The sequence below is a fragment of the Salmo trutta genome, chromosome 25 (genome assembly GCF_901001165.1).
Source record: "Salmo trutta chromosome 25, fSalTru1.1, whole genome shotgun sequence".
In the NCBI taxonomy this organism is placed as follows: domain Eukaryota; kingdom Metazoa; phylum Chordata; class Actinopteri; order Salmoniformes; family Salmonidae; genus Salmo; species Salmo trutta.
The window spans coordinates 13346558-13490736 of NC_042981.1; the positions used below are offsets into that span (position 1 = coordinate 13346558).

Consider the following 144179-nt stretch of genomic DNA (forward strand, 5'->3'; position numbering starts at 1 on the left):
CCCAAAGATTGGAAAGCAGCTGCGATCATCCCCCTCTTCAAAGGGGGGGACACTCATGACCCAAACTGCTACAGACCTATATCTATCCCACCCTGCCTTTCTAAAGTCTTCGAAAGCCAAGTCAACAAACAGATTACCGACCATTTCGAATCCCACCGCACCTTCTCCGCTATGCAATCTGGTTTCAGAGCTGGTCATGGGTGCACCTCTGCCACGCTCAAGGTCCTAAACGATATCTTAACTGCCATCGATAAGAAACAATACTGTGCAGCCGTATTCATTGACCTGGCCAAGGCTTTCGACTCTGTCAATCACCACATCCTCATCGGCAGACTCAATAGTCTTGGTTTCTCAAATGATTGCCTCGCCTGGTTCACCAACTACTTCTCCGATAGAGTTCAGTGTGTCAAATCGGAGGACCTGTTGTCCGGACCTCTGGCAGTCTCTATGGGGGTGCCACAGGGTTCAATTCTTGGGCCGACTCTCTTCTCTGTATACATCAATAATGTCGCTCTTGCTGCTGGTGAGTCTCTGACCCACCTCTACGCAGATGACACCATTCTGTATACTTCTGGCCTTTCTTTGGACACTGTGTTAACAACCCTCCAGACGAGCTTCAATGCCATACAACTCTCCTTCCGTGGCCTCCAACTGCTCTTAAATGCAAGGTAAACTAAATGCATGCTCTTCAACCGATCGCTGCCTGCACCTGCCCGCCCGTCCAGCATCACTACTCTGGACGGTTCTGACTTAGAATATGTGGACAACTACAAATACCTAGGTGTCTGGTTAGAATGTAAACTCTCCTTCCAGACTCACATCAAACATCTCCAATCCAAAGTTAAATTTAGAATTGGCTTCCTATTTCGCAACAAAGCATCCTTCACTCATGCTGCCAAACATACTCTCATAAAACTGACCATCCTACTGATCCTCGACTTAGGCGATGTCATTTACAAAATAGCCTCCAATACCCTACTCAATAAATTGGATGCAGTCTATCACAGTGCCATCCGTTTTGTCACCAAAGCCCCATATACTACCCACCACTGCGACTTGTACGCTCTCGTTGGCTGGCCCTCGCTTCATACTCGTCGCCAAACCCACTGGCTCCAGGTCATCTACAAGACCCTGCTAGGTAAAGTCCCCCCTTATCTCAGCTCGCTGGTCACCATAGCAGCACCCACCTGTAGCACGCACTCCAGCAGGTATATTTCTCTGGTCACCCCAAAGCCAATTCCTCCTTCGGCCGCCTCTCCTTCCAGTTCTCTGCTGCTAATGAACGAACTACAAAAATCTCTGAAACTGGAAACACTTATCTCCCTCACACCAACTGTCAGAACAGCTCACAGATCACTGCACATGTACATAGCCCATCTATAATTTAGCCCATACAACTACCTCTTCCCCTACTGTATTTATTTATTTTGCTCCTTTGCACCCCATTATTTCTATTTCTACTTTGCACTTTCTTCCACTGCAAATCTACCATTCCAGTGTTTTACTTGCTATATTGTATTTACTTTGCCACCATGGCCTTTTTTTTGCCTTTACCTCCCTTATCTCACCTCATTTGCTCACATTGTATATAGACTTATTTTTCTACAGTATTATTGACTGTATGTTTGTTTTACTCCATGTATAACTCTGTGTTGTTGTATGTGTCAAACTGCTTTGCTTTATCTTGGCCAGGTCGCAATTGTAAATGAGAACTTGTTCTCAACTTGCCTACCTGGTTAAATAAAGGTGAAATATTTTTTTTTGTCTAGACTATGTATGGAATGGTTGCCAAAGATATTTCACTCAAGCCTTTTACCATTGTAAAGAGTATTCATTGTTCCTGTCTGTGTAAGTAGATGTTTCCTCTCTCGTGTGAGCATGCTTTTCCGCATGAGTCCAGTGTTCCTTCATAATATCTGGCATGTTCACGAGAAAGAGGGAACAGCTGGCTCTGGTCTACTTATTGTCCCTCCCCACTCGCCCCACCCACCCTGCCCGACCAGAAAAAAATTGCCAGTGAGATGTTTCGCAAAGGGGTGCCCCCTCCGTAGGGCGGAGCCAATAAGTAGACCGGAATGGCCTCGCCCTGATCAGAAAAAATGAGGGAGTGGGACGTCTTGCTTTCTCTACCGTGTCTGCATAGTGCTATTTGGGACGCAGCCCATGACAAAACAGCTGGGTTATTAAAATTAATTTGAGGTTTTAGCAAATGGAGTATTTTTCACCTCATTTAGTTAATGAAGCTCTCTAGTGTAGTGTGCAACTTGGCATGCTAATCATTTGGCTTGCTGCTCAGATGGCACTGAAATGTCCCCTGACCACCACATTGAATGTCCGCTTCTTTTCCTCGTAATTATATTTGAGATTTTAGTCATTTAACAGATGCTCTTATCCAGAGCGACTAATAGTCAGTGCATTCAACTAGTAGTGGAAACAACCACATATCAGTCATTGAAGTAGGCCATTCTTTGAAAGGGTCTTTCTTGATTGAGGTCTTTTTGCTCTTTTTACAAATCATAACTACTTGTTGTATCCCCTCAGTGACATGCAGTGAGAAACTGTTCTTAACTTGTAGAACGTATGTCAATGCATTTCCCCCTAGAGCTCACAAAAGCATGAGGTTAAATTCATTTTTGTTCATTTTGATTATTACCATTCGATCCGGCATCTGTATATGTTGCGGGCAGGAATCACAAAGGTAGAAATGTATTTAATTGTTTTAATGCATGGGGGAATATACAGTAGATTATTTGTATCCGTACATCAATTGGGCCATAACTGCTGATGCAGTGGATAAATCAAGATGGATGCCTTAACTGTTCTTTTTGTTCTTAATTTACTGTTAGCACTGATTACACCGATACTGTCTATTTTAAAGGTTTTACTGTACTTGCAATGATGGTGATATGTGGTTGCACTTATTGTCAGTTGATGCGATGAATGACCTAAATGAGTTTAGGCATACATGTAGTGCCATCCTCCCAAAAAATACTTATTCAAAATTAAAATGTACTTCTAAATCTTCTAAAGTTGAAACATGAAATATCCTTGTTCATGGTACTGAGGGAGAGAGGGGAATGCATGTTTACATTCTGTCAGAACATGTTGTTAGACATCAGGTATTCTATGGAAAAGAGAAGGGGCACAGTCTGGTTTCAGCTGTTGGGTTGTAATTTGAAATACTTGCTACACCAGAAGTGAATGGTTATCTGTTGGAGGAATGTATGTGGTGGGGTCAACTAAGGTTGGATATGAGCTAGTGGCTTGGAATGTTACTGAGTAAGGGAAAGGCCATCACATGGTTATGGTCACTGATAAGGGTGGGGGGCTGTGGATTAGTGAGGAATGGGGGCCCAGGTCAGGTCACATTAAAGGAGAATGAACAGTTTATTACACAGTATATGCTTGTGCTGGTTGGAACATGTCTTTGTCTTATGCAGCTGTGTGACCCAGTGAGTGAATAAACTTGGTGTAAAGGGTGCGTACTGGCGGCAGAGAAGTCAGGCGCAGGAAAGCAAAAAGGTGTGTTCCAACGGAGCAGTTTAATAATAAAAACCACCGTAAAATAGAACAAAAAAACAATGGGTAACAAAACCCGTCACACACCAGAATACGCACAAGCACTACAATAAACAATTCTGGACAAGGACATGGGGGGAACAGAGGGTTAAATACACAACATGTAATGATGGAATTTAAACCAGGTGTGTGGGAAGACAAAACAAATAGAAAATGAAAAGTAGATCGATGATGGCTAGAAGACCGGCGACGCCGAACGCCGCCCGAACAAGGAGAGGCATCGACTTCGGCGAAAGGCGTGACACTTGGTTTGAGCTTTACTAATCGTCCGTGAGTTTTTACTCTGTTTATTTAGAACCGAACAAAATGCAACTATTCTATTCAACAACGTGTGGGTGGCTACTGTCTTTTCTGGTTGTTCTTCAGTTAACGAAATAAGACGACGAGACAGAATTACTTCACACATTGGAAAGAATTTACTAATTAAACTGAGCAAACTAGAAAGCTATTTGGCCCTGAACAGAGAGTACACTGTGGCAGAACACCTGACCACTGTGACTGACCCAGAATTAAGGAAATGTTTGACTATGTACAGACTCAGTGAGCATAGCCTTGCTATTGAGAAAGGCCGCAGAAGGCAGACCTGGCTCTCAAGAGAAGAGAGGGTATGTGCACATTGCCCACAAATTGAGGTGGAAACTGAGCTGCACTTCCTAACCTCCTGCCAAATATATGATCATATAAGAGACACATTCACTACCGTTCAAAAGTTGCTGATAATGGGCCTCTGTATGCCTATGTAGATATTCCATTAAAAATCAGCCGTCATTTACAACATTAACAATGTCTACACTGTATTCCTGATAAATTTGATGTTATTTTAATGTACAAAAAATGTGCTTTTCTTTCAAAAACAAGGACATTTGTAAGTGACCCCAAACTTTTGAACGGTAGTCTATTTCCCTCAGATTACACAGACCCACAAAGAATAAAAAATTTAAAAATTCAATTTTGATAAACTCCCCTATGTATTGGGTGAAATACCACAGTGTGCCATCACAGCAGCAAGATTTGTGACCTGTTGCCACAAGAAAAGGGCAACCAGTGAAGAACAAACACCATTATAAATACAACCTATATGTTTATTTATTTTCCTCTCTGTTCTATTTGCACATCATTACAACACTGTAAATAGACATAATTTGTTATATATGATATTTGAAATGCCTTTATTCTTTTGGAACTTTTGTGAATGTAATGTTTACTGTTAATTTTGTATTGTTTATTTGATTGCTTTGGCAAGGGGGGAGGGGGTAGAGAGAGAGAGACACACACAGGGGAACAAACACCTACCTGGAGATGCCCATACTGACTCAAAGTCATCATCTCTCCTAACTAACAACAATGACCCACTTTCAGAAGTTATAAACACGTTTAAAGAGTAGATTTTTGCTATTCTTATTGTATGATAATACATGATACTACAATGAGTCTGTGAAAATGAGTAGTCTCCAGAGGGACAACAGAGAATGCAACATAGAGAAGAACAGGAAATAGACTTTATATTGAACAGAATAAAAAATAAAAAGTTTATAAAAAATAAAAACAAGGTATTAACTATTGAATATTAATTGAATGGAAATACTCCTACAGTTCCTTGGTCAGAAATTTAAAAACACAAACAGAATACATTATTAAAACCAACAACAACTTGGTTTCGTTGATATCAGGGGCGGTAGGTAGCCTAGTGGTTAGAGCATTGGGCCAGTAACCGAAAGGTTTCTGGATTGAATCCCTGAGCTGACAAGGTAAAAATCTGTTGTTCTGCCCTTGAGCAAGGCAGTTAACCCCGGGTGCCAAAGACATGGATGTCAATTATGGCAGCCCCCCGCACCTCTCTGATTCAGGGGGGTTGGGTTAAATTTCATTTCTGGAGGCACCTGGCTTAACTGATGCCTCCAGAGACGAAACCTCTCTCATCATCACTCAATGCCTAGGTTTACCTGTTAGGAGTGTGAATCGGAGGCAAAGTCAGGTGCAGGAGAGCAGAGTGTAGTGAACAGGCGCACTTTTTATTCCGGTCAAAATGACAGCACAAAAATAGCATAAAATGTACCCAAAACACGGAAAATAGACATAAAGTAATGCGTGTAACAATATCCACAATATCAAAATACACGTAACATAAACAATCCTACACAAAGACATGATGTGGAGAACAGAGGAATAAATACATATGAATTGTTTGGGGAATGAAAACCAGGTGTGCAGGGAACAAGACAAAACAAATGGATACATGAAAAGCGGCAATGGCTAGAAAGCCAGTGACGTCGACCGCCGCCCGAACAAGGAGAGGAGCCGACTTCGGCGGAAGTCATGACAGTACCCCCCCGCGACGCACGGCTCCAGTGGTGCGTCGACACCGGCCTCGGGGACGACCCGGAGGGCGAGGCGCAGGGCGATCCGGCCGGCGACGGTGGAACTCACTCAGTAGTTCAGGGTCTAATACATCTGCCACCGGAACTCAGCACCTCTCCTCCGGACCGTACCCCTCCCACTCCACGAGGTACTGAAGGCCCCCTGCCCGACGCCTTGAATCCAGGATGGAACGGACGGAGTACGCCGGGGCCCCCTCGATGTCCAGAGGGGGCGGAGGAACCTCCCGTACCTCAGACTCCTGGAGTGGACCAGCCACCACTGGCCTGAGGAGAGACACATGGAACGAGGGGTTAATATGGTAATTGGGGGGAAGCTGTAACCTGTAACATACCTCATTCACTCTCCTCAGGACTTTGAATGGCCCCACAAACCGCTGGCCCAGCTTCCGGCAGGGCAGGCGGAGGGGCAGGTTTCAGGTCGAGAGCCAGACCCTGTCCCCTGGTGCGAACACCAGGGCCTCACTGCGGTGACGGTCCGCGCTGGTCCGGGGTATCAGACTGTTCTTGCACTGTGGCATCGGAGTCAGACCGAGGCTTCTGCGGTGGACGAGTGGTCCGCGCGGCCTGCTGGAGGTGACCATGGGCAGCTTCCCAGGTCTCCTCTGCGCGTCTGAACCACACGTCCACCGCAGGAGCCTTGGTGTGACTCCGATGCCACGGTGCCAGAACCGGCTGGTACCCCAATACACACTAAAAGGGGGAGAGGTTAGTGGAGGAGTTGCGGAGCGAGTTCTGCACCATCTTTTCCCAGGGCACTCCCCTGGCCGGTCCTGGCAATAGGACCGCAGAAACCTGCCCATATCCTGATTCACTCTCTCCACCTGCCCATTACTCTCGGGGTGGAAACCCGAGGTAAGGCTGATCGAGACCCCCAAACGTTCCATGAACGCCCTCCAGACTCTCGAAGTGAACTGGGGACCCCAATCAGACATTATATCCTCAGGCACGCTGTAGTGCCGGAAGACGTGTGTAAAAAGGGCCACTGCAGTTTGTAGGGCCGTAGGGAGACCAGGCAGAGGGAGGAGACAACAGGACTTAGAGAAATGATCCACAATGACCAAGATTGTGGTGTTCCCCTGTGAGGGAGGAAGATCCGTTAGAAAATCAACTGACAGGTGTGACCAAGGCCGTTGTGGAACGGGTAAGGGATGTAGCTTACCTCTGGGCAGGTGTCTAGGAGCCTTACACTGGGCTCACACCGAGCAGGAGGGAACATAAACCCTCACGTCCTGAGCCAAGGTGGGCCACCAGTACTTCCCAAACATACAGCACACCGTCCGACCGATCCCCGGATGACCAGAGGAGGGTGATGTGTGGGCCCAATAGATCAACTGGTCACGGACAGCAGACGGAACGTACTGAAGTCCGACGGGACACTGGAGTGGAGCGGATTCAGTACGCAACGCCCACTCAATGTCCGCGTCCAGCTCTCACACGACCGGCACTACCAGGCAGGAGGCCGGGAGAATGGGAGTCTGATCCATGGGCCGCTCCTCTGTGTCATACAGCCGGGACAGTGCGTTTGCCTTAACATTCTGGGAACCTGGTCTGTAGGACAGGGTAAACACAAAACGGGTAAAGAACATGGCCCACCTTGCCTGACGAGGATTCAGTCTCCTAGCTGCCCGGATGTACTCCAGGTTGCGGTGGTCAGTCCAGATGAGGAAAGGGTGTTTAGCCCCCTCAAGCCAATGTCTCCACGCCTTCAAAGCCTTAACCACAGCCAACAGCTCCCGGTCCCCCACATCATAGTTCCACTCCGCCGGGCTGAGCTTCTTCGAGAAGAAAGCACAGGGGCGGAGCTTCGGTGGCGTGCCTGAGCGCTGAGAGAGCACGGCTCCGATCCCAGCCTCTGACGCGTCCACCTCCACTATGAATTCCAAAGAGGGATCCGGATGGGCCAGTACGGGAGCCGAGGTAAACAGAGCTCTCAGCTGCCCAAAAGACCTGTCCGCCTCAACCGACTACTGCAGACGTACAGGACCCCCCTTCAGCAGTGAGGTAATGGGAGCAGCCACCTGACCAAAACCCCGGATAAATCTCCGGTAGTAATTGGCAAACCCTAAAAATCGCTGCACCTCCTTTACCGTCGTGGGAGTCGGCCAATTACGCACGGCTGCTATGCGGTCATTCTCCATCTCCACCCCTAATGTGGAAATGTGATACCCTGGGAAGGAGACGGACTGTTGAAAGAACAGGCATTTCTCAGCCTTGACGTACAGGTCATGCTCCAACCGTCGTCCAAGTACCTTGCGCACCAAGGACACATGCTTATCGCGTGTAGCGGAGTATATCCGAATGTCATTGATATACACCACTACACCCTGCCCGTGCAGGTCCCTGAAAATCTCGTCTACAAAGGATTGGAAGACTGATGGAGCATTCATCAACCCGTACGGCATGACAAGGTACTCATAATGCCCTGAGGTGGTTCTAAACGCCGTCTTCCACTTGTCTCCCTCTCGGATACGCACCAGATTGTACGCACTCCTGAGATCCAGTTTAGTGAAGAAGCGCGCCCCGTGCATTGACTCAATCGCCGTGGCGGTAAGAGGTAGCGGGTAACTGTACCTCACCGTGATTTGATTGAGACCTCTATAATCAATGCACGGGCGCAGACCTCCATCTTTCTTCTTCACAAAAAATACATTTGAGGAGGCGGGTGAAGTGGAGGACCGAATGTACCCCTGACGCAGGGATTCGGAGACATATGTCTCCATAGCCACCGTCTCCGCTTGTGACAGGGGATACACGTGACTCCTGGGAAGTGCAGCGTCTACCAGGAGATTTATCTCACAATACCCCCGTCAATGGGGTGGTAATTGAGTCACCCTCTTCCTACAGAAGGCGAGAGCCAAATCGGCATATTCTGGGGGAATGCGCACGGTGGAGACCTGGTCTGGACTTTCCTCCGTGGTAGCACCAATGGAAACCCCTACACACCTCCCCGAGCCCTCTGTTGACAGGAAATGGTGGGGTTATGACGAGCCAACGAGGGAAGGCCTACTGTCACGACTTCCGCCAAAGTCGGCTCCTCTCCTTGTTCGGATGGCATTCGTCGGTCGACGTCACCGGCTTTCTAGCCATCGCCGCTTCATTTTTCATGTATCCATTTGTTTTGTCATGTTCCCTGCACACCTGGTTTTCATTCCCCAATCAATTCATATGTACTTATTCCTCTGTTCCCCATCATGTCTTTGTGTAACGGTTGTCATCGGTTGTCATCGGATAAAGCGGACCAAGACGCAGCGGGGAAATGTGCACTCATCTTCTTTATTAATAGGACAAAGAAGGGAAAACCAAAAATAAACACGTACACAAAAGACACAATGACGAATAACAGTCTGGTAAGGCACAAGGCTATACACAGAACAATCTCCAACAAAACACAAACAAAACACATACCTATATATAGGACTCTCAATCAAAGGCAACTACAAACACCTGCCTCCAATTGAGAGTCCAACACCCAATTACCTAACATAGAAATACTAAACTAGAGAGAACATAGAAATACAAAAAACATATAACATAACCCAAAACCCGGAAATAATATATCAAACACCCTTCTAAGCAAACCCCCACCCAGAACCACATAAAACAAATACCCTCTGCCACGTCCTGACCAAACTACAATACAAATAACCCCTATTACTGGTCAGGACGTGACACTGTATGCTCTAGTCGGCTGGCCCTCGCTACATATTTGTCGCCAGACCCACTGGCTCCAGGTCATCTATAAGTCTTTGCTAGATAAAGCTCCACCTTATCTCAGCTCACTGGTCACCATAGCAGCACCCACCCGTAGCACGCGCTCCAGCAGGTATATCTCACTGGTCATCCCCAAAGCCACCACCCCCTTTGGTCGTCTTTCCTTCCAGTCCTCTGCTGCCAGTGACTGGAACGAATTGCAAAAATCCCTGAAGCTGGAGACTTATATTTCCCTTACTAACTTTAAACATCAGCTATCTGAGCAGCTAACCAATCGCTGCAGCTGTACATAGTCCATCTGTAAATACCCCACCCAATCTACTTCCCTCATCCCCATATTGTTTTTATTTACTTTTCTGTTCTTTTGCACACCAGTATCACTACTTGCACATCATCATTTGCTCATCTATCTCTCCAGTGTTAATCTGCTAAATTGTAATTACTTCGCTACTATGGCCTATTTATTGCCTTATATCCTCACGCCATTTGCACACACTGTATGTAGGCTTTCTTTTTACTATTGTGTTATTGACTGTACACTTGTTTATTCCATGTGTAACTCTGTGTTGTTGTTTATGTCGCACTGCTTTGCTTTATCTTGGCCAGGTCGCAGTTGTAAATGAGAACTTGTTCTCAACTAGCTTACCTGGTTAAATAAAGGTGAAATAAAATAAAAAATGATCATCCAGGCATTTTTTGGCAAACTTTAGTCAACTTTTTGGACGACATGGGAGACTGATCAACAACTACAGCAATAATTTGGTTGCAATCAATGCAGCTGAAGGTGGCACAACCAGTTATTGAATATAAGAGGGCAATTACTTTTTCACACAGGGGAATTGCATAAGTTTGTTAATTAAATTAATAAAGAAGGTACCAACATTTTTTGTTATTTGTAAACTCAGGTTCCCTTTATCTATTATTAGGTTTTGGTTGAAGATCAAAAATAGAGAAAATCAGAAAGTTGGCACAATTTTTCACGGCTCTGTATCACTACCTAAACTCAATAAATTACAATGGAGAACTCATTATTCCATGGACACTTTACCCCCTTCTCTCTCTCAATTCAAATGGCTTTATTGGCATGGCAATGTATGTTTACATTGCCAAAGCAAATTAAATAAATAATGAACAAAAGTGAAATGAACTACAAAAAATTAACAGCAAACATTACACTCACAACATTTTCAAAGGAATAGAGACATTTCAAATGTCACTGTATGGCTATGTACAGTGTTGTAACAATGTCCAAATAGTTAAAGTACAAAAGGGAAAAATAAATAAACATAAATAAGGGTTGTATTTACAATGGTGTTTGTTCAACTCTGGTTGCCCTTTTCTTGTGGCAACAGGTCACAAATATTGCTGCTGTGATGGCACACTGTGGTATTTCCCCTAATAGATATGGGAGTTTATCAATATTGGATTTGTTTTCAAATTCTTTGTGGGTCTGTGTAATGAGGGAAATATGTGTCTCTAGTATGGTCATACATTTGGCAGGAGGTTAAGAAGTGCAGCTTAGTTTCCACTTCATTTTGTGGGCAGTGTGCAAGTAGTCTTCTCTTGAGATGTGTCAAGTAATGGGTCTAATTGTGTTGTGGTCCTGGGGCGCTGTGGAGTCTGTTTGTGTTTGTGAACAGAGTCCCAGGACCAGCTTGCTTAGGGGACTCTTCTCCAGGTTCATCTCTCTGTAGGTGATTTTATGGAAGGCTTTGTTATGGAAGGTTGGGAAATCACTTCCTTTTAGGTGGTTGTAGAAATGTTCTGGATTTTGATTATTAGCGGGTGTCGGCCTAATTCTGCTCTGCATGCATTTTTGAGTGGTTTAGGTTGTACACTGAGGATATTTTTGAAAAATTCTGCATGCAAAGTCTCGATTTTCTGTTTGTCCCATTTTGTGAATCCTTGGTATGTTGAATTTTATGTTCCTTTTGATGGCATAGGAGGCCCTTCTTGCCTTGTCTCTCAGATCGTTCACAGCTTTGTGGAAGTTACCTATGTCGCTGATGTTTAGGCCAAGGTATGTATTGTTTTTTGTGTGCTCTAGGGCAACGGTGTCTAGATGGAATTTGTATTTGTTGTCCTGGCAACTGGACCTTTTTGGAACACCATTATCTTTGTCTTACTGAGATTTACTGTCAGGGCCCAGGTCTGACAGAATCTGTGCAGAAGATCTAGGTGCTGCTGAAGGCCCTCCTTGGTTGGGGAAGCACCAGATCATCATTAAACATTTGACTTCAGATTCTAGTAGGGTGAGGCCGGGTGCTGCAGCCTGTTCTAGTGCCCTCGCCAATTCGTTGATATATATGTTGAAGCAGTTGGGGCTCAAGCTGCATCCCGGTCTCACCCCACGGCCCTGTGGAAAGTGTATTTTTTGCCTATTTTAACTGCACACTTGTTTGTGTACATGGATTTTATAATGTTGTATATTTTTCCCCCAACACCGTTTTACATTAATTTGTATAGCAGACCCTCATGCCAAATTGAGTCAAAAGCTTTTTTGAAATCAACAAAGCATGAGAAGACTTTGTCTTTGTTTTGGTTTGTTTGTTTGTCAATTAGGGTGTGCAGGGTGAATGCCTGTTCTGTCATACGATAGTTTGGTTAAAAGACAATTTAGCATTTGCTCATTACATTGTTTTCACTGAGGAAATGTACGAGTCTGCTGTTAATGATGATACGGAGAATTTTCCCAAGGTTGCTGTTGACACATATCCCACTGTCGTTATTGTGGTCAAATTTGTCTCCACTTTTGTGGATTGGGGGTGATCAGTCCTCGGTTCCAAATTTTGGGTAAGATGCCAGAGCTGAGGATGATGTTAAAGAGTTCATTTAGGATACTATCAACACCACAGGCCTTTTTGGGTTGGAGGGTTTGTATTTTGTCCAGTAGTTCATCAATGTAATTGGAGAATCCAGTGGGTTCTGGTAGTCTTTAACAGCTGATTCTAAGATTTGTATTTGATCATGTATATATGTTTGCTGTTTGTTCTTTGTTATAGAGCCAAAAAGATTGGAGAAGTGGTTTATCCATACATCTCCGTATTAGATAGATAACTCTTTGTGTTGTTGTTTGTTTAGTGTGTTCCAATTTTCCCAGAAGTGGTTAGAGTCTATGGATTCTTCAAGTACATTGAGCTGATTTCTGACGTGCTGTTCCTCCTTTTCCATAGTGTATTACCTTATTGTTTTAGTGATTTATCATAGTCAAGGCATTTGCTCAGGTTTTCTGGGTCTCTATGTTTTTGGTTGGATAGGTCTCTCAATTTCATTCTCAGGTTTTTGCATTCTTAATCAAACCATTTGTCATTGTTGTTAATTTTCTTAGGTTGTCTACTTGTCATTTTTAGATTTGATAGGGAAGCTGGGAGGTAAAATATACTGTTTAGGTTTTCTACTGCAAGGTTTACACATTCACTATTACAGTGAAATATTTGTTCAGGAAGTTGTCTGAAATAATTTTAATTTATTGATGCCTAATTGTTTTAAGGTAGGTTTCCACACTACTTTCTTTCCATCTATAGCATTTCTTTATAGTATGCAGTTTATTCTGCTTTGATGCCTCATGATTGAGTGTTGTTCTGTTCAAGTAGACTGTGATTTTGCTGTGATCTGATAGGGTTGTCAGTGGGTGTAACCCTCGTCGTTGAAGGGGGACCAAAACGCAGCGGGTAAAGTGCTCATCCTCTTATTTATTAAAGAAAACACTTGATCAATAAAAAACAAAAGACGAAAACAGTCCAGTAAGGTGCATAGACTATACTAGAAACAACCACCCACAAAACCCAGTGAAAACAAACACAACTAAATATGGCCTCCAATTAGAGACAACAACAACCAGCTGCATCTAATTGGAGGTCATTGACAAAACTCACAAGAACTCGAAAAGCTAGATAAACATAGAAATAAGAAAACTAGAACCTAAACCCACAATACCCAACCACACAAAACAAACACCCCCTGCCACGCCCTGACCAACTATAATGACAAATAACCCCTTTTACTGGCCAGGACGTGACAGTGGTTCGACTGTGAATGCTCTGAGAGACTCTGGGTTGACGTCATTGATAAAGTCTACAGTACTACTGCCAAGAGATGGGCTACAGGTGTACCCAGGGTTGGATAGGTCACTTTCTAATAGTTACCTGTGCAAAATTGCAATCTGTAACGTAGCTTTTGGATTACCCAAACTCAATAATGTAATCTGATTACATTCAGTTACTTTTAGATTACTTTCCCCTTAAGAGGCGTTAGAAGAAGACAAAAATGTATGTTACCAATTGAACGACATCTATTGCAGGATAAATCAATGTTAAAGTTTACATAGCTGGCCATATATAGATGTTACATTTTACTTTATGGATTGATTATGTAGGCTTCTTCTAACCCATCGCTTTCTACTACATATAATAATACGATTAAATTATATCTTTACATTAAAAACCAAAGTCTATCAGCATTCCAGTCATTCCAATAAATGTTATACCCCTTGATCTTCAAGAATAAGACTTGGAAATATGGAAGTTTAGATTAGCCAAATTGTTTTACCTGAGCATAACCCCAAAACTAAGGATTTATTAGCCAGCCCTACTCTGTTGTTCATGATTTTGTTGTCATGGAGGACTGATTGGGCTCATTGATTCGAGTTGAAAAATAAATGCTGCGCTCATGGAATGGCATGCGTTTGCTATTTACATGTGAAAAATGAATGCCATATGCTGTATTTGCTATAGGCCCCTTGTTTACCTTTTTGCTAGTGACACTTTGATATCTTGATAATATGCAGCTGTTTAAAGGGCAAATCAACAGATGAAACAATAACAAAATGGGGCTGCAGGTAGCATAGTGGTTAGAGCGTTGGACTAGTAACCGAAAGGTTGCAAGATCGAATCCCCGAGCTGACAAGGTAAAAAAAAATGTTGTGTTCTGCCTCTGAACAAGGCAGTTAACCCACTGTTCCTAGGCCGTTATTGAAAATAAGAATTTGTTCTTAACTGACTTGCCTAGTTAAATAAAGGTGAAAAACAGAAGCTCTGTTTTGGTAAAAAAGCTGAGGGATGGGCCTTGAGAAATGTAACCACTCTCAGATTAATAGACAGAGCTATGGATGCAAGGACTGACCATGCATGATATCAAAAGTATTGTTTTAACCATGTTATGAGGCTATACAGTGTTTGTTTACATTTACAATGTTTACAAACATTAGAGAAAAACAAGCTTATATTGTGGGTTCTCATGGAGTGTGACAGAACTGAGCTCATGAGGCATTTATAAGTTATATTTGTGACGACCCTCCCACTCTGTCTGCCGTATTCTCTCTCTTTGTTCTTGTTTCCTTATTAGGATGCCGGTGGGCGGAGTTGGAAGGGTCGTCAGCTAGATGGGAAACACCTGGGCTCGGGTGTGTCCCAGGATAAAGACACCTCTTCCACAGTCATTGGGGAGACTCTCTCCACGCAGACACCTTGTTGATTTTGGTTGTGTAGTTTTGTGGCTTTTTGGTTATTTGCTTTGGCACCTTTCAACACCCTGCATTATTACATTCAGGTATGCAAAACACTCACTTACACTACTGATTACTGATTACACACACCATTGTTAATTACTTAGTTACTTTATTTAATAAATATATATTTTGCTACTCCTTGTCTCCACGTTGTCTCCCTTTTGTTGCGAACTCTGAGCCGGTTCGTAACATATTCTTCAGGAACAATGGACATATATATTTAGAAGTCCAAACATGGATGTAGCAGCTAAAGATTGCCCCTTTAATTAAGTATATTGAAAATGTGCGCGTTTGAGCATGGTTCCATTAGGCCTATGGATTTTTTTTGTTTCAGCATGAATTAGATTGATTAATAAAAACCCCATAGGCTGGGATCCACACTGTGCAGCTGTTGCAAGAGCGAATTTTCACTGGCTGTCCACTGGTTTCAAAAACAATGATTGATAGGCATCTTAAACTCAACCATTATTGTGTTCAAATGCACATTTCGATTTGTGAACAGCCATCCACAACAACCACAATCCGTAAGGGACAAATAGCTAAATGAGCGAGCAGTAGTGTGATTCACGTCAGTGCGCTATTTATATATAAATAAGTAATAAGTGATATCCGTATCTTCGGAGACTACACCACTGCTGTCATCCTTACCTCCAGGTGTTTATTCTAGTTGGATAATCTTTGGATGCCGACAGCAGTCGCACCATTGGAAGACGTACTGTAGCTTGGACTGTAGCCTACAAAAACCTATTCCTGCTCTTTTCCCACAATCCATCAAACACATCTGGTGTGTCGTCATAGTGGTCTCTGACTTGTGGTCAGACTCGCTCAGGTGGAACAAACTTAAACATTTTCAATGCTGATTTGAATGTTATTGAAAAACACAAACATTTCTCACAAACATAATTTCTGAATTTAACAGTAATCCTCTAAGTAATCATCTCGTATTTCAAAAGTATCTGTAATCTGAGTTATAGTTACCGTTTGTTGTAATCCCTTACATCTAACGGATAACATTTACATTTACATAATCCGTTACTTCCCAACCCTGGGTGTACCTACCGTAGGAGTCCCCACGAAGCCTACCATTGACTATGTACATACCCAGCGTGCAACAGAGCTGCAGGAGTTGTGACCCGTTTTTGTTGATTATGGTGTCGTAGTTATGTCTCGGGGGCATATGGGGGAGGGAATGCTGTCACCTCCAGGTAGGTGTTTGCCCTCTCTCACTCCCCAACTCTCTCTTTCTCACACCCCCCCCTTAATTCTCTCTCTCTCCCTCTCTCCCCCCTCCTCTCAATTCAATTTAATTCAAGGGGATTTATTGGCATGGGAAACATATGCTAACATTGCCAAAGCAAGTGAAGTAGATAATATACAAAAGTGAAATAATTTTTATTGTTTAACAGTAAACATTACACTTACAGAAGTTCCAAAATAATAAAGACATTACAGTGTATATATTTGAATCTCTCTCTCTCTTTCTCATAACGAGTAGAGTATGGTTACCTTGGCCCCCCTGATCAAAGGCTCTAAGCTTTCTTTCAAGTTGTGAACTTGTGAATTCCTCCCCGCTGGTTAGATTGAGCCTTGGCTGTCTGTGACAGCGCCTCTGCTAGGAGACAGCTGACACACCCCTTGTGACAATAGAATAGAATTTCTTTGAAATACATTCCTTTCAAGTTAATAGGCATTCATAGGTGTGTTCTCTTGGTACACTACATGTGGATGTATGGCACCCAAACTATGGGAACAAAGTACTGTCATCGTATTGTGTGTATTCTATTCAACAGTTTGGCCTTCAACTTTTTTGGTGTATCACATTTTAACATTTCCATTGGCATTGACAGCTTTGCTTTCCCCCCTCCATTGTCTCTTTGATGGACAAACAAAGCTGTAATAAATGTTGTCAGCAGAACAAAAGCATGGAAGCTTTGTACATCTGGCAAACAGTTTGTCAATGACTCACACAATATCTAATTTCCTCCAAAATAACAATGAAAAGGTTACACCAATTAACATATTATTATTATTATTATTATGTTGAATGTATTCATTAATATCAGTGGTCTTACACCAGGTTAAATCATACACAAGATATTTCTGAAGGTCGCGTCATGCTTTGTTTTCACCTGCAGATTCGAATAACTTTACCCTCCAAAACTCAATAGGAATGGATGTAAAAGTTGTCTTCAACGCAGGCATCAGCCCATTTCATCTGCAATATGTTCCCTTCAATTGTAAAATAATATTTAAGTCTTCATTATGTGTGTTGAGAATTTCAACTCTCTAGACAAATACCACTCAACAACGGTACATTTAGCTTCTCTTCAAATTCAGTGACATAAAAGACATGAAATTCTCATGGCAATAGTCAAATATGCACATTCAGAGCAATGCTATCTAAATAATTAGATATAGCTTTGATAATTTGGCACATAAATTCAACATTTATTTTCAATTTTAAGCTAGCAAGCGTAAATGAGACACGAGATTTAAGTTATGAAATTAAATTGTCTCATTCTTTAGGGTATTTTAGCTCATAACTGGAATGAAATGAATTTCCAATATTCACATGATAATGGCTGGCTTTGGTAACTTCTCATACCGTATGAATACTGATCTCATCCTATTTTCAATGGTTAAAACAAAGATCTCATCCTATTTTCAATGGTTAAAACAAAGATCTCATCCTATTTTCAATGGTTAAAACAAAGATCTCATCGAAAGGACTTTTATTTGGGAGACTCCTCATGAATGATGCTGAATACATGTGTTATAAATGTTATGAAAAAGACTATAACACTCATGAAGGTGTTGTGAATGGTTTCATAAAAGGGTTATGAACGCCTTATGTATACCCCCTTTAAGTAAAGTGTTACCCGTCTGTCTCTCACAGGGCTTATACACTGCAACTTCCACTGTTTCAAGAACGCTTTTCAGGAGGTGCTTGATGTACAAGTGAAGATGCAGGAAACAGAAAGCTCCTTAGTCAGAGGAGGTGGAGCAAACTGGCCTCAACACCCAATGATGTTCTCAGCAACCCACACTGAATGCCGCCCCATTGGTGTCCTCACATGTCAATCATCCATCTTTAATACAGTAACTTGTAGGTGGTATGTGAGAAGACTTGTGCCTCTATTCCTGGGTTCAAAGAGCAAGTGAAAAGGTGGTAAAAGTATGGTAACTTTCCATAAATCCTGGTTAGAAGATTCCTAGAATCAGGAGGGAATAAGCAGGATATCAGGAAATCCCCCAATCAAGATGTCTGGAAAACCTGGGAATTTCAGTTTCCAGAATTTTTAAACCCTAGCAAGTGTACACAACTGTGCACAACAATAATTTGAGGTTGAATTTCAGTCATAACCTATCTATAGCCAATAACTAGGCAGTGGTGTAAAGTACTTAAGAAGTACTTTAAGTAAAAATACTTTAAGTAATTATTTGGGGTATCTGTACTTTACTTTACTGTTTATGTTTTGACAACTTTTACTTCACTACATTCCTAAAGAGAATAATGTACGTTTTACTCCTGTGAAAATGTCACTTACACCCAAAAGTACTTGTTACATTTTGACAGGAAAATGGTCCAATTCAAATACTTGCCAAGAGAACATGCCTTGTCATCCCCAATGCCTCTGATCTGGCATACTCACTAAACACAAATGCTTAGTTTGTAAATTATGTCTGAATTTTGGAGTGTCCCCCTGGCTATCTGTCTGGTTTGTCTAATATAAGGATTTTGAAATGATTTATACTTTTACTTTCACTTTTGATACATAAGTATATTTAAAACCAAGTACTTTAAGACTTTTACTCAAGTAGTATTTTACTGGTGACTTTCACTTTAACTTGAGTCATTTTCTATTAAGGTATCTTTACTTTTACTCAAGTATGACAATTGAGTACTTTTTCCACCACTGTAACTAGGGGGCCAGAATATTTCCTTAATCACAAGACCTGGCAAGGGAAATCTCTATCTGTGCCCCAATCATATCATTGCATATTTTAAATGACTAAATGTGTTACAGTTAAGCTGTATGTTGATAATAAGGAAGCTAACATTTTACAGTTTTGTAATAATTAAGTGCAAAACAAGCCATAATGTCATTTGATTGTATCCCCTACTCTTCCAGCAAAATTAAGGCAGTATATACAGTTTTAAAAACATTACAATACATTCACAGATTTCACAACACCCTGTGTGCCCTCAGGCCCCAACTCCACCACTACCACATATCTACAGTGCTAAATCCGTGTGTGTGTGTGTGTGTGTGTGTGTGTGTGTGTGTGTGTGTGTGTGTGTGTGTGTGTGTGTGTGTGTGTCTGTGCCAGTGTTTGTATTGCTTCACAGTCCCTGCTGTTCCATAAGGTGTTTTTTTATTTATCACTTGTAATAATACATGACAATGGTCAAATTAATATGGATGGGCCTTTTAAATACTGCAGATGAAGGACGGATACTGAAATCACACCAGCTGTTTCCCAAATGGCACCCTATTCTCTTTATAGTCTATAAGCCCCATAGTCTCTGGTCAAATGTAGTGCACTATATAGGGAATAGGATGCCATTTGGGATACAGACATGATCTTTATGAAAGCAGCCCACCAAAAAAACAGATTGTAAGAACAGATGTTCATAAAGCTACCAGACCGGGTTCCAATACTATTTGAAATAATTTAAATAATTTTACGATTTCTGTTTTTGATTTAGCTTGCCTGTTGCAATGGAATCAATAGAAAAGTCCCATTAAGTGCGGCAAGTAGGCCAGAGATTAGAGCATTGGGCCAGTAACCGAAAGGTTGCTAGATCGAATCCCCGAGCTGACAAGGTAAAAATCTGTCGTTCTGCCCCTGAACAAGGCAGTTAACCCACAGTTCCTAGGCCGTCATTGTAAATAAGAATTTGTTCTACACTGACTTGCCTAGTTAAATAAAGGTTAAATAAATTAAATACAATTTTTAAAAAGTGCAAACCCCGCCCACCTGGCACTCCAGGCAGACTGAAGCAAACTCTCAAAGTATTTATTCACAGGCACAGAATGTCAGCTCACAGAATGTCAATGTTATGTTTTTGAAAAGTGCTTAACTACATTTTTGACACACAATGCAAATTCTCAATCAAATATAGCAAATATATGTACAGTTCACATTTACCAGCTGTAATGTTAACTGTACATCACTTTTCCCTGTAACACTCCCATTTCATACAGTACAATACAATAACGTAATTGTCAATTTATATGGAAATTCATTTTGTGAGGTCAGCATACAATATATACAAATCAATATTGTATAAAACAACATACAGTGCCTTCGAAAATATTCAGAACCCTTCACTTTTTCCACATTTAGTTATGTTACAGCCTTAATCTAAAATGGATGAATAAATAAAATCCTCAGCAATCTACACAATAACTCATAATGACAAAGCGAAAACAGGTTTTTAGAAATGTTTACGAATTTATTACAAATAAAAAACAGATACCTTGTTTACATAAGTATTCAGACCCTTCACTATGAGACTCGAAATTGAGCTCAGGTGCATCCTGTTTCCATTGATTATCCTTGAGATGTTTCCAACACTTGATTGGATTCCACCTGTGGAAAATTCAGTTGATTGGACATGATTTGGAAAGGCACACACCTGTCTATATAAGGTCCCACATTTGACAGTGCATGTCAGAGCAAAAACCAAGCCATGAGGTCAAAGGAATTGTCCGTAGAGCTCCGAGACAGGATTGTGTTGAGGCACAGATCTGGGGAAGGGTACCAGCATTGAAGGTCCCCAAGAACACAGTGGCCTCCATCTTTCTTTAGTGGAAGAAAATTGGAACCACCAAGACTCTTTCTAGAGCTGGCGGCCTAGCCAAACTGAGCAATCTGGGGAGAAGGGCCTTGGTCAGGGAGGTGATAAGGAAGCTGATGGTCACTCTGACAGAGCTCTAGAGTTCCTCTGTGGAGACGGGAGAACCTTCCAAAAGGACAACCATCTCGTCAGCACTCCACCAATCATACCTTAATGCTAGAGTGGCCAGACGCCACTCCTCATTAAAAGGCACATGACAACCTGCTTGGAGTTTGCCAAAAGGCACCTAAAGACTCTCAGACAATGAGAAACAAGATTGTCTGGTCTGATAAAACTAAGATTGAACTCTTTGGCCTGAATGCCAAGCGTCACGTCTGGAGGAAAACTGGCACCATTCCTATGGTGAAGCATGGTGGTGGTTGCATCATGCTGTGGGGATGTTTTACAGTGGCAGAGACTGGGAGACTAGTCAGGATCGAGGGAAAGATGCATGGAACAAAGTATAGAGAGATCCTTGATGAAAAGCTTCTCCAGAGTGCTCAGGACCTCAGACTGGGTCGAAGGTTCACCTTCTAACAGGATAACGACCTTCAGCACACAGCCAAGACGCAGGAGTGGCTTCGAGACAAGTCTTTGAATGTTCTTGAGTGGGCCAGCCAGAGCCCGGACTTGAACCCGATCGAACATCTCTGGAGAGACCTGAAAATAGCTGTGCAGCAACGCTCCCCATCCAACCTGACAGAGCTTACTGTACTGTATATTGTATATGTACTGTATACTGTATATGTACTGTATATTGCATATGTACTATATATTGTACATAGGTACTGTATATTGTATATAGGTACTGTATATTGTATATGTACTGTGTCAACTGTATATTGTATGTAGGTACTGTATATGTACTGAATATTGTATATATGTACTGTATATTGTTTATACTGTAGGTACTGTATATTGTATATATACTGTCATTTATTTTTTGTATTTGTCAACAAAAATGTGTTTACGTTGATGAATTTCAATGTTACCCTAATCACAAACCATTCAAAGAAATGTATGCATGCACAACATGTTTCCACATTGTTGGTGTGTGTGTGTGTGTGTGTGTGTGTTTACAGCTTCTGTATCCAATGCATGTGACATACATTTAGATTTTGTGTGTGTGCATGCGCTTCCTGTGTGTGTGTGTGTGTGTGTGTGTGTGTGTTGTTTACAGTTTCTGTATCCAGTGCACGTGACATACATTTAGATTTTGTGTGTGTGCATGCGCTTCCAATGTGGGTGTGCACTTTCCCGCGTGTGTGCGTGTGTGCACGCGTATTTTGCAAGGTCTAACATAGATTGCCTAACAGCTGCTCCATGGCTGGTCGTTAGCAGTGTGTTATCGTCTGCACTACTATGTATTACGAAAGACAAGTTCATGTTTTGAATTGTAATCCACCACGCAGCACAGGGCCAAAAGCCTCTACCTGGCTGGAGCACAACCCTGTCACTCACTCACTCACCCATCACTAATTGTTACAGCATAGGAGTTGAGCAAGACACACACACACACTGTTTGCAGCCTGAAACGTCTTATATCGTTGCAGAGAAATGGAGAGAGCTTTGCTTTGTAGCCTGCTGCTGGTTGGGAGGTGTGTGTGTGTGTGTGTGTCTGTGTGTCTGCGTGTCCGTGTGTGTGTGTGTCTGCGTGTCCGTGTGTGTACTCAGCAGGTTGTGTGTCAGAGACTGTCAGTGTAGATCAGGCTGTTTCTAAGGCATAGCTAGCTGTCACACTCACACAGTGGGGAGCTCTGTAGGGTGCTCTACACACAGAGAGAGAGAGAGAGAGAGAGAGAGAGGGTTTCCTGAGTGGGTTTCGACAATGCAATATTTGATTGATTTAACCTTTATTTATTCTGGTCAGTCTCATTCAGAATAAACATGTTTCAATAGAGACCTGAACCAATAAAACTAAATATACTATATGTACAGTATAATATATATACACTACCGTTCAAAAGTTTGGGGTCACTTAGAAATGTCCTTGTTTTTGAAAGAAAAGCAAATTTTTTGTACATTAAAATATCATTAAATTCATCAGAAATACAGTGTAGTCATTGTTAATGTTGTAAATGACTATTGTAGCTGGAAACGGCAGTTTTTTTATGGAATATCTACATCGGTGTACAGAGACATATTATCAGCAACCATCACTCCTGTGTTCCAATGGCACATTGTGTTAGCTAATCCAAGTTTATCATTTTAAAAGGCTAATTCATTTTTTTTCAAAAACAAGAACATTTCTAAGTGACCCTAAACTTTTGAACGGCAGTGTGTTTGTCTGTGTGTGTGTGTGTGTGTGTGTGTGTGTGTGTGTGTGTGTGTGTGTGTGTGTGTGTGTGTGTGTGTGTGTGTATATGTATATATATATATATATTTGATATATATACACACACTCAGTAAAAAGTTTGGACAAAAAAACTTTGCACCAGCACTCGTGAATAAGGCCATACAAAGTTGATTAATTTAAACAAGACATACAAAGTTGATTCCTTTAAACACATCTTAATTTTAGGAAAATATATTAGATTTAGCCTTTCTTTTGGATTATCTGGCTTCAAAATGTGTTTTGTAGATACTTCCAGTTGGTTTGAGCATCCTATGTATGGGACATTGCAAATCAATTGATGCTAGTCAGCCTGCAAACACTTCCAAGGTAGCTAAGATAAACATGACTAAATTAGAGCAAGGCACTTAACCGCCCACAAGGTAGAATATCTATTAAGCAACTGTATAAAACACATGGTAAACCCTCAGTCTGGAGAGATACTTGGTGTGCAGGCTTTTGATCCAGCCCTGCTCAAACACAGAGCCAGTTTATCAAGGTCCAGTTGAACAGCTAATCTGTAAAATGTGTTTTGATAGAGGGGAGCAGGAACGAAAGCCTGTACACACATTAGCTCTCCTGGAGGATGGCTGACCACCCTTGATGTATAACATTGCAACCAAATATGTTTTATGACTTTTGATATAATTCACTCATTTAATACACTGAGTGTACAAAACATAAAGGACACATGCTCTTTCCATGACAGACTGACCAGGTGAATCCAGGTGAAAGCTGTGATCCTTTATTGATGTCACTTGTTAAATCCATTTCAATCAGTGTAGATGAAAGGGAGGAGACAGGTTAAATAAGGATTTCTAAGCCTTGAGACAATTGAGACATCAATCAATCAAATGTATTTATAAAGTATTTTTTACATCAGCCGATGTCACAAAGTGCTATACAGAAACTCAGCCTGAAACCCCAAACAGCAAGCAATGCAGATGAAGAAGCACGGATTGTGTATGTGTGTCATTTAGAAAGTGAATGGGCAAGACAAAATATTTAAGGTGGGCAAGACAAAATATTTAAGGCGCAACGGTTTGTGTCAAGACCTGCAACGCTGCTGGGTTTTTCACACTCAACAGTTTCTCATGAGTATCAAGAATGGTCCACCACCCAAAGGACATCCAGCCAACTTGACACAACTGTGGGAAGCATTGGAGTCAACATGGGCCAGCATCCCTGTGGAACGCTTTTGACACCTTGTAGAGTCCATCCCCCGAATAATTGAGAATGTTCTAAGGGTGAAAGGACAGGGTGCAACTAAATATTAGGAAGGTGTCCTTCATGTTTTGTACACTCAGTTTATATCAAAGTTCAAATGGCTATGGTAGGCTACAAATGTTTTATTAAGCTGAAGCAAGCCCACAAATTTTCTTCAGGAAATGTACCTTTTCAACGACAGGACATGGTACATGGGATCAGAGAGCAGTATCCCAGTGTTGATACCACATTACGCTGACTTCTTTATATGTACACAGAAACGCCGATAATGATTGGTCATCGAAATAGGGTTAAACGTCATGGAGAAGTCATCTGTCAAAATGTGTATGAACCCCTGTATAGGGAACAGGATGCCATTTGGGATGCACCCTGTCTGCATTTATTATCATTATTACTAGTGATGTCACTACATAGTGGTATATCATCTGTCAGCTAATGTTTTTTCCTTTGTGAGAGAGAGAGAGAGATCCAATCTAGTATTGTTCTTATAAATAGTATTATTATAAGGAACATTTCACTGCAATAATGAAAATTGACTTTTGGACACCAAGTTTAATAAAGTAAACTTAGAGTAAAATATAAGAGCAAGTCGTCATTATAAGAGACTGGAAATTGTATTTACATTTAATATTCTGCTTAGATTCAGAATTTGGTTTGTGGGTAACAACTAGCTGATAACATCTAAGATATGTTTGTACAAAGGGGAGAGATTGATAGGCGACAGCTGAGCCTTCTATTGCAATAAAGGGCTCAGGTCGACAGTGTTTTGGGCATTCAGCCAACAAGCTGTCCCCGAGTAGGGTTTGGCTCAGGTGAAATAGTGTCCTCTGTCTTGAACAAATCTTCAGCAAGACTTTTACTACAGACACCCACTCTTTCTGTCAGTCAACAGAAAGACTGAGCTTCATTAAAGATGCGTTTGTATAACTTCAGACAGTAGTTTTGAAAGTAGGGCTCACGAGCCAAAACGGGTCCCCAAAAATTGTGCACAATTGTGTATAACGTCATCCAGTTTGTTTGATATGCTACCAATTTCAATTCGTACAATATGTTACAATATTATGGAAGTGCTTAAGACCAATCAATCTCTTTAACTATGTATGAGTATAGTTCCCAGGTAATCTATTAGATACAGAGACATCATGGGGCACGTGTCCCCTCAGATTGCGCCTGTTAAAATTAGTTTTTTGATATATATGTTGTTGTTTTTCTGAAACACTACTAGCCACCTTGAAATTTTATGAAGTTGGCTTTAGCTAGCCCAGATAGGTTCCCAATCTCCCAACTTTGTAAGTAGCTAGCAAGAAGCCATTTCAGTCTATCAATCAAGTTAGAGTAGCTAGCTTGTCTAACTATCTTAGCTGGCATGCCTGCTGGCAAGGTTGATAGACTTTACAAAGCTTGCAGTAACTAAATGTACTGAATATGACTCATATTCCTTTCAATCTTTTACCCAGATTTTTTGCAGAGATGCAGAGAAGCATATTTAGTTTCTTTGAAAAAAGACCCACCAGTCAGGAGGATACAAACAGACTGCTTTGGGATGCATGACGCCCCTGATTAGATACACATGTCTTATATCCTCCAGTCTTCACGTCTTCTGACACGCGGATACTGCACACACGGTACACATCCACTATAACCCAGTGAGTGTCTTGACTGTGGAATGATTGTGATGGAACATCAAGAGCGTTTGTGAAGAGATATGTCCAGGGGTCTGGTTATAGTGGAATGGAAGTGCATCCTTTCATCATCATCATTTCTTCACAGCAGCAGATATTGAATTTCACACATCTATCTTGAAGATGAATATAAATGCTGATTTCCTGGAATTGCAGGGGGCATTCAAACCAAACAGGCTTCAATAAAATATTATTTTGTCATGGGCACCCTTGGAAATAATCAGAAAAGAAGCCCCCATTGCAGATAAATGGAGTTCTCCAGTGAAAATATCACCATAGTACAAACAATTACATATTAGTTGTCAAGGAGACCCTTGGAAATACCTGGGAAAGTCCCCGTTGCAGAAAGATAGAGAAATGCAGGGAGAATAACTGTACATGGAAAACAAATGAGGGCCCAATGTTCAGAATGTTTTAGGTAGATATAGAAATGCATTAAACATTCAGAAGTTCTCTAGTGTCCATTTCACAAGAGAATACCAGTCTGTTTCTACTCTCTATAACTCCTCATCCTGTTAGAGTTTTATGACCAGCATGGATTACAGTCTGTTTCTACTCTCTATAACTCCTCATCCTGTTAGAGTTTTATGACCAGCATGGATTCCAGTCTGTTTCTATTCTCTATAACTCCTTATAGAATTGACATGTTTGGTGTGACAAGGAGTTGGCAAGATAGCAGAAATGGATCTGAACCAGTCTATTGTATGACTATGATTCCATTCCTTTTTCCTCTGCAACATAGTGAATGTTAATCCCTGCTGAGTATGGCCCAGGTTTACAGCGCCCTGTGCCAAAATGCTGCTCCAACTCCAGCTGTAATGCCCCGGCCGGGGGAGTAGTGATTTAACACCTAATCACAGCCAGTAGCTCTGTGCCAATGACCCATGCAGCTGGATGGCACTATTGCTAAAGCTGTCATGGAAATAATTCAAGTTCTTTAGGGGGCATCCCTAGTTAGTGGCTAGCATGTACCATTATGTAATTGCTGTTTACTCCGTCATTGTTTGGGCCAGGATTAGTTTACTACATAGGGAATAGGGTACTATTTGGGATGCAACCCTTGTAGCTGTCTGGGGTTTGAAACCATTCGGTCACACCAGGGGGGCGGTGTGTGTGTGTGTGTGTGTGTGTGTGTGTGTGTGTGTGTGTGTGTGTGAGATGCACCAGGGCACCCCTAGCTTAACAGCATAGCAACACAGTCTTTTGAAATCTGATATTAGATTGAACCTTGGCCTTTCATCTTTATCAAGCTTAAAGAGGCCATCTGCAGTTCAAACAATAACAAAGGGGGATTTATTAAACAGCTGAAGGATGGGGTTGGTGGAAATGTAACCACTCTCTAATTCATAGACAGAGCTATGGATGCAAGGACTGACCATCCATGAGATCAAAATTGTTTACAATTACATTGTTTACTAACATTGGAGTAAAAAAAGCTTATATTTTGGGTTCTGATGGGGTACGACAGGTGAACTAAGCTCGTTAGGCATTCAATAAGTTATATTCTTCAAGAATCAATGGGTATATAACATTGATGTAGCAATCACAGAATGCGACTGGATATCACACAACAAATATAAATGTGTTGTGTAAGGCGTTTATTTCCACAATAGAGGAAATATGTAAGGACAGGAAAGATGAACCGAGCTGTACTGAACTGATGCTCATCTGGCTGGTTTTAGCCCTTGTTCAGTGATATTGCATTATGATTGTACAATACTGCTGTTCGTGTGGCTGTTGGAGGTTACATGCTATCCCCTGTGGTGTAGAGTGTATGGTTAAATCATGAGGAGCATCTGAGGACCTCTGCTACCGGAGTGTAAAGTCCAGCCAAGCATATCTAAGGGACTTTATAGAGCCAGCCCTTTTTTTTAACCTTTATTTAACTAGGCAAGTCAGTTAAGAACAAATTCTTATTTACAATGATGGCCTACCCCTTCCAAACCCAGACGACGCTGGGCCAATTGTGCGCCGCCCTATGGGACTCCCAATCACGGCCAGGGTTCTGTAGTGACGCCTCTAACACTGAGATGCAGTGCCTTAGACCGCTGCGCCACTCGGGAGCCCAATTCAATGTCAATAAAGCTGCAAAAAAGATAAAAAAGAATTGGATTGGAGTACAAACACCTGCAAGCCCATTTAGAGTAATTGTGGCTAGTTTGACAGCTAGATGAAAGTTTTTTTTGTATTGTTTATAGTGTTACTATCCTCAGGTTGTCAAAGGGGCCATGAAGATGTGTCTGGGGCTTGGGGATGACATGGGATTGGGCTTGAGTCTCAAAAGTCCTCACTAGCTTCCTTGACATGTCCATATCCCCTTTTCCACATAAGAAAAATTGAAATAACATCCTATCCATGCCAAGCTTGTGTGTAGAAACGGACCAAAGCGCAGCGTGAGTTTCATTCCACATCTTTATTATATTGTGAAACTTAGCCAAACAAACAACAAACCGTGACGACAGAGGTGCAACATGCACTAACTCAAAATAATCTCCCACAAACACAGGTGGGAAAAACAGCTACTTAAATATGATCCCCAATCAGAGACAATGATGACCAGCTGCCTCTAATTGGGAATCAAACAAAACCCCAACATAGAAAAAAATAAACTAGAACACAACATAGAAAAAATAAACTAGATTAAACCCCCCAGTCACGCCCTGACCTACTTTACCATAGAAAATAAGAGCACTCAATGGTCAGGACGTGACAATCCAGTCCTTTCATGTTTGAGTTCTAATAAGCCTCATATAAGAGCATTGAGACATGACAGCCACCCACTGCGCACACACTGGTTGAATCAACGTTGTTTCCACGTCATTTCAATGAAATCCCGTTGAACCAACGTGGAATAGAATTGAATTGGCGTCTGTGCCCAGTGGAAAGCTTTGCTAAGAGACACTCAAATCGAGCTAAAGGTCAAGTCTAGAGCATTTCCTGTTAGAACTCACACAGAGAGGGATTGATTTCACCTGTAATAGCATAAACAATAGTAAGTTTGTGTCCAAAATGACACCCTATTCCCTATGTAGTGCACAACTTTTGACCAGGGCACATAGGATTCTTGTCAAAGGTAGTGCACTGTATAGGGAATGGGGTTCCATTTGGAATAGGATGCCATTTAGGAGGCACACTTATCTCTTCAATTAAATCAAACATCAAATCAATGCTTGATGTATGTTAATCTGTTTGCTTTGACCAATTCAATTTATAATTTTGTATTTCTATAAATATTGATAGAGCATTAAGTGTGTTTGAGGAATACAGCAGCAATCCAGACAAATAAACAGAATTAATTCATCCTTTTTAATATGGAAAGGCCATGCAGACTAACTTTCACATTACATAACCGGGAACCAGCAGTGCAGCAGCCTATAGCTAGGTTGGCGTAAGTCCAGCGCGATGGCTTGCTTCGGATGACAGTGGGAGATCTCCGGGCGTGCGTGGCGGGGAGAATTGCACTGAAATCCCGGATAAGCTGCGTTTCAGGGTCTGCAGTAGACTGGGAGCTGAGTGGGCGACGACAAAACCGCATTAAAAAAGAGCCGCACCATCTGCTGCTGCTGCTGATGTTACTGCTGCTCCACGCTACGCCGCGTCCGGGACAAGAGGTGCCCCAGGGACTCCGATGCCTCAAACACCCCAGCACCTCTAACCCCCCTGCGGATCTGAGAGCCAGGTCCCATCATGGAGCCCAGGACACCCCTGGGAGTGGCCCTTATCTCAAATTGAGAGGAAGGAAGAATCATAGCGAGAATAGGCTACTGAGGGACCAGCCGTTGCATAGAGCAACTTTGAACTTTGTCAATTTGCAACAAGTGATACATAATTACTATGTTTTTCTTCTACTACAGATGCAGTTTTATCTTAACTTTATTGCACAAGAAGTTTATCTCAAAGTTGGCTCCATCTAGCCCTATAATATAGCCTATAGGCAGGCTACTGTTTACTACTCGCACCCTCAGCATCTCATCTCCACTCAAAACCTCATCAGAAGATTAGTAGCTGCAACATGGTCTCAGAACATTTCGTATTATTCTGTATTTAAATCCACGACACTGAGGGAAGGCTGGTCGGAGGAGCTACAGGAGGATGGACTCATTGTAAAGGCTGGAATGGATGAATGGAACGGTATCAAACATATGGAAACCACGTTTGACTCCATTCCATTAATTCCATTCCAGACAATTCAATGAGCCTGTCCTCCTATAGCTCCTTCCACCAGCCTCCATCATTTAGTATGATATGTTACCTTTCGTATGGTATGTATTCATTTGTGGATGTCCATCTTTCATTTCGTATGATATGTTATGAATTACAATTCGCATGATATGTTATGAATTTAAATTTGTGGCTAGCTGGCTAATGCTAATATTAGCTAGGGTAGGGGTTTAGGTTAAGGTTTGGGTTAGCTAACATGCTAAGTAGCAAGTAGTTGCTAAAGTTGTCTGTGATGAGATCTGAACACTCTACCTTTGGCTTGCTAGACATTCATGTTATTCGCCTACCCATCCACCCTAACCAACCACCCTCCTTTCCTTTTGGTGTAAGTAACCTTCTTTCTTATGTAACCATACCAAATTTCACATACTTCACTTTCAAGTATTTCGCTACTTCCGCAATATTATCTGCTAAACAAGTGTATGTGACCAATAAATTTGACTTGATATAATACAAATTTGTCTATCCCGGATTTACATTTACTATGTTACATCTAGTCTATGAGACCAGGCTGGATTAGTCGTAGGACAATCTCTGCGCCTCCACTGTGCTCTAAGGCTACTTTGGTGTTATTTTGAGGTTACACTACATACTAATACATGGTTTCATCAAGCATGTTGAACAAGCCAGTAGTGCAGACGCGGTGCTCCATGCCTGCATGTGTGCTTGCTGCGAGTCTGCGTCTGCTACAATGACCAACAGTGTGGTTGCGACCGACTGCTGCGCGCATCGAAACAGCTGTGCAGTTGCTAACCAATGACAATCGGAGGAAATCTTTCGGAGTATATATTTCCAAGCAACCTACACATCATCAAAGCATCCCTTTTGCAATGCCTGTCAGAACGCTTGGTTTTCCGTGAGCGAGAAGATGCGTTGGTATTCAAAGCCGTATACCTGTAGGACAAGTCATGGACTGAACGGGGTTTTGGACTCACTTGTGGAATTTTCTGCTTGCCGGTGGCACGATGCCTTATCTGACTAAACCGCTGTTTTTACTCTTCTGTTTGGTCGTTACCGGCGAATGCCGTAGGCTTGGACACCGAGTACGGAGATGGACGGAAACCGTGGAGACGGCAAAGCATGGACCAGAGACCGCAAAGCATGGCCCGTAAGTGGTACCCGAATATTGATCACCCAGGTGTGGGTTTTTGGTGCGCAATGGTTCAAGATCTGTTCCATGTCTGTCTGTCAACATGGGTCATTGCTATGATGTTTCTGGACTTTTAATGTCATCTGAGGGGTACACAATATTCTTCTTCATCAAAGGTTGAATTTCACAAAACTTGATATCACTCTTACTTGATGCAGTAGATTAGAACATCATGATAAACCCTGATGATGATGATGAAGTAGAAAAATAAGATGTTGATGATCATTGCGATGAAGATGATTATAAAGATAGTGATTGTGATGATCCACGCAGACAATCAACATTCAGTGTCGATATAGCATAATCATTCATTGTGCACTGCAGACAGAATTGGACATGGAAAAAATATTCAGTAACTAGTCATTATAAAGGGATATAGGAGAAAGATCTCTATCTGGTAGCAATGGAGCCTGAGGATGAGGTTAAAGAGTGACAGAAAGCAGTGCCAATGCATCATGACCCAGACAGAAGGTGGTCGTTTGAAGTTTTACACTAGACAGCCAGGGAAGAACCTATAGGTACTTGTTGTTCCTACTCATCAATGACAGGTTTGCAGCTGGCAGCCAGTGGCTCCAGTAGATCAAAGCACGGCCACGTCTCTCAGGCACGTTTTGTCTATCTGTCAAAGATGGGAGTGGGCTGCAGAGAACATGCTACTGTTATCATCAGGGCCAGCTCCAGGCATAAAGGACATAAGCACTGGGAAGCTTGATAAGCTAGCTCGCATTGCTAATAATAACGTTAGCTAGCTTGCTTAACATTGACATATGGTCAAACTAACTACATTCTCCATATTGACAAGTTCTAATTGTCTAAAAATGATTTGTAATCATCTTTTGGTTGAAAAGGTGAAAGGTCGGTAGTCAAACATCACAACTTAGCTACTCCAGGAACAACATTTTCTCGGATTTTCCCATTTGGAGGGTCGTTCAAGTGCAATTTCCCACTGGGAACTATGAGCTTCCAATACCACATTAAATCAGTAATGGCCAAACGTGTAGAATAGCATGAAATTTGCTTTAAAACTAATTTGAAAAACTGAAATAAATTATCTCCACCCCAAAATGGGCTTCATGCAATAAGTCATAAAATTTCCACATTTTCTCTCCGCCCCATAGCAAAATGTGTAGAACTTCAGAAAACTTGCTTTAAAACTGGAACATTTTCTCTACACCCCATGGCAAAATTTGTAGAATTGCAGGAAATTAACTCTAAAATAAGAAATGTTCTCTCCACCATCAATGGGGAGGCACTAAAATGTCTCACTTAGGGCCCCCAAAAAGCTAGAGTTGGCCCTGGTTATCATTGAAAAGCAACATTTCCCATTCAGCTTTGATTGTGCTTGATATTTACATTTTTTAGTGAACCTTTATTTACGCAGTTCTATTGTAGCTCTATTGTTCCCATTGAGACCAAGGTCTCTTTGGCAAGGGGGCCCTTTACAATAGGCACATTTGTAACCAGTGCATTTAATGGAGTCAAAGGCTTCCCAAATAGCACCCTATTCCCTATATAGTGCACTAATTTTGTGCACGACCAGAGCCCTATTGCATTATGCTCATAAGTAGTACACTAGGGAAAAGGGTCCCGTTTAGGACACAGACACATTCCGATTCCTAATGGCTTTCGCAATAACGCTCATTTAGAATGTCCTTTGTGTAAATTATTCCACCAGTTATCAACTCATCATTCATTAATATGGTGTTGTCTTGTTTTGTCATCTCCCAGTTCCTTGACAAAGAAACCTCCAGATGTGACCAAGAACCGCAAGCTAAAGACAGAGCAGCTTCTGAAAGTAGATGATCATGATTTCACCATGAGGCCGGCATTTGGAGGTAGGGATCACACACACGCACACACAGACACACTGGCCGAAGAGACCAGATATGCTCTTATTGGATGGTTTTTGGGGGACCCCATTTGTATGTAAGATGCCATGTAAAACACAACATGCAGGAACTGCTATTAGATTTCCCATTCATAGTATTTACCTACCTTAGTTGAATGCACTCACTCTAAGTCACTCTAGATAATAACATCTGCTGAATGTGAAATGGTAATGCCACGTATGCCATTTCCATAGTGCTAGTTCACTTCACTCAGTTACTGATTTCAATGGTTTAGCTGTTAGTCCATTCAGAGTACTGTCCAACATGACAGGTCAATTACACACCTTCAGTAAAGGGAGAGATTGTGCTCAATTCTTATCCTCCAATTACATAAAATAAAACTTTATTTGTACAGCACATTTCAGACATGGAATGCAACACAATGATCTTTACTGGGAAAAAACTAATAAAAACAATGAAATATTTACCACAAAACAAACATAAGAGGATAAAAACGAAATAACAATAAAAACTGAACGATTTAAAAGCACCCTAAGGTAAAGCAAAGCTAAAACGGTGTTTCAAGATAAAAAAAAAAAATTATCCACCATTTTGCCCCGCTCAGGATCTCTTGGAAGGCTACTCCAGAGGCTGGGGATATAGTAACTAAAGGCTGCCTCTCAATGCCTCTTGGTCCGAGGCTATGGGATAGTTAAAAGGCCAGTGCCAGAGGACCTGAGGGACCTACTGGGTACATAACTTAAAAGCATGTCAGACATTTATTGGGGTGCACAATCGTGGGTTGCTTTAAAACCAAATGAATTATAAAACTCACAGGCAGCCAGTGCAGAGACCGTAACACCGATGTAATGTGTGCTCTCCGTCTGGTCTTGGTCAGTACCCGTGCTGCAGCATTCTGTATGTTTTGCGGTTGACCAATGGCTCTCTTGGGTAGACCAGACAGGAGAGCATTACAGTAGTCAAGCCTGCTTGTCATAAAATCATGGATGAGTCTCTCTGTATCAGCCTGCGAGAGAAACGGACGCACCTTGGCAATGTTCCTCAGGTGGTAAAAAGCTATTTTGGTCACATTCCTAATGTGTCATTCGAAATTGAGATCAGAATCTAAAATAACACCTAGGTTTTTTACCTAGTGTTTTATCTTTATTGCCCGTGAATTAAAATGGGTGGACAGATTCTCTCTGTGCTTTGTCTCCAAAATTAAGTACCTCAGTCTTGTCTTGATTTAGCTGGAGGAAGTTGTGAGCCATCCAAATATTTAAATCACTAATACAGTCTAATAATTTATCCTCTGGCTTCACAGAAACATAAAGTTGTGTATCGTCTGCGTAGCAGTAAAATCTATGCTGTGCTTTCTGATAACGCTGCCAAGGGGGAACATATATAAACTGAACATTACCAGAACAAAAATCGAACCTTGTGGAACGCCACATATGAAATGTATTTTCTCTGAGTTATGTTCCTCAAGGGTGATTCAAAAACTCTAGATCGGTTAAATAGATCCTAAACCAATTTAGAACTGGACCGGAGAGTGCAACCCACCTCTCCAGTCTGTCCAGAAGGACATCATGGTCAACAGTGTCGAATGCATCACCTTAAATCCAAGAGTACAAGGACGGAGAAATGTTTGGCATCTGTGTTGGCTTTAAGATCGTTTACCACTTTAATTAAGGCTGTATCTGGGCTGTGGAGGGCCCGAAAACCAGATTGGAATTTTCCAAAAATACAGCTGGCATTTAAAAAATCTTTAGCTGTTTGAAAACCAATTTCTCCAGAATTCTGCTTAAGAATGGAAGGTTGGAGATTGGCCCAAAATTAGTAAAAGCTGAAGAATCTAGATAACTTTTATTCAGAAGGGGTTTCATAGCAGGTTTTAGTGCAGGTAGGAAATTGCCTGTGAACAGGGAGTGATTAACAATAACTTGCACTTCTTCAGATATTACATCAAAAACTGTTTTGAAGAAGGTGGTGCGGATTGGATCAAGAAGGCAGGTAGAAGGCTTAAGTTATGATATCACTATCTTGAACATGTCTGTGTCAACCAGGGAAAATAAATCCATAGTGCCTTTGTGTGGTAGGCTAGGGCACATATCATCAAACTTCTCATCAGGTCTTGCTTGACTGATACCCAGCCTAATGTTTGTTTTTTATCTCTGAAATATGCTGCAAACTCATCACATTTAGATGTGGAGGAAAGTTCACATAGGTTTGTGGGGGTAGGATTTATCAGGCCATCAATGGTCAAGAAGAGAATTCTCAAATTATTCTGATTATTACTGATCAAGTTAGAAAAAAGAGCCCGTCTGGTATTTCTAATCGCCTTGTTATATTGTTGAAGTCGGAAGTTTACATACACCTTAGCCAAATACATTTCAACTCAGTGTTTCACAATTACTGACATTTAATCCTAGTAAAAATTCCCTGTCTTAGGTCAGTTAGGATCACCACTTTATTTTAAGAATGTGAAATGTCAGAATAATAGTAGAGAGAATGATTTATTTCAGCTTTTATTTCTTTCATCACATTCCCAGTGGGTCAGAAGTTTACATACACTCAATTAGTATTTGGTAGCATTGCCTTTAAATTGTTTAACTTGGGTCAAACATTTCGGGTAGCCTTCCAGAAGCTTCCCACTATAAGCTGGGTGAATTGTGGCCCATTCCCCCTGACAGAGCTGGTGTTACTGAGTCAGGTTTGTAGGCCTCCTTGCTCGCACACACTTTTTCAGTTCTGCCCATTTTCTATAGGATTGAGGTTAGGGCTTTGTGATGGCCAATCCAATACCTTGACTTTGTTGTCCTTAAGCCATTTTTCCACAACTTTGGAAGTATGCTTGGGGTCATTGTCCATTTGGAAGACCCATTTGCGACCAAGCTTAAACTTCCTGACTGATGTCTTGAGATGTTGCTTCAATATATCCACATAATTTCCCTTTCCTCATGATGCCATCTATTTTGTGAAGTGCACAAGTCCCTCCTGCAGCAAAGCACCCCCACAACATGATGCTGCCACCCCTGTGCTTCACGGTTGGGATGATGTTCTTTGGCTTGCAAGCCTACCCCTTTTTCCTCAAAACATAACGATGGTCATTATGGCCAAACAGTTCTATTTTTGTTTCATCAGACCAGAGGACATTTCTTCAAAAAGTATGATCTTTGTCCCCATGTGCAGTTGAGAACCGTAGTCTGGCTTTTTAATGGCAGTTTTGGAGCAGTGGCTTCTTCTTTGCTGAGCGTCCTTTCAGGTTATGTCGATATAGGACTCGTTTTACTGTGGATATAGATACTTTTGTACTTGTTTCCTCCAGCATCTTCACAAGGTCCATTGCTGTTGTTCTGGGATTGATTTTCACTTTTTGCACCAAAGTACGTTCATCTCTAGGAGACAGAACGCGTCTCCTTCCTGAGCGATATGACGGCTGCGTGGTCCCATGGTGTTTATACTTGCGTACTATTGTTTGTACAGATGAACGTGGTACCTTCAGGCGTTTGGAAATTGCTCCCAAGGATGAACCAGACTTGTGGAGGTCTACAATTTATTTTCTGAGGTCTTGGCTGATTTCTTATGATTTTCCCATGATGTCAAGCAAAGAGGCACTGAGTTTGAAGGTAGGCCTTGAAATACATCCACAGGTACACCTCCAATTGACTGAAATTATGTCAATTAGCCTATCAGAAGCTTCTAAAGCCATGACATAATTATCTGGAATTTTCCAATCTGTTTAAAGGCACAGTCAACTTAGTGTATGTACACTTCTGACCCACTGGAATTGTGATACAGTGAATTATAAGTGAAATAATCTGTCTGTAAACAATTGTTGGAAAAGTTACTTGTGTCATGCACAAAGTAGATGTCCTAACCGACTTGCCAAAACTATAGTTTGTGAACAAGAAATTTGTGGAGTGGTTGAAAAACGAGTTTTAATGACGAGTTTTACTGTATGTAAACTTCCGACTTCAACTGTATATGACAAGTTACTCACTCAGAATATCGTAATGGACCTGCAACTTCTCCTGCTTGTTAGAAAAGCAAAGCACAAAGTTAGGTTCTTACTGTCTGGAACCTATAAATACTTTGCCATAAATACAATTATACAGTAGTTGCATAATCAATTAGATTTACTGTCTTGGACCTGAGTTTTAAGCATAGATTTAGAGTAAGTAGAGCGGACATCCCCATTCAAGTCAATGATGCCATAACGGGTGCACTGATTCTATCCTATTCTACTCTATTTTAATTCTATGGTTTTAAGCCTCTTTTTCGGTTACCTCCAAATAATTACATTTCTGACATCCAGCTACCCCACTCTAAAGCATCTGAAAAGGAATTATTCAAGCTGTCTACTAAGTTGGCACATACTGTAAACTCTAGCTTGTTATAGCCTACAAACTTGACTCCTCGTGTTCTTTGTGCAGTAGCGTGTTGAGAACAGTTCATGAGATGCTTCATGGATTTCCTGCTCAAACTGTAAGTGAATTTAGAGAGTATTTCTTAGTGCTTTGAATCTTTGAAATCTAAGCAGTAGACTTGTATTATTGGATGTGTTCAGATGAGACTGTTGCTCAGGGCTAGTCTTTGTGTTGATGCACATAAAAGTTTGCTTCGTTCGTCGCAGCCGAGATATCTACCAACCCAAACTTTAGGATTGTTTTCTTTGTGACAAAGACAGCTTTTTTAACGATGTTTGGAGATGCTGCATTTGAAAACGAGAGAAAAGAGAGGACAGAAAGAAAGAGCATGCGCAAGTCTTCTTTTCTTTTGATGTTATCTTCTCAACTTGTTTGTTGTTTGGAGCCGATCTGATGAAAGTTTCTGTTTTGGGGGTGTAGAGGGGCTTGTCTTCTCTCCTTGGCTGTGACAGGGATCATTACTGCAGGGGAATGAATGTGTGGCACATCGATCAGCAGGGGGTCACACACACACACACACACACACACACACACACACACACACACACACACACACACACACACACACACACACACACACACACACACACACACACACACACACACACACACACACACACACACACACGAGGATACTTGGAAACTGACTCACCCAGGCTCAAACAGTAACAGTATCCTCTCCTCTCCTCTCCTCTGCTCCTCTCTTCTGCTCCTCCTCTCCTCTCCTCTCCTCTCCTCTCCGCTCCACTCCTCTCCCCTCCCCTCCTCTCCTCTCCTCTCCGCTCCGCTCCGCTCCTCTCCGCTCCTCTCCGCCCCTCTCCTCGCCTCTCCTCTCCTCGAAGAGAAACACGCCTGTGGAGTTATGCAGGACTAGTACAGAGGATCTAGTGGTTTGTAACTTTCTGCATGCAAATGGCCCAGTAAAGGAGATTTTCCCTGTATATGCTTGGCTTATTTTAGCCCCTCTCCTTGCAGTTTAAAGCTAATGTATGCATGTCTTGGGACGCATGCAGTTAGTAGGCTTACATTATGAAACTTTGTTGCCCTGCTACCCTTAGACTGTATAGTCATATAGTTTGACATTTCAGGTGTTTCATCCGACAAAAGTGAAAAGGTCTAATCTAGTGCATTGGTAGGATGAATTCATTGCTATTAATACGGGGTAAAATAATGCATTAAGGCGTTAATCTTGTTTATCCATGAAAAGGGGAGTACTCTGGTATCATGTGATGCATGGAGATGGAGAGAGAGAGAGCACTGTGCACCATTCACATGATATGTACTGGATGTCAAGTGAAGCCACAGTGTGCATGCTTTTCAGAAATGTGCTCTTTTAGTGGAATTAAGGATTTATCTCAGTCCACAAGGTCAACAGTGAGGTTCACTCTTACTCTTTAACCACCACAATAAACCACACAGTGAAGTTCCCTCTCACAGCCGAGGAGTGGTGTGGAGAGGAGAGGAGAGGAGAGGAGAGGAGAGGAGGGGAGAGGAGGGGAGGGGAGGGGAGGGGAGGGGAGGGGAGGGGAGAGGAGAGGAGAGGACAGGAGAGGAGAGGAGAGGAGGGGAGGGGAGGGGAGAGGAGGAGAGGGGAGGGGAGAGGAGAGGAGAGGAGATGAGAGGAGAGGAGAGGAGAGGAGAGGAGAGGAGAGGAGGGGAGGGGAGGGGAGGGGAGGGGAGAGGAGAGGAGAGGAGATGAGAGGAGAGGAGAGGAGAGGGGAGGGGAGGGGAGAGGAGAGGAGAGGAGATGAGAGGAGAGGAGAGGAGAGGAGAGGAGGGGAGGGGAGGGGAGGGGAGGGGAGGGGAGAGGAAGGGAGTGGAGAGGAGAGAAGCGGAGAGGCCAACACATTGTAAACACTTTTGCCACTGTGTACACAGAGACATTACTTCTCTATGGCTGGAATATGGCTATGCTCTGCTGTGACATTCATGAATCTGCCAACTCAGAAGTGTCATGAACAGCAGTGGTCGCTAACATAATCCTGAACCACCCAAGTAGCGTGCTCTCCCGTGTATGTGTGTACTGTTTTATGTGTGTGTGTATTTGTGTATTTGTCTGTCTGTCTGTCTGTCTGTCTGTCTGTCTGTCTGTCTGTCTGTCTGTCTGTCTGTCTGTCTGTCTGTCTGTCTGTCTGTCTGTCTGTCTGTCTGTCTGTCTGTCTGTCTGTCTGTCTGTCTGTCTGTCTGTCTGTCTGTCTGTCTGTCTGTTAGAGGTCGACCGGCATGGCAGATTAATTAGGGCCGATTTCAAGTTTTCATAACGATCGGTAATCGGCATTTTTGGACGCCAATTATAGCCGATTACATTGCACTCCACGAGGAAAATGCGTGGCAAGCTGACCACCTGTTACGTGAGGGCAGCAAGGAGTCAAGGTAAGTTGCTAGCTAGCATTAAACTTAACTCATAAAAAACAATCAATCTTCACATAATCACTAGTTAACTACACATGGTTGATGATATTACTAGTTTAACTAGCTTGTCCTGCGTTGCATATAATCAATGCGGTGCCTGTTAATTTATCATTGAATCACAGCGTACTTCGCCAAATGGGTGATGTTTTCGCAAAAGCGCATTCGGGAAAAAGCACTGTCGTTGCACCAATGTACCTAACCATAAACATCAATGCCTTTCTTAAAATCCGTACACAGAAGTATATTTTTTTAAACCTGCATATTTAGTTAAAAGAAATGAATGTTAGCAGGCAATATTAACTAGGGAAATTGTGTCACTTCTCAGGGTATATGCAACAGTTTGGGCCGCCTAGTTCGTTGCGAACTAATTTGCCAGAATTGTACATAGTTATGGCATAACATTGAAAGTTGTGCAATGTAACAGGAATATTTAGACTTATGGATGCCACCTGTTCGATAAAATACGGGACGGTTCTGTATTTCACTGAAAGAATAAACGTTTTGTTTTCGAAATGATAGTTTCTGGATTTGACCATATTAATTTCCAAAGGCTCGTATTTCTGTGTTTATTATATTATAATTAAGTCTATAATTTGATATTTGATAGAGCAGTCTGACTGAGCGGTGGTAGACAGCAGCAGGCTCGTAAACATTCATTTAAACGTCACTGTGTTTGCCAGCAGCTCTCAGCAATGCTTGATTCACAGCGCTGTTTATGACTTCAAGCCTATCAACTCCTGAGATTCCTAAGACAACAACATAGCATGGCAGCAACACATGACAACACAGCATGATAGCGACACAACATGGTAGCAGCACAACATGGTAGCAGCACAAAACATGGTACAAACATTATTGGGCACAGACAACAGCACAAAGGTCAAGAAGGTAGAGACAACAATACATCATGCAAAGCAGCCACAGCTGTCAGTAAGAGTGTTCATGATTGAGTCTTTGAATGAAGAAATTGAGATAAAACTGTCCAGTAAAATAGTTTTTTTGGGGGGGGCTGTTCGAGCACACCCATTTTTTTTCTCAAGGCAAGCCAAAGTCAGTAGCTGAAGTCTGTAGCCGAAGTCTACGCCCCTTCGCCGGTGATTGGTCAACAGTAGGGATTCTTTAAAATAGTCTTTGTTGTCATTCAATGAAAGATGACTTGTTTTCAGTATTTCATTGAGAAATACTGCACCAAACATTATTGTTATTATTACTATTTATTTTTTATTAACCCATCCACCACCTGCTAAACATCTTAGTTAGATGTCAAATTGAGAGACTAAGATCTCCTTGAGTTATTTTAGATTCATTCAGACTATTTTGGCTATGGCGTCTCAAGATGGACAAACAGTACTATTGCCGCTTTTTTCTAATTCTTCAAGCAAATGTCTTTTAAGGGAGTATGCGAGCACCAGCCGAACTGAAGCATGCTGAGGCCTTAGCCTAGCCTACCCATCGCATCTAGATTTGTATTGACCGCTGTAGCTAGCTGCTAGCCTTAGCTTAGCTTAGCCTAGCCTAGCCGGAAACATGGCTGGATTTGGGGCAGAGGGAAAAATGTGCAGTTTTATCATTCTATTCTACACATTTTGTCATGTGGCTAAGAGAACATTTTGCAGATTCAAAGCTAATTTCCTGCAATTCTACACATTTTTCCATGTCTAGAATTGAGACTTACAGACGACCCTCAACCAAAAAATAAAAAATATATATATTTAGGTCGGAGCCCCGGGGCACGTGCACTTCGTGCCCATTCGTAAATCCAGCTCTTTCCGGAAATGCTAACGATCTTGACCAGATTAAGCTGTCAGGGGTTTCTCCTGCTGACCGCGTGGATTAGCACATGATGCACCAGGGACTTCTGCTGACAGCTGTTTACCATCCATAACTCTCTTTCCCAACAAACAGACGAAATGGGCTGCAAGGCTAGCTCAGTTTAAAGGACACAGTTAAATTAAAAGTACTGAGTAGGACTAAGATTTACAGTACGGACAGTAATGAGTAATACTAAGACTTACAATACAGTTAGTACTGAGTAGTACTAAGACTTACAGTACAGACAGTACTAAGACTTACAGTACAGACAGTACTGAGTAGTACTAAGTATTACTGTAACATACATAACACTAGTAGTGACATCGTCTTACTCAACAACATTGTTGGGGTGTTCAATAGATTTAAATTGAGACTTTCTGAATCCCAAATGGCATCTTATTTCCTACATAGTGCACTGCTTAGGAATAGAGTACCTTATGTGATGTAGCCTCAAGACATTACCAGTTTGCAAACGTTTTCTTTTTTTCAAGTGAGACCCCATGTCTGTAGGCCTACTTCACTTTGTTCCACAAAGCACTAAATGATGGCAAGATGAGGTTCTTGGATAGAAGTGCATGGGGTATTGCATCAGTGCATTTTTTATTCAGTCACTCCAGGAGGTCTTTTTACCCTCAGTTGATGTCCTTTAAAGACATTTTATGTGCAATATGCTGCCACGTTTCTGATGTGGAGTTGGAATGTCAATATTATGCGTTTTTCATTAATTCATAGGCCTACTATTAAATCATTCATATCATCCTTTAATGCAAATTGACTCCAGACAACTTCTGTCTGTACACAGTGTAGATCCCTGGTGTAGACAGTGTAATACTCCTGATAATAGCGTCTAGACTGCTGCACTATTACAGTCGCCACTTAGTTCAATGAGTTGAGATGTCACCAACACAGTAAATGTTTTTAACTTTCACTACCAAAGGAGTGCATTTGCTATTTCAACTAAGGCTGCATACATACTTAAAGGGGAATGGTAACACTCTCCTTAAAATGACCCCTTTTCACAATTTTTATTTATTTATTTTATTTTATTTATTTTACCTTTATTTAACCAGGTAGACAAGTTGAGAACAAGTTCTCATTTACAATTGCGACCTGGCCAAGATAAAGCAAAGCAGTTCGACACATACAACAACACAGAGTTACACATGGAGTAAAACAAACATACAGTCAATAATACAGTAGAAAAATAAGTCTATATACAATGTGAGCAAATGAGGTGAGCTAAGGGAGGTAAAGGCAAAAAAGGCCATGGTGGTAAAGTAAATACAATATAGCAAGTAAAACACTGTAATGGAAGATTTGTAGTAGAAGAAAGTGCAAAGTAGAAATAGAAATAATGGGGTGCATAGGAGCAAAATAAATAAATAAATACAGTAGGGGAAGAGGTAGTTGTTTGGGCTAAATTATAGATGGGCTATGTACAGGTGCAGTGATCTGTGAGCTGCTCTGACAGCTGGTGCTTAAAGCTAGTGAGGGAGATAAGTGTTTCCAGTTTCAGAGATTTTTGTAGTTCGTTCCAGTCATTGGCAGCAGAGAACTGGAAGGAGAGACGACCAAAGGAGGAATTGGCTTTGGGGGTGACCAGAGAGATATACCTGCTGGAGCGCGTGCTACAGGTGGGTGCTGCTATGGTGACCAGTGAGCGGAGATAAGGGGGGACTTTACCTAGCAGGGTCTTGTAGATGACCTGGAGCCAGTGGGTTTGGCCACGAGTATGAAGCGAGGGCCAGCCAACGAGAGCGTACAGGTCGCAGTGGTGGGTAGTATATGGGGCTTTGGTGACAAAACGGATGGCACTGTGATAGACTGCATCCAGTTTATTGAGTAGGGTATTGGAGGCTATTTTGTAAATGACATCGCCGAAGTCAAGGATCGGTAGGATGGTCAGTTTTACGAGGGTATGTTTGGCAGCATGAGTGAAGGATGCTTTGTTGTGAAATAGGAAGCCAATTCTAGATTTAACTTTGGATTGGAGATGTTTGATGTGAGTCTGGAAGGAGAGTTTACAGTCTAACCAGACACCTAGGTATTTGTAGTTGTCCACATATTCTAAGTCAGAACCGTCCAGAGTAGTGATGCTGGACGGGCGGGCAGGTGCAGGCAGCGATCGGTTGAAGAGCATGCATTTAGTTTACCTTGTATTTAAGAGCAGTTGGAGGCCACGGAAGGAGAGTTGTATGGCATTGAAGCTCATCTGGAGGGTAGTTAACACAGTGTCCAAAGAAGAGCCAGAAGTATACAGACTGGTGTCGTTTGCGTAGAGGTGGATCAGAGACTCACCAGCAGCAAGAGCGACATCATTGATGTATACAGAGAAAAGAGTTGGCCCAAGAATTGAACCCTGTGGCACCCCCATAGAGACTACTAGAGGCCCGGACAACAGGCTATCCGATTTGACACATTGAACTCTATCAGAGAAGTAGTTGGTGAAGCAGGCGAGGCAGTCATTTGAGAAACCAAGGCTATATTTATAGTAAAGTTAGGCATAAGGATGAATGAAATAAATACATTTGACAATAGAGTTTTATTATAATGTAACTTTAAACAAAAATTAAATGGAGTGTTCAAATCCTTTTTAACTTTTGACATTTTGAAATCCCACACATCCCATTCAAGTCATGGTATTGATATTAGCATTTTTTTACATACTGTAAATCGACATGTTTGTTTTGAAATAGAAATTCAATGTACCAGCCATCACCATGCTGTTAATGGATTTATCTCAAGTTGTAAAAAGAGAACATTGCATTGATGACTACTATGCAGAAACAGTCAGAAACTATTGATCTCCTGGGTCTCTATTAGTCCAAATGTCAGAACTGGGACAAATGTAGGGCAAATCGAACCAAGGTCAGAGTGAAACGATGCAGATTGGCTAACTGTGTGTGTGTGTGTGTGTGTGTGTGTGTGTGTGTGTGTGTGTGTGTGTGGGGGGGGGGGGGGGGGGGGGGGGGGCTTATCTGATATCCATAAGCCTGATATATACACACACACACACACACACACACACACACACACACACACACACTGAGTTAAAAACCATAGGGAAATGAAAAGGTTTGCCCAGTGGGGTGTGGGGGTGTTTATTCGAACATGTACCAGCATGGTTTACCCAACACAGAGTCGTATGAATGTGGATCTAATCTGATCACAGATTCCCCAGGAGAGATATGTACATACATGTAAACAAATAACCAACAGATTGTAGGATGTGTTGCTGCATGATATATACAGTAGTATCTATGGCAGACTGAAACAACCATGTAACTCCAGTTCTAGATCTTTCCTCTGGCTATAGTTATGTGTCCGCATGATGTTAATAGATGTCATTTAGATTGAGGATGTAGCACTTAGGTTAGTTACAGTATTGTCTGTGCTAGTTATCCCAATTAACGAAATACTTTCTTTCACCCAGTGATGCAAACACAAATAGGAAGTTGCATCATGTACATCATATCGCATATAGTGGCAAAGCTGGTTTGTTCTATAATTGCTTCCACAGACAAGCTAATAACCATGCATCTTATTAGGGGAAAGAGAGGCACTTTGAAATCTCTGCAATTCCCCAATGGCACCCTATTCCCTAAATAGTACACTACTTTTGACCAGAGTCCTATGAGCCCTGGTCAAAAGTAGTGCACTATAAAGGGAATAGGGTGCCATTTGGGATGCTCATCTCAGCCCGTATACTCTGATTGATGAAGAAGATGGATTCAGAAGCAAAAAACTTGGAATACGTTCCGCATTAAGAACTTGGAATACGTTCCTCATTAAGAACTTGGAATACGTTCCTCATTAAGAACTTGGAATACGTTCCTCATTAAGAACTTGGAATACGTTCCTCATTAAGAACTTGGAATACGTTCCTCATTAAGAACTTGGAATACGTTCCTCATTAAGAACTTGGAATACGTTCCGCATTAAGAACTTGGAATACGTTCCTCATTAAGAACTTGGAATACGTTCCGCATTAAGAACTTGGAATACGTTCCTCATTAAGAACTTGGAATACGTTCCTCATTAAGAACTTGGAATACGTTCCTCATTAAGAACTTGGAATACGTTCCGCATTAAGAACTTGGAATACGTTCCTCATTAAGAACTTGGAATACGTTCCGCATTAAGAACTTGGAATACGTTCCGCATTAAGAACTTGGAATACGTTCCTCATTAAGAACTTGGAATACGTTCCTCATTAAGAACTTGGAATACGTTCCGCATTAAGAACTTGGAATACGTTCCTCATTAAGAACTTGGAATACGTTCCTCATTAAGAACTTGGAATACGTTCCTCATTAAGAACTTGGAATACGTTCCGCATTAAGAACTTGGAATACGTTCCTCATTAAGAACTTGGAATACGTTCCTCATTAAGAACTTGGAATACGTTCCTCATTAAGAACTTGGAATACGTTCCTCATTAAGAACTTGGAATACGTTCCGCATTAAGAACTTGGAATACGTTCCTCATTAAGAACTTGGAATACGTTCCGCATTAAGAACTTGGAATACGTTCCTCATTAAGAACTTGGAATACGTTCCTCATTAAGAACTTGGAATACGTTCCGCATTAAGAACTTGGAATACGTTCCTCATTAAGAACTTGGAATACGTTCCTCATCAAGAACTTGGAATACGTTCCGCATTAAGAACTTGGAATACGTTCCGCATTAAGAACTTGGAATACGTTCCGCATTAAGAACTTGGAATACGTTCCTCATTAAGAACTTGGAATACGTTCCTCATTAAGTGATTTTGAACCACATAAAATCTAAAAGCAGCTGGCAGGCAAATCCACATTTACAACCTCTTCTGAAATGTCAGCTGTGATTTTTATTTTCTCTAATAATGTCTTTGCTGCAGTGAATCTGTCTCCATATATCAGTAGATGCTATTCTATCCAGATAATATTTAGGGCTTGTCCCCCTCTGCCTCTCACAGACAGTGTATGTTTAGATCCCAAATGTCAACCTATTCCATGGGCTGTGGTCAAAACACTATAAAGGGAATATGGTGCTATTTCAGATGCAGACAGTGATAATTCCTTTATCATTTTAGTAATCCCAAAGTGCCATAAAGACCCCTACTCTGCTGCTGTCTCAATGGCTTTGGAAGGCACTCACTCTAATCTGGCATTTATCATCTCCTCTAATCTCATCAGATTACAGACTGTATTGATGCATAAAGTGTATGACATAGAGGTATGCAGGAGAGTATGTGCTGCTGCGTGACAGTACGTGTTATACATACTGCACCAGACTGGCAATGTGAAGTGGTCTGATTAATATTATACTCATTTTGAGGAGGTCGTAGGTTGTCTGATTTACAGAAATGGATCAATGTGAAATGTAATGTGTTGCGTCAGGTCAGAGAAGTGAGTCCAGATATCATTCACTGTGTGCTGCAACCTATGTTCTTCATCCTGGGCTCGTATTTCTAAAGCGTCTCAGAGTAGGAGTGCTGATCTAGGATTAGCACCCCCCCGGTCCATTCATTTCTTATATATATATAAAAAACAAAACTGATCCTAGATCACCACTCCTACTCTGAGACACTTGTGCCGAGTTTCCATCTGAGATTTTACCCCATTGTTCTACCCAAAAGGCTCAGACTTTTCTGCTTCCATCTAAGCGGGCCAGCACCCCATGTCTCACTGGGCCACAGCTCCAACGGACCTGCTCTGATTTAGAGCCACTGATACTTTTCAGATTGTATTTACATAACAATGGCTAACTGTGAACTTTAACACTTACTTACAAAGCATTCTGCTTGCCACAAGTCTTTATTGTCACACTCCTGACAGAAACACCATAATACTAGAGCTCACATTATCATTAAACACTGGCGACAAGCTGGTGTGGGGTAAGTCTTAGGTGGAAGTGCAGCATTGATGAATATTGAATACGGCACTGTGGGTCTCGTATGGACCCTGGTCCTCCTTTGAATTACACAGATTCAAATGTTACTTACTGGTGGCCCCTGTGGGCGTAACAGGGATACTGCAAGTCCAGTTATTACATGGAAAGGCAGAGAAGACAGAGGCTTTTCCAGTACTTGGCCTAGTTTTTATTGTCAGAGTGCAGTTGCATAATGTGGGCTTGATTCTTTGCTCCTCTGCCCCCAAACTGCTGAATTGGTTCTAAACCCTATCATTTCCGCTCCCTTTAAGTCTACAGTACTAGACTTGAGTCAGGTTTTGACAAATGAGTCATTGCCGAGCAACAATTTCGCTGTAAAGTTCAAAGCTGAATCATTGACTTAATTGCCTGTAAGGAAATACGGTACATCCGCTGTAACTAGGTGTCACCGTCTATGAGCCACCTGATACTTTAAATATGGTACAGAAGCTGTAACTAGGTGTCACCGTCTGAGCCACCTGATACTTTAAATACGGTACAGAAGCTGTAACTAGGTGTCACCGTCTATGAGCCACCTGATACTGGTATACTTTAAATACGGTACTGAAGCTGTAACTAGGTCTCACCGTCTATGAGCCACCTGATACGGGCATACTTTAGTTTGTTTAATGCAAAATGAGCACAGATGCTACCTCACTCCATAACCAAGGTGCATGAATTGAGGAGCTAACTGAAGAGAAGAGGAAATATAGCAACTTGGAGGACATTGGAAGTGGATAGAAATGCTTGTTCATTGTTAAAACCAACACCTTTTGTCCCATAGCCTTCATCCGTGTTTCTATATGCTGTATATTAATATGCTGTAGTTTGTTCAAATCATTTTTTCTGTGGTTTCTTTCTTTTTGTTTCCCAGGCCCTGCTATCCCAGTCGGAGTGGACGTACAGGTGGAAAGCTTGGATAGCATCTCAGAGGTAGACATGGTAGGTTGAAGCTATCCCCATTTTTCTACTCTTCAACTCCGCATTGTGGAAATTATGTGAGAGTAAAATCACCACATCATTAACATTTAAGTCATTATTTCCTGTATCCAAATTGACATGGTTTGTTGGAGTATTTTTGTGCTAGCTAAATCCCTTGAGATCTAACAGACTGTAACATATTGATAGTTGTTATTGACCATGCAGATGGGCATCATAATGATGGTTACTCCCAACTGTTGCTCTTATTATATAATGAGAGTGGGCTGAAAGAGGGGGTGAGAGGAAGAGGAGGAGGAGGAGGGGTAGTAGGAGGGGGTGGAAGTGGGGAGGAGGAGGCAGAGGAGGAGGAGAAGGCGTAAGTGGAGGAGGAGGCGTAAGGGGAGGAGGACTAGGAAGAGGAGGGTTGTAGGAGTGGATGGAAATGGAGGGGAGGAGGCAGAGGAGGAGGCGTAAGTGGAGGAGTAGGCGTAAGGGGAGGAGGACTAGGAGGAGGGTTGTAGGAGTAGATGGAAATGGAAATGGAGAGGAGGAGGCAGAGGAAGCATAAGTGGAGGAGGAGGAGAGGTAGTAGGAGGGGGTGGAAGGGGGAGGAAGAGGTGGAGGCGGAGAAGGAGGCGTAAGTGGAGGAGGAGGAAGAGGCAGAGGAGGAGGAGGTGTAAGTGGAGGAGGAGAAGGAGGAGGTTTCAGTCTCTTTGTAGTAGAGCTCAACCCCAGAGGTGTGAGCGGTTGCAGAGAAATCAAAGAGACTGATCTGAATTTATCTGCTCTGTCCGTTGACTTTCAGCCTGCACTTAATTTCAGCCCCAACCGGATTTGAACCCAAAGTTCTGTAAGCTCTGACAGCTGGGTTTAAGACTTGCATTTTTATAATATAGTACTTTTTGCAAAGTCATAACTTTATTTTCTGGGTATAATTCACTCATTGGATAACTCAACCCCAAATGTCCTCAGTAGCATAGTTACTATGCTAGAGTATGATGATTCACTGTACATAGTTACTATTCTAGAGTATGATGATTCACTGTACATAGTTACTATTCTAGAGTATGATGATTCACTGGACATAGTTACTATCCTAGAGTATGATGATTCACTGGACATAGTTACTATCCTAGAGTATGATGATTCACTGTACATAGTTACTATTCTAGAGTATGATGATTCACTGGACATAGTTACTATCCTAGAGTATGATGATTCACTGGACATAGTTACTATCCTAGAGTATGATGATTCACTGTACATAGTTACTATCCTAGAGTATGATGATTCACTGGACATAGTTACTATTCTAGAGTATGATGATTCACTGGACATAGTTACTATCCTAGAGTATGATGATTCACTGTACATAGTTACTATCCTAGAGTATGATGAGTCACTGGGCATAGTTACTATGCTAGAGTATGATGATTCACTGGACATAGTTACTATCCTAGAGTATGATGATTCACTGTACATAGTTACTATCCTAGAGTATGATGATTCACTGGACATAGTTACTATCCTAGAGTATGATGAATCACTGTACATAGTTACTATCCTAGAGTATGATGATTCACTGGACATAGTTACTATCCTAGAGTATGATGATTCACTGTACATAGTTACTATCCTAGAGTATGATGAATCACTGGACATAGTTACTATGCTAGAGTATGATGATTCACTGGACATAGTTACTATCCTAGAGTATGATGATTCACTGTACATAGTTACTATCCTAGAGTATGATGAGTCACTGGGCATAGTTACTATCCTAGAGTATGATGATTCACTGGACATAGTTACTATCCTAGAGTATGATGATTCACTGGGCATAGTTACTATCCTAGAGTATGATGAATCACTGTACATAGTTACTATGCTAGAGTATGATGATTCACTGGACATAGTTACTATCCTAGAGTATGATGATTCACTGTACATAGTTACTATCCTAGAGTATGATGAATCACTGTACATAGTTACTATCCTAGAGTATGATGATTCACTGTACATAGTTACTATCCTAGAGTATGATGATTCACTGGGCATAGTTACTATCCTAGAGTATGATGATTCACTGGACATAGTTACTATCCTAGAGTATGATGATTCACTGGACATAGTTACTATCCTAGAGTATGATGATTCACTGGACATAGTTACTATCCTAGAGTATGATGATTCACTGGGCATAGTTACTATGCTAGAGTATGATGATTCACTGGGCATAGTTACTATCCTAGAGTATGATGATTCACTGGACATAGTTACTATCCTAGAGTATGATGATTCACTGGACATAGTTACTATCCTAGAGTATGATGATTCACTGTACATAGTTACTATCCTAGAGTATGATGATTCACTGGACATAGTTACTATCCTAGAGTATGATGATTCACTGGACATAGTTACTATCCTAGAGTATGATGAATCACTGTACATAGTTACTATCCTAGAGTATGATGATTCACTGGACATAGTTACTATCCTAGAGTATGATGATTCACTGTACATAGTTACTATCCTAGAGTATGATGATTCACTGGACATAGTTACTATCCTAGAGTATGATGATTCACTGTACATAGTTACTATCCTAGAGTATGATGATTCACTGGACATAGTTACTATCCTAGAGTATGATGATTCACTGGACATAGTTACTATCCTAGAGTATGATGATTCACTGGACATAGTTACTATCCTAGAGTATGATGATTCACTGGACATAGTTACTATCCTAGAGTATGATGATTCACTGTACATAGTTACTATCCTAGAGTATGATGATTCACTGGGCATAGTTACTATGCTAGAGTATGATGATTCACTGGGCATAGTTTTGCACAATTGCTGGATGTGTTCATTTTTCATCATAAAGGTTTTACATTTTAAACCATTCCATTGGTCCACTCACCTTGGGAAGCAGGAAATGCAAATCTAGCACACCTACTGTTTCCATTTTCCGGTCATCCACACATTAGTTAGACATTAAACCCTTCCCTTCCTCTCCTCTCCTCCAATAGGACTTCACCATGACCCTGTACCTGAGACACTATTGGAAGGACGAGCGTCTGTCCTTCACCAGCTCCACCAATAAGAGCATGACATTTGACGGGCGTCTTGTCAAGAAGATTTGGGTGCCCGATGTGTTCTTCGTCCACTCCAAGAGATCCTTCATCCATGACACCACCACAGTCAACATCATGCTCAGGGTCTTTCCCGACGGACACGTTCTGTACAGCCTGAGGTGGAGCTGGGATGCTTTGGGGACTAGGGTTGCAAAATTCCAGTCACTTTTCCAAAATTCCCATGTTTTCCAGAAATCCTGGTTGGAAGATTCCCCGAATCAGAGGTAGCAAGAAATCCAGAATACTCCAGCCAGGATTTCTGGAAAACCTAGGCATTTTTGCAACCTTACTGGGGACATTGTGCAGGTCAATCTTTGTCATGCAGTGTTGGGATCAATTCAGTTTTCAATTAACTTTCTAAATTGACTGGTGCTAGTGCTGGGCTGAAACAAAAGCCTACACACGCTGCTCCAAAGTGATTGACTCCTTATATTGTCAATACTTGGAATGATGTACTTAGCTGTTGACTTAAGAATTTTAAATGTATTCAGTTTGGAATATTAATAGTATCCTAACTTTTTATACTAAACATAACATGCTTCTGTGCAGGATGTAGGTATGTTGACAACTAGACAAGAAGATTCATTTGCATTTTGCTCCTGTTGTTTGTTAAAATTAGAAATGTGCTTCTGGCTGGTGATGTTTTTTTATTTATTTTTTTATCTGTTTTTGAAAACTAGGCCAAAATGTGAAGGTACTACTAAGTTGTTGTTTAATGCCAGATAGTTTGGTCTTTTATGATGCTCAAAGTCATTCACCAGACAATGGATGCACAAATTGTGTTTTAATGGCTTGAGAACATGCTCATTGTTATTCATGACAGTGGCCCTGTTTTTTCACATCGTCTACTACATACAGTTATAGTCAGTGTTGAAGTTTTGAATTGGTGTGTGTGGAACAGTAAGGACAACATAAAGGATCAACTTTATTTGGTCTTGTGAACAGGTGATTCAGTGTAGCGATTTTCCAAGTTATTTGATGTTATTTATTTATTTCAGAAGGCAAAAAGAGCCTATAATATCTACAAGAACGTGATGTTATGTGTTGTAAGGCTCATGGAGGAATCTTAAAGTTGTTGATGTCACATCATGGATCTGTGTTGTCCTTACTGTACAGGGTGACAGTGACAGCAGCCTGTAACATGGACTTCAGCCGCTTCCCTTTGGACACCCAGTCCTGCTCCCTGGAGCTAGAGAGCTGTGAGTAGGCTAACTTTCAGAATTTAATTTTGTCCTTTAGAAAATATGTCAGGGCATACTATTTCATATTTTTTGTCTATAGTATACACAAACAGAACAGTATTATTGAGAATATCTAAATGTTTTTAAGCTTTATGTAGGCAGTGAATAATTAGACGGGTAGACAGGCAAAGAGTAGAGACCCACAGATGTCAATTTCATTGAAAACAACATTGATTCAACCAGTGGGGAAAGTCAGGGATTGAACTCAGGACCATTGGTTTATACAGTACATGTGCATTTCCTGCTGGGGTTGTTACCACTGGTCCACACAGGCACCACATTTATCTCTAATGCTGGTTTTGCCCCCCAGATGCATATACGGATGAGGACCTGATGCTGTACTGGAAGAGTGGGGATGAGTCCTTGAGTACGGATGACCGTATCTCCTTGTCTCAGTTCCTCATCCAGAAGTTCCACACCACATCTCGGCTGGCCTTCTACAGCAGTACTGGTAATAATCACCATAGCCATGTGAGAATCACATATTCCCAGAAAAATTCTGCTAACTTTGCCAAAATTCTTTGGTTTTCCAGAAATCCTTGGTTGGAATAAGCACAAAATCTGGAATCCTCCAACCAAAAGTTCTGAAAAATACCTGGGAATTTTTGGAAAGTTACCAGAATTTTTCAACCCTACCAGTGATATTATTATTGATCCATACCTACCCATTGTGTTCCTCCTCATGTACAGGCTGGTACAACCGTCTGTACATCAACTTCACCCTGCGTAGACACATCTTCTTCTTCCTGCTTCAGACCTACTTCCCGGCTACCCTCATGGTTATGCTGTCCTGGGTGTCCTTCTGGATCGACCGCAGGGCTGTCCCAGCTCGTGTCTCCCTAGGTAAGATGCTAGTGCTACTATGGAAGATCAATATTCAGAAGTGTTACAGTTAATGCTGTTTCTAGTGCTGCTTAATGCCCTCATTGCCAGATGTCTGTCTTTCTGTAGTTTTTCAGTTATTACAGTGTATTTCAGAGGTTGGAATAATACAGCCATCTCTGTCAGACCTTTTTAAAGTGCTGGTGTATGATGAAAGTAAACATACTTAAAGATAGTTTGATTCTTCGACAGGGTCTGACTGTCTTCTTGGAAAAGAATACAGAAGAGAGCAGTCTTGAACTCTTGTTATTTCCTTCTCCTGTTCCCTGCAGGTATCACTACAGTGCTCACCATGTCCACCATCATCACTGGAGTCAACGCCTCCATGCCCAGAGTGTCCTACATCAAAGCAGTGGACATCTACCTGTGGGTCAGCTTCGTGTTTGTCTTCCTGTCTGTCCTGGAGTACGCTGCTGTCAACTACCTGTCCACCGCACAGGACCGCAGAGAACGCAAGATGAGAGACGAGATGAGGGAAAGGGCCAGGTCACAGGTAATGAAATGCTACCACAATACTGTGTGTCTAAAACCTTTTTCAAAAACAAAATCGCAATATCTCTTGAGAATACAGTTTGCTCTTCATTTCATGCAGTTTGGTTGGATTAACAGACACTTCTGACGCGTTATACTTCCTTGTCTCTTCTACGACCAAATCTAACGTATGCCAACACATTCATTTTGGTCAAATCTCTCATTGACATGAATTCAAAAGTTCAAATTACAGGCTTGCATCTCAAGTTAGTTTAGTTACATTTTCCCTGGCACAACCTCTGTCTTTCCCTCACCTTCTCTCCTGACCTGCAGTCGCTACCCTGCACCTGTGGCATGTCCCAGACCAGGACCATGCTATTAGACGGGACCTACAGCGAGGCGGACACTAACAGCCTGGCCGGCTACACCTCAGGAACTATGGGGCCCGAGGAGGACATGGATATGCCCCGCGACATGATGACTGAGAAGCAGCCTCCTGGAGAACACACAGTGGTCCACCTGTCTGCCAGCAGCGAGTCAACGACAACCAAGAAGAAAGGCATCAGGGCCCTCAATATTATCCAGAATACACACACCATCGACAAGTACTCCAGGATGTTATTCCCTGGCTCCTATATCCTATTCAACATAATCTACTGGTGTTCATACTGTTTAGGAGCATAGGGTCTAATGTTTAGGAGCGTAGGGTCTAATGTTTAGGAGCGTAGGGTCTAATGTTTAGGAGCGTAGGGTCTACTGTTTAGGAGCTTAGGGTCTACTGTTTAGGAGCGTAGGGTCTACTGTTTAGGAGCTTAGGGTCTAATGTTTAGGAGCGTAGGGTCTACTGTTTAGGAGCGTAGGGTCTAATGTTTAGGAGCGTAGGGTCTAATGTTTAGGAGCGTAGGGTCTACTGTTTAGGAGCTTAGGGTCTAATGTTTAGGAGCGTAGGGTCTAATGTTTAGGAGCTTAGGGTCTAATGTTTAGGAGCGTAGGGTCTACTGTTTAGGAGCTTAGGGTCTAATGTTTAGGAGCGTAGGGTCTACTGTTTAGGAGCGTAGGGTCTAATGTTTAGGAGCGTAGGGTCTACTGTTTAGGAGCGTAGGGTCTAATGTTTAGGAGCGTAGGGTCTAATGTTTAGGAGCGTAGGGTCTAATGTTTAGGAGCGTAGGGTCTACTGTTTAGGAGCGTAGGGTCTAATGTTTAGGAGCGTAGGGTCTACTGTTTAGGAGCGTAGGGTCTACTGTTTAGGAGCGTAGGGTCTACTGTTTAGGAGCGTAGGGTCTACTGTTTAGGAGCGTAGGGTCTACTGTTTAGGAGCGTAGGGTCTAATGTTTAGGAGCGTAGGGTCTAATGTTTAGGAGCGTAGGGTCTACTGTTTAGGAGCGTAGGGTCTAATGTTTAGGAGCGTAGGGTCTAATGTTTAGGAGCGTAGGGTCTACTGTTTAGGTGCGTAGGGTCTAATGTTTAGGAGCGTAGGGTCTAATGTTTAGGAGCGTAGGGTCTACTGTTTAGGAGCGTAGGGTCTACTGTTTAGGAGCGTAGGGTCTAATGTTTAGGAGCGTAGGGTCTAATGTTTAGGAGCGTAGGGTCTACTGTTTAGGAGCGTAGGGTCTACTGTTTAGGAGCGTAGGGTCTACTGTTTAGGAGCGTAGGGTCTAATGTTTAGGAGCGTAGGGTCTAATATTTAGGAGCGTAGGGTCTAATGTTTAGGAGCGTAGGGTCTACTGTTTAGGAGCGTAGGGTCTACTGTTTAGGAGCGTAGGGTCTAATGTTTAGGAGCGTAGGGTCTAATGTTTAGGAGCGTAGGGTCTAATGTTTAGGAGCGTAGGGTCTACTGTTTAGGAGCGTAGGGTCTACTCTTTAGGAGCGTAGGGTCTAATGTTTAGGAGCGTAGGGTCTAATGTTTAGGAGCGTAGGGTCTAATGTTTAGGAGCGTAGGGTCTAATGTTTAGGAGCGTAGGGTCTACTGTTTAGGAGCGTAGGGTCTAATGTTTAGGAGCGTAGGGTCTACTGTTTAGGTGCGTAGGGTCTACTGTTTAGGTGCGTAGGGTCTAATGTTTAGGAGCGTAGGGTCTAATGTTTAGGAGCGTAGGGTCTAATGTTTAGGAGCGTAGGGTCTACTGTTTAGGAGCGTAGGGTCTAATGTTTAGGAGCGTAGGGTCTAATGTTTAGGAGCGTAGGGTCTAATGTTTAGGAGCGTAGGGTCTACTGTTTAGGTGCAGTATTGGCCCTGGTCAATAGTAGTGCACTATCTAGGAAATAGGGTGCCATTTGGGATCCACCCTATGTTCATCATATGAATGTGTTTAACACACTCATCAAGGACAAGAGAGACTGCAGTTGGTGTTTACATGGACATTTGGTACTAATGGCTAATATTTAGGATGGACTTTTGACTGGGGCACTGGCCTATATGAGACTGATCTATACTGAAAAAATATATGAATGCAACATGCAACAATTTCAACAATTTTACTGAGTTACAGAAATCAACCAATTGAAATTAATTTCTTAGATCCTAATCTATGGATTTCACATGACTGGGCAGGGGCACAGCCATGGGTGGGCCTGGGAGGGCATAGGCACACCCACTGGGGAGCTAGGCCCAGCCAATCAGAATGAGTTTTTCTCCACAAAAGGGCTTTATTACAGACAGAAATATTCCTCAGTTCCATCAGCTGTCTGGGTGGCTGGTCTCAGACGATCCCACAGGTGAAGAATCTGGATGTGGAGTTCCTGGGCTGGCGTGGTTACACGTGGTCTGCGTTTGTGAGGCCAGTTGAACGTACTGCCAAATTCTCTAAAACAACGTTGGAGGCGGCTTATGGTAGAGAAATTAACATTTATTTCTCTGGCAACAGCTCTGGTGGACATTCCTGCAGTCTGCATGACAATTGTACACTCCCTCAAAACTTGAGACATCTGTGGTATTGTGTTGTGTGACACAACTGCACATTTTAGAGTGGCCTTTTATTGTCCCCAGCACAAGGTGCACCTATGTAAGTAACATGCTGTTTAATCAACTTCTTGTTATGCCTGTCAGGTGGATTAATTATCTTGGCAAAGGATAAATGCTCACAAACAGGGATGATATTTGTGCATATGGAACATTTCTGGGATCTTTTATTTCAGCTCATGAAACATGGGACCAACACTTTACATGTTGCGTTTATATTTTTGTTCAGTATATATGGGTCTGTGCTTACTATGTATATTAAGGTAAGTGTGACTCACTCGCGAAGGATGAAAGAGATGGCGAGCATCTGAGAGACAGAGACAGTTCTATGTGGATATTTGGCACAGATGACAAGAGAAAAGCACTCGAGAGAGAGAGAGAGAGAGAGAGAGAGAGAGAGAGAGAGAGAGACGTTCTTCATCATCCCACTGTAGCTTTTGTGAATTCCTCTCAATGTATTCCACAGCGTGATTGATTGCTCTGCAAGTACGTATCAGCGGTTGTTTAAAAACTATTTTGTCCACAGAAGTCTTTTGTACAAATGTATAGTATGTCTACAATGTTGTTAACTTTGCATTCAGGTCTATTTGACCAAGTACCAGTTCAGCCTGGTAGTGGAGTATAATGGTTGTGTGTCAAATGTAGTGCACGACAGTATATAGAGAATATGATGTCATTAGGGACACACACGATGACTGTACAGTAAATTGCTCTGGATTAGAGCGTCTGCTATATACAGGACCAGTCAAAAGTTTGGACACACCTAATTCATTCAAGGGTTTTTCTTTATGTTTACTATTTTCTACGTTGTAGAATAATAGTGAAGACATCAAAACTATGAAATAACACATATGGAATCATGTAGTAATCAAAAAAGTGTTAAACATATCAAATTATATTATAGATTTTAGATTCTTCAAAGTAGCCACCCTTTGCCTTGATGACAGCTTAGCATTGTCTCAACCAGCTTCATGAGGTAGTCACCTGGAATGCTTTTCCAACAGACTTGAAGGAGTTCTCACATATGCTGAGCACTTGTTGGCTGCTTTTCCTTCACTCTGCAGTCCAACTCATCCCAAACCATCTCAATTGGGTTGAGGTCGGGTGATTGTGGAGGCCAGGTCATCTGATGCAGCACTCCATCATTCTCCTTCTTGGTCAAATAACCCTTACTATCACGACTCAGGATATGACCCAGATGCAGACACAGGAGGCAGTTCTCAGATGATTTATTGTATACATGGGGCAGGCAAAGGGCAGGCCGATGACAGGCAGGGGTTCGTGATCAGGTCTGAGTGAGGCAGGTACAGGACGGCAGGCAGGCTCGGGGTCAGGGCAGGCAGAGGTTTGTAAATAGGTCAGAGCCAGGCAGGCACAGGACGGCAGGCAGGCTCGGGGTCAGGTCAGGCAGAGGTTCGTAATTAGATCATAGTCAGGCAGGTACAGGACGGCAGGCAGGCTCGGGGTCAGGGCAGGCAGAATAGTCAGAACCGGGAAAACTAGGAAACAGGAGACAAAGGACTGTGAGATATAGGTTTAATTATGGACACATGAAAAGTGGGATGTATACGGAGGGTACGGAGCAAAGGAAGACGAATAGCAGAGGGGCTAAGGATCTTGGAGATGGGGAAGGGCTGATAAAATAGGGGGGACAGTTTACGGGACAGGTGGTGGGATTAGTGGAGACGAGGCAGCGAAGAGTTGTCTCCAGGTCCTGATTGGCTCGCTCTGACTGGCCGTTGGACTGGGGATGAAAATCAGAGGACAGGCTGGCCGATGACCCAGTAAGGGTGCAGAACGCCTTCCAGAACCGGCACGAGAACTGGGGACCGCGATCTGAGATAATGTCGACCGGCAGTCCATGGATCCGGAAGACGTGCTGCACCATGAGCTGGGCCGTCTCCTTAGCTGAGGGCAACTTTGGAAGGAGAATAAAATGGAAAACCGGTCCACCACCGTAAGGATGGTAGTGTTGCCATCAGACGGAGGCCCGTGACGAAGTCCAAGGATATATGGGACCAGGGGCGGTAAAGGACAGGAAGTGGTTGAAGGAGGCCAGCCGGAGTTTGCCGCAGATTCTTGTTCTGGGCACACACAGTACAGGCGGCAATGAATGCAGAGACATCAGGAACCATGGTGGGCCACCAAAACCGTTGTCGGTCCTTGGTCTGACGGGAGCCATGATGACAGGTGAGTCTCAAGGAATGTACCCATTCCAGAACAGGAGCACGGGCAGAGTCCGGGACAAACATCCGGTTAGCTGGGAACACTGTGCCTTGCGGACCAGACTCTCGATTCCCCAGACCATAGCAGCCGCTAGACAGGAAGCAGAGAGGATGGTCTCGGGGTTCGAGGGTGTAGTAAAAGGGGCTGTACAGACATGAGAGCGCCTCAGGTTTCACATTCTTGGACCCTGGGCGGTAGGAAATAGTGAAATGGAAGCGAGTCATTCAACTGAGACTGCTCTTCTCTGTGTCACAGAGGCTCTCCGCACTGCTAAAGCTAACTCTCGCTCCTCTGCTCTCATCCTTCTAGACCTATCTGCTGCCTTTGATACTGTGAACCATCAGATCCTCCTCTCCACCCTCTCCGAGCTGGGTATCTTCGGCGCGGCTTACTCTTGCATTGCGTCCTACCTGACAGGTCGCTCCTACCAGGTGGCGTGGCGAGAATCCGTCTCCGCACCACGTGCTCTCACCACTGGTGTCTCCCAGGGCTCAGTTCTAGGCCCTCTCCTATTCTCGCTATACACCAAGTCACTTGGCTCTGTCATATCCTCACATGGTCTCTCCTATCATTGCTACGCAGATGACACACAATTAATCTTCTCCTTTCCCCCTTCTGATAACCAGGTGGCGAATCACATCTCTGCATGTCTGGCAGACATATTAGTGTGGATGGCGGATCACCACCTCAAGCTGAACCTCGGCAAGACGGAGCTGCTCTTCCTCCCGGGGAAGGACTGCCCTTTCCATGATCTCGCCATCACGGTGGACAACTCCATTGTGTCCTCCTCCCAGAGTGCTAAGAGCCTCGGCGTGACACTGGACAACACCCTGTCGTTCTCCGCTAACATCAAGGCAGTGACCCGATCCTGTAGGTTTATGCTATACAACATTCGCAGAGTACGACCCTGCCTTACACAGGAAGCGGCGCAGGTCCTAATCCAGGCACTTGTCATTTCCCGTCTGGATTACTGCAACTCCCTGTTGGCGGGGCTCCCTGCCTGTGCCATTAAACCCCTACAACTCATCCAGAACGCCGCAGCCCGTCTGGTGTTCAACCTTCCCAAGTTCTCTCACGTCACCCCGCTCCTCCGCACACTCCACTGGCTTCCAGTTGAAGCTCGCGTCTGCTACAAGACCATGGTGCTTGCCTACGGAGCTGTGAGGGGAACAGCACCTCCGTACCTTCAGGCTCTGATCAGGCCCTACACCCAAACAAGGGTACTGCGTTCATCCACCTCTGGCCTGCTGGCCCCCTACCTCTGTGGAAGCACAGTTCCCGCTCAGCCCAGTCAAAACTGTTCGCTGCTCTGGCACACCAATGGTGGAACAAGCTCCCTCACGACGCCAGGACAGCGGAGTCAATCACCACCTTCCGTAGACACCTGAAACCCCACCTCTTTAAGGAATACCTGGGATAGGATATAGTAATCCTTCTACCCCCCCCCCCCCCCGCCCCCCCCCAAAACAGATATAGATGTACTATTGTAAAGTGGTTGTTCCACTGGATATCTTAACGTGAATGCACCAATTTGTAAGTCGCTCTGGATAAGAGCGTCTGCTAAATGACGTAAATGTAAATGTAAATGAGTGAATTACAGGGCCCATGTCGCCTGCCTGGAGTTGAGACGATTGGCGGTGCGGAGATATTCCAGGTTCTTATGGTCCATCTATGCCAAAAATGGCTGTTCTGCCCCTTCTAACCAGTTCCTCCACTCCTCCAACACCATCTTGACAGCGAGTAATTCTTAATTTCCCACATCGTAGTTCCTCTCGGCTGGGTTAAGGCGATGGGAAAGGAAGGCGCAGGGATGCAGCTTCTGATCCTGGGCAGAGCGTTGGGAGAGGAAAGCCCCCACTCCAACGTCCGAAGTGTCGACCTCCACCACGAACTGACGGGACGGGTCCGGATGGATTAAGATGGGGGCTGTATTGAATCGCTGCTTGAGATCAGAGAATGCCCGGTCAGCTGCTGGAGAGCATATGAACGGCACCTTGGGAGAGGTGAGTGCAGAGAGGGGGGAAGCAAGGGTGCTGTAACCCCAGATGAAACGACGGTAGTATTAGGCAAATCCCAGGAAATGCTGCAGTTGCACTCTGGACGTAGGTTGAGGCCAATCCACAACCACTCTCAACTTGTCAGGTTCCATCTGAACACTCCCTGCAGCGATTCCTTGGAAGGAGATGGTGGTGCGATGGAACTCACACTTCTCCGACCTTCACGGACAGCTGGTTCTCCAGGAGATGCTGGAGGACCTGTCGGCCATGGAGGATGTGCTCTTGAGCTGACCGGGAATAGATGAGGAGGTCGTTGAAGTAGACAAACACAAATCGGTTCAACATGTCTCGGAGCACATCATTGACCAGGGCCTGGAACATTGCGGGAGCGTTGGTCAGTCCGAAAGGCATCACCAGGTACTCGTAGTGCCCACTAGCCGTGTTAAAAGCCATTTCCACTCATTCCCGTATCCGAATCAGATCAAATCAAATCAAACTGTATTAGTTACATGCGCCGAATACAACAGGTGTAGACCTTACAGTGAAATGCTTACTTACGAGCCCCTAACTAACAATGCAGTTAAAAAAATATGAATAAGAATAAGAAATAAAAGTAACAAGTAATTAAAGAGCAGCAGTAAAATAACAATAGCGAGACTATATACAGGGGGGTACCGGTACAGGGTCAATGTGCAGGGGCACCGTTAGTTGAGGCAATATGTACATGTAGGTAGAGTTATTAAAGTGACTATGCATAGATGATAACAACAGAGAGTCAGCGGTGTAAAGGGGAGGGGGCAATGCAAATAGTCTGGGTAGCCATTTGATTAGATATTCAGGAGTCTTATGGCTTTGGGGTAGAAGCTGTTTAGATGCCTCTTGGACCTAGACTTGGCTTGCCATGTGGTAGCAGAGAGAACAGTCTATGACTAGGGTGGCTGGATTGTTTGACAATTTTTAGGGCCTTCTTCTGACACCGCCTGGTATAGAGGTCCTGGATGGCAGGAAGCTTGACCCCAGTCATGTACTGGGCCGTACGCACTACCCTCTGTAGTGCCTTGCAGTCGGAGGCCGAGCAGTTGCCATAGCAGGCAATGATGCAACCAGGCAGGATCAAATCAAATCAAATCAAATTTATTTATATAGCCCTTCGTACATCAGCTGAAATCTCAAAGTGCTGTACAGAAACCCAGCCTAAAACCCCAAACAGCAAGCAATGCATGTGAAAGAAGCACGGTGGCTGGGAAAAACTCCCTAGGAAAAACTCCTGAGAAAGGCCAAAAACCTAGGAAGAAACCTAGAGAGGAACCAGGCTATGAGGGGTGGCCAGTCCTCTTCTGGCTGTGCCGGGTGGATATTATAACAGAACATGGTCAAGATGTTAAAATGTTCGTAAATGACCAGCATGGTCAAATAATAATAATCATAGTAATTGTCGAGGGTGCAACAAGCACGTCCGGTGAACAGGTCAGGGTTCCGTAGCCGCAGGCAGAACAGTTGAAACTGGAGCAGCAGCATGGCCAGGTGGACTGGGGACAGCAAGGAGTCATCATGCCAGGTAGTCCTAGGGCTCAGGTCCTCCGAGAGAAAGAAAGAAAGAAAGAAAGAGAGAATTAGAGAGAGCATATTTACATTCACACAGGACACCGGATAAGACAAGAGAATACTCCAGATGTAACAGACTGACCCTAGCCCCCCGACACATAAACTACTGCAGCATAAATACTGGAGGCTGAGACAGGAGGGATCAGAAGACACTGTGGCCCCATCCGATGATACCCCCGGACAGGGCCAAACAGGCAGGATATAACCCCACCCACTTTGCCAAAGCACAGCCCCCACACCACTAGAGGGATATCTACAACCACCAACCTACCGTCCGAAGACAAGGCCGAGTATAGCCCACAAAGATGTCCGCCACGGCACAACCCAAGGGGGGGGCGCCAACCCAGACAGGAAGACCACGTCAGTGGCTCAACCTACTCAAGTGACGCACCCCTCCCATGGACGGCATGGAAGAACACCAGTAAGTCAGTGACTCAGCCCCTGTAAAAGGGTTAGATGCAGAGAATCCCAGTGGGAAGAGGGGAACCGACAAGGCAGAGACAGCAAGGGCGGTTCGTTGCTCCAGCCTTTCCGGATGCTCTCGATGGTGCAGCTGTAGAGCCTTTTGAGGATCTGAGGATCCATGACAAATCTTTTCAGTCTCCTGAGGAGGAATAGGTTTTGTCGTGCCCTCTTCACGACTGTCTTGGTGTGCTTGGACCATGTTAGTTTGTTGGTGATGTGGACACCAAGGAACTTGAAGCTCTCAACCTGCTCCACTACAGCTCCGTCGATGAGAATGGGGGCGTGCTCGGTCTTCTTTTTCCTGTAGTCCACAATCATCTCCTTTGTCTTGATCACGTTGAGGGAGAGGTTGTTGTCCTGGCACCACACGGTCAGGTCTCTGTCGGTGATCAGGCCTACCACTGTTGTGTCATCGGCAAACTTAAAGATGGTGTTGGAGTCGTGCCTGGCCGTGCAGTCATGAGTGAACAGGGAGTACAGGAGGGGACAGCACACACTCCTGAGGGGCCCCTGTTTTGAGTATCAGCATGGCGGATGTGTTGTTACCTACCCTTACCACCTGTGGGCGGCACGTCAGGAAGTCTAGGATCCAGTTGCAGAGGGAGGTGTTTAGTTCCAGGGTCCTTAGAGGGAGGTGTTTAGTTCCAGGTTCCTTAGCTTAGTGATGAGCTGCGAGGGCACTATGGTGTTGAACGCTGAGCTGTAGTCAATGAATAGCATTCTTACATAGGTGTTCCTTTTGTCCAGGTGGGAAAGGACAGTGTGGAGTGCAATAGAGACTGCATCATCTGTGGATCTGTTAGGGTGGTATGCAAATTGGAGTCTAGGGTTTCTGGGATAATGGTGTTGATGTGAGCCATGACCAGCCTTTCAAAGCACTTCATGGCTACAGACGTGAGGGCTACAGGTCGGTAGTCATTTAGGCAGGTTACTTTTGCTTTCTTGGGCACAGGGACTATGGTGCTCTGCTTAAAATATGTTGGTATGCATTCCGAAGGCCCAACTTGGAGAAGATGGTTGCTCCCTGGAAAGGCTCGAAAGCTGAGGAGATGAGTGGTAGCGGTTAACGGTTTTTAACCGTAATGTCATTGAGACCCCAGTAGTCGATACACGGATGCAGGGTCTTGTCCTTCTTCTCTACAAAGAAGAACCCTGCGCCACCGGGGGAGGAAGAGGGACGCATAAACCCAGCAGTGAGAGAGTCCTCAATAACCCCTTCCATTGCTTTAGTCTCCGGACCCGACAGGGAATAAAGTTGCCCCCGAGGAGGTGTAGTACCCGGTAGAAGGTCGATGGCGCAGTCATAGGGCCAATGCGGAAGAAGCGAGGTGGCACAGGCCTTGCTGAAAACCTCCCGGAGGTCCTGGTATTCCGCAGGAATGGTGGAGAGGTTCAGGACTTCTCCCAAGCCACAGGAAGACGTCCCGGGGCAGGCAGCGCCGACTTCAGGCAATGAGGATGGCAAAACAGGCTCAAACCCACGATAGAACCAGTAGCCCAGTCGATCAGAGGATTGTGTCTCTGGAGCCAGGAGAATCCCAAAACCATGGGTGCATGAGGGGATTCAATGGGCAGGAACTGCACACTTTTACTGTGATTTCCCGACACTCTCTGGTTAATGGGAAATGTAATGTGGGCGACTCTGCCAATAGAGTGCCCTTCCAACGCTCTGACGTCCATGGGAATGGAGAGGGGTTGTGTGGGGATTCCCAGCTCCAACACCTGGGTAGAGTCCATAAAACTCTCGTCGGCCCCAAGAGTCAATGAAAACCCGATTAGATTTGGACCGGATTTGGACTGGTCACCCCACAACAGGGAAGCATGGAGAAATGTACGAGCAATGGAGGATGGGAAACTCACCATACGGCTCACCAGCGTACTCGTACCTACTTGATGAGCCTGGGTTTTTATTAATGGGCAGGTATCTAAGAAATGTCCCGTAGCTCCACAAAAAGACAGCTCTGGGTGTTAAGTCTGCGTATGAGCTCAATAGGAGACAATCTAGCCCTGCCCAGTTGCATGGGCTCTGAAGGAAGTGAGTCGGCAGCCCTCTGTGATTCCCGAGAGAACTCGGGTTACATCGGTTTCACTCGGACATGTAGACTTCGGGGGTCACGGGATTCGAGGGCGAGCGAGCGCAACTGGGCACAGATGCCCTCTCCCTCCTACGTTCTCGTAGCCACCCATCGATCCGTATGGTCAAGGCTATGAGGAAGTCAAGGTCCATGGGCAGCTTCCAGGCTGTGAGCTCATCTTTGATCACCTCTGATAACGGTGCAGTCTTCCTGTCCCCTTTGCAGAAAAGCATCCCCAAAGAATGATGTTTCCACCTAAATGCTTCACGGTTGGGATGGTGTTCTTGGGGTTGTACTCATCCTTCTTCCTCCTCCAAACACGGCGAGTGGAGTTTAGACCAAAAAGCTCTATTTTTGTCTCATCAGACCACATGACCTTCTCCCATTCCTCCTCTGGATCATCCAGATGGTCATTGGCAAACTTCAGACGGGTCTGGACATGCGCTGGCTGGCTTGAGCAGAGGGACCTTGCGTGCGCTGCAGGATTTTAATCCATGACGGCGGAGTGTGTTACTAATGGTTTTCTTTGAGACTGTGGTCCCAGCTCTCTTCAGGTCATTGACCAGGTCCTGCCGTGTAGTTCTGGGCTGATCCCTCACCTTCCTCATGATCATTGATGCCCCACGAGGTGAGATCTTGCATGGAGCCCCAGGCCGAGGGTGATTGACCGTCATCTTGAACTTCTTCCATTTTCTAATAATTGCGCCAACAGTTGTTGCCTTCTCACCAAGCTGCTTGCCTATTGTCCTGTAGCCCATCCCAGCCTTATGCAGGACTACAATTTTATCCCTGATGTCCTTACACAGCTCTCTGGTCTTGGCCATTGTGGAGAGGTTGGAGTCTGTTTGATTGAGTGTGTGGACAGGTGTCTTTTATACAGGTAATGAGTTCAAACAGGTTCAGTTAATACAGGTAATGAGTGGAGAACAGGAGGGCTTCTTAAAGAAAAACTAACAGGTCTGTGAGAGCTGGAATTCTTACTGTTTGGTAGGTGATCAAATACTTATGTCATGCAATAAAATGCTAATGAATTACCTAAAAATCATACAATGTGATTTTCTGGATTTTTGTTTTAGATTATGTCTCTCACAGTTGAAGTGTACCTATGATAAAAATTACAGACCTCTACATGCTTTGTAAGTTGGAAAACCTGCAAAATCGTCAGTGTATCAAATACTTGTTCTCCCCACTGTAGACACAGGAGGCAGATAGTACAGTTCTCAGATGATTTATTGTAAACATGGGGCAGGCAAAGGGCAGGTCAAGGACAGGCAGGGGTTCGTGATCAGGTCTGAGTCAGGCAGGTACCGGACTGCAGGCATGCTCCGGGTCAGGGCAGGCAGCGGTTCATAATTAGGTCAGAGTCAGGCAGGTACAGGACGGCAGGCAGACTCGGTTCAGGGCAGGCAGAATAGTCAGAACCGGGAAAACTAGGAAACAGAACATCAGAATAAGGAAGACGGGAAAGCACGCTGGTAAGACCTGACAAGACCAGACAAACTGGCAACAGACAAACAGAGAACACAGGTATAAATACACAGGATAATGAGATGATGGGCGACACCAGGAGGGGGGTGGAGACAAGCACAAAGACCGGTGAAACAGATCAGGGTGTGACACTTACACAGCCTGGAGGTGTGTTTTGGGTCATTGTCCTGTTGAAAAACAAATTATAGTGCCACTAAGCGCAAACCAGATGAGATGGCGTAATCGCTGCAGAATGCTGTGGTAGCCACGCTGGTTAAGTGTGCCTTGAATTCAACAGTGTCAACAGAAAAGCACCCCCACACCATCACACCTCCTCCTTCATGCTTCATGGTGGGAACCACACATGCGGACATCAGCAATTCACCTACTCTGCGTCTCACAAAGACACGGTGGTTGGTACCAAAAATCTCAAATTTGGACTCATCAGACCAAAGGACAGATTTCCACCAGTCTAATGTCCATTGCTCATTTTTCTTGGCCTAAGCAAGTTTGTTCTTATTATTGGTGACCTTTAGTAGTGGTTTCTTTGCAGCAATTCGACTATGAAGGATGCTTTAAGCAGTCTCCTCTGAACTGTTGATGTTGAGATGTGTTTGTTACTTGAACTCTGTGAAACATTTATTTGGGCTGCAATCTGAGGTGCAGTTAATTCTAATGAACATATCCTCTACAGCAGAGGTAACTCTGGGTCTTCCTTTCCTGTAGCGGTCCTCATGAGTGCGAGTTTCATCATAGCGTTTGATGGTTTTTGCGACTGCACTTGAAGAAACTTTCAAAGTTCTTGAAATTTTCCAGATTGACTGACCTTCATGTCTTAAAGTAATGATGGACTGTAATTTTTCTTTGCTTATTTGAGCTGTTCTTGCCATAATATGGACTTGGTCTTTTGCCAAATAGGGCTATCTTCTGTATACCACCCATACCTTGTCACAATACAACTGATTGGCTCGAACGCATTAAGAAGGAAAGAAATTCCACAAATTAACTTTTAACAAGGCACACCTGTTAACTGAAATGCATTTCAGGTGACTACCTCATTAAGCTGGTTGAGAGAATGTCAAGCTGTCTTCAAGGTAAAGGATGGCTACTTTGAAGAACTCAATTATAAAATATATTTTGATTTGTTTAACACTTTTTTTGGTTACTAAATTGTTCCATATGTGTTACTCTACTATATAGAAAATAGTAAAAATAATGAAAAACTCTTGAATGTTTAGGTGTGTCTAAACTTTTGACTGGTACTGTACGTATGTGAAATGTATGTAATATAGTATATAATAATGGTTTGTGGTTCAGGTAAGATCTTTCTCAGAGGTGCTAAAACAGCTGTGTAGTTCTTAGCACCTCAGCCACGCTCAAGGTCCTAAACGATATCTTAACCGCCATCGATAAGAAACAATACTGTGCAGCCGTATTCATTGACCTGGCCAAGGCTTTCGACTCTGTCAATCACCACATCCTCACCGGCAGACTCAACAGCCTTGGTTTCTCAAATGATTGCCTCGCCTGGTTCACCAACTACTTCTCTGATAGAGTTCAGTGTGTCAAATCGGAGGGCCTGTTGTCCGGGCCTCTGGCAGTCTCTATGGGGTGCCACAGGGTTCAATTCTTGGGCCGACTCTTTTCTTTGTATACATCAATGATGCAGCTATTGCTGCTGGTGAGTCTCTGATCCACCTCTACGCAAACGACACCAGTCTGTATACTTCTGGCCCTTCTTTGGACACTGTGTTAACTACCCTCCAGACGAGCTTCAATGCCATACAACTCTCCTTCTGTGGCCTCCAACTGCTCTTAAATACAAGTAAAACTAAATGCATGCTCTTCAACCGATCGCTGCCTGCACCTGCCCGCCCGTCCAGCATCACTACTCTGGACGGTTCTGACTTAGTATATGTGGACAACTACAAATACCTAGATGTCTGGTTAGACTGTAAACTCTCCTTCCAGACTCACATCAAACATCTCCAATCCAAAGTTAAATCTAGAATTGGCTTCCTATTTCGCAACAAAGCCTCCTTCACTCATGCTGCCAAACATACCCTCGTAAAACTGACCATCCTACCAATCCTCGACTTCGGCGATGTCATTTACAAAATAGCCTCCAATACTCTACTCAATAAATTGGATGCAGTCTATCACAGTGCCATCCGTTTTGTCACCAAAGCCCCATATACTACCCACCACTGCGACCTGTACGCTCTCGTTGGCTGGACCTCGCTTCATACTCATCGCCAAACCCACTGGCTCCATGTCATCTACAAGACCCTGCTAGGTAAAGTTCCCCCTTATCTCAGCTCGCTGGTCACCATAGCAGCACCCACCTGTAGCACGCGCTCCAACAGGTATATCTCTCTGGTCACCCCCAAAGCCAATTCCTCCTTCGGCCGCCTCTCCTTCCAGTTCTCTGCTGCCAATGACTGGAACGAACTACAAAAATCTCTAAAACTGGAAATACTTATCTCCCTCACTAGCTTTAAGCACCAGCTGTCAGAGCAGCTCACAGATCACTGCACCTGTACATAGCCCATCTATAATTTAGCCCAAACAACTACCTCTTCCACTACTGTATTTATTTATTTTGCTCCTTTACACCCCATTATTTCTATTTCTACTTTGCACTTTCTTCCACTGCAAATCTACCATTCCAGTGTTTTACTTGCTATATTGTATTTACTTCGCCACCATGCCCTTTTTTGCCTTTACCTCCCTTATATCACCTCATTTGCTCACATTGTATATAGACTTATTTTTCTACAGTATTATTGACTGTATGTTTGTTTTACTCCATGTGTAACTCTGTGTTGTTGTATGTGTCAAACTGCTTGCTTTATCTTGGCCAGGTCGCAATTGTAACTTGCCTACCTGGTTAAATTACCTTTACATTTATGTCATTTAGCAGACGCTCTTATCCAGAGCGACTTACAAATTGGTGCATTCACCTTATGATATCAAGTGGAACAACAACTTTACAATACATCTATCTTTTTTGGGGGGGGGGATTACTTTATCCTATCCCAGGTATTCCTTAAAGTGGTGGGGTTTCAGGTGTCTCCGGAAGGTGGTGATTGACTCCGCTGTCCTGGCGTCGTGAGGGAGCTTGTTCCACCATTGGGGTGCTAGAGCAGCGAACTGTTTTGACTGGGCTGAGCCGGAACTGTGCTTCCGCAGAGGTAGGGGGACCAGCAGGCCAGAGGTGGATGAACGCAGTGCCCTTGTTTGGGTGTTGGGACTGATCAGAGCCTGAAGGTACGGAGGTGCCATTCCCCTCACAGCTCCGTAGGCAAGCACCATGGTCTTGTAGCAGATGCGAGCTTCAACTGGAAGCCAGTGGAGTGTGCGGAGAAATAAATAAAAAAGCACAACAACAACGTAGAGCATTTCAAATGGAGAACAACTTCAGTTATAAGCTCATGCGTAACCTAATGTATTAAGTAAAGAAGCTGAGAAATCATGTATAGATATGCATTTTCTTTTTTCTGATACCTCTCATAATATAATATGGTCACATTGTATGGATACATGCCATTGTACAAAATAATGTAGGCCTACAACGTATATGCATCTGAAAACAAATGTCATTTTGTGCCACTGTGGCACTTCATGAAGGTTAGTGGAATTTCAAAACTTCTGAGGTGTCCTATGCCATCAGCCGTCATACCTTAACAAGCTACTGTAGAGCAACAACAGCACATGGCTTGAGATAAGGTGTCCCAGGGCCCATGTGCTCTGATAAAAAGTAGTGCACTATGTAGGGAATAGGGTGCCAATTGGGGTAGAAGCATTGATATCTTCTTAAATGTACAGTATTGTTAATTGACAACTTGAGTCTTTATTAGTCAGGTGAGGAACTGGAATTCAACTACTTTCAGTAAACTGTAGTTTTGTGTCAAACTGTGGACAGAAAGTTACTTTAAATACATGCAGCTGTAGGTTATTTCTTCACCAGACAACAGTTTACATGAACACGTTTTGTGAAACCATACACTACTTTTGCCATTCCATTTTGAATAGAGGAGGAGTCGGTAAAGGAATATATTTTCCTGCATCACTCCATGTGGATATTGTTGATGATGAAAATAAAATAATGTATTTATTGTATAATTTGGTGGTAATAAAATGTTGATTACATGTGTTTCATGCTAAATGTTGCTGTTTGAAATTATTTTCAACTGACAATTGTGTAAGCAATAATTCCAACTGTTCAGAGACTATACACCGACTCATCACACGATTTACAGTAGGCCACACTCACACTCACTGGTCGCATCGCGTTCCCATATGACGCATAAACCAAAGGTTGCGTGCTACGTTATTGACTGTCTTTGACTGACAGATTGCTAGAACATATGATATGATTAGCTGATACGTAAAATACCTCTCCAGGCTTTGTAAAACCTGGCAGGCGTCAACAACGCCTGGGCAGAGGAACGCGCCCAGTATGTCTACTCTCCAGGGTACGCCTTTCAGTTTGAATTGTTGACGTAGGACGCTGACGCCCCAGGATTATCAGTTGCGGATTTGCTGCTCTCCTTTGGCTAAATCTGGTCGGCCAGCCAATGCAGATATAGTAGAGAGGCCTCTGCCTGTACTTCCTGTGTATGCTACAAGTTTACAGTACATATCAGCTCATTTGTGTTCAGGCACGCTAGTTGCTACTTTCGCCAGATGCACAGGTATCGGTAAATCTGTTCTTCATTTCATATCGACTATTATTTCGGTTATCGATAGGGCAGTTTGTGTTATGGATATTTGTACAGAAAAGAGCATGACAAATGATGGACTCCATCGTTACAAGATCACTTTGTTCGACTACAGTAGGCCTAGCCTAGGAATAGTATGTATATCCCGCTATAGGTTATATCCCAATATCAAACGTTTTAATTTGAAACCTCTTTGGTTATAGCTATAAAGGTTTACAAATGTCCTGAAATAGATTTTTGCTCCAGTCGTTATTCTGCTATTTCCATAAAAGTAATTTGGACTTCTTCGGTTAACGAATGCAGATCGTCTCAGTCAACATATAATTATAACGCCGTCTGAGATTGATACAATGTAGCCTTGATGAAGAGCGCGTGAAAAGTAGCAGTCGGTCGCGAGCTTATTTACGTTTACGAAGCGCGAGCTGTCAGACAGCAGATGTCGCGAGGAGGGGAGGGGCGCAGCCTACTTGTAAACTCTCAAAATACACTTTTTAACTTTGTCTATTAGACTTGATTATTCTTGACTTTGGAACATCGGTAAGTTTAGTTCATCCATTAAAATATCGCATGAATTACTATTGTATGGTTTTGTTCATGTTATTCTGTATTCATAGAGAATATTAAAAGATTCGCTGTAGACAGAGGAACTTGGGGCTTATTATGAGGAATTTTGTGGTGGGGGAAAATGAGTCACGCAGGAAAATTGCTCATTCGGGCCGATTTTGTGTCTTCCCTGCGGTGCCCTTCAAACCGCCCTTCTTTCCTTCCTAACATTGTATTGTCATGACTAGGCCTGCAATGCATTCTATTCTATTATTTTATATTATATTCTTACCTTGGGAGAGTAGTATAAACATTGAATGTACTGTCTTTTACAATCATACAGACCATCATGTCAAATAGATTGATAACACCTCATTACACTACAACGTCATTGTTAGTTCACATTCCACTTGTATGCTAATTGGTCATAGGTATGCTTTAATGCACCACCCTCATTCCTTCATAGCCGGATTCAACAGTGCAGCACTGACTGAAGTATGTTGATTACACCCTTCAAGGATTTATTTTGTGGTGTGTTCCTTGATCAGACGAGTTATGTTATGTAGGCTGTGTGAGCGATCCTCCCAAGTAAAGTAATGCTATGTCTTCTCTGAAGAAACCGTGGAGCCAAGAAGTAGGCCTAGACCTAGGCAGTGATGTTGTGTATATTTACTCAAGTATCTACAGGACCAGTCAAAAGTTTGGACACACCTAACTCATTCAAGGGTTTTTCTTTATTTGTACTATTTTCCACGTTATAGAATAATAATGAAGACACAATGAAATAACACATGGAATCATGTAGTAACCAAAAAAGTGTTGAACAAATCAAAATATATTTGAGATTCTTCAAAGTAGCCACCCTTTGCGTTGATGACAGCTTTGCACACTTTTGGCATTGTCTCAACCAGCTTCATGAGGTTGTCACCTGGAATGCATAGTCACCTGGAATGCATTTCAGTTAACAGGTGTGCCTTGTTAAATGTTCATTTGTGGAATTTATTTTCTTTTTAATGCGTTTGAGCCAATCAGTTGTGTTGTGACAAGGTAGGGGTGGAATACAGAAGATAGCCCTATTTGGTAAATGACCAAGTCTGTCGTTTCTCTTTGCTAATTTGAGCTGTTCTTGCCATAATATGGACTTGGTATTTTACCAAATAGGGCTATCTTCTGTATACCAACCCTACCTTGTCACAGCACAACTGAGTGGCTCAAACGCATTAAGAGGGAAAGAAATTCCACAAATTAACTTTTAACAAGGCACACCTGTTAATTGTTATGCATTCCCGGTGATGAACTCATGAAGCTGGTTGAGAGAATGCCAAGAGTGTGCAAAGCTGTCATCAAGGCGAAGGGTGGCTACTTTGAAGAATCTCAAATATAAAATATATTTTGATTTGACACTTTTTTGGTTACTACATGATTCCATATGTGTTATTTCATAGTTTTGATATCTTCACTATTATTTTACAATGTAGAAGTAGTACAAATAAAGAAAAACCCTTGAATGAGTAGGTGTGTCCAAACTTTTGACTGATACCTATACTGTACATTCAGAATTTACAGCTGTGAGTCAGTTGGTTGCAACATGAGGAAAAAAAGACATGTAGCAGTATCACTTCTATACTTCTGTGTTGTTGGTGGTAGTCTATCTCCAGTTGATCATCTGACAAAAGCTTTCTATTTACTAATGGGCTCTGCGCACACACACACACACACACACACACACACTTCCTTTTAAATACCTATCTTCTCTGTACTTCACCACAGGCAGAATTTGAGAGCGGTTACATTTCTTTAGCCCCATTATTCAGCTGTTTATCAAAACAAGTGGCGGGGTGGCTGTTGTTGTTTTTCGAATGCCTGTTTTAAATGTCTCTCCTCTCCTCCACAGGCTGGTGTGTCCAGATGACTCATCAGGAGCAGCAGGAGATCCTGTTTAGGGAGAGCCTGGAGGCAGCTATGTCCTGGATGAAGACCGTCCAGGAGCGGCTCCGGCTCAACGACAACACCCAGGGCCCCCGGGCCGCCCTGGAGGCCAGACTCAGAGAGACAGAGGTGAGACCCAACCCGAACCAACTACTGACCCAACCACTGACACAACCAACCGCTGACACTACTAACTACCGCTGACACTACTAACTACCACTGACACTACTAACTACCACTGACACTACTAACTACCACTGACACTACTAACTACTCCTGACACTACTAACTACCACTGACACTACTAACTACCACTGACACTACTAACTACCACTGACACTACTAACTACTCCTGACACTACTAACTACCCCTGACACTACTAACTACCACTGACACTACTAACTACCACTGACACTACTAACTACCACTGACACTACCACTGACACTACTAACTACCACTGACACTACTAACTACTCCTGACACTACTAACTACTCCTGACACTACTAACTACCACTGACACTACTAACTACCACTGACACTACTAACTACCACTGACACTACTAACTACTCCTGACACTACTAACTACTCCTGACACTACTAACTACTCCTGACACTACTAACTACCACTGACACTACTAACTACCACTGACACTACTAACTACCACTGACACTACTAACTACCACTGACACTACTAACTACTCCTGACACTACTAACTACTCCTGACACTACTAACTACCACTGACACTACTAACTACTCCTGACACTACTAACTACCACTGACACTACTAACTACCACTGACACTACTAACTACCACTGACACTACTAACTACCACTGACACTACTAACTACCCCTGACACTACTAACTACTCCTGACACTACTAACTACTCCTGACACTACTAACTACCACTGACACTACTAACTACCACTGACACTACTAACTACTCTTGACACTACTAACAGAGAGACAGGGTGAGACCCAACCCTAACTAACTACTGACACAGGCTCAGAGAGACAGGGTGAGACCCAACCCTAACTAACTACTGACACAGGCTCAGAGAGACAGGGTGAGACCCAACCCTAACTAAGTACTGACACAGGCTCAGAGAGACAGGGTGAGACCCAACCCTAACTAACTACTGACACAGGCTCAGAGAGACAGGGTGAGACCCAACCCTAACTAAGTACTGACACAGGCTCAGAGAGACAGGGTGAGACCCAACCCTAACTAACTACTGACACAGGCTCAGAGAGACAGGGTGAGACCCAACCCTAACTAAGTACTGACACAGGCTCAGAGAGACAGGGTGAGACCCAACCCTAACTAAGTACTGACACAGGCTCAGAGAGACAGGGTGAGACCCAACCCTAACTAAGTACTGACACAGGCTCAGAGAGACAGGGTGAGACCCAACCCTAACTAAGTACTGACACAGGCTCAGAGAGACAGGGTGAAACCCAACCCTAACTAACTACTGACACAGGCTCAGAGAGACAGGGTGAGACCCAACCCTAACTAACTACTGACACAGGCTCAGAGAGACAGGTTGAGACCCATCCCTAACTAAGTACTGACAGTAACTACTGACATAAGAACAGAGAGACAGGGTTGGGTCTCACCATAACTAACTACTGACACTGCTAACTACTGACACTAACTACTAGGGCTGGGCAATATGGCCAAAACGCATCACAGCATTTATTACATTTTTTAATGGTGTTTTATGTTTTTGAATAATACCATTTCTAACTTTGCTTTATGAGCAGTGAGTGACCCACCCTACAGTGGCAAGACATACATTCTAAGTGATTTCAATGGGTCTTTCTCCATTTTGATTGTTTTATACTGTTCAGGTCAACTTCAACCAAAACAAATTTCCTGCATTTACATCAATTTCTGCATTTCCTGCACTCATTTGCGAACATTTTCACTCTGCCAAGTAGCACAATATGGGCAATTTTTAACCAAATGTTGCAATTGTGATTTGACTTGCGATTTAGCTCTAAACACTTGAGTGAACTTGTAAATAGAAAGTTCATTCTAATTCTTTAGTTAGAATATAAATAATAGTGAGCACTTTGAATTCAGTGGTGTTTGACATAACAATGAATGAAATTGCCAGGGAGGAGTTAATGTGACAAGGTAGGAACCAATGTGATGGTCAGTGTTTCCTAGGGAACCCTATAATCTTTGGCTACATTAAATATTTCTTCATGTAGCCAACATATTCATGCTTCGCCTATTCCTCTTTGACAGAGAGAGAGGCCAAACATTCAAATACCGTTATAGAAGGTTTGCCTTTCCAACAGTCTTGAAGGAGTTCCCATATACTGAGCACTTGTTGGCTGCTTTTCCTTCACTCTGCGGTCCAACTCATCCCAACCTATCTCAATTGGGTTGAGGTTGGGTAATTGTGGAGGCCAGGTAATCTGATGCAGCACTCCATCACTCTCCTTCTTGTTCAAATAGGCCTTACACAGCCTGGAGGTGTGTGTTGGGTTATTGTCCTGTTGAAAGAAATTATAGTCCCACTAAGCGCAAACCAGATGGGATGGCACATCGCTGCAGAATGCTGTGGTAGCCACGCTGGTTAAGTGTGCCTTGAATTCTAAATAAATCACCCAACAGTGTCACCAGCAAAGCACCATTACACCTCCTCCTCCATGCTTCACGGTGGGAATCACACATGCGGAGATCATCCGTTCACCTACTCTGCATCTCACAAAGCCACAGCGGTTGGAACCAAAAATCTCTAACTTATCAGATCAAAGGACAGATTTCCACCAGTCTAATGTTCATTGCTCGTCTTTCTTGGCCCAAGCAAGTCTCTTCTTATTATTGGTGTCCTTTAGTAGTGGTTTCTTTGAAGCAATTCGACCATGAAGGCCTGATTCACGCAGTCTATTCTGAACAGTTGATGTTGAAATGTGTCTGTTACTTGAACTCTGTAAAGGGAAAGGGGGATACCTAGCATTTCTTTGGGCTGCCATTTCTGAGGCTGGTAACTCTATTGAACTTATCCTCTGCAGCAGAGGTAACTCTGGGTCTTCCTTTCCTGTGGTGGTCCTCATTAGAGCCAGTTTCATCATAGCGCTTGATGGTTTTTGCGGCTGCACTTGAAGAAACTTTCAAAGTTCTTGAAATTTTCCAGATTGACTGACCTTCATGTCTTAAAGTAATGATGGACTGTCGTTTCTCTTTGCTTTTTTGAGCTGTTCTTGCCATAATATGGACTTGGTCTTTTACCAAATAGGGCTATCTTCTGTATACCAACCCTACCTTGTCACAACACAACTGATTGGCTCAAACGCATTAAGAAGGAAAGAAATGACACAAATTAACTTTTAACAAGGCACACCTCTTAATTGAAATGCCTTCTTGGTGACTACCTCATTAAGCTGGTTGAGAGAATGCCAAAAGTGTGCAAAGCTGTCATCAAGGCAAAGGGTGGCTACTTTGAAGAATCTCAAATATAGAATATATTTTAATTTGTTAAACACTTTTTGGGGGTACTACATGATTCCATATGTGTTATTTAATAGTTTTGATGTCTTCACTATTATTCTACAATGTAGAAAATAATAAAAAATAAAGAAAAACCCTTGAATGAATAGGTGTGTCCAAACTTTTGACTGGTACTGTAGTAAAATACCGCTATACTGCCCAGCCCTACTGACACAGGCTCAGAGAGACAGCGTGATCGAGGGTCAAATACCTTTTTCCCACTATTGAGCCAGCCTGAACCATACTGTGCAGGCTCGGATACATCTTTTCACATTGTCCCTTCCAGCATGGCTGTGGTTATGGCTGTCCTCAACTGGCCACTCAACTTTAAACCCTGTAATACAGTAGAACCTTGGTATGTGAAACCAGAGCCGGCCTCTACATTAGTTTAATTCCAACTCTCTTTTTTCGTTCCGTTGCTTCCATTATTCTCTCAGGTTTGTTTCCCTCGAGGGAAGCTTCTGTATGCTTGATCACATTATTATCTCTCATCGCAAAATTCTTGATCTCATCAAGCCTCTCCTGTGTGTTATTGGTGGTCAGAAAATCCACCAGTCGGAGCACGAGGGTCATGTGAAGTTTGACAAGGTGCTTGTGGCTGCAGAGGTCTTACTGCAGGACGGTAACCAGGAGACGAGGAACATCACCCACGCCAGACTCAAAGAACTCAAAGCATTATGGGAGGAGACCTGCACCTACATCATCCACTGCCACAGGTAGGCTAACTCATGACTCCTCCACGACCCCTTTGGCCTTCCATGACTTCTATGAGAGCTGAAAATGGCAGGTGAATTACTATAATGTTTCTTTAAAAAGAAACCACAATTAGTATTAAGCCTCCTTTCTCTTTTAGAAAGAGAGTCGTCCGTATGTAAACACCAGGATATGTTACCAACACATGGATAATGTAGGCATGAGTGAATATATTCCTTCCAGCAGTTTACACATAATTTTTTAATTACATAGTCAGAGCAGAAGGCCTTGTTTAAAAATATATATATATATATTTTTTTTTAAGCCATATAGCTACACATATCAGTTTTTGGAGGTCTATTGTGTGTCACCTTGAATATGCCTTCATAAATGCTTAAGTATTTCATAATGAAATACTTATTGATAATTGTATATAAATCGTTTATAAATGCTTGTTCATGATTATAAAGTCTTACCTACCATTCCATCTCCTCTTCCTCAGCCGTATAGAGTGGGTGTGGCTGCACTGGAGTGAGTACCTGAAGGCGTATGAGGAGTTTGAGATGTGGCTGGTCAGCGTGCGTCGCAGTCTGGAGCCAGAGGTGGAGCTGCAGCTGGGGGTGAAGGAGAAATTGTGGCAGGTAGGCAAACACACCAGATGTTGGGTGTCAACAATAGTGACGTTTAGCCAGGGGAAGAGAGGTAATACTACTGGTACCATTTCAGTAGCCTAGCTTGAACTGTGTTGATAGGCTGTTAGATTCCTACTTCTTGTAGGAAGCCATCTCTGAGTTCATAGTTGAAAACCCTAGCCACATAAATTGAACCAACGAATGCTGCCTATTAAACCCATAGAAGAGCTAGCTTGCTGATGCACAAAGTTCCAGCTGGAAAGTGTCCAATGGGTCGTTCTTCAATTACGGTGGCATTTGGGATTGACATTTTGGAAATAATGAACTTCATTTTTCTACATTTGTATTTATTTAAATGTATTTGGGTACATCTTCCTATTCTAAATCAACTGATATGGTAGCTTAATTACTTTAAATCATTTGTACCATTTAAGATGACATTGTGCCACCAGTAAGAGTAGTAAATAGACATTTTTTGGTAAATGAGGATTTTCTGAAATGGAGGCAAGAAAGGCTCAAATCTAAGGTCATCAACCCTTTAAATGTAATTTACTAAAGTGATTTGATTAATCATTTTGCTCACAATGTTATTTCTCTTCATTTAAATTGACTTTTTGCAGTATAAAGGACTTGCATTATGTTTTATTATTGATAAAAAATTCAAAAGCCACCCTAATGTAATGTAATCTAACGTGTGTGGTGTGTGTTCCAGGTGGACAACCAGCGCGTCCTGCTGAGTGACGTCCAGAACCAGGCAATGTTGCTGGAGAGGCTGGTGGACGAGGCTGCAGCGCTGAACAACCGCATCCAGGATCCCAGTGTGGACCAGGAAGCACAGGAGAGACTCCAGCTGGCCTATAACAGCATACGGGACAAAGCTGAGGTGTGTGTGTGTGTTTGTGTGTGTGTGCGTATGTAGTATAATGGAGGCTTTCTGATGACTCTCATTCAGTCTTTCCACCTATCCCCTCGATTTCTCTGCTCAAAACCCAGGCTAGCATTCCTGTATAGAGCTAAGGGATATAATGTGTACACCACGATTACTGTCAGGGTAGGCTATATAGCAAACATAATGTAATGATTAAAACCATGTTGCCGTTTCAATCGCAGACAGACAGACAGGCTCACGGCTGCAGAGTACATTAACTTCTACGTTCTCAGAGTTAAGTCTGTGTCTGAATGTTGTTGGTAAATACTCTTCAATTTGTGCTAAGCTTTCTTTTGTTGTATAGTTCCTCTGTTCTCTTCTTCACACTATCAAGACAATGCCATTCCTGTTTCTATCTGCGTTTCATTGCTCTTTGAAACATCTGACAGGACGGAGCCCAACAATAGTCCTCTCCTCTGTCTCTCTCTCTTTTCAAAAGGTCTTTCGATGCTCCTGGCCTATTTGAACATCCTTTAGCTCGTGGCAGAGCCGTGTGTTTGGTCCAAGGCAGAATGTCATTGATGATAATGATTGATGTACTCTTTCATATTGAAGTTGTTGCTTAATAGAGGAGCACATTTCTTCCCCTACACTTCGAAAGAAGATGGACCAGCTAGTTCTAATCTAAGTTAAATAAAATCATATTCTGAATAAGATGCTATTCTACAATTCCCCAGTACACCAATGAGCTTTCTTTATTCAAAGCTATTTGCATGTATCTGCTCCATATTGATAAGGGTTTCTTTCCTTTTATTAGCTCTTTCTCTGGTTCCGTTATTATCATAGAGCATCGTGGACCCCAGGAAGACTAACTGCTGCTTCAGCAGTAGCTAATGGGGATCCTCATAAAATAGTAAATACTGAATTAGTGTTTAAAAACATTTTTTTTAGAAAGGTTACTTGGCTTTTAAAGGGGCAATCTGGGATTTGAAAAACAACAATCAATGGCTATATCACACATTTTTAAGTGAAAAAGTATATGTACTAATCCCAGATTTTAATTTCAACAGGAGAGGCTGTCGGTGCTGCAGAAGATGGCTGAAGAGCACCAGATGTACCAGAGAGACGTCCTGAAGTTCCAGGCCTGGCTGGTGTCCAAGACTAAGGAGCTCAACACCCTCACTGAGACAGAGGACACAGCCGAGAACAAACTCCGAGCCCTACAGGTGAGAGAAGTACACCCTAGTCATATGACTTCTGGGAGGGACAGGTGAGAGAAGTACACCCTAGTCACATGACTTCTGGGAGGGACAGGTGAGAGAAGTACACCCTAGTCACATGACTTCTGGGAGGGACAGGTGAGAGAAGTACACCCTAGTCACATGACTTCTGGGAGGGACAGGTGAGAGAAGTACACCCTAGTCACATGACTTCTGGGAGGGACAGGTGAGAGAAGTACACCCTAGTCACATGACTTCTGGGAGGGACAGGTGTGAGAAGTACACCCTAGTCACATGACTTCTGGGAGGGACAGGTGAGAGAAGTACACCCTAGTCACATGACTTCTGGGAGGGACAGGTGAGAGAAGTACACCCTAGTCACATGACTTCTGGGAGGGACAGGTGAGAGTTTACTCTAGTCACATCACTGTTCTTTTATTACCTTCTGTTTTTTTTGTTTAATATTGTTTTACTGTAAAGTGTGTTGCAATTTGAAATGCATTTTAAATAAGGTTTGATTTGACTTGATTTGATTCTGCGGGGAGGGACACATACCATGCTAAGAACAACCTGTAATTTCCTTAGTTTTGTGTCATGGATTTGAAAGAATATGATAAAGGGTCAGTAGGGTAGAGAATCAGGACACAGCCTAACCCTCTCTCCTCTGTCAGACCCTGGATGACAACGTGACCAGTGAAGAGAGGACGCTGCAGCACATCGAGGTCATGGCGGAGGCAGTGCGGGCCAACACGTCCCCCGGGGGGGCGGATGTGGTGGCGGAGGAAGCAGAGGAGCTGCGTCTGGACTGGCAGAGGCTGAGACAGAGCCTGTGTGAGGTCGGAGAGGGCCTGAAGAGCAGCCTGGACTCTCAGAGCCAGTACCAGAGCCGCTGCCAGCGCCTGGGGGAGGACATCGGGCAGCTCCGGGGCCTGCTCCACAGACTGACCAGAGATCTGGAGACAGCCAGGGAGGGAGACAGGACCAGAGACCTGGAGACAGCCTGGGAGGGAGACAGGACCAGAGACCTGGAGACAGCCTGGGAGGGAGACAGGACCAGAGACCTGGAGACAGCCTTGGATGGAGACAGGACCAGAGACCTGGAGACAGCCAGGGAGGGAGACAGGACCAGAGACCTGGAGACAGCCAGGGAGGGAGACAGGACCAGAGACCTGGAGACAGCCAGGGAGGGAGACAGGACCGGAGATCTGGAGACAGCCAGGGAGGTAGACAGGATTGAGGAACAGATGGTTGGGCAGTGGAGGAAATACATGGTGGGTTTGGGCTCACTCTCTCTATTACTTCCTGTATCATCTCTCTCTCTGACAGTTCACTATGCCACTTTCACTCCTCAACCCTATGGTTTACAGCTTTAGTTACTAGCTTCAACAATGGTTTGACACTGCATGGGTGGTTGCTCTAACTATTACTTGGCAGGAATTGCCCTCTGGCTGAATGCCTGGGAGAGGTGTGGTGGAAATGAGAGAGAAGATAATGATTGTGGGCTGGTATTGTAACCTTACAGTAAAAACGTACATGTTGTGGGCAGGTGTGGTAGGACAGGTTCCAACAGTCTATGTGTATCAATAGTTTTAAAGTCGCTTATTTTTGTTATCTATTGTACTTCATCCTCACTGATGTGAATAAATGGGACAGATGAAAGGAAATGCCTCCATAGGCTTTCAGTACATTGCTTACACCTGTCCTGTCTGTTCAGTAGGTTAGTGTTTTTCATCATGAATCTTATTCTGGAGGCAGCTCTGCAGTGTTCACTAGCTGGCACAGCCACAATGTCATAAAATCTGATTTTAAACCTAACCTTAACCCTGACCTTAACCAAATTGATAAGCCTAACCTTAAATTAAGACCAAAAAGCTCCAATTTTTGTTCATACATTTTTTACAATATAGACCATTTTTAATTTGCAGCTGGCCTATCTAAGGGGAAATTGCTCAGTTCTGCCTCCAACTCATGACAATAAACGTCAACCTGCGTCTGTTCAGATCAGTGAAGATGGAGTCTAGGAAGTGAGTCTAGGAAGTGAGTCTAGGAAGCCACTGTAGAATATTTTGATCAGACTGAGAAACCAAAGCTGGCAGATGAGGCAAGCAGTTCTTAACCACTCTTTTAATCCTCAACAAACAAAAGCATTCTTGACAATTCACCTTAGTGGAATGAAAGCAGCAGGCACCAAGAGGCCCCTGAGGCTGTAATCGGTTAACTCTGGCAAAGGAGGAAATTAATTGGGCGTGCCCCAAGGGTCAGTACTGAGGCCCCTCCTGTTCAGCCTGTACATTAATGATCTGCCTTCTGTCTGTACTGGACCTGAAGTTCAAATGTATGCAGATGATACAGTTATATATGTGCATGCAAAGAGCAAACAACAAGCTGCACAATAACTCACTACTGTAATGGTCCAGGTTACAAAGTGGCTCAGTGACTCATGTTTGCATCTCAATGTGAAAAAAACAGTCTGCATGTTGTTCACAAAGAGGACTACTGACGCTACTGAGCCAGATGTCTGTGTGTCGGGAGAAGAACAGTCTGCATGTTGTTCACAAAGAGGACAACTGATGCTACTGAGCCAGATGTCTCTGTGTCAGGGGAGAAGAACAGTCTGCATGTTGTTCACAAAGAGGACAACTGATGCTACTGAGCCAGATGTATGTTTGTCAGGGGAGAAGAACAGTCTGCATGTTGTTCACAAAGAGGACAACTGATGCTACTGAGCCAGATGTCTGTGTGTCAGGGGAGAAGCTCCAGGTGGTATTCCATGTTAAGTACCTTGGCATCATACTTGACTCCAACCTCTTAAAAAAAATAAAAAATAAAAGCAGTCGAAAAGGGGAACTCAAATAGCCAAATTCAACCTAGCTAATTTGCAATTCATATGAAATTGTTTGACTACAGAGGTAGCAAAACTGTACTTCAATGCTATGATATTCCCCCACTTATTATACTGCTTGACTAGTTGGACCCAAGCTCCCTGTACAACATTCAGAATGTCTACAAACAAGCTCTCAACGTGCTTGATTGAAAGCTCAATATCCATCATCACTGTTACATCCTCAGAAAGCACGAGTTCCTGAGTTGGGAAAAGCACCTTTCGTCAATCTGCTTTCTCTGGAATACACTGACATCAGACACACACAACTGCACCACCTATCACACCTTCACAAAAAAACATTAAGACATGGCTAAAGGCCAATCAGACTTGTGAACATAAAAAAATTAATGAACTCAAACTCAAGTTGGTGTTTATGCCAATTTGGTTGTTGATGCTGGTGTGTGATTGTTTGGGTGTAGAGAATGAGCTGCCAGGTGTCCTAGCCTTGTCTCTGGATATGTCCCAAATGGTTCCCTATTCTATTTATAATGCACTACTTTTGACCAGGGCTCAAAAAGGTAATATGCACTGTGATGTGTATTTTTCCTTTTTTCCTTATTTCTCTCTGTTGGTATTCCTCCACTCAGAACATCCGGAATACTTTATTGGCAGAGGAATCCCAGGTGGAGCACCTCAAGGCCCAGCTTAAAGAACTCTTCCGCTTTTCCCAAGATTCCCAGCATCTCTCTGATGACGTCCTGGCTGTGGTGAAAGAACAGCAGAGGTGAGTTGACATGGAGGAAGTGTCCCAAATGGAACCATATCCCCTATTTAGTATACTACTTTTGACCAGAGCCTTATCGGCCCTGGTTAAAGGTAGTGAACTACGCCTCCCGAGTGGCGCAGTGGTCTAAGGCTAGAAATTCAGGGTTCGAGTCCAGGCTTTATCGCAGCCGACCGCGACCGTGATACCCATGGCACAATTGGCCCAGCGTCGTCCGGGTTAGGGGAGGGTTTGGCAAGCAGGGATGTTCTTGTCCCATCGCTCTCTAGCAACTCCTGTGGAGTTCCGGGCGCAATGCACGCTAACACGATCGCCGGGTGTACCGTGTTTCCCCTGACACATTGGTGCGGCTGTCTTCCGGGATAAGTGGGTATTGTGTCAAGAAGCAGTGCAGCTCGGTTGGATTGGGTTGTGTTTCGGGAGGACGCATGGCTCTCGACCTTCGCCTCTCGAAAGTCCGTATGGGAGTTGCAGCGATGGGACAAGACTAACTCCCTGTGGCTCAGTTGGTAGAGCATGGTGTTTGCAACGCCAGCATGGTGTGTGCAACGCCAGGGTTGTGGGTTCGATTCCCACGGGGGGCCAGTACAATTTTTGTTTTTTTTAAATGCATGAAATGAAAATGAATGTATGTATTCACTACTGTAAGTCGCTCTGGATAAGAGCGTCTGCTAAATGACTAAAATGTAAAAAAATCTCTATATTTTTAAAGGTAGTGAAGTATAATGGGAATGCATCATTATCCATACTCTAAGATACTTCATATTAACTAATGTGAGAGAGTTGGGGAGGTGGCATCTGACATATTTGCTCTCACTCTCTTGTTCAGTGATTTCTATTCAGTGAAGGAGAAGGAACAAGGAGAGGAAGATGATTTTTCAGACTATTGACATTCACCTTCAGAGGGATGGTTCAGCAGAATTTGCATAAGCCTACTGTCTATATAGGCCTGATGTGCTTTTTCTTCGATAGGATATCAGGTTCCGTGCCTTTTCATGCCCTAACTTGTCGTAACTAATGTGACAGTTAGGAATCCTAACACCTCTGTTTGGTCTAATAAAGGGCATAACATGCGGAGATCATCCGTTCACCTACTCTGCGTCTCACAAAGACACAGCAGTTGGAACCAAAAATCTCAAATTTGGACTCATCAGACCAAAGGACAGATTTCCACCGGTCTAATGTCTATTGCTCGTGTTTCGTGGCCCAAGCAATTCTCTTCTTCTTATTGGTGTCCTTTAGTAGTGGTTTCTTTGCAGCAATTCGACCATGAAGGTCTGATTCACGCAGTCTATTCTGAACAGTTGATGTTGAGATGTGTCTGTTACTTGAACTCTGTAAAGGGAAAGGGGGATACCTAGCATTTATTTGGGATGCAATTTCTGAGGCTGGTAACTCTTTTGAACTTATCCTCTGCAGCAGAGGTAACTCTGGGTCTTCCTTTCCTGTGGCGGTCATCACAAGAGCCAGTTTCATCATAGCGCTTGATGGTTTTTGCGACTGCAATTGAAGAAACTTTGACTGATCTTCATTTCTTAAAGTAATGATGGACTGTCGTTTCTCTTTGCTTATTTGAGCTGTTCTTGCCATAATATGGACTTGGTCTTTTGCCAAATAGGGCTATCTTCTCTATACCCCCCCCCCCCTACCTTGTCACAACACAACTGATTGGCTCAAACTCATTAAGAAGGAAAGAAATTCCACAAATGAACTTTTATGAAATGCATTCCAGGTGACTACCTCATGAATCTGGTTGAGAGAAAGCCAAGAGTGTGCAAAGCTGTCATCAAGGCAAAGGGTGGCTACTTTGAAGAATCTCAAATATAAACTATATTTAGATTTGTTTACCACTTTTTGGGGTACTACATGATTACATATGTTATTTCATAGTTTTGATATATTCTCTATTATTATATAATGTAGAAAATAGTATCAATAAAGAAAGACCCTTGACTGAGTAGGTGTGTCCAAACTTTTGACTGGTACGGTACATTCCTCATACATGTAACCATTAACTTCTGGTGTAGCAAGTATTTCAAAGTACAACCTAACACCGTATACATGGGTATTTTTGAAATACGGACGGGATGATTTTCAATACCCTAATGCTCAGGGGGTGCGTGCTACACCGCTGCTAAGTTAATTATGTAAGATAATTTATATCTCCAGCTCAGGGGTCCAGCTATGAATCTGGTGGCTAGCTCCTTGATCAAGATCCTTGCTGCCTAAATTCGTTTTGTGCGTAAAAACAAAATACTATATATATATATATATATATATATATATATATATATATATATATACACACTGCTCAAAAAAATAAAGGGAACACTTAAACAACACAATGTAACTCTAAGTCAATCACACTTCTGTGAAATCAAACTGTCCACTTAGGATGCAACACTGATTGGCAATAAATTTCACATGCTGTTGTGCAAATGGAATAGACAACAGGTGGAAATTATAGGCAATTAGCAAGACACCCCCAATAAAGCAGTGGTTCTGCAGTGGTGACCACAGACCACTTCTCAGTTCCTATGCTTCCTGGCTGATGTTTTGGTCACTTTTGAATGCTGGCGGTGCTTTCACTCTAGTGGTAGCATGAGACGGAGTCTACAACCCACACAAGTGGCTCAGGTAGTGCAGCTCATCCAGGATGGCACATCAATGCGAGCTGTGGCAAGAAGGTTTGCTGTGTCTGTCAGCGTAGTGTCCAGAGCATGGAGGCGCTACCAGGAGACAGGCCAGTACATCAGGAGACGTGGAGGAGGCCATAGGAGGGCAACAACCCAGCAGCAGGACCGCTACCTCTGCCTTTGTGCAAGGAGCAGCAGGAGGAGCACTGCCAGAGCCCTGCAAAATGACCTCCAGCAGGCCACAAATGTGCATGTGTCTGCTCAAACGGTCAGAAACAGACTCCATGAGGGTGGTATGAGGGCCCGACGTCCACAGGTGGGGGTTGTGCTTACAGCCCAACACCGTGCAGGACGTTTGGCATTTGCCAGAGAACACCAAGATTGGCAAAAGATTGGCTCTTCACAGATGAAGCAGGTTCACACTGAGCACATGTGACAGACGTGACAGAGTCTGGAGAATCGTGGAGAATGAGAGAGTCGTGGAGAATGTTCTGCTGCCTGCAACATCCTCCAGCATGACCGGTTTGGCGGTGGGTCAGTCATGGTGTGGGGTGGCATTTCTTTGGGGGGCCGCACAGCCCTCCATGTGCTCGCCAGAGGTAGCCTGACTGCCATTAGGTACCGAGATGAGATCCTCAGACCCCTTGTGAGACCATATGCTGGTGCGGTTGGCCCTGGGTTCCTCCTAATGCAAGACAATGCTAGACCTCATGTGGCTGGAGTGTGTCAGCAGTTCCTGCAAGAGGAAGGCATTGATCCTATGGACTGGCCTGCCTGTTCCCCAGACCTGAATCCAATTGAGCACATCTGGGACATCATGTCTCGCTCCATCCACCAACGCCACGTTGCACCACAGACTGTCCAGGAGTTGGCGGATGCTTTAGTCCAGGTCTGGGAGGAGATCCCTCAGGAGACCATCCGCCACCTCATCAGGAGCATGGCCAGGCGTTGTAGGGAGGTCATACAGGCACGTGGAGGCCACACACACTACTGAGCCTCATTTTGACTTGTTTTAAGGACATTACATCAAAGTTGGATCAGCCTGTAGTGTGGTTTTCCACTTTAATTTTGAGTGTGACTCCAAATCCAGACCTCCATGGGTTGATAAATTGGATTTCCATTGATTATTTTTGTGTGATTTTGTTGTCAGCACATTCAACTATGTAAAGAAAAATGTATTTAATAAAAATATTTATTTCATTCAGATCTAGGATGTGTTATTTTAGTGTTCCCTTTATTTTTTTGAGCAGTATATATATATATATATATATACATATATATAGCGCCCCTTGTGTTCACTGCCGGTAATACCGCATACCCTGGTATGAAAATCTGCATACCACCCAACCCTAGTACATATGTCTTTAATTCATGTAAAGTTAAAACATACATCATTTTTTTTTATCCTTTGACTCGATGTGAAAGACAATATTTTAAAAAATCTCTTCAGCAATCTTGGTCTTTCCATGAAAGCACCATATCTAACCGGTCTTATGCTCATTTCCTTTGTCCCCGTGCAGTGTGATGTGTCGTTCTATGAAGCTGTGTGTGGACTCAGAGTTGGTGCTGAGACAAGTGCTGCAGGACCCTCTACATGGATACTCTCAGTGGAGTCAGGTGGTCTCTCAAGTGCTGGAGTCTTCTGCTGAAGTGTCTGAGTTCTCACATGTCACCATGCTGGTACAGAACATCCAGGTAGGAACAGCACACTGCAGACTGCTACTGATTTGAATCAACTATTATTCCACCAGGCATGGGGAAATGTGTTTGCTCATGTGCTTAAAACTGGAATCCTAAATGGTGAAACTGCCATGTTCGTTTAGGATATTATATTAATAAGTTATTGCAAAAAAAGTAACTTTTTTTTTTTTTTTTTTTTCCTCGGACATCATTGCCCGCGCGATAGAACAGCAGAATATGTACTGCAATAATGTTTTACACACTGCTGGATGCACCACACTTTCATTTCATTCACAAAGTAAAAACAATAACAGAGGTGCCTGGGCAGACAGTGGCCTTGTCTCCCCTAATGCGGATTCCATCTTTAAAAGGGATGTAGCAGGACGTAAACAAACAACAAAATAATTTTAATACAGTAAAGTAAAATGCATAGAGAAAAAGTTAATGGCATATTTACAGTAAGTCACTCCCGTCAATCAAACCGCTAAACCAGGATTGTGTTCATAAGGGCGAACATTAATGTCTGAATCTCAGTAGTAACTGTGGCCCTTAAGGCCTGGAGATAATGAAAAGAGAAAAACAGATGATCTTCAGTATTCATGGTACCTTAATTAGGCCAGCTAGGGAAATGTAATCAGCCCTACATACAGTACTGGAACTGGACAAAGATTGGCTTAGAATGCGTCCCAAATAGCACCGTATTCTCTATTTGGAGCACTATTTTTGACCAGGGAGCCGTTTGGGACACATGTCGTGGAAATTCAGTACTGAGAGAGACTTGGTAATTTCTTCAAACAATCATCTTTATTTAATATCGATTAATTATTGCATTAATGAAACTGTCAGCCCATCAGTCTTGACTGTCGGACTGAGAGTCTGAATCATACAGAGAATACCGGGTCTTTATATACCAAACCTAAAACTGCTTCAACCATGGCTGCCCCCCCCCCCCCCCGTGCAGATTGGGCAACATAACCCACCCTGGTATCTGCACGAGGGGGGGGGGTTCTACTCCTCCAGGCTAATTTCACAGATGTTTCCCAGATGCAAGGATGTGAACAAACAATGGAATGTTTGTTCTATTCCTCCAGGCTATCTCTATCTCGGTGACACACACAATCTCATCTATAGAATGCAGGCCCAGTTAGACCAGAGACATATTTCTCACATGCACCACTATTGATAGACTGGAATGTGTCTGTTTGGTTTTTTATCACCAAGACATCAATCAACTGTCAGCTTCATGCTATCTCTAGTAAAAGCCATGTCCTCGACACCCAGACTAGCTGCAGGAAGCAGGAGTGGACACCATAAAACTCAGTATTAGCAGGCCAGTCTTACTCTAAGTTAAGTATATAATAGTTTACTATTAATATCAAACCAATCAGGTAAGTATGTAATTCTTTCTTTCACACGCATCCTAGCCTTCTCCATCAGAAAATGACTTCCTCCTAATATAAACTAGAGGTCGACCGACTATGATATTTGTTTTTTTTTCAACGCCGATACCGATTATTGGGGGTCCAAAAACCCCGATACCGATTAATCGGCCGATTTTTCTTATTTGTTTAAATTTATTTATTTGTAATTATGACAATTACAACAATACTGAATGAACACTTATTTGAACTTAATATAATACATCAATAAAATCAATTTAGCCTCAAATAAATAATGAAACATGTTCAATTTGGTTTAAATAATGCAAAAACAAAGTGTTGGAGAAGAAAGTAAAAGTGCAATATGTGCCATGTAAGAAAGCTAACGTTTAAGTTCCTTGCTCAGAACATGAGAACATATGAAAGCTGGTGGTTCCTTTTAACATGAGTCTTCAATATTCCCAGGAAAGAAGTTTTAGGTTGTAGTTATTATAGGAATTATAGGACTATTTCTCTCTATACGATTTGTATTTCAGATACCTTTGACTATTGGATGTTCTTATAGGCACTTTAGTATTGCCAGTGTAACAGTATAGCTTCCGTCCCTCTCCTCTCTCCTACCTGGGCTCGAACCAGGAACACATCGACAACAGCCACCCTCGAAGCAGCGTTACCCATGCAGAGCAAGGGGAACAACCACTCCAAGTCTCAGAGCGAGTGACGTTTGAAACGCTATTAGCGCGCACCTGGCTAACTAGCTAGCCATTTCATATTGGTTACATCAGCCTAATCTTGGGAGTTGATAGGCTTGAAGTCATAAACAGCGCAATGCATTGCAAAGGACTTCTGGGAAAATGCACGAAAGTGCTATTTTGAATGAATGCTTACGAGCCTGCTGGTGCCTACCATCGCTCAGTCAGACTGCTCTATCAAATCATAGACTTAATTATAACATTATAACACACAGAAACACGAGCCTTAGGTCATTAATATGGTCGAATCCGGAAACTATCACGTTTATTCTTTCAGTGAAATACGGAACCGTTCCGTATTTTATCTAACGGGTGGCATCCATAAGTCTAAATGTTCCTGTTACATTGCACAACCTTCAATGTTATGTCATAATTACGTAAAATTCTGGCAAATTAGTTCGCAACGAGCCAGGCAGCCCAAACTGTTGCATATACCCTGACTCAAAAATGTTATAAAATGATTTCCATTTTAATGAGGGAAATAAGTATTTGAATCCTCTGCAAAACATGACTTAGTACTTGGTGGCAAAACCCTTGTTGGCAATGACAGAGGTCAGACGTTTCTTGTAGTTGGCCACCAGGTTTGCACACATCTCAGGAGGGATTTTGTCCCAGTCCTCTTTGCAGATCTTCTCCAAGTCATTAAGGTTTCGAGGCTGACGTTTGGCAACTCGAACGTTCAGCTCCCTCCACAGATTTTCTATGGGATTAAGGTCTGGAGACTGGCTAGGCCACTCCAGGACCTTAATGTGCTTCTTCTTGAGCCACTCCTTTGTTGCCTTGGCCGTGTGTTTTGGATCATTGTCATGCTGGAATACCCATCCACAACCCATTTTCAATGCCCTGGCTGAGGGAAGGAGGTTCTCACCCAAGATTTCACAGTACATGGCCCCGTCAAATGATGCGGTGAAGTTGTCCTGTCCCCTTAGCAGAAAAACACCCCCAAAGAATGTTTCCACCTCCATGTTTGACGGTGGAGATGGTGTTCTTGGGGTCATAGGCAGCATTCCTCCTCCTCCAAACACGGCGAGTTGAGTTGATGCCAAAGAGCTCCATTTTGGTCTCATCTAACCACAACACTTTCACCCAGTTGTCCTCTGAATCATTCAGATGTTCATTGGCAAACTTCAGATGGGCATGTATATGTATAATTGAGCAGGGGGACCTTGCAGGCGCTGCAGGATTTCAGTCCTTCACGGCGTAGTGTGTTACTAATTGTTTTCTTGGTCCCAGCTGCCTTGAGATCATTGACAAGATCCTCCTGTGTAGTTCTGGGCTGATTCCTCACCGTTCTCATGATCATTGCAACCCTACGAGGTGAGATCTTGCATGGAGCCCCAGGCCGAGGGAGATTGACAGTTCTTTAGTGTTTCTTCCATTTGCGAATAATCGCACCAACTGTTGTCACCTTCTCACCAAGCTGCTTGGCGATGGTCTTGTAGCCCATTCCAGCCTTGTGTAGGTCTACAATCTTGTCCCTGACATCCTTGGAGAGCTCTTTGGTCTTGGCCATGGTGGAGAGTTTGGAATCTGATTGATTGATTGATTGCTTCTGTGGACATGGCTTTTTTATAGGTAACAAGCTGCGGTTAGAAGCACTCCCTTTAAAAGTGTGCTCCTAATCTCAGCTCGTTACCTGTATAAAAGACACCTGGGAGCCAGAAATCTTTCTGATTGCGAGGGGGTCAAATACTTATTTCCCTCATAAAAATGCAAATCAATTTATAACATTTTTGACATGCGTTTTTCTGGATATTTTTGTTGTTATTCTGTCTCTCACTGTTCAAATAAACCTACCATTAAAATTATAGACTGATCATTTCTTTGTCAGTGGGCAAGCGTACAAAATCAGCAGGGGATCAAATACTTTTCCCCCCCCGCTGTATATACTTGTGTATTGATTTAAAAAAAGACATTGATGTTTATGGTTAGGTACAAGTTGGAGCAACGACAGACCTTTTTCGCGAATGCGCACCGCATCGATTATATGCAACGCAGGACAGGCTAGATAAACTAGTAATATCATCAACCATGTGTAGTTAACTAGTGATTATGATTGATTGATTGTTTTTATAAGATAAGTTTAATGCTAGCTAGCAACTTACCTTGGCTTCTTACTGCATTCGCGTAACAGGCAGGCTCCTCGTGGAGTGCAATGTAAAGCAGGTGGTTAGAGCGTTGGACTAGTTAACCGTAAGGTTTCATCCCCAAGCTGACAAGGTAAAAATCTGTCGTTCTGCCCCTGAACAAAGCAGTTAACCCACCGTTCCTAGGCCGTCATTGAAAATAAGAATGTGTTCTTAACTGACTTGCCTAGTTAAAAAATATTTACATAAAAATTTTAAAAAGCGTCAAATCGTTGGCCAAAAATACAGATTACAGATTATGAAAACTTGAAAACGGCCCAAGTTAATCGGCCATTCCGATTAATCGGTCGACCTCTAATATAAACTCCCCTCCAGTCTTCCCTGTGGCTCAGTTGGTAGAGCATGGTGTGTGCAACGCCAGGGTTGTGGGTTCGATTCCCACGGGGGGCCAGTACAAAAAAAAAAATATATATATATATGCATTCACTACTGTAAGTCGCTCTGGATAAGAGCGTCTGCTAAATGACTAAAATGTAAATGTAAATATGGGAGTAATGACAGCAAAGGTCAGGGAGCTCAATCAATCCCTGATCTGTGAAAAAGAAGATCTGAGGATTATGCTTGTTGTACTTTGACACCAGGAAATGTGTGATCTATCTACTAGAGGCACATATTTCTGCTACACATAGCTTTCATCTGTGGGGTGTTCCCTCTTACATCATTATTTTTCTTTGTCTCCCCCTTTTTCTCTCCTTCCCCTTTCAATATCCCCTCTTTTACTGTCTTCCATCTGCACACTTACACTTTTCTTGATTTATCCCCTGCCTATATATTTGATTTTTTTAATTTTCCCTCACTATTTCCCTCATTTCCCCCCTACAGAGGTTGCTGAAGCACAGTCTGCAGCTGCAGGAGCAGTTGCGTTTGATGCTGTTGAAGAGAGATCTGCTGTGTTCAGTGTTCGGCTCAGACAGAGCAGAGAGTCTAATGACAGAGCTCAATGACACCGTGAGGAACAGGGAGTTACTGCACAACCAGCTGCTACAGAGGAAAGCAAGACTGCAGGTATGTGGTGGGGTGTTGTGTGGGGTGTGTGTGTGGGGGGGGTGTTGTGTGTGTGTGTGTTGTTGTGTGTGTGTGTGTGGTGTTCTGTGATGTGTGTGTGTGTGTGTGTGTGTGTGTGTGTGGGGTGTTGTGTGGTGTGTTTGTCATAGGGCTCTGGTCGAATGTAGTGCATTATTAGGGAATGGGGTGCCATTTTAGATGCAACCCCTAATTTCTGATATGTCCTTTCTTTTAGGGTTTGATCTCTAGGACAAAGGACTTTGGGGACGCCTGCAAGTCAATCAGGAACAAGCTGACCCTGCTGAGAGAGAGACTGATCTCAGCAGACAGCCTCCAGCCAGACATACTGGCCAAGAAGAGCCAGTCAGACCAGCAACGGGTGGGTCACTCACTGCCATGGAGATCCTATGATGAAGTTAATTGTTTCATACAATATATTACCACATATGATCAGGTTCTAGAATTAACGTTTTCCTGACCAAGATGGCTGTTTTGTTGTCAACGTCCATTCTAGTGTTCTATTTAATTCTGTGCTCACGGTAATCTATACCTGTGTCTCTCAAACTGGTTTCCTCTAGCCAGTTCCAGTGTGTACTAGGAGAAGCATATACTGTACATAAGCAAGGCATTTATAAAGCATTCATAAGGCATTGATCATTTTTTTACTATTAATAAGCTACTGCTTGTGTCCTCTCTCAGGTGATCAAGAAGGACTTGGAGGACTGTGAGGCCCACATCACAGCTCTGGAGACTCTGGTGTCGTCTAGCTCTGCTAACAGGACACAGTTTGAGAGGCTTTACGGGGACTGGAGAATCCTTTACAAGTCCGTCAGGGTAAGACAGGCTCTGAGAGAGACGGCAACTCCATTCTTTCTTCACAGGTTCTGAAAAAGGTTAACAATGACCCGTTTCATGCAACTGAGCCAAGCTGAGCTGAGCTGGGCTTTCCGGGGTTACGCATCATTATAGTTTCTGGAAGCGTGCTGGAAAGGACAATGTGAAAAGAAAATATCCCAGTCAACAGTACGGTTAGGGTTGGCACTATAGTGTTAATCAGGCACATATATGTACTGTATTTGTGCATTCATGTTTGGATGTGTCTCTCTCTGTGTCAGGTAAAGGTGAAGGAGAGTGAGGAGAGCATCGGGGAACACGAGAGTTTCCACGAGAGCCTACTGAACATAGAGAAGTGGTTGATGATTATGAGGCAGAAGCTGGAGTCCTACCGCAGTTCTACTGGGGAGTGGAGCCTGGACAACAGACAGCACGAGGCTGAGGTACTGACTTTCCACATTTATCTATTATGTTCTGGTATGTTATGTCTAGGATAGTATGTTGATGGGACAACAGACCGCACAAGACTGAGGTACTGGTCTGTTATCTTAAAGGGCAACGCCACCACTTTCTAACTTCATTTTCAGTATCTCCGGCACAATATCAATGTCAACATATGTGAAAACGGCAAATTGTTACAGTGAGGGAAAAAAGTATTTGATCCCCTCTGCAAAACATGACTTAGTACTTGGTGGCAAAACCCTTGTTGGCAATCACAGAGGTCAGACGTTTCTTGTAGTTGGCCACCAGGTTTGCACACATCTCAGGAGGGATTTTGTCCCAGTCCTCTTTGCAGATCTTCTCCAAGTCATTAAGGTTTCGAGGCTGACGTTTGGCAACTCGAACCTTCAGCTCCCTCCACAGATTTTCTATGGGATTAAGGTCTGGAGACTGGCTAGGCCACTCCAGGACCTTAATGTGCTTCTTCTTGAGCCACTCCTTTGTTGCCTTGGCCGTGTGTTTTGGATCATTGTCATGCTGGAATACCCATCCACAACCCATTTTCAATGCCCTGGCTGAGGGAAGGAGGTTCTCACCCAAGATTTGACAGTACATGGCCCCGTCAAATGATGCGGTGAAGTTGTCCTGTCCCCTTAGCAGAAAAACACCCCCAAAGAATGTTTCCACCTCCATGTTTGACGGTGGAGATGGTGTTCTTGGGGTCATAGGCAGCATTCCTCCTCCTCCAAACACGGCGAGTTGAGTTGATGCCAAAGGGCTCCATTTTGGTCTCATCTAACCACAACACTTTCACCCAGTTGTCCTCTGAATCATTCAGATGTTCATTGGCAAACTTCAGATGGGCATGTATATGTATAATTGAGCAGGGGGACCTTGCAGGCGCTGCAGGATTTCAGTCCTTCACGGCGTAGTGTGTTACTAATTGTTTTCTTGGTCCCAGCTGCCTTGAGATCATTGACAAGATCCTCCCGTGTAGTTCTGGGCTGATTCCTCACCGTTCTCATGATCATTGCAACCCTACGAGGTGAGATCTTGCATGGAGCCCCAGGCCGAGGGAGATTGACAGTTCTTTAGTGTTTCTTCCATTTGCGAATAATCGCACCAACTGTTGTCACCTTCTCACCAAGCTGCTTGGCGATGGTCTTGTAGCCCATTCCAGCCTTGGTGTCTACAGTCTTGTCCCTGACGTCCTTGGAGAGCTCTTTGGTCTTGGCCATGGTGGAGAGTTTGGAATCTGATTGATTGATTGCTTCTGTGGACAGGTGTCTTTTATACAGCTAACAAGCTGAGAGTACTCCTAATCTCAGCTCGTTACCTGTATAAAAGACACCTGGGAGCCAGAAATCTTTCTGATTGAGAGGGGTCAAATACTTATTTCCCTCATTAAAATGCAAATCAATTTATAACATTTTTGACATGCGTTTTTCTTGATATTTTTGTTGTTATTCTGTCTCTCACTGTTCAAATCAGTCTAAAATTATAGACTGATCATTTCTTTGTCAGTGGGCAAATGTACAAAATCAGCAGGGGATCAAATACTTTTTTCCCTCACTGTATGTTTTGTAGATTTTTTATTTTTTTTTAACTAGGCAAGTCAGTTAAGAACAAATTCTTACTTACAATTTACGGCCTACCAAAAGGCAAAAGACCTAATGCGGGGGATGGGATTAAAATGTGTATAAATGTAAATAAAAATATAGGACAAAACACGCATCACAACAAGAGAGACAACACAACACTACATAAAGAGAGACCTAAGACAACAACATAGCATGTCAGCAACACATGACAACACAGCATGGTAGCAACACATGACAACACAGCATGGTAGCAACACAACATGGCAGCAACACAACATGGCAGCAGCACAACGTGGTAGCAGCACAAAACAGGGTACAAACATTATTGGGCACAGACAACAGCACAATGGGCAAGAAGGTAGACAACAATACATCACGCGAAGCAGCCACAACTGTCAGTTAGTGTCCATGATTGAGTCTTTGAATGAAGAGATTGAGATAAAACTGTCCAGTTTGAGTGTTTGTTGCAGCTCGTTCCAGTTGCTAGCTGCAGCAAACTGAAAAGACAAGCGACCCAAGGATTGGGCTCCCGAGTGGCGCAGCGGTCTAAAGCTCTGCATCTCAGTAGTTGAGGCGTCACTACAGACACCTTGGTTCGAATCCAGGCTGTATCACAACCGGCCGTGATTGGGAGTCCATGGAGTAGCGCACAATTGGCCCAGCGTCGTCTGGGTTTGGCCGTTGTAGGCCGTCCATTGTAAATCATAATTTGTTCTTTACTAACTTGCCTAGTTAAATAAAACATTACAAAATAAAAAGATGTGAGTGCTTTGGAGACCTATAAAGATAAAAAGTTCTACCCGATGACATCATCAAAAGTGAAAACATTTTAACAGTGATTTTCAAATACTACGATATTCGCGGTGACGTGGGGAGCAAGAAATGCCCTCCCTCTGGCTAGAAACATGTTAAATGTTTTGAAAATGCACTGTTTTTTAACTTTTAATCCTACCCTGTGATGTCAGAGAAGCATTTTCTTTTAATTCTTTTTAACCACAGATCATAGAAACTGACTGTTTTCACATGTATACACTGGTTTGGTGCAACTTGTTTGAAAAAACGGACACTGATGAATATGTTTCTGTTTTCATATGTTTTCATAAGTCTCTGTGGCCACAGCCTAAGTCCCGTCCTGTCCTGTTATTCTTCCTCCGGCCCTGTAGAGGGCACTAGGTGAGTTCCCAGAGAAGGAGCTGCAGCTGCACCAGACAGAGGTGCAGGGCCAGGGGGTGCTGGAGAGGACCTCTGAGGAGGGCCGGGTGCACATTCTCAGGGACATGAAGCACCTGAGGGAGTCCTGGATGGCCCTCCATGACCTCAGCCTCAACCTCTTCAGGTACACCACACTACTTCGGGCTGGATGCAAAACTCATAGAATTAGATATAGAACACAAGAAGGGTTATTTATTCCTGACCAAGATGACTGCCATTATCACATTCTATAGCTATGTAGGTCTATGACATCTTCCACTCTAGTGAATGATAGGGTCTCTATGGGAGAAGTAATCTGGCACCACTACTAATACTACTACTACTTCTTCATCTGTAGTTTAGTGGATTTTAGTTGAGGTCCTCGACAACCTCTTATGGCTTGTGCACATTTATCTCCAAAAACCTTCTACATAAAAGTAATTATATTACATATGCTGTCCCTGCATCTGGGTGAAAAGTATTTAATGCAGCCAATTACACAATCTTAAGAGATGCCTTCAGTACTGACTGTCTGTTGTTCCGTTCCCAGGCTGCTGAATGGGCACAGCTCTGAGGACCCTGACTTAGACACCCAGAGGGTGAGAGGCCAGGCTGGGGAGAGGCCAGGCCCAGGCAGGGAGCTCTTTCCTGGGGAGAGAGGAGACATGATCAAGGGTAGTGGCTCCAGCAGCAGTAGGGGGGGTGCTCCAGAGAGATCCCCAGGAGAGGGCCATGGGGTCTGGCTCTCTCAGAGCTCTGGGGTGGGGGCTGGGAGAGGGGGAAGAACAGGGTTAGGAGGAAGGTTGGAGCAAGGGGAAGGGGGGGAGAGTTTTGGAGCAGAAGAGGGTATTTGGGTCGAGGGAGCGTTTGAGGGCAGTATGGAGGTTATGGATCTCTCTGAACATGGGGAGAGACAGGGCAATGATCGACAGACTCTTGGTCAACAACTGAGTCCTATGACGTTAACCTTGGCGGGCAGTCAGAGACGGGGACAGGGTGGTGGGAGTGGAAGCAGGGAGAGGGAACGGGCGAAGGAGAGGGGTGGCGGTGAGCACAGCCTGGGTGTAGAGGAGGTGGACTCCTCCATCGTTTGGAGAGAGGGGTACGGTCAGAGGGGAGAGGAGGGAACCACAGGGATGACATCAGGCCACACAGGGGGCAGAAGCACCCATGGTGGAGGAGGAGGAGGAGGGGGGGTGGTGGTGGTGGGGGACTCTGGCTCCAGGGTTAGCGGGGTAGTGGGGGACTCTGGCTCCAGGGTTAGCGGGGTAGTGGGGGACTCTGGCTCCAGGGTTAGCGGGGTAATGGGGGACTCTGGCTCCAGGGTTAGCGGGGTAGTGGGGGACTCTGGCTCCAGGGTTAGCGGGGTAGTGGGGGACTCTGGCTCCAGGGTTAGCGGGGTAATGGGGGACTCTGGCTCCAGGGTTAGCGGGGTAGTGGGGGACTCTGGCACCAGGGTTAGTGGGGTAGTGGGGGACTCTGGGTCAAGGGTTAGCGGGGTAGTGGGGGACTCTGGGTCAAGGGTTAGCGGGGTAGTGGGGGACTCTGGCTCCAGGGTTAGCGGGGTAGTGGGGGACTCTGGCTCCAGGGTTAGTGGGGTAGTGGGGGACTCTGGCTCCAGGGTTAGTGGTTTAGTGGGGGACTCTGGGTCAAGGGTTAGCGAGGTAGTGGAGGTGTCTGGGTCCAGCAGTAGCGGGCGGACAGAGGAGTGGGTGGATGGGCAGAGGTCCAGAGGGATGGCTGAATCCCTGGCCATGGAGGTAGATGTGGGGTTGGGGTCAGACTCTGGACTAGGGCACGGCAACAGAGGCAACTACGAAGAGGGAACAGGTGAAATGAGAGACCACAGTGAAGGGGGACATCTGCGACACAGAGGCTTTTTCCCGCCTATCAAGACCAGGATGGAGGATTCAGTCATGGATGATCTCACTTTGTCATTCCAGCAAGGCTCTGCTAGAAAACCCTCTGGAAGGCTACAGGGCTCAAGTCACCACACCAGGGTCTGGTTTCTCCACCCATTCTATTAACTCTAACCATAATAAATACATTTTCTAGTTCATAAAGGAAGATGTATACTTCAAATTGGCATGCTATAATTGACTCTTCTCTCAATACTCTGTAACCCATATTCAACTGCTGTTATAAACTGAAATGTTAAGAAAATTAGCTAGCTGATTTTTATTTATTTTTTTACATATATTTCCTACAGTAAGTTGATGTTGTTGCTGATAATGTTGTTGTTGGGGTCCTTCAGGCAGGTGTTGGGGCAACCCTGAGTGCAGGAGACTATGAGGACAGGAGGAGGGAGTTTGAGGCCTGGCTACAGAAGGAGAACGATACACTCTCAGGGATTCTCAGCACAGAGGGAACACTGAGCACCAAAGAACTCAAGATCAGGCAGAACACACTCATGGTTGGTGCTGATGTTTCTTCTCAGAAATATACAGTATTGCATTTCCAGTATTCCATTCCTGTTTATATTTACACAAAAATGATAAGTTACTCTAGGTCTGTGGCCGTCTTATGGTTAGAGATTGCTTAAGGCAAGTTATTTTTGAAGTAATATGCATGCTACATGATAACTTCATAAAACATGTGTATTTCATCTGGAGGACATTATTATTTTTTTACATTTTATTTATTTATTTATTTTTTTGTCATTTAGCAGACGCTCTTATCCAGAGCGACTTACAGTAGTGAATGCATACATTTCATACATGGCCCCCCGTGGGAATCGAACCCACAACCCTGGCGTTGCAAACACCATGCTCTACCAACTGAGCTACAGGGAAGGCTTATGTTCAGAGTGCACCAAACAAAACCCTAGGAAGGTATAAACATACCTTACAGCGAGGCCCTGACAAATTCACAAACCTATTGGCCTTCCTCTAGAAGACTAAAATAACTTTTGGCAGCTGAATTGACAGACAGTTACATCACAAGCTGCCTGACAGTCAGACAGGTTACACCCCAACCACAAGCTGCCTGACAGTCAGACAGGTTACATCCAAAATGGCACCCTATTCTCTATTTAGTGCACTACTTTTGAAATAGGGCTGTGGTCAAATATAGTGCACTATAAAGGGAATAGGGTGTCATTTGGGACACTAGCAGGCCATGTTAGTGGTTAGGATGTATCTGTCAGTATGGGAGCACAGAGAACGCTTCAAATTCAGTCAGCAGACAATGGACATTGATTCAAGGCAGACGGGGGATTGGAGATGTTTGATTGGGGATATACTGTGTGTGTTTCAGTAGATATGAAGGATTATTGCTTCAGGATTTACTGCGGCCTGAATTCTCCTGTGCAAAGATCCTGTGTAGACATTACTCACTGACACATTGCTTATTGTTATTACATGATGCAGCAATTCCCCTGCTTATCCCTCAGCCACATGCAACAGTTCTCCGTCCCCCTGTTGTTCACTCCCCTTCTCTCTTCCCCCTCTCTCTCTTCCTCTCTCTTTCTATCTCTCCCTCTCTCTCTTCCTCTCTCTTTCTATCTCTCCCTCTCTCTCTTCCTCTCTCTCTCTATCTCTCCCTCTCTGTCTCTTCCCCCTCTCTCTCTTCCTCTCTTTCTATCCCTCCCTCTCTTTCATCCCCCTCTCTTTCTTTCCCCTCTCTCTCTTTCTCTCTCTTTCTATCCCTCCCTCTCTGTTTCTTCCCCCTCTCTTCCTCTCTTTCTATCCCTCCCTCTCTCTCCCCCTCTCTCTTTCTTACTCCTCTCTTCCTCTCTCTTTCTTACTCCTCTCTTCCTCACTCTATCTTTCCACCATCTCCCTCCCTCTCTCACCCCTCCCTCTCCTCACTCCCACAGACCTTGCGATCCAGTGTGGACTGGGGTCAGGAGCAGTTCCAGCTACTACTGATGGCTTGGGCTGTAGCCGGGGCCAGGGCTGACCGTGGGGCTGAGGATGTGGGTATGGAGGAGATACGTTATCGCTGGATGCTTTACAAGTCCAAATTGAAGGACGTTGGAGACCTCAAGGCCCTGTTGAATGTCAAGGTAAACAATACTGTGCAAATATTGTATTGTGCCTCTAAAATGGCACCCTATTCCCTTTTTATAGTGCACTATTTTTGACTAGGACCTATTCATAGGTTGCACCTCTGTCACTTGGTCATGTCATTCCATTGTTATGAACGTTCTCAAGCTGCCCTCTACCAGCGGTGTGATGGAGGTGCTCTGAAGTCATGATAAGCCCAGTCATTCTGGACGGAGGCTAACGACTACCTGGAAAAATGTTTACGTTGCTAAAGTAGTCAAATGTTTAGTAGGAAACAACTTTGCCAGCATTATCATGTCGTCAAAATTTACTTTAGACAAATGGAAATGTTGTCATTAGCTAGCAAAGTTTTGCAAAAATAGCCAGCTATGCTAACGGTAGCTAGCTAAAAGCCAGTGTCCTCCCCTCAATCGTAGCTAACATTATACTACATCTAAAGTCAATCTGGCGACATCAAAATGATGACACAAGGTTTTCCTACTAATTATTTGCCTCCTTTTGAAGGGCATTGTATTTCCAAGCCACTGTAATGCACTTTTGATGAAATCTTAATCAGCGCTCATTGATGATGCATTGTGTAGAATGCTCAGATAGGCATCAGTCCAGAACGAACGTTCAAAACAATATTGTGACGAAACAAGCCATGAATATACTGTAGCTCTGGACAAAAGTAGTGCAATATATAGGGAATAGGGTGCTGTGTAAAATGTACATCCAGCAGAGGGAGTTAAAGAGTATCCTATAATAAAGAGATGATACATTGGTCTACCACAGGGATTGGCAACTTTGATGTTTTTGGGGCCACAAAAAAAACTAAATTTATCATCTACATACCCACATCCATACCCCCCATCTTGCATTTTAGTGACATTGAAGAGGGGAAAAAACACATTTTAAAGTTTGTTTCCTGCAATTTTACCCATTTTGCTATGGAGTTGGAGAGAAAAATGTGCAGTTTTACAGCTAATATCCTGCAATTCTACACATTTTGCCATAGGTTGGAGGCAAATGTTTGCCATTTTGAATATGATAACTGATGATCATGATCATCATCTGATGGTCTGTAATTCAACCATTCCTACTACAAGTTTAGATAGCTGACCGCCAGACTAACTTAACAATCTAAATGGTTTTTCCTGACATGGTCTAATTGAGTGACTGCTGATACACAACCAAATTTAGAAATTGCACCCCCCCCCCCTCTGTATAAAGCACATGCAGTATATTGACCTGTATGTTTTCTTTATTTCCAGCAGGGTGCCAGTGCTGCTGGCCGAGAGGAACACACCAGGACAGCTAAGGTACAGTTAACAATCAGTCTCAATGATTTTGTCTTGGTCAAGCATTCCTTTAATATTCAGTGTAGTTCAAACTGGAGAAACTTGGAGAAACTTGTGGCCTGGGGTGCTAGCGTCCGGTTCACACTATTCAACAGCCAGTGAAAAATCAGAGCGCCAAATTCAAATCAACAAAATGTCATAATTCAAAGTTCTCAAACATACAACTATTTTACACCATTTTAAAGGTACACTTCTCCTTAATGTAACCCCATTGTCCGATTTCAAAAAGGCTTTACAGCGAAAGCATAAAGTTGGATTATGTTAGGACAGGTACAACACAAGAAAAACCACACAACCATTTTCCAAGCAGGAGAGGGGTCACAAATACCAGAAATTCAGCTAAAATTAAGTACTAACCTTTGACGATCTTCATCAGATGACACTCCTAGGACTCAATGTTAGACGATACATGTATGTTTTGTTCGATAAAGTTCATATTTATATCCAAAAACAGCATTTTACATTGGTGCGTGATGTTCAGAAAATATTTTGCCTCCAATTCTGGCGGTGAATCAGCACAAAAATGTACAAAAATACTCATCATAAACGTTGATAAAATATTAAACTGTTATTCAAAGAATTTTAGATAACCATCTCCTTTATGCAACCGCTGTGACAGATTTCAAAAAAGCTTCACGGGGAAAGCACACTTTGCAATAATCTGAGTACGGCGCTCAGAAACATACACTAGGCAATACAGATACCCGCCATTTTGGAGTCATCTAAAATCATAAATAGCATTATACATTTTCACTTACCTTTGATGATCTTCATCAGAAGGCACTTCCAGGATCCCAGGTCCACAATAGATGTTGTTTTGTTCGGTAAAGTCCATAATTTATGTCCAAATACCTCCTCGTTGTTTGCGCGTTCAGTAAGCTACTCCAAATGTAGGAAGCGCGCCCCAAATTTCATGACGAAAAGTTTTTAAAAAGTTATTTACGTTCATTGAAACATGTCAAACGTTGTATAGCATCAATCTTTAGTTTTTTTTTTAACATAGAACTTCCATAATATTCCAACCAGATGATTCCAATGTCTTGAAAAACGTTTTGGAACACAACTACCTCATCACGTGATTGCGCGCCAATGAACTCATGTCCTTCCCTGAGTCACCAGCTCCCCGGCCTTCTTGTTCGCTCTCTGTTCACTGCAAAAGCCTGAAACTAGGTTCTAAAGACTGTTGACATCTAGTGGAAGCCTTAGGAAGTGCAAAATGAACCATAAGTCACTGTGTGTTGGATAGGCAATAACTTGAAAAGACTACAAGCTCCAGATTTCCCACTTCCTGGTTAGATTTTTCTCAGGTTGTTGCCTGCCGTATGAGTTCTGTTATACTCACAGACATCATTCAAACAGTTTTAGAAACTTACGAGTGTTTTCTATCCAAATCTACTAATAATATGCATATTCTAGTTCCTGGGCCCGAGTAGTAGGCCGTTTTAATTTGGGTACGTTTTTCATCTGGCCGTGAAAATTCTGCCCCCTACCCAAGAGCGGCTAAGCTGCAGCCTGAGGAATGCAAATATCTCTACAGTCAGTATCTGGATAATATGTGTGAATGCTTGATAATGTATGTGATATCAACAGAGAAGTATAAATATTTAAATATTTGACTGGCTATCATCAAGCTGCCCACTCAGGAAAAAACGTCAAACTGTAACCAGTGCCTGCAGCCTGGAACAGGTTGTCAGTCAACCTACCAGGGTAGTTACAAACAGCACAGGAATTAAATCATCTTTATTAACGCAGCAGGTATTTGCTTTAAAGCAGTAGCCAAATTCATATGATATAGTGATCAAAATCTAATTCCCATATCTAGGAAAACCAAAGTTTCAAAGGCTGGGCCTAATATAGTGTATAAAAGGTCATACAATAAGTTTTGTAGTGATTCATATGTTGATAATGTAAAGAATATTTGCTGGTCTGTGGTGTGTAATGAGGAGCAACCAGATGCTGCACTTGACGCATTTATGAAACTACTTATTCCAGTTACTGATAAGCATGCACCATTAAGAAAATTACTGTAAAAACTGTTAAATCTCCTTGGATTGATGAGGAATTTAAAAATGTTATGGTTGAGAGGGATGAGGCAAAAGGTATGGCAAATAAGTCTGGCAGCCCAATTGATTGGCAAACATACTGCAAATTAAGAAATCATGTGACTAAACTAAATAAAAATAAACTACACTATGAAACAAAGATACATTTTATAACGAATGATAGTAAAAAGCTTTGGGGCACCTTAAATTACATTTTGGGTTTCAAGTTTAGTGAAATGAAACTCTCTAATTGTTTTATATTTTAAAATGTTGTCAGGAAATACAGCTCTGTCTTGGGTTCTGCTGTGGTGCAGTGGTTGTACAGCCTTTCCTCTACAGGGAGCCAGGTTTTTCTGTGCCTACCCTTCTCAATGGCAAGGCTGTGCTCACTGAGCCTGGACTTTGTAAAAGGTTTTGATCAGTAACCATGGTCAAATAGTTAGCCATGGTGTACTGTCGATTTAGGGGCAGGTTGCACTGCATTGTGCTTTGTGCTTGTGTTTCCCAATAAGGAATGTAGTTTTGTTTTGACTGTGTTGCCATTTGTTTTATTCTGATTGATTGGATGTTCTGGTCCTGAGGCTTCAGTGTGTTAGTAGAACAGGTTTGTGAACTCAGCTCCAGGACCAGCTGGATGAGGGGACTCTTTTCTTTGCTCAGCTCTTGGCATTGTCGGGCTTGGTAATGATCTGACAGGGGGTCACTGTATTTTAGATGTTTCCAAAACTTAATTGCTCTTTTTTGAGTTTTTATTATTAGTGGATATTGGTTTAATTCTGCCCTGCATGCATTGTTTGTAGTTTTCCTCTGGACATGTAGGAGAATCTTACAGAAATCTGCATGCAGGGTTTCAATTGGGTGTTTTCCCCATTGGGTGAAATCTTGTTTTGCAAGTGGACCCACCACCTCGCTGCCATAAAGTGCTATTGGTTCCATGACACATTCAATTAGTTTTAGCCACATTTTAATAGGTATTTCAATTTGAATTTGTTTTTTATTGGCGTAGAAGGCCCTGCGTGCATTTTCTCTCAGTTCATTTCCTGCTTTATTAAGGTGTCCAGTTGAGCTTATTTTTAAACCTGTGTGCAGTACTCTATATATTTTGTACCAATTGAGAACTTTGGTCTAATTCCCTGAGATCTGGATCTTCTCTGGAAAATCATTATTTTAGTATTTTTGGGGTTTACTGCCAGGGCCCAGGTCTGGCAGTACTGCTCTAGCAGATCCAGGCTTTGCTGTTGGCCATGTGCTGTAGATGACAGCATGTATAGGTCACCTGTGAAGATCAGGCATTTAACTTCTGAATTGTGGAGACTAACACCAGGGGCTGAGGATTGTTCTAGAATTGTGGCCAATTCGTTGATGTAAATATTGAAGGGTGCAGGGCTCAGATTGCAACCCTGGTGAAGGCCCCGCCCCTGGTTAAGGAATTCTGTTATTTTCTTGCGAATTTTGATGCTGCACATATTGCCATTTAATTATGTAATCTGTTTAGCTCCTTACACCACTTTCAATAACTTTGGAAAACAGTCCTGTATGCCAAATATAATCTAATTATTTTTGGAAGTCGATAAAGCAAGCGTACATTTTGGTATTATTTTGGTGGACATGTTTATCTGTTAGGGTGTAAATATGATCGGTCGTGCGATGTTTTTGTATAAATCCAATTAGGATTTTACTCAAGACATTGTGCTTATTAAGGAAGTTTAGAACTATTACATTTATATTACTACAGAAAACTTTCCCCAGGTTACTGTTCACACAAATGCCTCTGGAGTTGTTAGGGTCAAATTCATCTTTGTTCTTAAAAATTGGGGGGGGTTATGAGTCCTTGATTCCAGATGTCAGGGAAATAACCTACACTCAGGATCAAATTGAACAGTTTTAATATAGCCAATTGACATTTTGCACTAATGAGTTTGAGCATCTCATTTAGGATACCATCAGGTCCACATGCTTTTTAAATTTGAGGGCCTGAAGTTTCTTATAAAGCTCCTGGTCAGTAATTGGGGAGTCCAGTGGATTTTGATTGTCCTCTATAGCTTTTTCAAATCCATTCAACTTCTCATTAATTTGGCATTGTTCTGTGTGTGGGTCAATTTGAACAGTGTCGTAGAGTGTTTTAAACTGGGCTGTCCAAATATCACCATTTTGTATCGCTAATTCCTGTAGATTTTAATTTTTTTGATTTTTCCAATTTTGAAACAGAAGTTGTTTGTCTTTATGGACTCCTCAATTAGTGTCAGCTGCTTGCTGTTTTGGTTTATAGAGTTTAAAAGTCTCACAGTAATGAAGGCGTAATTCACCATTATTTGGGTCTCTGTGCTTTTGGTTGGATAGTGTTTTTTCCTTATTTTACAATCTGCATTAAACCAGTTTTATCAATTTCAGTTGTGCTTCTTTTGCCATTTGCCTGAATATATTATTGATGTTTTTTACTGCTAGATTGATGCTAGATTGATGCCTTCTTTACTTTCTCTCTGTCTCTCTTTCTCTCTCGCTCTGTCTCTCGCTCTCTCTTTCTCTCTCTGTCTCTCTCTCTCTGTCTCTCTCTCTCTCTCTGTCTCTCTCTCTTGTGTCTCTCGCTCTCTGTGTCTCTCGCTCTCTGTGTCTCTCGCTCTCGCTGTCTCTCGCTCTCGCTGTCTCTTTCGCTGTCTCTCTCTGTGTCTCTCTCTGTGTCTCTCTCTGTGTCTCTCTCTGTGTCTCTCTCTGTGTCTCTCGCTCTATCAGTGAGCTGTGAACACAGCAGGTGCATGGCTGGCTAAAAATAAGGAGGATAGCTAACTAAGTTTACCCCCAGGTTGTTGATATGAGAAAAATAACAGCAGACACAGATGAAAGAAGCTGTAGTGTCACTCACAGCAATGTCTTGGCAGTTGATGGAGCAGTCTTGTTAAGATAGTGAGCATGAGTGAGTGGGTGAGGATTTTCTCGCTTCACTTGGAAGAACACTCTGTGTGTGTGTGTGTGTGTGTGTGTGTGTGATCACCACAATCCTGATTATATTGAGGGGTCTGTGAGCCTTTTCTATGTTGTTTACCTAGCTAGCTAACAGTGACCCGACTGTGTGACCCATGTTGAAGTGACTCAGTATACACTCCCTTTAAAGGGACTATCATTTTGATCTCATGGATGGTCCGTCTTTGCTCTGTCTATGAATTTTCATTTCTCAAGCCCAGCTGTTTACCCCCCAAAAATTGATGGGTTGAATTACGTGAATTAAAATGTGTTTGTTTGTACACACTAGTGTGTTTGTGTATTTGACTAGGTGTATGTGTGTGTGTTCCATGTGTATATATACAGTGTGTGTGTAACGTCTCTATATTGACTCCCTGCAGGAGAAGACTCCAGGCCTGCTGTACCGTGTGTGTCGGGTGGCCCTGCCCCTCTGGCTCCTGCTGTTGGCTCTGCTCCTCTTTGCCTTCTTCCTGCCCTGGATGGACGAAGGCTCCAGCTGCTCTCTGTCCAACAACTTTGCCCGCTCCTTCAACATCATGCTCCGTTACCACGGACCTCCACCCACATAGGAGAGGAGATATAGGATTATGAAGACCATTGCTCTTCACACTCAATCCATTCTGTGTGTGTGTGTGTCAGTTTGGGTCAGTGAGTGTGTGTCAGCGTGTGAATGCGTTTCTGCTGTATGTGTCAGGTGTGGGTGGGTGACCTCAGCTGTTCTCACACAGTCAGGCCAATTCAGCTCCTCTATCACACAGGCTGGCAGCACTTCACAGAGAACAGCGCTCCACACTCCTATTCACACTACCACAGTAACTAATGGCCACCAAACACTTAGCATAATGTTGGAGTAGGGAGCGGAGATAATGTGGGATAAGGAGGTGGATTTGTATTGCCTTTATTTAAAGGGTGAAATGATGCTTACATGGTCTTAAAAAATAACTGAGTGTGATCTATCATATACCAAAAATACCTATCATGTTTTGCTGCCATTTTAAAGACTAGTGTGGATAACACATTTTTAAACTGCTTTTAACCCTCACAAATAACATTATGCTTTTTTTTCTTGGATGAGTGTAAGATGTTTTTAAAGCTTTATATTTAACCTGTACATAATGCCTTTTGCATAGATTACCCTTATCAATTGTAGCACTGTGTTAATGACAGCCTAGCACTTCAATGATCAGGAATAGTAGACATTCTAGATGCAGGATGTTCTCATGTCCCCCAAAACACAATATCTATTCTATCATGAGTCAACTGAAATCTAACAGATACATGATAAAGCAAGCAAGTCAGTCAGTAATGGTATACAGGATGTCCCACTTTTGTCTGTCCAAATACATTGTACTTATACTGTACTGTACTGTAGGTATGCATGTTTAAACAGTATGCTTTCTTTTCTCAAGGTTCTATGCTATATTTGAACACTTTCGTAATGATCCCTTGGCACAGTTAAACCGTTTGGTGAATATAGCAATTATAAAGCCTTGTACTATGGCCCCTGACTTTTTCTTGGACCACAGAGTGTTCTAGATGCTAAATTTACTTTGTTTTTTATATGTAATGTTCAGCAGGGCCCAGATTATAAGATGGAAATAGCCGCTGTTATGGGAGAGGGGCCTTTTTTTGAGCAAACTCTTAAAATGACGCAATGAACCTCTCAACCTTGACTTTTTCCTCTCTCTCTCTCTCTCTCTCTTTCTCTCTCTGTTGCTCGCTCGGGCTCTCTTTCTATCCCCCCTCTCTCTCCCCCTCTATTTCTTCCTCGTTCTCTCTTTCCACCATCTCTCTCCTCCTCCCCCTCCCTCCCTCTCTCTCTCTCCTCCCTCTCCTCACTCCCACTGATCTTGCGGTCCAGTGTGGACTTCTGTCATTCACTCACTTTTCTATTTGTCCCTGTACGTGTGTTTTACTGACCTAAGGTTTGCTAGGGAAATGGAGACCAAATCCAGTTATTCTATTAGTGTCCTATCACACATGGCTTTACGAGGTTATAACCCACAAATAGTTTGCCGATGTTTTCAATTTGATTACATTTGAACTGTTAGCTTTTGTTGGGAATGGGGGTGAGCGTGTGTTAGTTCGACTGAAGCCTGTCTCGTCTCAGAATGTTGAAGTATAATCTGTGTCTGTTCTCTGTCTGGGAAGGTCTCAGAGGGTTGTCTTCGTCTGTCATTGTGAACGTTAAATGACTGAACAACTTTATTCTTAAGGAAAAATAGAAGGAAAGTGCATGCCGGCCCTACTTGTACAAAACTGTATTGAAGGCATACATAGTATTACAGTTGAGTGTATGCTGGATTTGAACTGAATATTTATACCAGTCTACTGTTATCTATAAACAACTTATGCAATGTGCTTCTTCAATATATTTATTCAACATATCTAGCTCTTAGGAGGCTTTTAAATGAATGTTAAACTTAAATCCAATATATAGCACAAAACATCACCATACTTATACCACAGGGTGATATGCTGCATTCTTTTGAGTAGCAATGGCTACGGTGGGCCTACCTGCCAACTCTGCTTCTTGCACTGCTATATTGAGTAAGACACATATACAATCGACACAGGTTCAAATGCCTAGTCAGCCATGAACTGTATGTCTGTAGTCACACATAAGGAACATCCATATGGACTTTCACTTGAACCTAAAGAAGTGGTCCTCTTGAAAGGATCTGGGAATCAAGGATAGGAGACGGATAGTGGTGGGGGATGAAGGTCAGAGTTAGCCCGGTTGCCAGTCTTTATAGCTAACATTCCACTCCTTGACACGGAGTTGCCTTCAAGGAGTGGAATGTTAGCTAAGCAGACACTGGCAACAGGCTAGGTCGGAATATTATAATGTACCGTAGCAGATTTAGGGTTGAAAAATGTCGGTAACTTACAATATTCCCAGGTATTCCCCAAAAATTTGGAGCATTATGGATTTCTTGCTTATTCCTTACTGATTCCGGCAATCTACCAACTGGGATTTCTGGAAAATCTGGGAATATTTGGAAAGTTACTAGAATTTTGCAACCCCTAATTAGATTCCTCTGCAGTGTGTTATGGGCAGGAGTAGCTTTACTAAGTGCTCTGCTAAATGTATTCAAAATGGAATTAGCATAGATTGGAATAGTGTGTTATGCAAATTAGTATCTGCTTTACAAAAATGAAAGGCTTTTAATCACACATGCCGGCAGGAATGAAGATTCAAAGCTTTTGTAAAACATTAAAATATTATACTCTATTTTGTTACTATATTTTGAAATGAACAAAATGCTTAATGTTACAACACAGAGCTTTTATTTAACCAATATTTTTGTATTGTACTCAAACTGGCAATAAATATGCAATGTGTATACCTGACAGAAGTCTATGAAGTGTCAATCATTGTTGAGCCTATATAAATATACTGATCAAAAATATAAATGCAACATGCAACAATTTCTGATATTTTACAGTTCATGTAAGGAAATCGGTCAATTTAAATAAATTCATTAGTCACTAATCTATGGATTTCACATGACTGGGCAGGGGCGCAGCCATCGGTGGGCCAGGCCCACCCACTGGGAAACCAGGCCCAGCCAATCAGAATGAGTTTTTCCCCCACAAAAGGGCTTTACTACAAACATAAATACTCCTCACTAACAGGGATGTAATCAAATTTGTGCACAATATTTGAGAGAAATACACTTTTTGTGCATATGGAACATTTCTGGGGTATTTTATTTCATCTCATGAAACCTGGGACCAACACTTTACATGCTGAGTTTATATTTTTGTTCAGTATAGAATCACTCATGATGATTGCAGTCAAACTGCAGTGGTCTGAGGGGCTACGTCCGTTCTAGTGATACTATTTATATTGTTGAGCCACTGTTGTTGTTGGGGGTAAATTACTAACTCGTTTAACATGAGGAGTAAAATGCCAGAGTTACCAGGTGTAAAGTGTAGCAGGCTGTTCGTTTAACCAGTCTCTGGTTAGTCACTGATTGAAAAGCTCAATGCTGAGCAGGTCTTGGAGTAGGCACACACTTCCTTATCCTATACCAGGAAGTTTGTGAGGGTTCTACAGGTCAGCATTTCATTCCAAAAAAGATCTTCCCTCCTTGCTGCCCTTGTTCACTCCCCTTTGTGGATCTGAGATGAGATGACTGAGTATGTAGAGCAATTATTATTATTATTTCACCTTTATTTAACCAGGTAGGCTGGTTGAGAACAAGTTCTCATTTACAACTGCGACCTGGCCAAGATAAAGCAAAGCAGTGCGTCACAAACAACAACACAGAGTTACACATGGAATAAACAAACATACAGTCAATAAAACAATAGAAAAAGTCTATATACCGTTTGTGCAAATGAGGTAGGAAAGGGAGGTAAGGCAATAAATAGACCATAGTGGCAAAATAATTACAATATAGCAATTAAACACTGGAGTGATAGATGTGCAGAAGATGAATGTGCAAGTAGAGATACTGGGGTGCAAAGGAGCAAAATAAATAACAGTATGGGGATGAGGTAGTTGGATGGGCTATTTACAGATGGTCTATGTACAGCTGCAGTGATCTGTGAGCTGCTCTGACAGCTGTTGAGCTTAAGGTAGGAATCTGGAGATATGGAGAAAATACGTCCGATATGCCCTGGTTTGAATTGCTCTGTGCAGACTGGCAAGAGTTGTCCGGGCTAAGGTTAGCTGATGACCGCTAGCAGTGGCTAGTTACCTGGCTAGCTTCTGCTGGGGGTCCGATTCGAAAGTAAAGAAAATAGCAGATCCATACCACGTTGGGTGAGGTGGATTGCTGGAGAGTATGTTGAAGTTGAGGTTAAGAAAATATATAAAAAATATATGCGAAGAAAAAATATATAAAAATATATGTACACGGGACACGACAAGACGAAGAGAAAGAGGTCTGACTGCTACGCCATCTTGGATGATCGCCATCTTGGATGAATGCTTTACCACCTAGTTTCCTGTGATATGAAAAGAGGGTTAGGTCTGAACGTGTCTGATAAGCTGGACCACTGTGAACACACCAGTCACACGGACACCCAAAACCTGACACACACCAGTCACACTGATGCCACAAACCTGACACATAGCCAGTCACACTGACACCCAAAACCTGACACACACCAGTCATACTGACACCCAAAACCTGACACACACCAGTCACACTGACACCCAAAACCTGACACACAGCCAGTCACACTGACACCCAAAACCTGACACACACCAGTCATACTGACACCCAAAACCTGACACCCAAAACCTGACACACAGCCAGTCACACTGACACCCAAAACCTGACACACACCAGTCACACTGACACCCAAAACCTGACACCCAAAACCTGACACACACCAGTCACACTGACACCCAAAACCTGACACACACCAGTCACACTGACACCCAAAACCTGACACACACCAGTCACACTGACACCCAAAACCTGACACACACCAGTCACACTGACACCCAAAACCTGACACACACCAGTCACACTGACACCCAAAACCTGACACACACCAGTCACACTGACACCCAAAACCTGACACACACCAGTCACAGTGACACCCAAAACCTGACACACACCAGTCACACTGACACCCAAAACCTGACACACACCAGTCACACTGACACCCAAAACCTGACACACACCAGTCACAGTGACACCCAAAACCTGACACACACCAGTCACACTGACACCCAAAACCTGACACATAGCCTCACAGTCAAATATGAAGCATTAGCTCTAGCTCTCTCTATATCTCTCTCTCTCTATATCTCTCTCTCTCTATATCTCTCTCTCTCTATATATCTCTCTCTCTATATATATCTCTCTCTCTCTCTCTCTCTCTCTCTCTCTCTATATCTCTCTCTCTCTCTCTCTCTATATCTCTCTCTCTCTCTATATATCTCTCTCTCTCTCTATATATCTCTCTCTCTCTATATATATCTCTCTCTCTCTCTATATCTCTCTCTCTATATATCTCTCTCTCTCTCTCTCTCTCTCTCTCTCTCTATATATCTCTCTCTCTCTCTATATCTCTCTATATCTCTCTCTCTATATCTCTCTCTCTCTATATATATATCTCTCTCTCTATATATATCTCTCTCTCTATATATCTCTCTCTCTCTATATATATATATCTCTCTCTCTCTATATATATATATCTCTCTCTCTATATATATCTCTCTCTATATATATATATATATCTCTCTATATATCTCTCTCTCTCTCTATATCTCTCTCTCTCTCTCTATATATCTCTCTCTCTCTCTCTATATCTCTCTCTCTCTCTCTCTATATATCTCTCTCTCTCTCTCTATATATCTCTCTCTCTCTATATATATATCTCTCTCTCTATATATATCTCTCTCTCTATATATATCTCTCTCTCTCTATATATATCTCTCTCTCTATATATATATATCTCTCTCTCTCTATATATATCTCTCTCTCTCTATATATATATATATCTCTCTATATATCTCTCTCTCTCTCTCTCTCTCTCTCTCTCTCTCTCTCTCTCTCTCTCTCTCTCTCTCTCTCTCTCTCTCTCTCTCTCTGTCTCTCTCTCTCTCTCTCTCTGTCTTTCTCTCTCTGTCTCTCTCTGTCTCTCTCTGTCTCTCTCTGTCTCTCAGCATTCTCCAGCTCTTTTTGATATTATTTCTCTATTTTATTTCATCGGTGACAGTATGCTATTGTTAGATTTGACACTAACAAGAGAGCTGGCCATTTCCTCACTAAAGCCAGTGTTATGATATTCAGGCCTAGAGTACAGTGTTTATTTGTCTATTTTACTATACTGAGATACCGTACACTACACAGGAACTCTGCAGTTACGGAAAAACAGCTCAGGAGATTTGCAGTTGTACTGTAGTATGACGTTTTCAGTAGATTCATTTGGCTGTGATTTAGGCCACCAGTGAAAGCAAGAGCAGCTCGTCTCATCTGAGGAAGGCATATGGCTGCCTGCCAAAACATCTGATTTGTTAGAGATGAGCTCCAAAATCTACACACACAAACACACCCTCCTGGCAGACAAACAATATTTACGTCTGGGGCTCAACCTGTGCATGACAAGCACTCAGGTGCAACACTCAGGTGACTGTTTGCCTTCCAGTTGTGGGTGTGTTTGTGGACTCTGTCCTACCTGGCAAATGCTGATAGCGACAGTGGCACACTTTGCTCTGTGCGGTAGCCCTTGTTTGGCCTAATTCATTCAACTGGAAGTCCCTCTTGGTGTAGTTGGCCAGTTGGTGTAGTTCTCTTCTCCCCTCTCTGTTCTAGGTGTGCAGTGTACCACCAACCCATTCACTGCATATGGAAATACCAAACAACAAGCAATTTAGAGCTCAAATCTCTGTGTGTGCCTACCCACGTACACAACAGTTAACAAACTCTTACATAATACTATACATCTCTAGTGTGTGTGTGTGTGTGTGTGTGTGTGTGTGTGTCTACCCATCCACCTACTCTCTGCAGACTGCATCCTCGCTCACACACAACCCTGCTTTTCTCAGCTCCACCACTGAGACTCAATCTGGCCTGGAAATAAATCTCTAGTAGAAATACTTCTTACTCCCAAAGCCTTCCTGTATGAGACGTAACACTTCTTAGAGAATATGGAAACCAGCCTGCTGAGGGGAGGACGGCTCATAATAATGGCTGGAATGGAGTGAATGGAATGGAATCAACCACATGGAAACCACGTGTCTGATGTGCTCGATATTATTCCATTTATTCCATTCCAGTCATTACTATATGCCCATCCTTGGGGGCTTCTGAGTGGGACAGCGGTCTAAGGCACTGCATCTTAGTGCTTGAGGCGTCACTACAGACACCCTGGTTCAAATCCAGGCTGTATCACAACCGGCTATGATTAGGATTCCCAAAGGGTGGCGCACAATTGGCCCAGTGTTGTTCGGGTTTGGCTGGGGTAGGCCGTCATTGTAAATAAAAATGTGTTCCTATTTAACTGACTTGCCTCGTTAAATAAAGGTTCAACGTAAAAAAATAAAATACAAGTACAAATACTGACACAGTTACTGTTAAAACGCATGTCTGAGTGGTTGTGTTCTGTCTGAATTTTTTTCACCCAATCCCATTGTGATCCAATGAAAAGACATCACTAAACACATATTTCATTGCATCTTCTCTCTGTGATCTTGGTCAGTGGTTTCTATATGTCTCTGCTATGTACTGTTGTAAATACCAGGATAAAAGAACAAAAGAAGGACGGAGAGTATGTAATCAAATGCCTCATCAAACTCCGTCTAATCAAATGATCAGCGGTTGACAGTCGCCCCACTATCTGCATACCAAATGGAACTCTATTCCCCATTTAGGTCTCTGTTCAAAAGTAGTGCACTATGTAGGGAATAGTGTACCATTTGAGACTCATGCACGGGGGCTGGACAAATGACCGGAGATAGTTAGCTAGCTACATGCCTGCCTGCTTCCCTTCCAGCCGGCCGGAACAGTAGGCTGTTGATTTTATTACAGTGACCAGATTCAGCCAATTCTCATTAGACTGCAGAGTGAACAGAAGAGAGAGTGTATATTCAGGGAGCGAAGGGGAGATGCAGTACCGATGTAAACAGTCTCTTATCACATTACTGGAGCAGGAAACCTTCTGTCTGTCTGACAGGTGGGAAGAAAGGAAGGCTAAGCAGGGGATTGTTGGTTTTTAGGGAGAAGCTATGATGGAGATCAATAAAGAGAGAGAGTTAATGACTTTATTATCCCCAAGAGGACATGTTGGTGTGACAGAGCTCTTGTCCTAGTTAGGGTCAAAGAAGACCAACATAGTGGCACAAGATGATCCAGGACCGACATAGTGGCACAAGACGATCAGGACCGACACAACATAGTGGCACAAGACGATCCAGGACCGACATAGTGGCACAAAACGATCCAGGACCGACATAGTGGCACAAGACGATCCAGGACCGACACGACATAGTGGCACAAGACGATCCAGGACCGACATAGTGGCACAAAACGATCCAGGACCGACATACACAGTATGTCTATATTCATATGACTGTGTGTCTAAGACAAACCTTTGACAATCCAGGGCCAAGACAGTCATAGACAGTCATAACACATCTTAACGGCAGTAGTCCTTGCACAGTCAGTCAGGGCTCTCTCTCAGCTTAAAGGTGATCCACTACAGTAACAGCAATATAGTCCCCTGATCACTTAGCTTGCTGTAAACACCTCTTAGTTACCCGCTCTGCCCTGTCTCTGCACCTGGCCCTTTTCTCCTGCTACTGCTGTCTGCTGACCGGACCACCTCCATTTTGTACTTTGATTGGCTGACCGACACCTCACCACCCACACGGGCTCGTCTCTGCTCCTCACAACAGCAGAGACATCCATTCTGTCCCTTGTAAATATTGAATCCTTCACTGCGTTGCCATGGCAGCTGCTGCGTTGCTGTCATAAGGTGTCCCTTGGGGATGACCTCGTCAATCTAGACATGATGACCCTGTATAGCTACGCTAGTCTAGGTTTGGAAATTGGAATACCTCTCTCTTCTCGTCTCTTCTCTTCTCCTCTCCTCTCTCTCTCTCTCTCGTTCTTTTCTTCTTACCAGGTTTAGCAGGTTAATGCTAACACTGATTCCTTATCCAAATGTGTATTTTTGGGGGGTGAAATACTGTATGTGCACATCATAGGAGGCTGCTGAGGGGAGGACAGCTCATAATAATGGCTGGAATGGAGCGAATGGAATGGCATCAAACACATGGAAACCATGTGTTTGATGTGTTTGATACCATTCCGTTATTTTGTTCCAGACATTACTATGAGCCCGTCCTCCCCATTTAAGGTGCCTGTGGTGCATATTAAATCATTGAATATGCTCAAACCCTGAATTGTAAAAGGTTGAGAGCTCTTTATCTTTGAGCTATAGTCGTTTGGAAAACAAAACATCAGTTTGAAGGTGATAGACCAGGGCTGTGTCCTGTCTCTGACCCGCAAGCTGTCGGTCATGGTGTGTGTGTGTGTGTGTGTGTGTGTGTGTGTGTGTGTGTGTGTGTGTGTGTGTGTGTGTGTGTGTGTGTGTGTGTGTGTGTGTGTGTGTGTGTGTGTGTGTCATGTCCTGACCATAGTAAGATGTTATTTTCTATGGTAGAGTAGGTCAGGCGTGACAGGGGGTGTTTTGTGTTTTTCTATGTTTTCTATATCTATGTTTAGTTCTAGTTTTCTATTTCATTGTTGTTGTTTTTTGGGATGATCTCCAATTAGAGGCAGCTGGTCCTCGTTGTCTCTAATTTCAGATCATACTTAAGTAGGGGTTTTTCCCACCTGTGTTTGTGGGTAGTTATCTTCTGTTAAGTCTATGTACCTGACAGAACTGTGCGCGATCGGTTTCTGTTTGTTATTTTGGCTTTAGTGTTTTTGAGTTAAAATAAATTTCATCATGAGCACTCAACACACTGCGCTTTGGTCCCCTCTCTATGATAGCCGTTACAATGTGTGACCTGCCATCAATCTGTCCCAACACTGTCACCGCCCGGTGGCCATTTTAACTCCTTAATTTCTTTTAATAATTTTTTTAATGATTGAAATAGGCTTAAATGAAGAGTAGACCGAGAGAGGGGAAATCTAGAATTGAAGGCCAGTGGGGCTGGGATACAGTCCTATGACGTAGGCATTGGAATCATACTATTACAGAGAGTGGCAGCCATAACCCACAGGAACATGTTTTACTCCTTCTATACAGTCATCTCAGTTCAGCAGTGATGGTGTAACTGATCATTATCTACTTACATCCCAAAGGAAAATGTAACTAATGTTTTTTCTGACTGTTTAGGGACAGAATAGATGTCTCTGTTGTTGTGAGGAGCAGAGACGAGCCAGTGTGGTTGGAGTTATTTGTATTGGGCCGTGACGATGGTCTCAGGGGAGTTACATTGATTGGTAGGAAAGATTTCAGGAGAGCTTGATAATACAGGCGGTTGTAAAATGCTGTCACCGAAATGTGACTATTATACAGACTATTATACTGTAGGTTATGGTATGTGGTTCCAGTTAGTTACAGTTGGTTACAGTTGATCATTCAGAATTAGACATGGTCTTTTTTGTGTTTCATGATCAATACAGTGCTTAATTTAGTGCTATAATGCACCATTTTTGTCCCCAACTTGATGGCACATCTGTATATTCCTAATCCGCACACATCTGTTGATTACTAATCCAGACAGATCATCAGTTAGTGTCACGCATATCATGCTTCTGTGTGCTCATCAGGCATTACCAGCTCTGTCAAATGCAACTTCCACTCTCTTGCTGACTGTAGAACTATACACTGTAGAACTATACACGGGAAATACGTCTAGGACAGTGGTTCCCAACCCTTTTCGGTTAGTGTACCACCAAATGAGTTTTGCTCTGCCCGGAGTACCCCTGAAGTACATCCCTCACGTGCATTTTACCAATAAGCCTATGGTCTCATGTGTCTTCTCAAGTACCACCTATGGATAGACCAAGTACCCCAGGTTCCTAGTACCCCTGGTACCTAGTAATGGTCTAGAGAACTAAGTCTCTATGGTGGTGAAATTATGTCAAAATAACAAAGCAGGGTGGAAGTGGTAGAGGATGTTTTAACACCTGACACCTCCATTCATATTGTATTGGTATCATGTATTTTACCCCAGCTGCAGTAATATATTACAGACTGTGTGTGTGAGCTGGACTGATCCTTAAGACTGTATGTAGACCAGGATAGTGTGTGTACTGACACACACGGTGTGGTTGACGCATGTACAGTGTGTGTGTGTGTTGTTAAAAGGCTGCTCCCTCTCTGACCTCCAAGCTCCATATCCAGCCAATCAGGCCGACAGATGGACGGAGAGATGGACGGAGAGATGGACGCTGAGCTCTGGGAGTGAGTGGAGGGGTGGGGGAGGGGGTGTATGTGAGGATGGGTGGGAGGAGTTGTTTATTTGTTTCCGTTTGTGAGCTTGTCAGAAGTGACACTGACTCTTCCTAAACTAGAGACTGCCATTCTACCTGATACTTATATTATCAGCATGTCTTCTTGTTTTTCTACCATCTCCTATTTGACCAGTGCCTTTCACTTATGTGTGCTGTGTTATTTACAATCTTTAATTTAACTCCTTACATTCTCACGTGTGGAATTGAATTGAATTGCATGAACTGTTTGCCTGCTTTGCATGGTGTGCTGTGATTCTACAGAATGGCAGGGACTATATTGACTATGAGACAGCTGTTGCCAATTCCCTATGACCTCCTACCTCCCCAAACTAATTGCCAAACGCACCCAGAACTAGAAGCAAAAGGAAATGGACACCTACCGCCAACACGCCTCATTGCTCCTCGACCTCTGTCCCTCTCCGCTGATCGCCTGTGCCTATGGGAAAAAGACTCCATTACAACGCTCTCTATAGCACTACTAAAGGAAAGTACTTATTTCAAACATGTGAGTGTGACTCTCATTGTAGATCCATACATTCTCTAGTTGTATGTTTGTTGTCCCCTGTGACTACAGACACGGGGGACATGCCTGACGCAGCTGAGAGAGGCTGTGGACGCCACAACACAGTCAGCCCGTATGGGAGGGAGGGAGAGCCCAGCAGCCAGCCATTGACTACCGAACCAGCCATCGACTACTGAGAGCCGAAGGAACTAATTAAATGTCAACCACTGCTCTGTGAGTGAAGTAACTGTTGCTGTTAGTTTTACCCCTGGGCTCATAGTGATACTTATAGTCCTAACTCCTAGGGGTTCTTCTTCACTGAACCAAAAGTGGTTCCATATAAAACCCATAGGTTCCACATAGGGTTCTATACGGAACCCATTTTCTCAGTGTGTGGTTGTCTTTGCCTTGGGATTCTAGAAACTTTTTGACGTGTGAGTTTGGCTCTATTACTGTACTACATGTGTGAGTTTGGCTCTATGGCTGTACTACATGTGTGAGTTTGGCTCTATTGCTGTACTACATGTGTGAGTTTGGCTCTATGGCTGTACTACATGTGTGAGTTTGGCTCTATGGCTGTACAACATGTGTGAGTTTGGCTCTATGGCTGTACTACATGTGTGAGTTTGGCTCTATTGCTGTACTACATGTGTGAGTTCGGCTCTATGGCTGTACTACATGTGTGAGTTTGGCTCTATGGCTGTACTACATGTGTGAGTTTGGCTCTATGGCTGTACTACATGTGTGAGTTTGGCTCTATGGCTGTACTACATGTGTGAGTTTGGCTCTATGGCTGTACTACATGTGTGAGTTTGGCTCTATGGCTGTACTACATGTGTGAGTTTGGCTCTATTGCTGTACTACATGTGTGAGTTTGGCTCTATGGCTGTACTACATGTGTGAGTTTGGCTCTATGGCTGTACTACATGTGTGAGTTCGGCTCTATGGCTGTACATGTGTGGCTGTTTGCCATCCACAGTACGGTATGTGTAGTACTACTGCATCCTCTATACCCACCAAAACATTTCTCTGCCTTCATTCTTTTTCGCTCAAAGGACCAACATACTCCAAGTTGACTAACAGCTTCACTACAAGCCAGTCGCCATTATTGCCAAGCACAGAGTGACTAATGATTCACACCAATCCTCCCACTAAGTCCCACTAACATCACCATAGGGGATACATAAACATTCCTAGCTTTCTCTTAGAACAAGACAGGAAATAGAGATGTCAGGTGTCCCTGCCTGTCAGGTGTCCCTGCCTGTGAAGTCTCCATCAGTCACTCCTTGGGCTACAATACCTAATTTGCCAATTGGCCTGGACCCCATTTATTGCCGATACGGAGCCCCGCCGATCCATCACGACTGGACTACAGACGTAATCCACCCAAGGGTTTTTTTCAACAGGCTCCTTCGTCGCGATGTCCCGTGAATTCCCATCTGCTAGCCGTGGCCCGCTAGCTGTCTAGAGCATACCGGACTGTTAGCTGAAGAGGTCCATCAGTCAATTTCTTGGGCTACTATACCTATATTGCCAATTGGCCTGGACCCTTTTACTACACGGAGCCCTGCTGATCCATCACGACTGGTCTGCCGACGTAACCACATGAGGGGGCTACAACAACAGACTTCTTCCATCGCGACGTCCCTCTAAGGCCCTTCTGCTAGCCAGCTAGCCCCGGCCCGCTAGCTGTCTGAATCGCTGTGTCTCCAGCCCGTCCAGCTACTCATTGGACCCTATGATCACTCGGCTACGCATGCCTCTCCCTAATGTCAATATGCCTTGTCCACTGCTGTTTTGGTTAGTGATTATTGTCTTATTTCACTGTAGAGCCTTCAGCCCTGCTCAATATGCCTCAGCTAACCCTCTTGTCCCACCTCCCACACATGCATTGACCTCACCTGGTTTAATTGATGTCTCTAGAGACAATACCTCTCTCATCGTCACTCAATGCCTAGGTTTACCTCAACTGTATTCACATCCTACCATACCATTCTTTGTCTGTACATTATGCATTGAATCTATTCTACCGTGCCCAGAAACCTGCTCCTTTTACTCTCTGTTCCGAACGTATTAGACGACCAGTTCTTATAGCCCTTAGCCATACCCTTATCCTAGTCCTCCTCTGTTCCTCTGGTGATGTAGATGTTAATCTAGGCCCTGCAGTGCCTTGCTCCACTCCCATTCCCCAGGCCCTCTCATTTGTTGACTTCTGTAACCGTAAAAGCCTTGGTTTCATGCATGTTAACATTAGAAGCATCCTCCCTAAGTTTGTTTAATTCACTGCTTTAGCACACTCTGCCAACCCGGATGTCCTAGCTGTGGCACCCACCAAAAACCCTGAAATTTCCATCCCTAACTATAACATTTTCCAACAAGATAGAACTGCCAAAGTGGGCGGAGTTAGCCTGCAGAGTTCTGTCTTACTATCCAGGTCTGTGCCCAAACAATTTGAGCTTCTACTTTTAAAAATCCACCTTTCCAGAATCAAGTCTCTCACCGTTGCCGCTTGCTATAGATCATCTTCTGACCCCAGCTGTGCCCTGGACACCATATGTGAATTGATTGCCCCACCTTTATCTTCAGAGCTCGTGCTGTTAGGTGACCTAAACTGGGACATGCTTAACCTCCCTGGGTGAGGTGGGACGTTTGCGTCCCACCCTAGTCAACAGCCAGTGGAATCGCGTGGCGCGAAATACAAATACCTCAATAATACTATAACTTCAATTTCTCAAACATATGACTATTTTACACCATTTTAAAGACAAGACTCTCGTTAATCTAACCACATTGTCCGATTTCAAAAAGGCTTTACAGCGAAAGCAAAACATTAGATTATGTCAGGAGAGTACCCTGCCAAAAATAATCACACAGCCATTTTCAAAGTAAGCATATGTCACAAAAACCAAAACCACAGCTAAATGCAGCACTAACCTTTGATCTTCATCAGATGACACTCCTAGGACATTATGTTATACAATACATGCATGTTTTGTTCAATCAAGTTCATATTTATATCAAAAACCAGCTTTTTACATTAGCATGTGATGTTCAGACCTAGCATACCCACCGCAAACTTCCGGTGAATTTACTAAATTACTCACGATTAACGTTCACAAAATACATAACAATTATTTTAAGAATTATAGATACAGAACTCCTTTATGCAATCGCGGTGTCAGATTTTAAAATAGCTTTTCGGCGAAAGCACGTTTTGCAATATTCTGAGTACATATCACGGCTAGCTAATTTGACACCCACCAAGTTTGGCCCTCACCAAACTCAGATTTACTAGATTTACAAGAAAAATTGGATTACCTTTGCTGTTCTTCATCAGAATGCACTCCCAGGACTTCTACTTCAACAACAAATGTAGTTTTGGTTCCAAATAATCCATAGTTATATTCAAATACCTCCGTTTTTTGTTCATGCGTTCAGGTAACTATCCGAAGGGTGACGCGCGAGCGCATTTCTTGACAAAAAATGTCAAAATATTCCATTACCGTACTTTGAAGCATGTCAAACGCTGTTTAAAATCAATTTTTATGCTATTTTTCTCGTAAAATAGCGCTAATATTCCAACCGGGCGACGTTGTATTCATTCAAAGGCTGAAAGAAAAAATTTTAGAATTCTCATGAACGGTCTTCTCAGTCTCACTGTTCCCAGGCTGACCACTCACAAACAGAGCTGCTGTACTTCACCCAGAGACTGCAGACACCCCATTACACTTTCTGGCGTCTTCTGAGAGCCAATGGAAGCCTTAGAAAATGTCACGTTACAGCAGAGATGCTGTATTTTTGATAGAGATGCAACTGAAGGATAACAAATTGTCAGACAGGGCACTTCCTGTATGGAATCTTCTCAGGTTTTGGCCTGCCATATGAGTTCTGTTATACTCACAGACACCATTCAAACAGTTTTAGAGTGTTTTCTATCCAAATCTACTAATTATATGCATATTCACGTTTCTGGGCAAGAGTAGTAACCAGTTTAAATCGGGTACGTTTTTTATCCGGCCGTGCAAATACTGCCCCCTAGCCCCAACAGGTTAACACCACGGCCATCCTACAATCTAAGCTTGATGCCCTCAATCTCACACAAATGATCAATGAACCTACCAGGTACCACCCAAATCCGTAAACACAGGCACCCTCATAGATATCATCCTAACCAACTTGCCCTCCAAATACACCTCTGCTGTCTTCAACCAGGATCTCAGCGATTACTGCCTCATTGCTTGCGTCCGTAATGGGTCTGCGGTCAAACGACCACCCCTCATCACTGTCAAACGCTCCCTAAAACACTTCAGCGAGCAGGTCTTTCTAATCGACCTGGCCCAGGTATCCTGGAAGGATATTGACCTAATTCCGTCAGTAGAAGATGCCTGGTTGTTCTTTTAAAAGGGCTTTTCTGACAATCTTAAATAAGCATGCCCCATTCAGAAAATGTAGAACCAGGAACAGATATAGCCCGTGGTTCATTCCAGACCTGACTGCCCTTGACCAGCACAAAAACATCCTGTGGCGTACGGCATCAGCATAGCCCCCGCGATATGCAACTTTTCAGGGAAGTTAGGAATCAATATACACAGGGAGTTAGGAAAACAAAGGCTAGCTTTTTCAAACAGAAATTTGCATCCTGCAGCACAAACTCCAAAAAGTTCTGGGACACTAAATTCCATGGAGAATAAGAGCACCTACTCCCAGCTGCCCACTGCACTGAGGCTAGGAAACACTGTCACCACCGATAAATCCACAATAATTGAGAATTTCAATAAGCATTTTTTTAGGGCTGGCCATACTTTCCACCTGGCCACCCCTACACTGGTCAACAGCCCTGCATCCCCCACAGCAACTTTCCCAAGCTTCCCCCATTTCTCCTTCACCCAAATCCAGATAGCTGATGTTCTGAAAGAGCTGCAGAATCTGGACCCCTACAAATCAGCTGGGCTAGACAATCTGGACCCTTTCTTTCTAAAATTATCAGCTGAAATTGCTGCAACCCCTATTACTAGCCTGTTCAATCTCTCTTTCGTATCGTCTGAGATCCCCAAAGATTGGAAAGCTGCCGCGGTCATCCCTCTCTTTAAAGGGGGAGACACTCTAGACCCAAACTGTTACAGACCTATATCTATCCTACCCTGCCTTTTTAAGGTCTTCGAAAGGCAAGTTAACAAACAGATCACCGACCACTTCGAATCCCACCATACCTTCTCCGCTATGCAATCTGGTTTCCGAGCTGGTCATGGATGCACCTCAGCCACGCTCAAGGTCCTAAACGATATCATAACCGCCATCGATAAGAGACAATACTGTGTAGCTGTATTCATCGACCTGGCCAAGGATTTCGACTCTGTCAATCACCACATACTTAGCGGCAGACTCAACAGTCTTGGTTTCTCAAATGACTGCCTCGCCTGGTTCACCAACTACTTCTCTGATAGAGTTCAGTGTGTCAAATCGGAGGCCCCGTTGTCCGGACCTCTGGCAGTCTCTATGGGGGTGCCACAGGTTCAATTCTCGGGCTGACTCTTTTCTCTGTATACATCAATGATGTCGCTCTTGCTGCTGGTGAGTCTCTGATCTACCTCTACACAAACGACACCATTCTGTATACTTCTGGCCCTTCTTTGGACACTGTGTTAACTAACCTCCAGACGAGCTTCAATGCCATACAACTCTCCTTCCGTGGCCTCCAACTGCTCTTAAATGCAAGTAAAAGCATGCTCTTCAACCGATCGCTGCCCGCACCTGCCCGCACGTCCAGCATCACTACTCTGGATGGTTCTGACTTAGAATATGTGGACAACTACAAATACCTAGGTGTCTGGTTAGACTGTAAACTCTCCTTCCAGACTCACATTAAGCATCTCCAATCCAAAATTAAATCTAGAATCGGCTTTCTATTTCGCAACAAAGCATCCTTCACTCATGCTGCCAAACATACCCTCGTAAAACTGACCATCCTGCCGATCCTTGACTTCTGCAATGTAATTTACAAAATAGCCTCCAACACTCTACTCAGCAAATTAGATGCAGTCTATCACAGTGCCATCCGTTTTGTCACCAAAGCCCCATATACTACCCACCACTGCAACCTGTATGCTCTCGTTGGCTGGCCCTCGCTTCATATTCGACGCCAAACACACTGGCTCCAGGTCATCCATAAGTCTTTGCTAGGTAAAGCCCAGCCTTATCTCAGCTCACTGGTCACCATAGCAGCACCCACCCATAGCACGCGCTCCAGCAGGTATATTTCACTGGTTAACCCAAATCTAATTCCTATTTTGGCCGCCTTTCCTTCCAGTTCTCTGCTGCCAGTGACTGGAACGAATTGCAAAAATCACTGAACCTGGAGACCCATATCTCCCTCACTAACTTTAAGCACCAGCTGTCAGAGCAGCTCACAGATCACTGCACCTGTACATAGCCCATCTGTAAATAGCCCATCAAACTACCCCATCCCCATACTGTTATACCCCAGTATCTCTACTTGCACATTCATCTTCTGCACATCTATCACTCCAGTGTTTAATTGCTATATTGTAATTATTTCACCACTATGGCCTATTTATTGCCTTACCTCCCTTATCCTACCACATTTGCACACACTGTATATAGACTTTTTTTCTCTATTGTGTTATTGACTTTATGTTTGTTTATTCCATGTATCACTCTGTGTTGTTGTTTGTGTCACACTGCTTTGCTTTATCTTGGCCAGGTCGCAGTTGTAAATGAGAACTTGTTCTCAACTAGCCTACCTGGTTAAATAAAGGTGAAATACATTTTTAAAAAGTCACAGCACTGTCCCAAATGGCACCCTATACCCTATTTTGAGCTGCGAGTTGTAACAGCGTAACCTACTTTGCTAGCTACCATGACAAAGACCAAAGCCAGTGGGAGTACCTTTGAGGACAGTAGTGTCTCTCTATCACACATGAAGGATCTTTTAAACAAACAAAATTTGTTCCACAAGCAGTTGTTACAACAGCAAGAAAATAGCTTCAAGTGTTATGTCCAAATACTGGTCGAGTCAACTAATTAAAGAATGTACGACCTGACCAGAGAGGTCCAGCACCTGAAGAACAGTTTGCAGTTCCCTCAGGGTCAGCTCGATGAGTTGGAACCAGAGAACGGCAAGATGACAGCAATCTGTAAGTCATTGAGAGAGGACATCAGTTCTGTGTGTGAATCCATGATAACAATGATGGATAAATCAGATAAATCTTGAGGGACAATCAAGTGACAATCAAGTGACACTGACACCATGGTCATGGACGGAATTACAGATTCTCCACATGAGACCTGGACGGAGTCTGAGGACAAAGTAAGGGAAATGATCTCTGAGACATTGAAGATGGACCACAGGAAGATTGAGGTGGAGCGTGCCCACAGGACTGGAAAACTCACCACATGCCTGTTGACAGGCCCAGGCCGATAGTGGTCAAGTTCCTGAGGTTAAAGGACAAGGTAGCTGTTCTGGAAAGAGCCAAGAACTTGAGAGGAACGATTGTCTTCTTCAATGAGGACTATCCTTAAGCTGTGCGCCAGAAGAGGAAAGAACTGATCTCACCCATGAAAGCTGCCAGAGCGTGTGGGGAAATTGCTTACATCCGCTATGACAGGTTAATTGTCCACCCTCCCTCCCAGAAGCCTGGAGGGGATTCGAGAGCCAAGCTTATGGGTTCATAGCTTCAACCCCGCAGAACACACACACACACACACCAATTGACAAAAATAAAATTCTTGCTTTGCCTGCTCTTTTCAGTATTATGTCTATCTCTGATTAGTTACCCAGGAAAGGGCTGAAAATAGCCCATATTAATATATGTAGCCTTAGAAATAAGGTTAATGAAATCAGTAACTTGCTAACATCAGACAACATTCTTATATTAGCCATTTCTGAGACTCACTTAGATAATTAATTTGATGATACAGCAGTAACAATACAAGGACATAACTTCTATAGAAGAGACATAAATGCTTTTGGGTGAGGTGTTGCTGTATATATTCAGACCCATATCCCTGTAATGTTTTAGAGAAGATCTTATGTCAAGTGTTATTGAAGTGTTGTGGTTGCAGGTTCACTTGGTACATCAAAAGCCTTTTATTTTGGGGTGTTGCTATAGGCCACCAAGGGTGAACAGTCAGTATCTAAATAATATGTGTGGAATGCTTGATAGTGTATGTGATGTCAACAGAGAGGTCTACTTTCTTAGGGACCAGAATATTGACTGGTTTTCATCAAGCTGTCTGCTCAAGACGAAGCTTCTCACTGTAACCAGTGCCTGTAATCTGGTTCAGGTTATTAATCAATCTACCAGGGTGTTACAAACACTACAGGAACAAGATCATCCACATGTATCGATTCCATTTTTACTAATACTGTAGAACTTTGTTCTAAAGCTGTATCCGTACCCATTGGATGCAGTGATCACAATACAGTGGCTATATCCAGGAAAGCCAAAGTTCCAACAGCTGGGCCTAAAATAGTGTATAAGAGATCATACAAAAGATTTTGCTGTGACTCTTATGTGGATGATGTTAAAAATATTTGTTGGTCTGATGTGATTAATAAGGAGCATCCAGACGCTGCACTTGATGCATTTATGAAATTGCTTCTTCCAATTATTGATAAACATGCACCTGTTAAGAAACTGACTGTTAGTACTGTTAAGGCTCCATGGCTTGAAGAGGAATTTAAAAACTGTATGGTTGAAAGAGATGGGGAAAATGGAGTGGTGAATAAGTCTGGCTGCACATTTGACGGGCTGGCTTACTGCAAATTGAGAAATTATGTGACTAAACTCAACAAAAAGAAGAAACTGTATTATGAAGGCACGATCAATGATATAAAGAATGATGGAAAAGAAACTTTGGAGAATTTTAAATTAAATGATGGGCAGAAAGACAAATTCGACTCCATCTTTTTTCGAATCAGATGGCTTATTCATCACAAAACCATTTGATGTTGCCAATTATTTTAATGATTACTTCATTGGCAAAGTGGGAAATCTTAGGCAGGAAATGCCAACAACGAACAGTGAGCCCTCGTATTCATGCATAAAAAAACAAATAATGAAAGAAAACAAGTTTGAATTTTGTAAAATCAGTGTGGGAGAGGTGGAATGATGACTGTTATCGATCAATAATGACAAACCTCTTGGCATTGACAACTTAGATGGAAAGCTTCTGAGGATGGTAGCTGACTCTATAACCATGTAAGGAGTGCGTACTGGCGGCAGAGAAGTCAGACGCAGGAGAACAAAAACTGTTTCCAAACGGCGCAGTTTAATAACAAAAAACCCCACCGGAAAACAGAACAATCAAATAATGGGTACATAACCCGACGCACACCAGGACAGACGTGCACAAGCACTTACAATAAACAATCACTGACAAGGACATGAGGGGGAACAGAGGGTTAAATACACATAATGTAATTGAATGGGATTGGAACCAGGTGTGATGGTAGACAAGACAAAACCAAAAGAAAATGAAAAGAGCATCAGCGATGGCTAGAAGGTTGGTGACTTCGACCGCCGAATGCCGCCCGAACAAGGAGAGGGACCAACTTCGGTGGAAGTCGTGACAAACCACTTATATCTGTCATATCTTTAATCTGAGCCTAGAGGACAGACTTTGTCCTCAGACCTGGAGAGAAGCCAAAGTCATTCCGCTACCCAAAAGTGGTAAAGCGGCCTTTACTGGTTCTAAGAGCAGACCTATAAGTTTGCTGCCAGCTCTTATCAAACTGTTGGAAAAAATTGTGTTTGACCAAATACAATGCTATTTCTCTGCATACAAATTAATAATAGACCTTCGGCATGCTTATAGAGAAGGGCACTCAACATGTACTGCACTGACACAAATGACTGATTGGTTGAAATAAATTGACACTAAGAAGATTGTGGTAGCTGTACTGTTAGATGTCAGTGCAGCCTTTGATATTATTGATTATTGGTTGTTGAAAAAACTTCTGTGTTATGGCTTTTCAACCTCTGCCATATCATGGATTCAGAGCTATCTATCTTATAAAACGCAAAGTGTTTTCTTTAATGGAAGCTTCTCTAATGTCAAATATGTAAAGTGTGGTGTACCGCAGGGCAGCTCTCTAGGCCCTATATTTTCTATTTTTTAACCAATGACCTGCCACTGGCATTAAACAAAGCATGTGTGTCCATGTGTGCTCATGAGTCAACCAAATACGCATCAGCAACCACAGCTAATGAAGTCACTGAAACCCTTAACAAAGAGTTGCAGTCTGTTTTAGAATGGGTGGTTAGTAGTAAACTGGTCCTGAACATCTCTAAAACTAAGAGCATTGTATTTGGTACAAATCATTCCCTAAGTTCTAGACCTCAGCTGAATCTGGTGTGGCTGTTGAACAAGTTGAGACTAATATACTTGGCATTACCTTAGATTGTAAACTGTCATGGTCAAAACATATAGATTCAATGGTTGTAAAGATGGGGAGAGGTTTATCCGTAATAAAGAGATGTTCTGCTTTTTTGACACCACACTCCAAAAAGCAAGTTCTGCAGGCTCTAGTTTTGTCTAATCTTGATTATTGTCCAGTCGTGTGGTCGAGTGCTGCAAGGAAAGTCCTAGTTAAGCTGCAGCTGGCCCTGAACAGAGCAGCACGTCTTGCTCTTCATTGTAGTCAGAGGGCTGACATAAATACTATGCATGCCAGTCTCTCTTGGCTATGAGTTGAGGAGAGACTGACTGCATAACTTCTTCTTTTTATAAGAAACATTATTGTTGAAAATCCCAAATCGTTTGCATAGTCAACTTACACATAGCTCTGACACCCTTACCCCAGAAGTTCATGTCTATTAACGTTCTGTATTATGTCATGTTTCATGTTTTGTGTGGACCCCAGGAAGAGTAGCTGCTGCTTTTGCAACAGCTAATGGGGATCCTAATAAAATACCAAATGCCTATATCGTGCAGTACTTTTTAGGGCCCTGGTTAAAAGAAGCACACTATATAGGGTGCCATTTGGGATGAAGACACTAACACAGTTTAATTATAGACGAGCTGCCACCACTTCTCATCTGTGTCCAGAAACATCAAACCCTTGCTGATAGATAGATGGACTAATTTAGCTTCGGGCTCCCGAGTGGCATTGAGGTCTAAGGCACTGCATCTACTTGCTAGAGGCGTCACTACAGACCCTGATTCGATTCCAGGCTGAATAAACAACCGGCCATGATTGGGAGTCCCATAGGGCAGCGCACAATTGGCCCAGCGTCGTCCGGGTTTGGCCGGGCAGTCATTGTAAATAAGAATTTGATTTGTTCTTAACTGACTAAATAAAGATTAAATAAAATAAAAAGCTTGGACTTGCTATGACTGACTTTGTTAATAACTACTTTATTGAGGAACAATGGATTTGCTATGACTGTGATATGTGGTTGTCTCACCTAGCTATCTTAAGATCAATGCACTAATTGTAAGTCATTCTGGATAAGAGCGTCTGCTAAATTTCTTTCAGTACTCAGCCCACCAGCCCCTTTCTCAGCCAGCACAACAAGGATCACACAGCCCTCCATGGCAACACTATGATTATTCAGACCAAACATTATCCACATACACCTGCGAGTGGGACAAGCTAAGATACAGTAAGTCATCTTGAAGGCATCACAGCTCCAACTATGTAAAAACATTCTGAACCCACGCAATATATTTGAAGAAAATGAACCAGTGCCATGGCAATCTTTGAAGAGGTTGCATCAGGTAAATCAGACTGATGGAATAAAGCTAATAACCAAACTGCCAAAGCGGGAGACCCTCAAGCATCAGGGAGACCCTCAAGCATCAGGGAGACCCTGGAGCGTCAAGGAGACTCTGGAGCGTCAGGGAGACCCTGGTGCATCAAGGAGACCCACGACCAACAGGGAAACCCTCGAGCATCAGAGAGACCCTGGAGCGTCAAGGAGACCCTTAAGCATCAAGGAGACCTTCAAGCATCAGGGAGACCCTCGACCAACAGGGAGACCCTCAAGCATCAGGGAAGCCCTAGACCAACAGGGAGACCCTCAAGCATCAGGGAGACCCTCGGAAAACGGGGGGGCCCCCTCAAGCATCAGTTCATGATGAGAAGAGCATTTAAACCCAAACCCCTGTGTGTGATAATTATGATCACAAACTAGCATGGTGACAATTTCTCTCACCCTCTTCTCTCTCTCTGTCTCTCTCTCTCTCTGTCTCTCTCTCTCGCGCTCTCTCACTCTCTCTCTCTCTCACTCTCTCTCTCTCTCACTCTCTCTCTCCTTCTGACAGTTTTAATAGGATCTAAGGCTCCAGAAATGAGTTCCACTGAGCAGTAGAATGCCTGACATTCCATTTCCTGCAGTCAAATTATCTAGTGGCCTCATGGGTGGAATGATATTAATATTTTCCGTAATTCATTAATTAATAATAATAATAAAAAACTATGCAGAAAATCTGGTGTTTATATGTGAAACGGTTTTGTTATATGTCAGTCTTCTGTCATGTATATAAAGTCTAATTCTGGAATGGAAACTCAAAATGTAATACATTTCAACTCTATATCTGACATGATACAGGTGTCTTCTTTTTTAAGACCATAACCATGTGTGTGAGGTGTAAACTTTTGTTTCAAAGTAGATTTGTTTAAGTCTACCAAGAATCACTGTGTGACCCTGATTTAGCCCACTGCAGTAAAAGGCTAACACCAATTACAAGACTGATCACAGTCAGAGTGTTAAATAGTCAGGGTTGCAGGTGTGATTGCAAGGTATAGTGAAAATCATAGGCTCCGAGCTCCAACATGCAATACTAAATGAAATAAAATAATGAAAATGGTAATAAACAACAATATAATAACAACTGTAGCAGTGATGAATTAATAAATGTCCATTGGCGTAATGCAACAACAGAGAAGGCTTTGTACCCACAGGGTACTTCAACTAGAACTGCAGCATGATGCGTTGACACAAGTTCAGGCCACAGAACATAAACACTGGCTCAGTGCTTTTAACCCAGTTTCACTTTAAAACTCATTTAACAGCAGAGTGCTTATTCTGCTATGATTTGCAGCAAAATGTTGTGAAAATTCCCCACATAATATAAGATACTAATTCATGCACTGCATGTTTTCTTATCAACACGAAATCCAACCTGACGGTCCTAATTATTTGTTTTGAATGTTCTAGTAGAGTAAACACCCAGATGGTGTCAACGAAAATGTTATGTTCAATTTAAAGGGATTATGAACTGGATTATGAAGCCCTGTAGAGCACTATGTATATGGAACCAAAGCGATGGAGTTGATTTAAGGTTGAATAAAGTACTTATTAAATGTCTTTCTCCGAAACGTTCATCTCTGTGTTGTGTTATATAACAGCTCCCTCTGCATGGTACTCAGAGTGGGCTGGGGAGCAACGACTCATCCCTTTATACAGATACTATACTGCTCTGCAGAGCAAACCCTGAGAGAGAGAGGCTCTCTTATCTTAACTACAGCTCTGAGAAAAACAGAAATGCTCTCTCTTTCTCTTCTTTGTCTTAATAAGAGAGAGAGAGAGAGAGAGAGAGAGACTATAAGGTTCTCTGAAGATGTGACAGATGCTTCATTCTACCAGGCATTCTATACTGCTGTTGAGGTCTGGGTTGCCATGTGTTTCTGTGTTTCTGACTTTGTTGCCCTATTTGTCTTGCATACTTTCCTTTGCACTGTCTGTCTTCTCAACTTTTCTCTACGCATCTGTCTGACTGCTTGTCTGCCCTCTCTGTGTGCCTCCTTCGAACCAGCAGCAGCTGATGCCCTGCCTTAAAAGTCATGAAAAGTCAGTCATGTTTTTCATGAAATGTTATGATATTTGAAGGAAACCAGATCAAAGTTTGATGACCAAAATATGAAAAACGACAGATGCTTCTACATTGCTCAAGTTTGATCGTAAAGTTACTGGTCCCCTCGCCCATGTCAAACACTTTGATTAATTATTAAGAGGACAAGGTGACATCACCTTAACTTTCACCTTAATACACCAGTGGTAACATGATATTCTCTTACCTAATTTAAATATGTACCGCCTTACAACCAACATCGTAGAAGGCGTGTTTGCAGAGGGGCGTGGTTTATATAGCTAGATAACTACTCTACTGGTGCCAAAATTTGACTGTAGGGTGTCAACAAATATCATTAAAAGTTGACCCGATTCATCTATGCAAAAGAGACTGATATGTTTCCCCTTTCATCTGTGTCTAGTTACTGGCTAGCTGGGTCTTCAGCCAGCATGGAACAAAAAGGGAGGGTCATTCAAAACTCTGACGCAGTTCTCAAGTCAACACATCCGTCAGTGAGGCTGTGAACTGCGTCACAAGAGACATGCCAAACGGGAGATGTAAATATCATTAACGCAATTTCAATGTTGTTTGAGTTGCTTTGTGTATCACCACATTTGCTTGTGATGATTTTACTGCAACACTGCTCACTGCATCCAAGTTGCTTGACATAGGTGTTTCAAAGAGCTGTCAGTTAAGGCAAGCTCATGAATATAAGCTCCCTGCGCACTCAAGTTGTCTTTTCAAACTCCCTGGTACTGTAGTTAGCCATGAGAGAAAAAGTACTTTCAGAATGACGGTTCAGGAACTTTAAGCTGTGCCTAGTATTGCCCAGATGGGACCTAGCTGGAACAGAATTGTTAACAAACAAACAAACAAACAATGCAATACAGTCAAATCTACCTCAGTCAAATCAACCTCATTCAAATCTACCTCATTCAAATCTACCTCAGTCAAATCTACCTCAGTCAAATCTACCTCATTCAAATCAACCTCATTCAACACTACCTCATTCAAATCTACCTCATTCAAATCTTTCTCAGTCAAATCTACCTCAGTCAAATCTACCTCAGTCAAATCTACCTCATTCAAATCTACTTCTACTGCAACCCTCTGATGTGCACTCCTGAACTCTCATCAACTTTCTTAACTGTTGTTGAAAAAAGGTAGAAAATCTGCTATTCCACTCACTTACCCGGAACAACAGTTCTATAACATGAACACTTAAAACGGAACCAAAACGTACTTATCCACTTCAGTTGAGCCCCTCAGGCTGACAAACAAATGCTTTCATAAACAATCCTCACATTTCACACACATACTGTATGATTACTGTACTCGAGCACAATATGAACTGTAGTGGGTCTTTTAATATAATCTAATCTACAGTTTCTGTATCTAAACCACGCAGACACCTGTGTCTTATCAGCTACAGTATAATGAATGAATGAATGAATGAATGAATGACATTTTATTTTCGTGTCAAATCGCCAATTGGCAACCCATCCCTTATTGGATTAATTGACACAGAAACAAAAATGACAATGATTCACTGTGGGAATTTAATGATCATTCTTCTTCCGGCGTTCTCTGCATTGCGCATAAAGTGTGAAAAAATTTGAATAAAAAGTAAATCAATACATACTAGTAAATAAGGTTATCCAAACAATAATTATATCCCTAGAGCAGTAAAATAATATACATACATATATACATACATACACACTGCATATATACACATACCTACATACAGTACCTACATACATACCTACATACATACCTACCTACATACTCACATACATTCATACAGACAGACAGACAGACAGACAGACAGACAGACAGACAGACAGACAGACAGACAGACAGACAGACAGACAGACAGACAGACAGACAGACAGACAGACAGACAGACAGACAGACAAATACAGAAAAAAAGAATATGAGCTTCTGTCTTCTCCTTCTTTAGGTCAGAGACTGTATCGACAGTACAGTACCGTATAATGAAGACAGAAATATCTGTCTTAGGAACTGCATGATGCTGTATAAACATTCGCTTCACTAATTATTGATTCACATTTCCTGTGAGGCCTGACAGCACGGCACAGTACTGTGCAAGCAACAGCTAAGGTTTCATGACTTCAGTCCTGGAAGAAGAGGAGCAGAATCGAATATCCACAGCCGACAAATGTTGCGTTGTTTATATCATGCCAAAGCAGCAGCTACTCTTCCTGGTGTCCAGAAGAATTAAGGCAGTTTATACAATTTAAAAAACATTACAAGACATTCACAGATTTCACAACACACTGTTTGCCCTCAGGCCCCAACTCCACCACTACCACATATTTACAGTACTAAATCCATGCGTATGTTATCGTGTGTGTGTGTGTGTGTGTGTGTGTGTGTGTGTGTGTGTGTGTGTGTGTGTGTGTGTGTGTGTGTGTGTGTGTGTGTGTGTGTGTGTGCCAATGTTTGTGTTGCTTCACAGTCTCGCTGTTCCATAAGATGTTTTTTATCTGTTTTTTAAATCAAATTTTACTGCTTGCGTCAGCTACTTGATGTGGAATAGAGTTCCATGTAGTCATAGCTCTATGTAGTACTGTGTGCCTCCCATAGTCTGTTCTGGACTTGGGGACTGTGAAGAGACCTCTTGTGGCATGTCTTGTGGGGTATGCATGGGTGTCTGAACTGTGTGCCAGTAGTTTAGACAGACAGCTCGGTGCATTCAACATGTCAATACCTCTCATAATACCTCCCACAACAATACCTCCCACAACTTACAGCCAGGAGAGATTGACATGCATATTATTAATATTAGCTCTATGTGTGCATCCAAGGGCCAGCCGTGCCACCCTGTTCTGAGCCAATTGCAATTTTCCCAAGTCCTTTTTTGTGGCACCTGACCACACAACTGAACAGTAGTCAAGGTGCGACAAAACTAGGGCCTGTAGGACCTGCCTTGTTGATGGTGTTGTTAAGAAGGCAGAACATCACTTTATTATAGACAGACTTCTCCCCATCTTAGCTACTGCTGCATCAGTATGTTTTGACCATGACAGTTTACAATCTAGTGTTACTCCAAGCAGTTTAGTCATCTCAACTTGCTCAAATTCCATGTTATTTATTACAAGCTTTTGTTGAAGTTTAGGGTTTAGTGAGTGTTTTGTTCCAAATTCAATGCTTTTAGTTTTAGAAATATTTAGGGCTAACTTATTCCTTGCCACCCACTTTGAAACTAACTGCAGCTCTTCGTTGAGTGTTGCAGTCATTTCAGTCGCTGTAGTAGTTGAAGTGTACAGCGTTGAGTCATCCGCATATATAGAAACTCTGGCTTTACTCAAAGTCAGTGGCATGTCATTAGTAAAAATTGAAAACCGCAAGGGGCCTAAACAGCTACCCTGCGGAATTCCTGATTCTAACTGGATTATATTTTAGAGGCTTCCATTAAAGAACCCCCTCTGTGTTCTGTTAGACAAGTAACTCTTTATCCACATTATAGCAGGGGGTGTAAAGCCATAACACATATGTTTTTCCAGCAGCAGACTATGATCGATAATGTCAAAAGCTGCACTGAAGTCTAACAAGACAGCCCCCACAATCATTTAATCATCAGTTTCTCTCAGCCAATCATCAGTAATTTGTATAAGTGCTATGCTTGTTGAGTGTCCTTCCCTATAAGCATGCTGAAATTCTGTTGTCAATTTGTTTACTGTGAAATAGCATTGTATCTGGTCAAACACTATTTTTTCCAGAAGTTTACTAAGGGTTGGTAACAGGCTGATTGGTCGGCTATTTGAGCCAGTAAAGGGGGCTTTACTATTCTTGGCTAGCAGAATGACTTTAGCTTCCCTCCAGGCCTGAGGGCACACGCTCTCTAGTAGGCTTAAATTGAAGATGTGGCAAATAGGAGTGGCAATATCGTTTGCTATCATCCTCAGTAATTTTCCATCCAGATTGTCAGACCCCGGTGGCTTGTCATTGTTGATAGACAACAATAATGAACCATGTAGTGCTACCACTGTTCCATCAAAGGTATTATCTAAGTGAGTTTCAGAGATAGTCAGAATATGAATGTCATCTGTTACAAGCAAGTTATTGACTTCATGGACCTTGTTCCTTAGACTACATATGTTAACATGGGCTATTTTTAGCACTTTTCTGGGTTGCTTGTTTGTTTTTAATGCTTTACTGGGAAGCTTATCAGAGGTAGACTTACTCATGTTATTTACATTTAAAAAATTGAACAGAGAAGAGATTCAAATAAATACTATGGGCACTTGGTTATGTAATTAATTGTTAAATTAACTAACCAAAGTGCTACTATAAAAGTATTGTTAATATGTCCAGCCTTAGGATGACTCATATAAACTCTCTGCCTCTGTCCCGGTGAGAGAAGGTTGTTAACAGGAGTCTGCTGTGCTCCTGGCCAGGGAAGGGTTTTTAATCTAAAATGGATGAACCACGTGCCAGGTATATGAGTGTGCGTGTGTGTGTGTTTGTGTGTGAACCACATGCCAGGTAGAAGCTAGCGTTCACCAGCCGGCCCAGGGCTGAGGGACTAACTGCCAAGTATAAGGAACTAGAGATGATTGGCATTAGTCTGTCTCAACAGACTGGTGGTGCTTATAGGCTGTGGGGAGAGACTACTTGGCATCTACCTGCAGAGTGGATGACAGATGAGCTAGATGAGAGGTACTGTATATCTTTGTGCAATATGATGCAGTACCTTAATGACCTAAAGGTTTATATATTTGAATGGGTTTACTTATTGTATTTACAGTCATCCTTACTGTAAGACAACACCTACTCTAAACAGGTGCACACTGTTCACTGTCCACTCAGAGGGTACATGGATACAGATCTCAAACACTCTAAAACATTATACTACCAGGCGGTGGTTGTACACTATTCAGGTGAAGGCAATTGCCAATACAAGTGCTAATGTTACCACTTAGTGGTATGTGTACCATCTGGACTGTGGGTTAGGAAGGAGTCTTGAAGGTGACATGGTTCACATTATACTGCAGGTTCATATCAGTAATTCAAGAAGGGCTTTCCTGGGTTTTATTTTCTCTTTCGTTCTTATCGTTGTTAACTACTGGAGAAAATTGACTGTAAGCCATCTACATACTATTGCAAAGTGGGCCTATATGAGTTCCTATGGACTGGACTTAGAGGCGAGACATGTAATAATTTACAGTACACTGCATAATCCTGGTTAAACCTAATAATTACCAGGGCTTTAATAACTGTGTGTACCTTAAATAACATCGCTGGCATGGAGAGCACACATCATAAAGCCATTCTAATGAAGTAGCCCTACACAAGAGTCTGTTCGTAAGGGTCAGCTACCCACAGAGGCCATATCAGCATCCCAAATGGCACCCTATTCCCTATATAGTGCATCACATTTGAACAGAGCCTTACGGGTCCTGGTCAAAAGTACTGCCGTATGTAGGAAATAGGTTGCCAGTTGGGACTGAGACCATGGTAGGAGAGGGTGAGTCAGGAGTCTTTGATCCAGGTGACCACTGAAAGTAGTGGACTCTTTCAATTCCTCAAGGGGAGAAAATGTGTTATTTTTAGATTTCAGAATGTCCATAAACTCTTTCTGTGGCCACTGGCGGACTTACCATTAGACGTAAGAGGCAATTGACTTAGGCCTCACATCATAATTTTACATTTTAGTAATTTAGCAGACGCTCTTATCCAGAGCAACTTACAGTAGTGAGTACATACATTTTCAAATGGGTTCCCCATGGGAATCGGACCCTAGCACAACCCTAGCGTTGCAAGCAGCATGCTCTACCAACTGAGCTACAAGGGGCCTCGTGAGCTGGGCATAAAAATGAAATAAATAATATCCGCTAAGGCCCCCCATGCTCTGCTTGAGGCAGAATAATTAAATAATACAAAAATCCTCATAAAAATCTGTCTGTTTAAGCTAGAGATATCTGTAGCTACAGCTGTGTTTGTCAGACCAGGAGACATCCTGAAAATTGGTCTTCTCATGAAAACGTCTGTAAAGTCCGAGCAAGCCCTATGGAAAGATGAGACTCACACGAATATGATGGTGTTCTCTGTTTTGCTCTACGACCCCCACAAGTGTCACGAGAATCGTTTGAATGTAACCTGGTACCAGGCCAAAGAATTTATGGAATTGAGAAGGGCATTTCCACTTAAAGGTATATATTTTTTATACTTACAGGGGTCCTAAAACTTCAAGTCAAATACCTAAATGATCGTTGGTATGACCATCTTAAAACAATTGTGTATGTTAGCTTAGCAGAAACCCAGCCAATGGTCCTTAGACTCTAGAGGCAGAGGACATGTATGTGTTGCCCATGCATCTGATGCTGTCTGGCCAAGAAGATTATGGCATGTCATACTCTTTTTGACCAGACAGCATCAGATACATTGGCCACATATAGTAAGACAGATGGGCGCTGTTTCGCTCCCTTTGATGCTTTCTCCAGTGAGATAGTTCGCGGGTGCAAAGTGCACCGTTCGGATGCTGGAATTATTACTTTTGAAGTGATTTGTTTGACAATCAGATGAAAACTTCATGATTAGTTATGTTCATGGCACATTAAAAAGTAATACATTATTACAGTTTTTTAATTTAGCAGATGCTCTTATCCAGAGCAACTTAGAGTAGTGAGTTCATACGTTTTTCTTATTGGTCCCCCGTGGGAATCAAACTCACAACCTTGGCATTGCAAGCACCATGCTCCACCAACTGAGCCACACAGGTTAAATTACACGTGTTTACTATAAATCCCATTACATTTTTTTGGAGGCGGGGCGGGGGTGCCTCAGACTGGCCTCTGCCAGGGGCCTCCAAATAACTAAGTCTGCCCCTGATTGTAGTTGAAGTCCTCACCATCAGTTGTTTTGTAACAACTGACCTTCAAAGGAAAAAACACATGATTTCACATGTAGAAAATCACATGATGTCACCAGAAATGTCACATGTGAATTCATGTGAAAATGTTTTTTTGGAACACTTCATATGTGACCACATGTTTTCACATGTAGTTTCATGTTATCACATGTTGATTTCTTTACATGTTGTCACGTTATTGCATTAACTTCACATAAGATCACATGTGATCATATAAAAACATGTGTTTTTGGAACACTTCACATGTGATCACATGTGAAATTCATGTGTTTTTTCGTAAGGGTACAGCAGCCTATGTTTTTTGTAATCTCGGGCGGAGAATCATATAATGTGCAGTGCAATTGTAACATAATGAAATTATGTTTATAGCGGGAATGGTCTATGGTCCTATCCATGGACATTCTTGGAAGCATATCAGTGTTTTCTCCCTCTTTCTCTCTCTTTCTATTTCTCTCTGAGCTGAGACTGGCTCTCCTCTCTCGTCGTCTCTACAGTGCAGGATGGTGGGCGTGTACTGTAAACTACAACAACCCACCTCGTGAATATTATCAAGGTGCTATTATTTTCCCTCATCAGAATTATTTTCCGTCCTGGGCTTTGCGCCGTAGTAGTGCTATGGGGCTTTCTACGTCACCAGGGAGAAACTCTACGAAAACAATGCTCCTCCGCCAGATACCATCTCCACAGGAGAGCATTCGGGTAGATTAGACTTCTATTCTACCGCACTCCCTGTCCGGCGACCTCCACAATAGCCGAGCTAAAGAGAGAAGAGGGATACAGTAGGACTGCCACATTGGGCTGCCATCTCCATCGCCTTCAGATCACACGGGACTGGAGGGAGCCTAGTCTAGTCTGTTTGTTTTTCTATTGAGGTCCAGACTGCAACTTTCCCCAGGGTACGGTCCTGATGGCTGGACACGAGTGGGAGTATAAGGACTGGTTCGAAAGGGAGGAATTTATCGGACAGATCAGCGACATCCGAGTGCAGAATCTTCAAGGTATGTGGAGCTCGGTAGGGGCTGCCATGTGAAATAGAATGGAATCACTGCGTTCCGTCCCTTTGTGTAACGGTACACTACTTTAGTTGGATTGAATCGGAGCCATTATCAACGTTATCGGAATAAGTTTCAGCTTTGTAAATAAAGGAACTAAGAGTAAACATTCTGTAGGTGCCATGCACAGACGGCAGCGAGTATGAACTTTTTGGGGTTTTCGTCATATAACGGTAATGTCATATAACGGTAATCAATTCACACCGTGTAGGTCTATTTGAAAAGGAAAGGGAACATTTGATATAGGTGATGAGTTGAAGATTGTATATCTGTAGGCTTGCTAGGCTACATCAGGATACACCAAAGACATCACAAAGACAGGGATACAGTGCATTGTTTTTGTAACTGACATGGAACTTTCAATTGTATTTTATTTTTTATTTGTACAGGTTTTTCTCATTGAAATAAAATATATTTTTCAAGAGAGGCCTGCTCCAACAGCAGCAGAGGAAACAAAGTTTCAGACAACACAACTTACAACACTACCACAACGTTGAACAAACGTTGTGGTAGTAACTAAAAAAGACACACATACAGTACAATAATGACATATTAGTAAAGAAACACACATGTCTTAACAAATGAGGGACCAGACAAGAATAATTCCTTGACAATTTACAGCTGCTTGCCTATAACAGTTCTACAGCTACAAAGTTGCATGTGACATTGTTACAGCTTCACTTCAGAACCATGTTGCTTCTGATGGTTCACCCGTAGTGTTTCTCCCTGCAAGGCAGTCGCTAGCCTGTC

At 43.0% G+C, this 144179-nt stretch overlaps 2 protein-coding genes across 3 annotated transcripts; both read left to right on the forward strand.

Moving 5' to 3' along the window:
- Positions 1-31062: 31062 nt before the first annotated feature.
- LOC115162043 (gamma-aminobutyric acid receptor subunit rho-2-like) lies at positions 31063-57142 on the forward strand. Of its 2 annotated transcripts, XR_003869474.1 has the most exons (10): positions 31063-31589; positions 33360-33466; positions 48904-48971; positions 51989-52212; positions 53210-53292; positions 53645-53785; positions 54025-54177; positions 54489-54709; positions 55021-56133; positions 56904-57142. XR_003869474.1 is itself a non-coding variant. In XM_029712965.1 (9 exons), exons 1-9 carry the CDS (start codon positions 31447-31449, stop codon positions 55369-55371), a joined length of 1491 nt encoding a protein of 496 aa, XP_029568825.1. In that variant the 5' UTR covers positions 31063-31446; the 3' UTR covers positions 55372-56352. The 2 variants fall into 2 exon arrangements, 1 of the variants encoding a protein (XP_029568825.1); XM_029712965.1 differs by lacking the exon at positions 56904-57142 and having other exon boundaries at positions 55021-56352.
- A 14887-nt stretch (positions 57143-72029) lies between these two features.
- On the forward strand, positions 72030-112574 carry LOC115161781 (nesprin-3). The gene is made up of 19 exons (XM_029712563.1): positions 72030-72175; positions 74640-74803; positions 78730-78902; positions 79382-79520; positions 80224-80394; positions 81450-81605; positions 82271-82870; positions 85071-85207; positions 89364-89538; positions 94624-94806; positions 95042-95185; positions 95506-95640; positions 95922-96083; positions 98846-99018; positions 99424-100873; positions 101128-101286; positions 102691-102879; positions 104134-104181; positions 109601-112574. The coding sequence occupies exons 2-19, from the start codon at positions 74654-74656 to the stop codon at positions 109787-109789; spliced, it is 4533 nt and encodes a 1510-aa protein (XP_029568423.1). The 5' UTR covers positions 72030-72175; positions 74640-74653; the 3' UTR covers positions 109790-112574.
- Positions 112575-144179: the final 31605 nt, after the last annotated feature.

What these genes read in the sequence shown, in the direction of transcription:
- LOC115162043 (XM_029712965.1), top strand. Translation starts at nt 31,447, where the DNA reads ATGCCTTATCTGACTAAACCGCTGTTTTTACTCTTCTGTTTGGTCGTT. An exon ending in CATGAGGCCGGCATTTGGAG is followed by an intron (nt 33,467 to 48,903) that starts GTAGGGATCACA and finishes TTTGTTTCCCAG; the next exon opens with GCCCTGCTATCCCAGTCGGA. An exon ending in CACGTTCTGTACAGCCTGAG is followed by an intron (nt 52,213 to 53,209) that starts GTGGAGCTGGGA and finishes CTTACTGTACAG; the next exon opens with GGTGACAGTGACAGCAGCCT.
- LOC115161781 (XM_029712563.1), top strand. Translation starts at nt 74,654, where the DNA reads ATGACTCATCAGGAGCAGCAGGAGATCCTGTTTAGGGAGAGCCTGGAG. An exon ending in AGAGGAAAGCAAGACTGCAG is followed by an intron (nt 94,807 to 95,041) that starts GTATGTGGTGGG and finishes CCTTTCTTTTAG; the next exon opens with GGTTTGATCTCTAGGACAAA. An exon ending in CTCAGCCTCAACCTCTTCAG is followed by an intron (nt 99,019 to 99,423) that starts GTACACCACACT and finishes TTCCGTTCCCAG; the next exon opens with GCTGCTGAATGGGCACAGCT.